Below are 109,624 nucleotides of genomic sequence, written 5' to 3' on the forward strand. Positions count from 1 at the left end.
GTACATAGATGGGCAAGCCAGACAGTAATCACATGGCACAGACTGAGGCAAGAGATAAGGTAAAAACTCCAGAACCAGATTTCCAGGGGTCAAAGCCCGGCCATGATTTTTTTTTTTTTTTTAATGGTATAGTTGATTTACTGTGTTGTGTTAGTTTCTGGTGTACAGCAAAGTGATTCAGTTTTACATATATATGTAACAGTTTGCATTTGTTAATCCCAGACTCCCAATCCTTCCCTCCTCTCCCCCTTGGCAACCACAAGTTTGTTCTTTATACCTGAGTCTGTTTCTATTTTGTAGATAGGTTTATTGTGTCATATTTTATATTCTATATATAAGTGATATCATATGGTGTTTCTGACTGACTTAGTGTGATAATCCCTAGACCCATCCATGTTGCTGCAAATGGCATTTCATTCTTTTTTAAGGGCTTAGTAGTAGTCCATTGTGTGTGTGTGTATATGCCACATCTTTTTGATCCATTCATCTGTCATTGAACATTTAGGTTGTTTCCAAGTCTTTGCTGTTGTAAATAGTGCTGCCAGGAACATAGGGGTGCATCCATCTTTTCAAATTATAGTTTTATCTAGGTATATGCCCAGAAGTGAGATTGCTGGCTCATATGGCAATTCTATTTTTAGGTTTTTGAGAAATCTCCATACTGTTTTCCATAGTGGCTGCATCAATTTACATTCTCACCAACAGTGTAGGAGGGTTCCCTTTTCTCCACAGCCTCTTCAGCATTTGTTTGTAGACTTTTTTTTTTTTCCTGTCTTTTTCCCATTTCTTGGGCCTCTCCCTCGGCATATGGAGGTTCCCAGGCTAGGGGTCTAATCGGACCTGTAGCCGCCAGCCTACGCCACAGCCACAGCAACGTGGGATCCAAGCCTCTTCTGCGACCTACACCACAGCTCACGGCAACGCCAGATCCTTAACCCACTGAGCAAGGGCAGGGATCAAACCTGCAACCTCATGGTTCCTAGTCGGGTTTGTTAACCACTGAGCCACGATGGGAACTCCTGTAGACTTTTTAATGATGGCCATTCTGACCTCTGTGAGGTGGTGCTTCATCATAGTACTTTGCACCGTAGTTTTTATTTGCATTCCTCTAATTAGTGATGTTGCATCTTTTCATGCACCTGTTGCTGGCTATGATTCTTACTTGCTGCGCAGTCTCGAGTTTCTTTACCTCTCTGTACTTCAGCTCTCTCAGCTATAAAACGGGCTTAACTGTGAGACTTAAGTGAGTTCATACATGTCAAGTGCCCAGCAGATGGGAAGTGCTCACTGTGTTAGCTGCTTTCTTTTCTTTTCTTTTCTTTTCTTTTTTTTTTTTTTTTTTTTTTTTTTTTGCTTTTTAGGGCTGAACCTGTGGCGTGTGGAAGTCCCCAGGCCAGGAGCTACAGCTGCCGGCCTACGCCACAGTAACACCAGATCCAAGCCAAATCCGAAACCTACACCACAGCTCATGCAAATGCCGGATCCTTAACCCACTGAGCAAGGCCCGTGGTGGAACCGGCATCCTCATGGATGCTAGTTGGGTTGGTTTCCACTGAGCCACTGTGGGAACTCCCTTAGCTGCTATTAAATACTGTCACTGTCAGTGAAAAGCAGACATTTCCTCATCTATAAACAACAGGCAACCAAATCAGGCGTCTTGAAGGCCTTGTCAGTTTAAGGGTATCTCCCAGTGTAAAGAGGCTATAATATGAAATGCTGGACCAGGCACTGGAAGACTTCCAGAGAGGGCTTTGCAGGCTGAATTGACTGGGGCAGGTTTCCTGGACAAGGTGGGACAAGGGTTGAGGGTGAAGGCTGGTAAGAATTTGGGAAGGTGGAGGGGACGTGAGCACAGGGCAGAGGATGTTTCAGGGGTTGGGCAAGTCCCAGGACTCCCAACTCCTAGGCCTTGGAGAGAGGGGCTTACAGGGCAGCCCCCCGTGCTCTGCTTCCCAGCAGCCCCAGAACGAGCTGCTGCTGCCCCTTGAACTGTGCAGGCCAGAGGGTTATGGTGGGATCTGGGCTTGCTTGGCCAGGATCAAGTTGCGGGTCAAGGTGGAGACATCCTTTTCCGGTGGCCCTGCCTGTTGTCAAGGACCAGCTTCAGTCGTGCTGGGGGGCAACACCTCCTTTGGGGAGACGTTCCTCCCTAAGCCTTTTCCTCCTTCCCCTTCTGCCCAGCCCCTGCTCTGGGTGGGAAGGGGATTACTTAAGAAAGCATCTCCCACCCTCTGACCCCATGTGTATGTCTTCACTGCTGGGGAGGGGGACGGTCTCCAAATCCCTTCTCTCCTCACTTCCAAATAGCCAAGAGTAGTGATTCTTTTTTTTTTTTTTAAAGCAATGTTTTCAAGATTTGGAGTGTTTTTCTGATCTTCCTTGGGAGTGACTAGCACCTCCAAGCCTGCCTGTTCCCTGCAGTGGTCAGGGGTGGGGGCGCTTCTGGACACTGTCACTGCAGACCTCCCTGCCTGGGGCCCCGTCTTGGTTTTAGGGCATAGGGATGCCCTTAGCTGCTATTAAATACTGTCACTGTCAGTATTTAGGGCATAGGGAACTCCTGAGACATAGGGCATAAGATTCCCTGAGACTTTGAGCTCAGACAAAGTCCACACCTGCCACCATTCCAAGTAACCCTCCCAACCCACCCTCAAGCTCTGGCTCTACCATGGTGCCTCCAGTCGGGAGTCTCCGACTCCGGTGCATTAGGACCACTCAGCTCTTGTTCAATAGATGTAGGTGGTCAGCTCTTTGAGAGATAAAGCTTTACTTTCTTCAAAAGCTTTGTGTTGGAGTTCCCATTGAGGCTTAGTGGAAACAAATCCAACTAGTATCCATGGGGATGCAGGTTCGATCCCTGGCCTTGCTCAGTGGGTCCAGGGTCCGGTGTTGCCATGGACTGTGGTGTAGGTCGCAGTTGTGGCTTGGATCCCGTGTTGCTGTGGCTATGACATGGGCCAGCAGCTGCAGCTCTGATTTAACCCCAAGCCTGGGAACTTCCATGTGCTTTGGGTACAGCCCTAAAAAGGAAAAAAAAAAAAAAAAAAGGCTTTGTGGACATGTGAGTTAATAGACCTACAAGTACTCATGTCTTCAGGGTTTACAAAGTGCCTTCCTATCAGTGAGCTCACTAGCTTCTTGCAGTGACTCTGTGTCATTTTCTGGATATGGCTCTCCTGTGAAATTGTATGACTTGCCCATCCAAGGTCAGTGAGAGCAGAGCTAGGATCCATGCCTTCTTGCTCCATGCACACCTACAATCCGAATTGGTCCTCAGATGGGCCGGCTGGAGCCTCAGCAGAGCTCAGCAACGGGAAGGAGAATGGCCAGCCCTGCAGTGGCAACTCATGAGTACTTGGGTGGGAGAGGGGGGGGGTCCCAAATCTCCCCTGGGAGTGGCATTGGCAGGAACAGGCTCCTGATGGGTTCCCTTTGCCAAGGTAAGCAAGGCGCCTGGGTGGGACCCAGGAGTCTGGAGCTCACCAGTAACCCTTCAAGCCAGAGGAGATAAAATGGTGCCAGTCCTCACACCCCTGGCAGGATCACCCAACCTGGTTGGGCCCGTAGTTTCTGTGGGTTTTCTTCAGACTCTTCTCCCTGCAGTCTGTTAGCCAAGACAAGTCTTAGGAACTGTGGGTCCCTACAACTGGGGCCCCTCTGCCCAGGGCCTTCATGGTCATCTGGATAGGGAGGGTGGCGCTACCAAGGAGTCTGGCAAAAGGCGGGGCAGGGACTGCTCCCAGAAGCAAAGCTTGAGGCCAACAGTGCAGGCGAAGAGTGTGGGTACCAGCCCAGTGCCATCTCTAGACAACCTCAGGTAGGTCACCTCCTTTATAAGCCCCGGGTTCCTTCATCCACTAAGAGAGAGGGCCTCGCTAGACCATCTCTAAGATCTTGCCCGACACTGGCATTCACCGTGTAATTGCTGCCTCACATCCTACCACAGATTATGAGCCATTTGGCTGCTGATGGACAATTGAATTATCCCCTGTGACCTACTCCTCTAAGCCATGCTGTAGAGGAATGGTAAACATGGAGAAGTGCAAGGGCCAGTATCTGGTAGATACTGCCCGATTGCTTCCAAATGGTGCCATCCCAACTTACATTCCATCAGCAGTGCAGGAAAGGCCCTCTTTCCCCACATTCCTGCTGTATCAGCCAGGGTTCTCCAGAGGTACAGAATCTATATAAATCCAGTTGACCCTTGAACAAGGCAAGGGTTAGGGAAGCAACCCTCCAGAGTCAAAACTCTGAGTATGGGTTATGGTTGGCCGTCCATACCCACTGTTCCTCAATAGTCACGGTTCCACATTCGCGGATTCCACCAACTGTGGATCATGGGGTACTACAGTATTTACTATTGAAAAAAATCCGCAGATAAGAGAGACTGATTAAGTTTTAAGGAATTAACACATGAGATTGGGGATCTGGCCCATCAGGCTGTGGCAGCTTAGGCAAAAGTTGATGTAGCAGTCTTGCATCTGAAGTCTGCAGGGCAGATCAGCAACTGGGAACTCAGGATTTTTTCCCCTTTTTCTTTTTAGCGCTGCACCTGTGGCGTATGGAGGGTCCCAGACTAGAGGTCAAATCAGAGCTGCAGCCACCAGCCTACACCACAACCACAGCAACTCCAGATCCGAGCCGCATCTGCAACCTATGGCAACACCAGATCATCAACCCACTGAACGAGGCCAGGGATCAAGCCTGCATCTTCATGGATACTAGTTGGATTCTTAACCCAGTCTGCCACAAGGGGAACTCCATCAGACAGTATTTCTATGTTAAGTCTTGAGACAGAATTCCTTCTACAGAAAATCTCAGTTTTTGCTCTTAAGGCCTTCAACTGATTGGATGCGGCCCACCCACATTATCAAGGGTCATCTCCTTTACTTAAAATCAGCTGATCATAGACGGCAGTCATTTCTACAAAACACCTTCACAGCAACACTTGGACTAGAGCTAGACTAAACAACTAGCACTATAACCCATCAAGTGAATATAAAATTAACCATCACACCTGCCACTGCTTTATACCATCACCAAGTGTTGGCCATTTTAACCATGAGAAACGTCAAAGTCTCCTAGGGTTTTTTCTGCCATATGAACAATTGACTGAAGAGAGATAACTGGCTGTGCTGACTCCGCATTTGCCCCACGCCCACCCCGACCCCATGCCTTCTCTACCTTTCTTTGTCCTGCTCTGGGCCCCAGGATGCTAATCTCTGGATTGGCCTCACCAGGGCTCCCTCACCTCTGGCTCAGCCAAAAGAAGTACCAGAGGTCAGCAGGAAAGGTGAGAGGGACTTTGGGGTTTGGATTCCCCAGCCCCTTGCTCCTTGGCATCACTGCTCTGGCACTGGCTTCCTTCCTTCAAGGTGCCAGACCTCCTTGGGCTCCTGGACCACTCTTTTTTCTCTTGCCTCTTCAGTGCTAGCTTCTCAGTGTCCCTTAACCCTGCTTGCATCTCTATAAATAAGCAACCCTCCATGAAAGAGGCCCTCCGTGTCCAGTTGATTCCCTGCAGAGGTCCTGATGACACCAGCCACCCTGGATGAGGACACAGAAGAATGGACAGCGGATGGGCAGAGGGACAAAGTGAGGTGGACAGCACAGGCCCACGTGCAGGGACTCTCTTCCTTCTCCCTGGGAGAAAGGCCAGGCCTCAGGGATCTTCTGGTCAACCAAGGGAGAGAAGGTGGGTCACAAGCTACCTCAGGACCCAGCCTATGGAGCCTTTTGGGGGTGGCATGGCCTTCCCAGAGGTGGCTGTCTCACTGCCTGTGCCCTGGCTCCTGCTGTCTGTCTCCTGCTGGAAGAATGTCCTGACTCCTAAAGGGGAGAGGGAGGCGCAGTGCCAGCACTCACAGCCCCTCCTCTCCACACCCCTGGAAGAAGAAACCTCCTACCCCCTGTATCCACACCTGCCTTTCAGGATTCCCCCCGCATCCTGGCTCTGAATCCCACCCCCCACCTTCCTCCCTGCCCAAGTCATCCCCTCTCTTCCCCTACACCTCAGTCTTTCCTGCCTCCTGCCCATCGGCCCCGAGAGTGTTTAAATCTTTCCCATGTAAGAAATGAAGGAGTTCCCACTGTGGCTCAGCCATTAACAAAACTGACTGGTGTCCATGAGGACGCCAGTTTGATCCCTGCCTCGCTTAGTGGGTTAAGGATCCAGCGTTGCCTTGAGCTGTGAGTTTTGGTGTAGGTTGCAGACTTGGCTCAGATGAGGCTTGGATCTGACGTTGCCGTGGCTGTGGTGTAGGCCAGTGGCTACAGGTCCTAGTCGAACCCTCTCCTGGGAACGTCCTTATGCCGTGAGTGTGGCCCTAAAAAGACAAAAAAAAAAAAAAAAAAAAAAAAAAGAAAGAAAGAAAAGAAGAACAAGAGAAACGAAATGGGAGTTCCTCCTGTGGCACAACGAGATCGGTGGCGTCTTGGGAGCGCTGGAACGCAGGTTCCTCCCCTGGCCCCAGCACAGTGGGTTAAGGATCTGGCACTGCCACAGCTGTGGCTTAGGTCTCCACTGCAGCTCGGATCTGATCTCTGGCCTGAGAACTCCAAACACCTTGGGGCATCCAAAACAATAAAAAAGAACTGAAATAAAAAACACCTCAAACCCAAGTCCCGCTGTATCTCTGCTCTGCTTCTCCTGTTGCCTCACCCTCAAACTTTTTTGTCAGAATCCTCCTCCTCCCCACCCAGCAGTACCCAACCCCATGTCTGGGCACTCAGGTCTATGCTGTGTTGCAATCCATAAAAGTCACCTGCTCCTAAAACTGGTGAACTAAATGCCACCCAAGTTTAGGCCCCAGTCAAGATCCTCCCTGTGCACGTATCACCTACACTTACTTGCGGTTTTCCACCTCTTGTACCCTGTGATCTAGCCAGCCAGTACTGCGTGGGCTCCCCAAAATGGGCCACGTACCCTCCTGGCATTTGCTGTTCCCTTTGATCTCCTGCTTACGTCCCCTTCCTCCTCCTTCCTCTTTGCTGGAGATTTCTGCTTAGATGTCCCTGCCTTAGAGAAGCTTTTCCTGATGCCCACCACCTCCAGACTTAGGCAAGGTGTGCCCCATAGCAGGCCCCCAGTGTCCCCCTCTATTTCCCTGGTGGAGCGCAGGCCCCCATATGAGGGATTTACTGTTCATTGGTCTTCAAGCATCACCTGACTGTGAGTTTCCTGACGACAGGGACCATGTCCCATCTCTGTTCCATTCTCAGCCCCCAGCCCAATGCGTAGCCCCAGCAGGTACTCAACACGCCCTCCAAACGAATGAATGGACCAATGGCACTGGCCTCCTATGTGTGGGGTGTAGGATTGGCATGGAGCTCAGAAGCTCTGGAGGGCAGGGTGGGAGGTGGGACATTTTAACCAGCAGAGCTGTCCAGAAATGGGATGGACAGCCCGACAATGTTGGGGGCTACTGTCACAGAGCTGACAGGGTGACTCCAATTGAGCTTCCATGGTGAAGTCTGGCCTTTGATGGGGAGCATGGACTCCAAGACCCAACAGGACTCTGAAACTAACACTCAATATTTCCAGCTGGCCTGGAACTGGAGCCCTGGCCTGTGATTCCCCTGGCTGTGAACAGGCACTCACCGCAGGCTGGTGGTTAGACCTCTGCAGTCTTGCAAGGGAGGGTGCTCAAATCAGGATCATGCAGCCTCATCACCACAAGAGGGCGTGCTGGGCTTAGTCTTGCCTTGAGCCTGCAGTGGGACCAGGAGGCTTACCTGGTCTGAGGTAGGTGGGGCAGGCCAGGAGAGGGGTCCCTGAGGCAGGGCTCTGCTGAGGGTGCGATTAGAGTGATCAGATTCCGGTCCACCGCTGGCCCCAAAGTCAAAAGAGTTTATTGGAAGACAGATTTGTTACGCTGTTTTAAAATTACATGTATATACTAATACTTATTATAGGAAGCCTTCAAGTGTAAAACGGGCAATGAGTTTGTATGTATTCCCCCCAAAGGGGAGCGAAGGCTGGTGGGGGAGGGTAGGACATCCATGAATGGGGCTCATCATTAGGAATCTCAGGGGCAGGGAAAGCTGTGTCCTGACTTCCAAGTCCTCTCTGGTCCATTTCCCAGGAAAGTTTGCTTTATTCTGGTTCTCAGAGCACCTCTCACTCAGTCACCCTGACACTACCCTCCTCCACCCTCATCTTGCAATTCTCCTTCTGGCACTGGTGCCATCAGATTGACTCTGAGGTGTGATTTAAAAGAGGCCTGGAAGTCCTTCCTGGCCTCTACCTTTCTTCCATCTGTTCTTTTGGGAAGACTGAGCTAGGTTGGATCTGTTCCCTGTGATCACCCCAGGGCAGGGAGCTGACCCCTATACAGCACCCCCATGCTTCAGGTCCTACAGCCTATTTGGCAGACAGGAAGAGCTAGAAGGGACTTGTCACTTGGTGGCCTTCCAGGATGCCTTGCTCTCCACCCTTCTCCCAGCCCTGACAACTCAATCCAGCTGACATGACAGGATATGAGACTGCACAGAAGGGCCTGCAGCAAACAAGGCCACTTTTCTTTGCTGAGGTGGGGGACAGGGCTGTGGGCCCCCCTGCCTCCCTGGGCACATTTTCCAGGGGTTAGAGCCATTTCCAGCAATGTATCTGGAAGGGGAGCCTGGAATCCTAGAGCCTTCTGTCATAGAAGCAAAAGAAGCTGATAGCATGCTCAGGTAGAAATGGGCCTGGCGGTGGGGGGTTAGTGACTTCCTAGAGGTGCAGCCAAAGGGATCAGAAGTCACCCCAGGGGGACGAAGAGAACCCCAGGAGGGGTTCAAGTTGATCACAGTTTGGGGTCAACAGGATTGTGGAGTAAGACTTTGGCTACTCTCTGACAAAGCCCTCCAGCTGTTGCGGGGGGGGGGATCGTTTGCATGTCATTTGCATGTCATTTGCATAGTGCTCTTTTGATGTCCAAAGGCACTGAAATTTCCTGTCCTTGCTTCTTTTCCCCTTTCTTTCCTCGGTTCCTTTTTAACCTCCAGGCAACTCTCTATCTATCTCCTCTTCCCCACAACTTTTCCTCTCCCAGGCTAAACAGGGACATGGAGTATTAAGTCCCGGGGATTGGCCCTTCTCCACCACCTCCTATCTATCCAGAACTCAAAGAGCTGATTTTGTAGAGACTCTAAGTGTTCCATAGAATCCCTCATAGTCTCCATGAAGGAGGGAGGGACAAAGGGGTCTTTTGCACCCCTTTTCCACTCCTCCAGGTGACATGATCATCAAGCAAGTCAGATGGAAGGAATAAAAATTGTCCAACCCTGCCCTTTGCCCCATACACACATGCTGCAAACCCACCCAACCTTTGAAAGCCCAGGAAGAGCATAAGAAGGAGGAGCAGAGAGAGTAGAAGGGTCTCTGCTTTGACTTTGCTTGCCGTGTGACCCTGGGCTAGTCCTCAGCCCACCCCACCCCCCACGGACCTCTGGTCCCTCATGTGAATATCTAGATTCTTTCCACCTGGAGTTAGACTATCAAAGAAGAGAGAAGAGCTGGGGGATTCAGGCTCAGATGCTGGAGGGCAGGATTAAAAGCATCAGCTTTGGAATCAGGCAGACCTAGTCTAGATTACAATTCTGCCAGCCACCAGCCGATTAAGTTCCCTGAACCCCAGTTTCCTCATCTGTAAAAGGATCCTAAAAATTGTATGTTCCTTCTGAAGAATGTGTACATGTATGTGTGACTGGGTCACCATGCTGTACAGTAGAAAATTGACAGAACACTATAAACCAGCTATAATGGAAAAAAATAAAAATCATTATACAAAAAAAAAAATTTGTATGTTCCTTCTAAAGGTGTGCTGATTAAATAAGAAGGTGCATGTCCAGCATGTACCACTTTCTTGGCACATAGGAAGCGTTCAATCAATATTTACTGAATGAATCAGTATATGAATAAAGGTGAGGTCCTGTCTGCCACCTTCTCCCCCATACCTCCTACCCTCTCATCTTCCCCCCAACCCCAGATCCACCACCCCCATGAAGGTCTAGAACCCAAAGCTGTCTTTTTTTTTTTTTGTCTTTTTAGGGCCACACCTGTGACATATGGAGGTTTCCAGGCTAGGGGTCCAGCTGGAGCTGTAGCCTACCCCACATCCACAGCAACGTCAGATCCAAGCCGCATCTGTGACATACACCATAGCTCACAGCAATGCGGGATCCTTAACCCATTGAGGGAGGCCAGGGATAGAACCCGCGTCCTCATGGATACCATCAGTCAGTTTCATTAACTGCCGAGCCGTGACAGGAACTCCCCAAAGCTGTCTTTCCAACTATGAACCTGCAAGGTCCCGTATCTTCCTCGGTGGGCCCCATCCCCAAGAGCTCCACCCCTCCCCCCAACCTCAGGACTCTAGAATATAGGCTGCAGCTGGAAGACCGCTGGAAATAATTAGGTACATGCTCCTCAGGCTTCTGGAAAACTAAAGCCCAGAAAAGAAATGTAACTTTGCACAAGGAAAAGAGAAACAGGTTCCAGATAATGGTGGTCAGAGAATCAGACCCTTGATGCACAGGGCTATGCAAATACTATGCAAATAGAGACATGGAAATCACAAGCACACAGGGGTATATAAACTGTCTGCAGGCATTTTTTAGGATGATGGGAGGTGAAGTGCAGTAGTAGATAAGAAATGGCCTCAGGTTTGGGGCCAAACCTGAAGTGGAGGAGGGGAAGCAAGGAGGGGAAAGAGAAGGGAAGGAAGGGATAGACTGGTAGTGTCCCAAGCAGGGGACAGGGTGGTCTCCGGGTTCACTAAATCTCCAAAAAGCAATTACTAATTTCTTCTTCCAGCCAGAAGAAACAGCAAGTCTCCTCCCTTCTTGCCAAGAGTGGGGGCAAGGGAGGATGAGGTGATCGGGGCAGAGTGGTTTGTATGGACCCCGAGAAGAACTTATTAAATACTTCCTATTCCTCTGGGGCCATGATGGCATCCACCGGGGCCTTTCTGACACCTGTTGTGCATCCTGCCCTGTTTGGGGCTATGGGAGCAGCCAATCAGTTAACAACCAGGGGCTAGGATAAGAAAAGTCCCATAGAACCAGCCACACGGGCTATTAAAAACACAGAGGTATTATGGTAATATAATTACAGATCAGATCACTTCCAACTTCAGAAAGGAGGTGGTATTTGAATTGTGCAGGCAGAGCTTTAGAACAGGAGCCCTGATCCTTACTGGCTGTTTTACTTTGGGCAAGCTAAACTCCCTACGCCTCGTTTTCTCCATCTGTAAAATGGAAATAATAACAGTCCAATTTACAAGTTGTTATGAGGACTCAACAAGATCAGGTGCCTTTAAAGTGTTGGTTAGCACAGTGCCTGGCACACAGTGAAAGCTCAGTGACTACTGTATACATAATAGGGATAGTTGGGGCGGATGGCAGGTAAACATACCAACTAGAATGAACACTGCAAACAAGGCATAGGGGCAGAAAAGCCCAGAACCTGTCTGTGAGCAGGTTGATAAAGAGACTATACAGAAAGGAAGGTGAGGTCTGCATTCCTATCGGCATTTGGTTTTCTAGGCTTAGAGGCAGGTGGTTCCTTGGTCTTAGCAATACTTACTGGGACTTGAAGAGTGGAGGAGAAGGGTGGGGGAGCTCAGATGATGAGTCTACACTGGGTGCTGCAGAGAACCCTGGAGTGGGAGTCCACAGACCTGATCCCAGCTAGACTCCCTCCATCCCTGCGGAATTGTGTGCCTTTGGATGAGTCACTTCCAGCTCTGTAGACAAGGGAGGGGACCGTTCCTACAGCCCCGGACACCGGTAAATAATTTTCTCATCATCCTCTCCTAGAGCCTCCTAGCAACCTGGGACAGGGGAGGGCAGGCGACAGCAGTATCTTCACATGGAAAATGTGGAAAGTTTCCCCATCTAGGTCCCAGGATGTGGTGAGGATGCATGGGGACTAGGTGAGTTGGCCACCTCCTACCTTCATACAGAGAAAAGCCAGCTAAGATTAGCACCTGCCCCATTTTACGGATGAGTAAACTGAGTTCAGGGAAGTGACAGCCTTGTCTCCTGTCACACAGCTGCTGAGCAGCTGAGAGGTAGGATTCCAGCACGAGATTCTTTCTAGCACATCCTTGCTGCTTCTCCAAGCACTCCAGGCTCCTCACAGAATTTACACTTGCGGAGTGTGTTCAGGCGGAAGCTCGGGCCCCGCTGGATAATCCGCCTGGGATTCCACAAAAGGGCAAGCGAGCCGGGCTCGGTGGGGACCGGGAGCCTGGGTCGCGGCGGGCCGGGCTCGGTGGGGAGAGGCCGTCCAGCCTGGTCAGGGCAGACAGGTGTTCTGCAGGGTCAGGACCCGCCCCGGCAGCACTGCCTGCCCCCTCCCCGGGGCCTCTGGCTCCCCGAATGCAAATCACTGCTTTGCCTGGGCCCGGGGCCAGGCGCGGGGGCCCTGCCAGGGGGCGTGGCCCGCGGCCCCCGCCCCGCCGCGCCGCGTGCTCACCTGGGGAGTGTGGCAATCCCGGCCGCGCCGAGTGCTGCCCGGGCGGGAGCGGCGGAGCGCGCGACGGCGGCGGCGACGGCTCCGGCAGCGGCTCCCGCGGCGGCGGCGGCGGCCGGGGGCGGGAGGAAGGAGACCCTGGCTTCCCCGGGGGCCCGGCTGGGGCAGACGCGAGGGGCCTGGGGGGGCGCTGGCTTTGGCCCCGCCTGGGGCAGGATGGTGAATCTGGAACCCATGCACCCAGGTGAGGGGCGGAGGGCGCGAGCTCTGACAGGTGTCCCCGAGTGAGGGAAGGGGCCGCGGAGCGGGGCGCCGCTCTCGGGGGTCTTCTTCCCCAGCGGCCAGGAGAGGGCAGTGTGGATAGCGGGTCAGGCAGGGGCGGGCGCGCGCAGGGAAAGTCTTGGGGGGAACCTCGGAGAAGAATGAAGGTGGGGGGGCCACTGGGTGCGGGTGGGAGGACTTCTGAAGCCTCGCGTCTGGAGAGTCCTGGCATCTGGAGAGTCGCAGCTGTGTGGGACCTGGGCGTCCTGAGCGGCTGCAGTCTAGGCAAAGTTGTCCTGTTCACCGATTGTAGAAGGGTGGCTCACTCGCTCAGCCAGGGGCGTGGACCTGGGAGTGCAGAAGTGAGGGAATACGTGTATCCACATGCTGCGTGTTTGGCGTCCCGGGATTTATGTGAAGTGGAGGCCAAGTGGACATTTGTAAGGTCTAGGGGTGCCCAGGAGAAGTGAGTGGAGCCGGGCAATTACAGAGGCACACCTGGGACAGGTGCCCCAGCACACATGTATTGATTAGGGCCTATGGAAGTGTGTGTCCGTGTGTGTCAGTGCTGAGTCTGCCTGCACCCACGTGTGTTGGGAGAGGAGGTGGAGCAGACCCTACTTGAGGAGGTATACCTGCGCCCCTGCTCTGAGGGTCTGGGTGGTACTATAGGCTGGCGCATGGGGGGTCTGGAAGTTCGTGTGCAGGAGGACTCTGGGGGACCCCGCCGGAGCTCTGTGGGACCTGGCAGGAGGAGCAGTCGGTGACAGGCCTTCGGATCAGCGCTTCCGTCTCTGTGTCTGAGAGGAGGTGGTGAGCAATGCATCCTCTGTGTTCCCTGCCCCATGGATTCAGATACCAAGCCCTCCTCTCCTCAAGGCTGGGAACCCAGAGGATGGAAATGCTTTTCGGGGAGTCAGTTTCTCCTTGCAAATGGTCTGTGGGCATGGGGTTACCCAATTCCCCTTCACCGAGCCCTCCTTCCGCAGCCAGTCGAGGACAGGAGCTACTAATCCTGGAGGTTGGGCTCAGTGTCAGGAGGGCCTTGTGGAAGTCTGTGGGCCTGAGCAGAGACAGAATCAAGGTGGAAAAAGCTGAGCCAGATTTGGCCATTTCAGACCAGCAACTTGTCTCTCCAAGGGGGTGGCATCCAATGAATGACCTTTATTAAGGACCTCTGGGCTGTGGATGGGAATTTTGTTACCTGCTCTCCTTTCTGAAGGAAGAGGGAAGGAGGCAATTCTCGTGACCCACCTCAAGGAGCAGAGCAGGCTGGAGGCTTTGGCCCTTCCTGGAGCTGCTAATCCCAAAATCAAGCAGCAGCGGGTGCAGCGGGGGAGACCCAGGGGCCCCAGTTCCCCAGACACAGTCCCGGTGGGGCTGAGTGAAAGCGGGCTGACAGTGAGGTGTTGGCTCTGAGTGGATCCCCAGGTGCCAGGACACGCCAGGAGGGGCTCAGTGAGGCAGAAGGAACCATCCAACTGGGCATCATCCAATGTTTGGGGAAAGTCTGTTTCCAGACCCTGTGGCACCAACGTGGAGCTGGACACAGCTGCGGGCAGATCCCGGACTCTCCTTCCTTCACTTCCCACCAAGAAGGCCTAGGTGTGCGTGGGAGCAACACTCCAGAAAGGCGCCCCCCAGCGGGAAGTTCTTTAGAACCAAGATCAGAGACTTCCTGGGGGTTTCCCACCTCGTTGTCTACTGAAGGCTCCTGCTCTGGGAGAAGTGGGAGGAGGGGAAAGCGGGTATCCAGCAGGGAGGCCACCTTGGGGCTAAGAGGATCTAGCTGAGAGCAGGGGCAAGAGAGGTTGAGATTGAGGTCAGATGGCCAAGTCCCCGGTGTCTGGCCTTGGAGGAAGCTCCGGGCTGACGCTTTTCAGAAGCCCAGGCATGTCTCTCAGCCTTGTCCCCTGCCAGAGGCAAGAATGGAGAGATTGAGCTAAACCCAAGGTGCCGTGATTCCTCAGGTGGGGTCTCCATCTACCTTGGGTGGGTCACCTGAGTCATCTTTACATTCGTTGCTGCCGCTCCCCAACCCACTTCTTTAGTCTGTCTCCCCTCAGGGCTGCCCGACCTCCCTGTGAGGTTTCTTGGCCCCACCGCAGTGTCTGGTTCCCCTTCAGCGGCACCTCAAAGGGACGGTTCAGTCTGGGACTTTCTGTGGAGCTTCTGTGGCTGGGTCTCCTTTTGACGTCTCCCTTTGCTGGGTCTTCTCAATGGGCTTTTTAGTCTGGGGCCCTCTTGGTGGGGTCTTCCATTGAGGGCCCCACTGTGGGGTCTGTGAAGGAGGGTCCGTCTATGGAATGTCTCCTTGTGGGTCCCTCTCTAGAGTCTCTCAGTCCAGGATCGTCGTTGTGGAAACTTGGTCTCTTTTAAGCCCTAGTTTTCCCCTCCCGGTGAACCCGTGTCCAGCAAATTCTTTATAAATCACACTTCCCCTGTGAATTCCCAGTCCAGCGCCCTTGGGGATTCCTCCACCACTGATTCGCTGGAACAGTTTGGGGGGGTCGGAGGGCAGGAGCGCACAAAGTAGGGCGCAGGCTTGCTCCAGGTTCCCCGCTCAGGCAGCTCCGCGAGCATGGCGAGCACAGCAGCCCCTGAGTCAGCCCATCTTTTCGCTCTGATAACCTGGGTGCCAGCCGTGATTTAGGTCAGTCCGGGACCTCAGCATGTTGTATTTTGTAGAGCTCCTCTCACACGGGAGCACAAACCCCTGAGCAGGTCTGGGGTCCCCAGTCACGGGGCACTCTGGCCAGGGAGGGGCTCCTCCCTCCCAGGTCCAAAGCAGGCAGAAGGGTAGACAAGAGGCAGACAGAAAGCTCAGGAGGGAGAGAAGGGATGGAGGGAAACCAGTGGGAAGCCAGCCAAGGAGGGACCCCTGGTTAGTCCCAGGGCATCTCTTTTTCTACCATTTTCCTCACTGTCTCCCACCAGGGTTGGGATTGAAGGATGCTAGTTACAGCTCAGGAACACTGGTGGGTTGGAAGGTCTCATTGTGAGAGGAAGCACGTTTCTCTTCAAGAAGTGGCAAGAGGCACCTTCTCCCCAGGAGAGCTGGAGTCACAGCTAGCTCAGAAGTAGGACTGGCGGACCCTTGAATTCCCTCTGCTAGAAGTGCCCCCCAGCAGTGGGTGTGGAGGGAGAAATCAGGAGGGCGCTCCAGTCCCTGTCGAAGGGAAGAAGCTGGAAGTGAAAGAGAAAGCAGGGGGCCCTCGGCTTTCCCACCACAGCCTGGGCCTGGGAGGGCCAGGATGTGTGGTCACTCCGCCTGCAGCCCTGGGGGGAGTGCCGCCCCTTGGACTCTGCTCCTGCAGGCTCACACACACATCCTGGTTCACAGATGTGTAAGGAGAGGCTGCTTCTGGGTTGTGCCAAGGCACCGGGCAGGCAAGGCTGGCAGTGGCCAACATCTTGCCCCAGCTTCAGAGCCTGATGGCGCTGGTGAGGCAGATGAGGGGCTGCGTCTGGAATCCAGGTTCTTGCACAGAGCAGCAGAGCCTCCTCAGGGAAGGGAGTGATGGCAAGAAGCCTACTCAGTCGCTGGTGGAGATAAGAACAGCAGAGAAGCCTAGCCCCATCCCACACCTCTCTCACTCACCCTTGGCAAGTGCTGTCCGACGGGGCGAAGGGTTATGGTGTCTAGAGGAGTCTCGATGTTGGCCCAGTTTTAGGCCGAGACCTAAGAGCTCGTCCCACCCATGAGCCTCAGCCTCTTACCCAACAGAAACGGGTTCTCAGTATCTTAGCATCCTGTGGGACTTAAAAGAGTTTTTACAGACCATCTCAGCCTGCCCCACCATTCAGACTTCAATCCCCATCCAATTCCAAAGTGTCACAATGGTGCTCCCATAAAGGGCACATCAAATGAATACAGGGTCCTGGCAGAGGGTAGAACCTTAACTCCTTCAAAGGTTATTTTTAGACATGCTTAGGACCCCCTTTATGCTAATTTAAAGGATCAGAGAGACGGCTTTGGGGTAGATGAAAAGGTAGCATAGGAAAGGGCGTTGGAGGAGAGTTTGAGTGACAGGCATAGAATTACCGTTTAGCTAAAAAACGTCCTGACCCTTCTTAAACGTCCAAAGTTTGAAATAAGTTCATTCAGAATACCTGGTCACCCTCCGAGCCTTACTGCCTCTTAAACTCTTTCTGTCCCCATGAGCGTTTTCCCAACGAAGTCAGAATTTGGAGAAGGCAAATGGCTTCCCAGTACGATAGAGCTGAGCTGAGACAGAAACCCAAAGCTTTTTATAGAGTGGGAGGAGGGGACTAAGTATCTGTTTAGTTAATTCATTTATCACGTGCTTCCTTTGTGCCAGGAACGCTGCCAGGCAGTTTTCATTTGATCCTCATGATATCTCCAGGAAGTATCATTATTTCCATTTTTTAACTGAGAAAACGGAGGTTCACATTTCGGGCAGGGTCCTCCTGCTAATTAAGATGGCACTGGGATTAAATCCAGGTTTGTCTGCTGTCAAAACCCATGTTCTAAATTCCAGGTGCTACTGAAGCAGGTTTGAAAACCCACGGAGAGTGAGAACTCGCCACCCCCACCCCCACCCCTTCTGGGCAGTCTCTGACTTTTTCTCAGCACTGTTGAAGAATCCCTATGGGGAAGTGTGACCGAGCTGATCTGTGATCGGCAATGCCCAGCTCCAGGGTGGGACTTCATGGGTGGGGAGAAGCAAAGGCCCTTTCCCCACTGGAGCGGAAAGTGAGCAGTGACGGAAGCCCTTTACACATTTGTCCAGGTGGCCCACACCAGTTATTCTGCATATTCATGCATGACAGACTGTACAGAAAGTTTCAAACTGCAGCAGGAAGGACTTCAATTAGGCTCAAGAAATGCCTTCTTAAATGTAGTGCACTGGGAGGGGGGGTGGGTGTGGTTGCAGGGTTTCCCCTAGAGGTCTGTAACCACACCAGACAGTGTGGATGTCTGGGGAGGGTTCTACAGCCCCCCAAGTACGTACCTAGGAGTCATCACTTTGGCTGGTCTCAAAAATATTCCTCAAGCTACAGTGGCTCCCAAGGTTGCTTACTCCCTCTCCTGCTGCTGGGGTGTTCTAAGAGCCAAAGAACCTGGGGGCTCCCTGGCTCCGTCTTGCTTGGCATGGCAATTACCCCCATGCATTGCAGTCACTACACCCCCAGGAGCCACAACTTAAATCTCTGCCAGAGCCACACACATCATTGCCCACCCCAAAATAAATAAGAAATAAAAGTAGGTTTCTTCCCGCTTTTCCTGGGGCGGAGGTCCACCCTTCTCCTTCATCCTGATCATCTCCAGACCTCCGGAGTCCGGACTGCCAACTGCCTGATTACCTGATGCAAATTCAGACGGCCTGCTTACCCAGGATTGGCTGGGGAGCTGGGTATGCAAATGAGCTCACCAAGTCTTTATCTGGTTTGAAAGAGTTAAAGTGCTGCCCCAGAAAAGGGGGGAGAGTGGTAAGGGGGGGGGGTCAACACAATTTGAATAAAATATTCTTCTGTCTTTAACGGCTTCGGTATTTGGGTGGTTTAATAAGGAGAGGAGCGGAGAGAGTGAGTTAGTTCAAAGTTGCCTCTTTTCTTCTCTCTGCTGACCCTGGAGGAGACTTAGGGGCCTCTTAGGTGGTGGCAGCTGTCTGTTGTGGGTAAATGTTTAATTTATTGAAATGAAGCAGGGCAGAGAGGCCGGATCAACAGCACTTGGGGGCTGAGACAGGGGACCTTGTGTAGGTCCTCTCTTTCTGCGGGGCCCTGACCCGCCTGCCATCCCTTTCTCACTGAGAACGCTGAAGGAGTAGGAGAAAAGGTAAGGGTTCCACCAGGAGGGCAGCACAGGAGCTAGGGTTTGAACCCCAGACAGTGGGCGACCTCTGAGAGTCAGACAGAGAACAGAGGCAGGATTGGGGAAGAAAGATGAGAAGAGCAAGCCTTGGTTCAAGGGTACTCTTACCTCTCAGGGAAGAGTTATTATACGGGAAGGATGGGAGGGGGATATTTCTTATGCTACTTTAAAAAATAACGTACACACAGTCCCCAAATCCCAAAGGAACTGAGGATGGAGGATGGGAAGCTTTCTCTCCCATCCCCCACTCTCCTCTGTACCCCTCCCCTTGTTACATTTTTACCAACTGAGCCTGGTGATAGAAGGAAGTGGCAATGAATGATGCAAAGGGGAGAGACCCTGCAGTAGCACTGGAGAAAGGGGGGAGGAGGCAAGCCTGGGAGGAGGGATATGCGCCCAAGCTTATGAATATTCTAATGGTTGGATGTTCAGGAATCAGGAATTTGAAAGTCTGATGGTTGTTGTAATTACACATTCATGTTCGCTGTTTAGTTAAGGCCACATATGTCATAGCAAGAACAATTGTGACCTGTTATTAAAATCAGTTGTGTTTTCCCTGCAGATATCAAGATGAGTGGGGATGTAGCAGATTCCACAGATTCTCGAGGTGCTCTCAGCCAGGTGGAGACAGGTAAGGTTCTTCTCTGCTGGGGAATGAAACAGAAAAGCAAGGGTGGGAGAGAGTTGTTGGAATTTGTCGAGTAATGTGCTGTCTTTTCTGGTGTGGTCTTTCAGCCCATTGGACCCAAAGTCTTGGTCTTTGGAAATGAAGGAATTCCCTAGAGACAGGGATATTACCCTGGAGCCTTGAGCAGTAGATGTTGGTCTGCAGGGGAACAAAGCTTCTGGAACTAAGCCAGGAAAGGGTCAGATCCTCAGAAACAAACAAGTTAGGGAGGAGAGTCACTTCTTGATACGCCATTCCAACACCCCTAGAAGCAGCAAGCTGTGTTTCCAGCTGCTACTGACTCGTAGAAGGCAGAACTTGCCTTTTTGTTTGTTTGGTTTTTGTTTTGTTTTGTTTCTTTCTTTTTATGGCTGCAACTGCAGCATATGGAAGTTCCCAGGCCAGGGGTTGAATTGGAACTGAAGCTGCAGCCTACACCACAGCCACAGCCACACCAGATCTGAGCTGTATCTTCAACCTCTGGCACAGCTCACAGCAATGCTGGATCATTAACCCACTGCGTGAAGCCAGGGATCGAACCTGCATCCTCACAGAGACCTTAACCCACTGATCCACGACGGGAACTCCCAGAACTTGTCTTTAGTAGATGGGGACTAAGGCCTTTTAACCCCAGATTTCTCAATAGTCCTACTCAAGGAGGCCCGTGTACAACTGTTCCTCTTTCAAATTACATGCATGTGGGTGGCAAATAGACCCGGAAAAGAAGGCTTGGTGCCTGCAGATGCATTTGCTTTGTGAATAAGAGAAAGAGGACAGGGAAGAATTGAGAAGAAAGTATCATAGCTCTCTGCTTTTAACTCCGTCGTCCAAGCCTTGCTTTGAAAGATCCATATAATTAAAAAGAACTTAAAGAAAGATGAGTATAAATTGTAACACCTCCAAATAACTTTAATAGCATCCCAACAAGACCTCAATTAGTCTTTCATCTGGATCATTAGAGGCATAGAAATTAGAAGTGGAAGAGAGTTGATGTTCCCCAGAGCTAAAATCTTTTCCCAGGTCTTCAGGTGCAGTCTAGTCCCATTCTTGAAGCTAAAAGATTTGGGACTGGGGACAAGATAGCTAGGGGTCTTGTGGATGCATTTACCGTAAACTTCTCTGCCCCCCAGTTTAGTAGTGAAACAGTGTTTGCACAGGTAGAGCTTCGGGTTTGATACTTTACTCTGTGCCTGGGGACAGTTGGGCCAGGAGAGGGTGGGCCAATGGCAGCCATTTGTCAATGGATTTCTTAGCGGAGTATGTTTTACTAAAGGTCTGTGGAGTGGGGCATCTGTTCTCCCCAGTTGTAAAGAAAATTCCTTTTAATCTCTAGAACTTGAACAAGGCTTTCAAATCAGTTCCCCTGAAGAGTAATAGGCACATCTCTGCTCTGACATGCTTCCCTAAAGAAAAACTAGAGTCCAGAAGCCATGATTCAGGAGAAGTTGGGGTGCCCTTTTCAGGTAACAGGATGGCTGGACCCAACTCTGTTCACCTCGGTCTGGTCTATTGCCCCAGCCATGTGGGAACACAGCTAAGAGTGTCCATGTGGGAGGAAGACCACACTGAGAGGCCGGCTCTGATGCTCTGCTATTAGTTATGCAGTAAGGTGGGAGTGAGAAGGAACTACCTGAAACCCTGAAAAGTGAGCCAGGAGAGGGAGGGCATTCAGATCCTGGCTGGGGATTAGGAAGGTTAAGGTGTTAACAGCCAATCTCAGCAGGTTCTGGTCTCCTGTCTGGGATGGTGGGAGCCACGTAGAGACGCAGTTGAAGGGGAAAGAATCTGGACATAAACTGGGGCTTTCAGAATACGACTGTCATCCCTGTTATTGCCAATTTAACTGTGACCTTAGATCAGGCACTTGGCTTCCTTAGGAGGTAGGATAGATGACTCTCTGAAAGAGTATGGATTTAGAATCAAACAGACCTAGGATAAAAGTCACAGCTCTGCTGCTTACTGGTCATATAATCTGATGAGTTAATTTAGCCTCATCTCTTCTAAAGAGGACAATTAATATTCATCATAGAGTCACAGAGAGAGGGTTGAGAGTTCAAGCCCTTAGCACAGTGCTTGGCACATGACAGCCATGGCCATCGTTACCCCTAATGGCATCATTAAGAGTCTGTGATTCTGTCATAAACACATGAGCCTTGCTTCTATCTGTTTTGGGGCTACAGGCAGCTGAGGTGCCCTTCTCCCCTTCACTCAGGCCAAGGGGCTCAGCCATAGAGGTTGATTTTGCTCCTTCCACCATTCAGGGAAGGATTCTGGGTGGGTTCTCCTGGACTGCAAGGACATCCTTTAGTCCATGCTGTCTGGAACACCCCACCCCCAGATCCTTCCCTTCTGGGGGTTAAGCGTGGTAGCTGGTCAGATCCATATTTACGTGATCATCAATTTGCTGCATGTTTTTAAGGGCAAGGAAAAGAGGGAGCTAATTAAAGTAACCAAACTTCCTGGAAAGTCGTTCTGACTCATTTTTTACAGAGGAAAGCTTATGATGAGTCACAGTGGTTTCCAACTTGGTTTAATGGCTTCCTTTGGATTTTTAAAAGGCAGATTCCCCTTACCAGCAGTGCATGAATTAAGGGCTGGTTTGTCTCTAGGTTTTAAGGGAACTATAAACAAAGGTGACCTAGAAAGCCCCAGCTCCCTGAGAGCACCCTCTGTCTTGTGTGAAATCCCCAAGGGGCACAAGGTGGGAGCTGAGAAAGGGAAGTGAATTTTCCCATCCTCGCTGGCCAGGACTGCGAAGGAGAGCATTTTCTGGTCCAGACACAGACCAGGTTGGGAGAGACCTGGCAGGGCAGCAACTTCTCCCCTTTCCTCCTGCCTGTGAGGAAGCCGAGGCATGGAGGGACAGAGGACAGAGGGTCTTTGTGACAGCACTAGGGACCAGAAAAGGCTTCCAATCTTCTGTCCAGTGCTATTTCCACACTCCCCACCAGACTGGAGCCGAGCTGCCTCTAGATTTCTGATCTACCAGCTTTTCTAGCCTCTCCTTTATCTCACGATGTTTTTATTTTCCTTCATTCTTGAGGCTGATAACAATTTTCTTTTCTGTTCCGAATTCAGTGGTTGAGAAAAATAGAGCTTTATCCACACTTCAAAAGCCCCCAGGTCTGTAACTGACCATCCCCCAAGCACCCACACAGCTATAACCCTGTGACTTTTGACCATGCTGGTCACAGTGCAGCCTCCAACACAGAGGAGGACAAATCCAGTGGGCTTTGGAGGAGGGAGAGAAAGCCTCCTTCCCATCCCCAAGCACACGTGGCCAACTTTACACGCATCACCTTACTTCTTACCATCCCTGTTTTTATCAATGAGAAAATTGCGGCTCAGAATGAGAAGCTAACTAGCCCAGGATCACACAGCTTCGAATTAGGAATCAAACTCAGGCGGGACTCTAGGCTATCAACTCCCTGCAGGTTATTGGGCAAGTGTTTCCCACCCGGATGTTTCTTTTCCTCCCTGTTATGAAGGATTGGGGGCTGGATAATCTCTGGGGGCTAAATTTTTAAAGATGTCTACGCGATTCTGCTTTTTAAAATTCTCTCCCGTCAATCCCCACACTCTGCATTTGTGTGTAGACTGCCTCAGCATGGAGCTCTCCCTGTCCACCCCATCGCCCCTGAGGCCCCCATGCCACCTCCTTCCACTGTCCCTCTCGGAGGTGCGCACTCTCCTCTCATGCCCTCAGCTACCCTGCTGTGTTCAGGCTCCACCCTCCCCGCTGCCCTCACTCGCTCGTAGTCCTGTAACCAATGTCTGCAGAGCACGCTCGCCTCAGATCCTGGTTCAGAAAGATGAAGAAAACGTCCCTGGGTTCAAGGAGCTTTTCCTCCAGGAATTCAGCTTGGAGTAGATGACAGACCCACTTGTGTCTGGCAGAGCAGGTTCAAACATTTAATGCGTTTGACCTTTACAACAATTCTGTGAGGGTGGCTGGCACCATCCCACTTGGCAGGTGAGGACATTGAGGCTCGTTAGCTAATTTCCCCAAGATGGTGTACCGAGCGAATGACAGAATTAAACCCGGGTTTTTCCAGTAACTTTTTACCCAGGGATAGTGGTGGAAAGACTGGGGACCAGGGGCAGAGGACATGAGAGTGGTGGCATCAGGGAGCTGCCAAAATTCTGGAGGGTGGCTCCAGCCAAAGGGACTAGAGGGCAGCCACGCCCCTGCTGGGGTGTCGGTCTCATCCAAGAGGGAGAAGCCTTGTCTGGGGCCAAAACGTGCTTGTTTGGGGAAGAAGGAAAGAGCTGGCGTCCCCTCACTGTGTTCCAGTGAATTTGGAGGGTGGGGACCTGACCTCAGAGAGCACTTTCCCTGCCTCTTATTCTGAACCAGCCTCTCCAACACACCAGCCCCAGCTCCCCTCACTCTGTAGGCTCGGTTGTCATTTGGCTGAGGGGCTGGGAGCAGGGCGGGGGTGGGGGTTGCAGGCCCAGACGACAGTGCAGCAAATGCTTGGCACCTTGTCCTGCTCAGAACTCTGGGACAGGAAGACTCAGTGAGGGGAACCCAGGGGAGGAAAACGGGGGCTAGACGTGAAGGGGGCAGGACCAGACTCTGTAGGTCGTGCCTTCCTGCTGCCCCCTTCTTCTCCGCCCTCAATTCCCTGTCTGTGAGGCGAAATGGCTTACAGGGTTGCGCCCTCCAGAAGGACCATCCCCAGGAGTCAGCTGGAGGACCTACTGCAGAAAGTCTCCTTACTTAACTCTGGTACCTTTTGGCACAGTTTTCAGAAGGAATGGACATGATTATATAGGGCAGCCCAGAAAGGATAGTGATTCTCCTAGGGACCCACAGAAAGAATGAGTAGCTGACCCAAGATGAGAAACACCCCCTCTCGAAAGGTTCATTCCTGGGGCCTCACCAACTCCATCCTACCGAGTCCCCAAGAGAACAAGTTGAGGACGAAGAAACCACATCTCATTGGGACCAACAAGGTGAGATTCCAGGCAGAAACAGGTAGAAGACTCTAGAGATGTGTGTGACTTTTTTTTTTTTTTTTTTTTTTTAAACCCAAATACTCTTCTTTCAGTGACAGAGAGGGCAGAAGTCTAAGGAGTACCTGGGGTGAAGTGAGACTTGGGGAAAGGTGCAGAAGAGTCTCCTATTGACAGCTCTTTCTAAGTGAGACACGTGGGTGGGCAGGCACACACACACACACCCTTTTATGGTTAAATGACAGTGAGTGTGAAAGCACTTTGCAAAGTGTATGCCACCACACAAATACAACCCACCATTAGGTTAATAATTATCAGAAACATTCAGGAGATAAGACGGAGCTCTGTCACTGCGCAAGGCGGGACAAGTCTACTTGTGCCCTGGACTTGAGTGTCCTTGTCCTACTAAGGGGAGAAGAGGGCTGCAGGAGTGCAGTGAAGGATAAGGGCTGGTGGTCTCTAGATTCAAGCCTGGGGACTCTGGTCCTGTGCCTCAGTCTGCACATGCTCTGTCGCTTTCCTCTCTGGAGGAGAAAAAGGAAGCCACACCCCCTCCAGATTTTGGAGAGGGGGCAGATATGAGTCCCTGGGGACATAGGGATTCTGAGAGGAATCTTGCCCAGGCCTCTCTCTTCCTTTGGAGACATTTCAAAACCATCCCTGAAAAACAAGAGAATCTATTGTCCTTAGAGATATTTTCCCCTCATTTATCCTCCATCCTTAAGACGTAACCCCCACATTTCTCCTGGTCACTGCCTCAGTGCCTGGAAGTCCCTTCTTATCTCTTGCCTACAACCCTCATGCTGCAGCATCAGCCCGTTCGTTGCCTCTTGTTCAGGCCTTCTCAAATCAAGAGTGGCTTCCATCTCACCGCATTGCCAGTTTCTGTGTCAGGGAGATGAGGAGGTATTCATTCACCATTCAGGCTTCATGTTGTGACTCTGTGTGCCAGACATGTCTGGAAAGCAGCCTGTGGCATCAGGAATCACCTAGCTGCCTCTGACACTCAGAGAACCTTAGCAAATAAAACAGTTATAATAGCAGCTCACACCTGGGCCATGCCTCACAGCTCACAGACACTGTCTCATCTGTGTAGTCCCAAACTCAGCCCCACAGGACAGGCCCATGGGGTTCAGTTGATGGGTAACTGGGACAGTCGGGCCTGCCACCGGTCCCTCTTTCTTTTCGAGGTGTCTTCAGGGAAGTGCCCCCTCCCCCCATACAGCTGCCATCTCTGCAGCCCCTAGAAGAACCTGGATCTCCTTTTCTCTCCAGCCTAAGAGGGAACAAAGCAAGGGGGCCATGTGTGGGGAGCATCTGTGGCTTTCTTTTATCATCGGAGTCCCGCTTGGTTTCATCCATGGTCATTCTGAGGTCCCTGCTTCACAAACAACGTGGGCTGCAGGACCAGTCATTTTATTTTTGTTTTGCCATAGACCAGGCTGTGGTCCCACTGGTGGGTACACAGCTCATAACCCTGCCACCGCACATACACACACACATGCAATAAGGTCCAAACTCATCTACACCGTGTCCACAGGGAGCACCCACTAATCACATACTTGGGTTGCTGCGAACATTTCTAAATTCTTATTCCCTATGTTTGGACGCATCTGGTCTTAGACCTTCATGGACAGCCAGACCAGCCTGGCTGTTAGACCCCACTTGGAGGTGCCCTGCCTTAGAGGATAGGAAGGTGTACAAGAATGTCCCTCTCCTTTGGCTTCCCATGGGCAGTGGATACATCTTATGACCTTCCTAGCACCCCTCCTACTCCCACTCTGCGTGTCCTGGGGGGTGATGACGGGGAGATCCAGCAGGAAGCCCGGTCCCAAGTCATCCTGCACTGGCAGGGGTGGAATAACACCTTTCCTCCTCCCGTGTCTCCCCTCCCCCAACAGGCTGGGTGACTGGGCCCCAGCAGGGTCCAGTGACTAGGGCTACTGCAGCTTCCCGGCCTTGACCTTCACTGAGACACCCAAGTTGCAGCCCCCCTCCCTCACAAGCTGTGGGTAGATGCTTTGGTCTCTTGCGTCCACCCTCTTCCTAAGAAACAATTAGGGCAATGAACACCTGGTGCGGAAAAGTGCTGAACAAGTGGAAAAAGAATTTGAAGAGCAATGAGCAGCCTAATGAGGACGTCTTAGGGCTTGAAGAGCAGCTCAAATCCAGGCAACTGGATGCCGTTGCACGCGGTCCATCCCGTTCCCAAGCACACAGATACGCACACAACTCACACTCACACGCAGATACACACAACTCACACAATCCCCACCTCAGGGCAGGGTGGGCAAGGGGTTGGGTGGGGGCACCCACTGGCAGCCTTTCTGTCTGGTCAAGGCTCTGTGGAAGGCCAGCTGGGGTAGTAGGGGGGGCAGTGTTGTGAAGCTGCAGAGGGATGGGGGAGATGAAAGTTGGAGCCCTGGCCAGCATTTGCTAGTGGGTCCCCGGGGAAAGCGAGGGGCTCCTCTGTCCTTAGGAAGAGTTGCTGAGGGGAGAGGCAGGCCTAGCTCTGCTCGCATCCTCTCACTCCTCACCGCCCATGGCCAAGGGGAAGAGGGTCAGATGTGGTCCTTTAAAGGGAAACAGCATGAGGCCGTCCCACCTGCGGCTGCACTGGGTCCCCCTCACTGGAGCCTGAGGGTCTGGTAGGGCAGGCTGGGTAGGCTCAGAGCATGAGCAGAGCCCTCAAAGGAGGCTTGAACTTCATTTCTAGGGACTTCAGCCACTAACAGTTCAGAGTCCCTCCTGTCTCTTCCATGGGCTAGGCTCTCTGGGGGAGCTCTGGAGTAATAAGAGGGCCCTGGGAGACTCCAAGAGGGTAGGCCTTTGTGCCGAGCCGGGAGCAGGGGCACAGAGTTGCAGCCTTCTTTCAAAAAGCACCAGTGCTATTGACTCAAAAATAATAGGTGTTAATTTGCATGGCATTTTCCATATGGGTTCTATGCCCTGCTTTCCATCCCCTACCACTGGCACCGCCAAAGCCCCCTAAGTCTCTCCTCTCCTGTCACCCCCTTTAGGGGCATCCCAGTGCCCTCCAGACTCTAGAACTTCCTCACCACCATCTAGCCCATCCTTGGATTAAGCTAACCCGGGGGGGGGGGGGCAAGTGGGGGGTCGGGGGAGAAGACAGCAGATGGCCCTGCTTGGGTGTGTCTGGCCAGATTTGCAGGAGAAAAGCAGGCAGATGGCCTGGCAGGTCTGGGCCACGCTGGGCACCACACTGAGGGGTGCCCCAACTGTCTCCTGTGGCTGTAGGGAGGCCCCCAGCAGGGGGTCTTCCCACCCCACCTACTCTGCTGGGAAGAGGAACATAAAATCTAAGCCAGAGAGCCCAGGGAGGTGCCCAGAGGAAAGGAAACCCAGTGGTTGCTATGACGATGGGGTCCTGGCGCCTGATTTGCATAGGGCAATGATTTCCATACTGCTGGGTGAATTTCCATATCCCTGCCTCAAAGCCTGTTGGGGCAGGGAGGGGGAGAGGGGAGAGGTCATTTGAAATTCAAATGAGGATGATTAAGGTTTTCTTGAGGAGGAAAGCACGGGACAAAAGGGGTTAAGCTGGCTGGGAAAGGTCTGCTCTGGGCAGCAAGATAGCAAAGGGAGGGGGCGCTGAGCTGGATCACTCCCACCCTGTCTCTGTCCCCACAGGCCCCTGGAGACCTGGGCAGGGTGTTAGTAGCTTCTGCTTCCTGGGAGATCCCTCTGGGTCTCCATCCCCTCCTGGTGCCAGACTCAGTCTACCCCCAGGGTCCTGAGGATGCTTGGGTTCTTAAGGACCACTGAGGGATTCTGGCCCAGGCTCAGGCCTCCCTCCTTCTGCCGACAAGGGACCCATGTCAGTTTTTCTATTAGTGAAACTGAAGAAACAGTCTGTACCTTCTCCTTTGGCTGAGGAGGTGTGAGGAGAGATGGATTCTGGACTCATCTCTACCACCAACCTGTGCCAAGTCACTTCCCGTCTCTGGCCTGGGTTCATGCTTTGGATGGAGGGTCTGAACTTGAGAGTCTCAAAGATCACATCCAGCTCTAAGATGCTGAGATCTGTGAGCACCAGCTGTTATTTGTACGATGCGGGTTGCTGCACCCCCAGTTCCTTTCCTGTGTTAGGAAGGGCACTCCTGGCCCCAGCTTACTAAGATGCAGTCCTTAAGGGCATAGACTTTGGAGCCAGAGCCTGTGTTTGAATCCCAGCTCCTCTACTTACTAGTTATATGTCCTTAGGCTGGTGACTTAACTCTCTGCGTACTTTCCTAGACTGTAAAACGGGGTGATAATAGAGATAGGTCCCATAGGGTTGCCATGCGGATGGAACAAGTGAACATTTGCAAAGCACTAAAAACAGTGCCTGCCATAGGGTAATGTTATTTGCCAGTATTAGTATCAGAAGGACAAAATGTCCAGATGATGCGGACAGTGACCGAGGGGCCAGCCTAGAGATCTTCCAGACAGGAATATGGGCTGTCTCCTGAGTAGACCTGTGAATTCACTCACTTGTGGCCAATACAGGCATAACTACCTGAACTTGGGGGTGGGAGGCATGCTTTGGGGCCCTCAAACAAACTGACTCAAAGCAATCAAGGACCTGCAGGAAGGAGAGGAAGGAGCTGGTGGAAAGATCCCTCCTCTCAGGACCCAGTGCTTAGAGATGGGACAGATTTAAGAAGATGAGATGATATTCATATTTCTGGAAAACTCCCCCTCATGTGGCAACTCCATATGTGTTTTCATTTGGATAGTATATTGTGGTGTAGTCAGCCCTGGCTGGTGGACAGACATGGGCTTGAGTTCCTACTCAGCAATTTGCTAATCAGCAGCCTTGATTTACCTCTCAGAGCCCCCAGTTTCCTCATCTGTAAAATGGGTAGAATAAGTGCACCGACTCATAGGGTAGTTTTGAGGATTAAATGCTGTCCTGTGTATAAAATGTTTAATACAAAGCTTGGTGCGTGGTAAATGCTCAATAAATGTCAGCTATTAATTACTCCCTATTATTGAATCTGCTACCAAAAGTTTTGAAAATTCTCTGATCTAGTACCATTTCTCCTATTTTATGGGAAAAGAGACTGGAGTCAGAAAAGGGGAATGACTTTCCCAAGGCCACAGATGGGATTGAGATCCCTGTTTCTTTAAAAGCCCTCTCCGAACCCTGGGGAGCCTTCCTCTGTCCTTTGTTTTTGTTTAGTTCTTTTGTTGGACAAAGCCTCTCCTCTCCCCATCGTCCTTCCCTCAGAAGTGACCCCTCCAGCCCTAGGAACACAGGCCCCAGAAGGAGAGGAAGAGGTATTACGCAGGGTGAGGGAAAGGACCAGATGTCTGGAGGCAGAAGTGGGCTATGGCTCTGAGACATTAACAAGCCCACTATGAGCCTCAGTTTGCTCACTGGTGAAACAGAAGTTCTGGAATCCCAGCCCTGTAGACTTCACAGGCAGGTGAGGCTCAAATAAGGACTGGCTATGGAGGATCTCTGCACAGAAAGGAGCAAGCCCAGCACATGTCCCCCAAACCCATGCATGTTGGCAAGTGCCCTGGCCCTTCAGCCTGAGCCGTGAGATCCAACTTCCTTCCCCCCAGCTCGGGTGCAGGGACCTGGCCTCTGTTTTCTTATCTGTAAAACGAGTTGTGAGGCATGATTGAAATGAGAATGGTCTGCAGCAGCTCTGGGAAGTGTATGTTGTCCTACAAATGTGAGATAGCATCTCCCGGCTAAGTTTTCTTACTTTACATATGTCCCTCTGAGAAGCACAAAGGACACCTGTGTGCCCACGTGAGGAGTGAGGACCAGAGCTGACTGCCTAACCCTCTGGCAGTTCTTCCTGCTCTTCCATCCCATCCTTCTCACCCAACTTCACTCAGCCCTGGGAAGAGGGAGGGCAACAGAGTGCCTCTCTCTCTCTCTCTCCTTTTTTTTTTTTCTTTTTAGGATTGCACCTAAGGCATATGAAAGCTCCCAGGCCAGGGGTCAAGTCGGAGCTGCAGCTGCCAGCCACAGCCACAGCCACAGCCACAGCAATGCCAGATCCAAGCTGTGTCTGTGACCTACACTACAGCTCATGGCAACGCCAGATCCTTGACCCACCAAGTGGGGCCAGGAATCAAACCTGCAACCTCACCGATACCAGTTGGGTTCGTTACTGCTGAGTCACAGGGAGAACTCCTCTTTACCAACCTTAAGCCTCTCTGAACATTTCCCTCTCTCAAGGCTGGGTGAAGAGTAGAACAGAGGCTGGTCTGGAGGTGACCTTTAGGGAACCCCTGGACTGTGGTGGAGAGTCAAGTCCGGGGCTCTGAGCTCTCGGCTTTGTTCCTGCTTTGCCATGTATTTCCTGTGTGACCTTTAGCTCATCGCTTGTCCTCTCTGGGACTCAGTTTCCTGTATGTGGCAGGTGCAGCACCAGGAGGCTCTGTTGTCCCCTCCAGCATAAGAAAGTTCTGATAGAAAAATAGCAGCCTAGGTGTTTCACTGACCTGTATTTTTTAGGTGCACCAGAGCCCTGGGTTTCTTTAACACAGTTTTCCCTTTGAAGTTGGATTTTTATTGGCTTCCAGGGTCAGGGGATTATGAGTGGAGGCTTCAGTGGGGAATCTGGCCTTTTGGCTCGATTCTTTGCCTCAGGAGCCTGAGTCCCTGGCCTCTTTTCCTGAAACCTGACACATCGGCCCAGATGCTCCTTCAGCTTAGCCTCTGGCCACGCTGCTCACTTAGGACCTCAGGTGATGGCTGTGGCTTCAGTATGTGGCCAGCAGGAAGTGCAGCGGCAATGCAGGGGGGCCCAGAGAGTCACACTTACAGCTCAGACTAAGAAGAAATGGGGATCGTGTTTCCTAAAAAATTAGAAGACCTTGGTGCAGAACCATTCATTTATCAAAGAATGACATGACAAATTACAAAGAGAAGAGGGAGGACACTGGGCCTCCCTTTTAGCAAAGGTGGGCGGCACAGGACCTTCTGTCCACTGTGGCCCGGCCTCAAGCTCCTTACATTTGTGGGAACAGACTGGAGAGCAAGGCTCCGGGGTTCCGTCTCATGACGGTGCAGGGGGAGAGAGTCACTGGGACGCTCACACAGGCCACGCTGCAAGGAAGCCCTGAGGTCTGTCATGTTTACCCTGCCATTCGAGAGAGGAAGAAGCTTTAACTCATGGAAATCCCCAAATCCAAGCAGGTCAGAGGTGGAGAGACCCTGAGAGATCATCCGGCCTGGGGGTAACAAGTGAGTTTCTTCAAGCGAGCCGCTTCTGATCATCGGCAGTGGTTGCTCGGCGCTGTGTTTAGGAGAAGGAAGCCAGTGTGGCAGTCTATTAGTGATGTCTGCCCTGGGCATGACTCGCACACACGCACGTACGTACGCACGTACGTACGCACGCACACCGCGTCTTTGCATCTGCTAACCACAGCCAGAATGCTCAGCTAGTGGAGAACTGAAGTTCAGGTCCCCCAGCCCCTAGGGCTCTTCCCACCGCCTATCAAGGTCCTCCTGTGTCCTATTCTTCAGAGGGCTTCAGGGATTACCCTCAGGTTCTCCCTGGGCGTTTCTTTGCTCCTATGAAGAAGGTGGCAGGAATACAGACAGAATTTTTTGTTTTAATACGTAAGGGAAATTGAAAGCTATGGAGATTAAGCAACTTGCTCGAAGTCCAGCGTAAAACAGCCTTTAAAGTAACCTTCAAGCTCAGTTTACCGTGTGTTCTCTGTACAGAGCTCTGACCATTAGGCAGCAATGCCCAGTTCCTTGGAGGAATCTCAAGTAACAAGAAAGGTAGGCATGGTGTCTGTGGGGTCCTGGGGAAAACGGTTTTGACTGGTTTAAATGACCTTGCGGGGAAGTTTCTTGGTCGGCTCTGGTGGCTGGCTGCCCAGGAGTGCTTCCAAGGTCCTGGTCACTTTAATCGTTGCTATCCCAGGAAGTACCAGCACATTTCCAAGCAGTCATAAAGTGACAGTGGAAGTCCTACTGGGTTATCCCAGGAGCAGAGCTGGTGAGAAGAGAAGCGACCCAGAAATGGGAGAGGTGCAGCCTCATTGCAGAATGCTCTCTGAGTGTTTACCAGGCAGAAGTGAAAAATCCTGCTGGAACAGTTCTCCATTCTTGTGCTTCCACCTCCCTCACGCAGAGAATTGCTCCCCAGGCAAACTCACAGCCCAGTGCTGCCAAAGCATGCAAATCAGCAGGCCCGGAAGGCTATGGCTCAGAGGTGGGAAAGCAGAGGACTGGCGCCGGCTCCTCTGTCTACTGTCGGGCAGGGGTCCTTGCCAGGTGGCTTGGACCGCTGACCTGGTGCCCACCAGATGCCGAGGGAGGAGAGGCAGAGGTTGAAGTTACTTTTGACCCCTGGCACTTCCTGCATACTGATCCTTGGCCTTTCTTATCAGGACTCCATTGGGTATTATGGCCATCCTGGTCTGAGGAAATAATTTTTTATATTTCCATAATCCTGAGGCTCCCTGCCAATTCGAGGTGCCCTTTATCCTCTTTTGGTCACTTAATCCCATTTTTCTATAGACTGGGATGTTGTCTTCGTATATAATCCAAATCCCTCTAACTGCAGCCTCTTACTTTGCCAGGAGCTCTTTGGTATAAATGAACAGTTCCAGGTACCTTGTGGGATCAGGGAGATGCTGGAGTCAGGGGCCTCTAAGCTGGGGCTTGGATGGTGTCCTCAGACCCTGTCCAAGTTTACACAATGCTAACAGTGGAGTCATGCTAGAGTGGGAAGAACATACCACATTGGGGTTTTAGACATGAGTTTTTGTCTTCCCCTGAGCATTGTTCACAACACATGCCCATACTTTAAGAGCTCTGTCACTTTGTACATATCGCTTAACCTTGTTGAGACTCAGTTTCCTCACCTGTAAAGTGGAGTGAATAATAAGGCCTCACCTTCCCAAAGAACTTGCTCTGATGACCTCCTGAGGTCCCTCCTAGCCTGTGAGCCAAAGTCCCAAGATGTTTGCTCTCCTGCTTTTTTGCTGGAAGCTTCGTGGTCCAGAGATTCCAAGGAGGCCATGGGAACCAAAGGAGGCTTGGAGAGACCTTAGCTGGTGTCCTTTCCAGCGTGGCACAGATCTTACCTATTTTCCCCCCAAGACATTCAATTCAAGGATTCTGAAGCTTCCTTTCTGAGTCCTTTCTGCCCCATCTCTCTCCTCTGTGTTCTTATCTCTTTTTTTGTGGGCAGAACCAACAGGACAGAGGGAAATGGTAAGGAATGTTCTTTGGTCCTTCCTTGCCTCTCTCTGCGGATACTGCCGACAGTGATCAGCTTACAGGAGGAAAAAAAAAAAAAAAAGCCCTGGTACATTTCAATCAGCTACAGTGAATCCTAAGACTTTAGAGATGGAAGGAATTTTCAATCTCCTGAAATCACCTGAGGTCCTCTTCTTGATGTTATCAAATTGCTTCTCAATTCAAACACCATCTGAAATAGGCAACCTCTGCTTGATTATTCCTAGCGATGGGGAGCTCTGTTGATGTGAAATGGTAGGTTCCACTGCTAGACAATTTCACATTCTACAAAATTCTTCCTTATACTGAGACGAAGCCTGCTTCCTAGCAGCCTCCACCACTGGCCCTTGTTCAACTCTCTGGAGCTGCAGGCTTAGCCTGCTTCACATCCATGCCAGTATTTGGGGAGGAAGAAAAAGTCTGCTGATATTTACTCAAGCACTTACTATGCACCAGGAGCTATGCCAAAAACTTTCAAATGTTCCCTCATTGAATTGCTTTAAATTTTTTTATTTTTAAAAACTTCAGACATATGGAAAAGAAACAGTTTAATGAACAGCCATATAGGAGTTCCTGTCATGGCTCAGCACTTAACGAACCTGACTAGTATCCGTGAGGACGTGGGTTCCATCTGTGGCCTCGCTCAGTGGGTTAAGGATCTAGTGTTGCCGTGAGCTGTGGTGCAGTTCGCAGAAGCGCTCAGATCCTGAGTTGCTCTGGCTGTGGTGTAGGCTGGAAGCTACAGATCCAATTCAATACCTAGCCTGGGAACCTCCATATGCCGTGGATATGGCCCTAAAAATACAAAAAAAAAAAAAAAAAAAAGCTGTATACACATCACCTGGATTTAATAGTTGTTAACATCTTGCCATATTTGTTTCATCCATTTTTTTTTTCAGGAATATTTTGCTTTTTTGAAATTTCAAACACACAAAACAATGAGCCCCTATACACACACACACACACACCACACACACACACACACACACACACACTCTCATTGCCTACTCGCAACAACCATCAAATTTCTACCATTCCTGTCACTGGAATATTTCTTTGTAAATTATAGACAATATTAAATATGGCAATATGCATCTGTAAAACATAAAAGACATTTTCCTTCTTAACCACAATACTATTATCACACTTAACAAAATGAATCTCTCATTTAATTCTCGTGGCAATCCCAGGAAGAAGGTTCAATCTAAAGGCAAGTGTTCTCTAAGCTAAATGCCCTTTCCTCATTTGGTCCAGGACCCTTGCCATCTTGGTCCTCATGGTCTATAACCCAGTTCATCAGTGTCCCTTTTAAAGCATGGTGGCCTGAACCGGGCCAGATGCTCTCAGCAGAGATCTGTGATAATCTGCATGTCTGTTCACGCATAGGATGGCATTAGCTTTTTAAGCAGCCTCACCGCACATGTGCAGTACACTCAGTTCAGTAAAATTCTCCCTCTGTGTGTGTGTGTGTGTGTGTGTGTGTGTGTGTGTGTGTGTGTCTTTGTTTAGGGCCACATCCACAGGATATGGAGGTTCCCAGGCTAGGGATCGAATCAGAGCTACAGCTGCGGGCCTATGCCAGAGCCATAGCAACACAGAATCCGAGCCAAGTCTGCCACCTACATCACAATTCATAGCAACGCCAGATCCCTAACCCACTGAGTGAGGCCAGGGATCGAATCTGCAACTTCATGGTTCCTAGTTGGATTCATTTCCACTGCACCATGATGGGATCTTCCCTTTTTTGTTTTCTTTTTCACATGAAACACTCTAACACCAGTCTCCCCTCGTTTCCCCTCTCCATGAGAAACTGCTGTATGTTTATTTTCAAACAATGTCTGCCAATAAAGAGAAATGAGACTCTGTTTTTGTTTTTGTTTTGTTTTGGTTTGGTTTGAGTGTGGGCTTTTTGGGGGCCATGCTCGAGGCATGCAGAAGTTTCCAGTCCAGGGGTTGAACCCAAGCCACAGCAGTGACAGTGTCGAATCCTTAACCACTAGGCCACCAGGGAACTCCTTATTTTTCTTTTTGTTTTGGGGGCTGTGTTGTATTTCTTTAAGAGATTTAACCTCTTTGAAAATGTAAAATACAGAGTGGAGGTATTTTGATGGTCGAGTATCTTATATTACACACACTGAACTTTTCATCACCATATGTATCTGCTGTGATTTTTTTCTGTTGTTCTAGTTGGAAGTTGGTTATTGATACTGGTGAAAAAAATTATCAGGGTTCACACTGTAGCACATAGTTTTTTAAAAAGCTTTATTGAGGTGTTACTAATAAATAAAATTGTAAGATATTTACAATGTACATCACGTAATTTGATGTGTGTATACATGGTGAAAGGATTCCCACCATTGAGTTAATTAATGCATCTATCACCTCTATATTTATCTTTCAGTGTGTGGCAGGGAACATTCAAGTTTTCCTCTCATAGCAAATTTCAATTATACAATCCTATCAGCTATAGTCACCATGTTATACATTACATCCTCAGACCTGATTCTTCTAATAGCTGAACGTTTGTAAACTTGTACCAACTTCTCCCTACTTCCCCCACCCCACCAGCCTCTGGCAACCACTTTTCCACTCTGTTTCTATGAGTTTGACTTTTTATTTATTTATTTTTTTAAGACTCCACATATAAATGATTCCTTGCAGTATTTGTCTTTGTCTGGCTTATTTCACTTAGCATAATGCCCTCAAGGTCAATCCATGTTGTCCCAAATGGCAGGATTTCCTTCTTTCTCATGGATGAATATGATTCTACTGTATTTATATATCTGTAAATAGATTATCTATCCTATTTTCTTCTTTTTGTGCCCTTTTTTTGGCCATTCCTGCAGGATGCAGAAGTTCCCAGGCCAGGACTGAACCTACACTATAGCAATGTCAGCCACGGCCGTGACAAAGCTGAATCCTTAACTCACGCTGAGCCACTAGGGAACTCCTATCGTATTTTCTTTATCCACTCATCTGTCGATGCACTCTTAGGTTGTTTCTTTATCTTGGCTGCAGTGAATAATGCTGCAGTGAACAGGGGAGTGAAGCTATTTCTTTGATATCCTGTTTTCATTTCCTTTGGACATATACCTCCTGTAGGATTACCAGATCACACGTAGCAGATAGTCTTAAAGGCAGGGAATGCTTTTGTGCAATTTGACTACTTTAGTTGTCTACCCAGTCTGAAGTAGAAAGGGAGCTTTCTGGGTTAGAGTATTTGTCAAACAGAATTCTCTAATTTAAAAAAAAATTTTTTTACTTTTTTTTTGTGTGTAGTAAAAAAGCATGTAACATTTAAATATAAAATTTACCACCTTAAATCATTTCTAAGTTCATTCTCCTCTATCTTTTATGTGTACAGTTGACTTTTGTTTTTTAAATTAGAGAATTCTGTTTGACAAATACAGGACTTACGTTATTAATTTCTGTTACATTTTATCTTGTTGGCTTTAGCCTCCTATGAGAATCAAAACATTTTCTAATCTTGATTTCATCATCCAGTTGTCTGAATGATCTCGATGTCTGCTTTAAATCACTTCCAAATTTGATTGGTATCTATCCTGTTTGTTTGCTTAAACTGGTTGATTATAGTCTAATAATTGATCCTCTCTGTGTTGGAGTCTGGATGCAGTGGGTTTATTTGGAAAATTATATGGGTATACAAGTTGAGATATCCATGCTTCAGTCTGAATTCAGGGTCTCTGAGACTGTGTGACCACTGCAGGGTGCTTCCCTCTGAGGTTGAACTTCAGTGTCCTTTGAACTCTAAAAATAATGCTCCTGAGCCTCTGTGTGTCTGCCCTGTTTTGTTTTTTCGGCAAGTGGCCTTCATCTTCCAAAGAGGGAGCCAGAGCTTGGATAATAGAATGTGTTCAGGTTTCTGCAGGTGGTGGTGCCTGTGATTTCTTAGATCTGAAAAGGAGATTTATTTTTGTAGCAGTGTCTTAGTCATTTTGATCTGTTAAACACACAGTGATTCAGCTCCTACTATGCATTAAACACTGTTAGGCTCTCGTGGACAAAAATGAATAAGATGTAATTACCCTGGCCTCTAGGACCTCACACTTTCATGAAGGAAACAGACACAACACTGACTCTAAAAAAAATGTGGTATGTGTTGGAAAATATATAAATAAGAGATGTGGAAACACAGAGGGGGAAATCCCTCATTTTGTTTTGGAGAAGCTTCATGGAGGATGGACATTTGAGGTGGGTCTTGGAGGCTGAGTGTGTGTTTTCTTTTTTTTTTTTTTTTTTTGTCTTTTTTCTTTTTTGTTGTTGTTGTTGCTATTTCTTGGGCCGCTCCCACGGCATATGGAGGTTCCCAGGCTAGGGGTTGAATCAGAGCTGTAGCCACCGGCCTACGCCAGAGCCACAGCAACGCGGGATCCGAGCCGCGTCTGCAACCTACACCACAGCTCACGGCAACGCCGGATCGTTAACCCACTGAGCAAGGGCAGGGACCGAACCCGCAACCTCATGGTTCCTAGTCAGATTCGTTAACCACTGCGCCACGACGGGAACTCCTGAGTGTGTGTTTTCTAGGGAGAGCAGGGCTTTCTCATCAGAGGGAACAGCATGCGCAAAATCCCTGACAAAGGATCAGGCTCGGCCTGAGGGAGGAATAGTCTAGGATGTCTGGAGCCCAGTCCACTACTGGATTGTGTTTCCCAGTTTACAACTGAACTTTACCATATTCCTAGGAAATGGGTAGAATTGGAACCGTAACCTTATTTTGCCATTGAGACACCTGAGGCTCTGGAGCTTCCTGCCTTCACCAGGGCTACACAGCTTGGGAGTGATGGAGCCAGGGCGCGAAACCTAATCCTTTGACTTGCGTTCTGGACTGTTTCAAGTATGCCCTGCTGCTCCTGCACACCACATCTTAAAGGGGAAGAAAAGAAGTTTCTGGTGATTATTGACCCATATTTCCCACAATATGGTGATTGCATCCTTTCCTTTCTCTATCAAAGAAGGGTGCCTCCCCCAGTGTTTTGAAAATGAATATTGAATCCTGGGAATGGCTTGCCAGTCCCTTCTCAACCTAGAGCATCAGAGTAGCGGCAGAACCCCAGTGAGCTTGATCTTGGCCCAGAGTTCCCAGGGACCACCTCCCAGGTCTTTCCTGTAGGCTGGGTGGGGAGAGGTGCCAGGTGGAACTAGTCCTATGGACTGTGGGAGAGAAACATGAAGAAGCACAGCAGTAAAATGAGGGCCAAGGCGGTTCCCCCTCAGCCAGATCTGGAGAGAGGATCAACCGTGTCATTAGAAATGAGCTAATGCCTCTATTAGACTGTCACGGTCCCTCCACCCAGACCCCCAGATGCCCCGAGCTCCTTCTCACTGCTAGGGGAAGCCATGTCTCCTGAGAACACACTGACTTGCTTAGTGGAGGAATCAGAATCAGAACCGAGGTCACTTTGAGGGACTGAACCTTTACTAAGCATCTAATGCTGAGCTAGGGCCACTCTGCTCTCCCTTGGTGTCTTGGGGCCCATCTCCTGGGAGGCCTGGCTGGCCTGGGCACCTCCAGTGCAGCCATTCCATCAGCCTGGGACTCAAGGTTAGACAGTGATAATGGTGCAGGTCAGAGTGAGTTGGATGAGACGGGGAAACTCCAAGCATAGCAGGTGCATCCTCATGGGGAGAGGCCTCTGGAGAAACGCCATGGAAAGACTCCTGGGCAAGAGAAATGGTTCATTTTCTCGGCTGGTGAGTTTTTTAAGGTTTTAAAATTTAAATGTAAAATTAATTTAAATTTTTAAAAGTTTTAAAATTAGTCTCTGAATGCTGCTTTCTCATCTTTTGCATTTTGTGGATCTGGCAAACAGCATTCTTATGACATCCACAGAAATCAAAAGCAAAGACCTCCTTAAATTGTTCCCAAACCTCAATGACGTCTCCAAGTCAGAGTATTCTGGCCTCCAGGGTTTCTCTCCCTTTCTAAGTCTCATTCATGTGTATGTTATTATCTCCTTCTGGAAACACCTTCTCTGGCTTTCCAGACACCACACCTGTCTGGTCTTCCTCCTACTTGTGTGCCCACCCTTTCTCGGTCTCCTTTGCTGACTCCTCATCATTTCCAACCTTTCCTTCTCTTCACCAGTTCCTTTGTAACCTCACTGAGTCCCATGGCTTTAAATGCCACCTATAAGCTGATAACAACCCGTCCTATACTTCTGATCTGCCACCTCTCCTGAATCCAAACACATTTCTCTGCCTCTCCTGGGGTATTTAATTGGCATCTCAAACTTAACACATCCCAAAACATCGCCTTTGATTTTACACTACCGGCCGGCTTCTCCCTGAGTCACCTTCATCTTGAGGGATGGTGTCACCACTCCCTCCATGGAGAAAGCCCAGCCCTGGGAATCATCTTTGATTCCTCTCCTTCCCTTGCCCCCCTCCTCCCACCTATCAGCTGGTCCAGGCAGCTGTCAATTCCAAGGATATCTAAGTTCAGGTCCTTCTGCTGCCCTCTGTCCTGTGCACTGACCTCTCTTGCCTGACCCATTGCCAGAGCCTTCTGGTGGTTCTCCCTTCCTCCTTGCTCACACCTACAGTAGGTTTAATCACTTAAGTCGGCTCATGTCACTCCTCTGCTCAAAACCCTCTGATCACCTCCCAGCTTCCTTGGCATGAATGCTGCAAGTCTTCAGCATGACCTGCCTGCCAGATCCACGTCATCTTGTCCATGGTTACCCATCCACTCCTCTGCAGCCATACTGGCCATGTCACTGTTCCTTAGCAGGCAAGCCTGCGCTGGCCCTATTCAGGCCCCGAATCTTCTTTCTGGAATGACCTTCCCCAACCACCCTGCTTATGAACAGCCTCTGACCACACTTCCCCTGACCATGTATGACTGCTCTCCACAGTAATTCTCTCTAAATGAAATTGTATACTTTTTTCTTATTCCTTTTATGTCTACTCAGCTAGAAAAGAAGCTCCATGTGGTCAGGGACTTCTATCTGCCCTTTTAATATTCTATTTCCAGTGCCTAGAACAGGGCCTGTATATAGAATGTATTTAGCAAATACTTATGGAATGAATGAATTTTCTCTTTGGTCAATTTTTTTTTTTTTTTTTTTTTTTTTGCTTCTTCAGGCCACACTTGTGGCATATGGAGGTTCCAGGCCAGGGGTCGAATCCGAGCTATAGCTGCCAGCTTACGCCACAACCACAGCAATGCAGGATCCGAGCCTTGTCTGCAACCTACACCATAGCTCACAGCAACACCGGATCCTTAACCCACTGAACAAGGCCAGGGATTGAACCTGCAGCCTCATGGATCCTACTTGGATTTGTTTCCACTGCGCCACAACGAGAACTCCTCTTTGGTCAAATTTTAAAATTATTCCTTACTGGGCCACCTTTATAATGTCATGAAAGAAAGGATCGTTTGTTTTTTTTTTAATATAAAAGCAATTTTTATTATTTTTTATTTTATTTTGTTTTATTTTATTTGGTCTTTTTGTCTTTTAGGGCGGCACCCATGGCATATGGAGGTTCCCAGGCTAGGGGTCCATTCGGAACTATAGCCGCCGGCCTACACCACAGCCACAGCAATGGTTTATCCAAGCTATATCTGCGACCTACACCACAGCTCATAGCAACGCTGGATCCTTAACCCACTGATCAAGGCCGGGGATTGAACTCGAATCCTCATGGACCTAGTCAGGTTCACTAACTGCTGAGCCACGACGGGAACGCCCATAAAAGCAATTTTTAGATCTACCCTCTACACACACACAGTGTTTTCAGTCTGTGGGCCGTTTCCATTTTACCTCCCGTCATAGATAATTGATTCAGTCTTGGTTAATCTCCAAATCAGGCTGCTATTCAGAGATGCTGTCCTGTCTCACCAATTTCCTCTTCCTTAGGATCCCATAACCCCTCGGCCTCTGCTGTCATCTTGCTGGCCCCGTTGGTCTTGGAGACATCTCACAACCAATCATACAGGCAAGGGCCATGCTTAGCATCGTCGTTTATAACCAAGTAGAGGAAAAGGGCTTAAGTTGAAACTCCAGAGGATTCTCTTGGATCCCATTCATTCATCTATCAGATGTTTCTCGAGCCTCTGACCTGTGTTAGGAACTGCGATGGCTATTGAGGACACAAAAGTGGATGTCATCATCCTGGTTTTCAAGGAAATCATAGACTAGAAGGAGAGTGAGAAATGCAGACAAATAAGGAGTTACATGACATGTGCCACGTGGCTGGTAGAGAGGGCGGCAGGACCAGCAGGGAGGGGGACCAATTTTGTGAAAGGAAACAGTGCACGGAGGTATGGAAACACAAGAGGTGTGGCGTGTTTGGACATGAGTGAACATTCCAGCAGGCAGAGCACAGGGTACCTGGGAAGGAGTGAGGTGAGATCATGAAAGGCAGAAGACAAAGCAGGGAAGGGAGGCAGAAACTAGGTCATATGGGGAACTGTATGTTGTGCCGAGAAATTTGGATTTCATTCCAAAGCTACTGAAGAACCAATGAAAACAGAATTTTGATTGGAAGTTTTGAATTCATTCACGTGTTTGCTTAATCATTCATTCAACCACTATTATTTGAACTCCTATTATATATTAAGCCCAGTCCTAAACTCTAGGGGTATGGGACTTAATACCATTTTCTTGCCCTCATAAAGTCTATAATCCTTGGAACACAAAGGAAGGTTGTTTGGCAACTCCTGCCCAGAAGAGCTCTATGAATAGGGAACTTAATTATAGCAAAGAATGGAAGCAATTTCCCTAATACTAGGTATGTGTTTAAGCAAATTATGGTACATCCATAAGTGGAATATTATTTAGCTATTAGAAATGACCTCTGCAAATATAGGAGAAAGATTTGTGATGTTCCTTAATTGTGTAGGAGAAAGATTTATGATGTTCCCTGATAAAAGCACGGTAATACAGACTGATACAGAGTGGTAGATATCAATGGGGAAAAATAAGCATAAAAAAGACCATGAAATATATGCAAAAATATGAATTGCAGTTGCCTCTTTGCCAGTTAATTTTTCTGCTACTTTTATACTTTCTCTGTCCTGAAAAATTTTCTCCATTAAGCACACAGTTACTTTTTCAACCCAATGTTTATTATAAAAGGAAAAAGATGAACAAAACAAAGACTGAAAGTGGGGGGGGGAGTGGAAATAAGGGTGACACTCATCTACCTGGCATGATTTCACTGTCATCACCCCTGGAGGGCTGGGGTGGTGGGGGACTTCTTGCCTTCGGGTAACTCCTTTAGGACTCAAGGCTGGTGATTCCTGGCTTTTCCATGAAAGCCTGTGTCACAGCTTCAGTCTGAGGGCATTTGGCAGAAGCAGTCTGGTGTGCCAGGTGCTAATCCCAGGAGACTCTCTGTGACCTTGGACAAGTCAGTCTTCCCTTTCCCTGGTTACCTGCCTCCCTGAAGGGAATTTTCCAAAGACTTTTCCAGGAAGCAGGTTAAGCAGGAAGATTCTGACCACAGGGAAGGCAAGTGTTCTTTTTCAAAATAAAGACAAGCACCTCCCAACATCCTCTTTTCTTCTAACTTTCCGTCTCTTCCAATCCTGCTGGCTACTAATATTTTCTTTCTTTCTTTTTTTTATTATCTCTTCCAGGAAATGATCGAAACGGCTTAGATTTCAACAGGCAGGTAAGGACATTCAGAAGAAAACCTTTATTCTGTAGAGTTTGGGGGTCTCTTTGACTATGTCAAGTGTAGGGGGAACACAGAAGACTAAGGGAATTTCGAGGGTGTGTCTTCATAGACTCATAACTTTCAGGATTGGAAGGAGCCTTTCAAGGGCTTTTGCATCCAACCCCTTCCCCAGCCGCAAGCCAACATGGGGGTCACCTCTTCACTATGCCCTCAAGAGAGTACTGACAAATGCAGGCCAGATGTGGTCCGGAATCTAAGACAACAGCTTTTTTTTTCCATCAAAGCTCTGTCTCAGTTGCCTCTTGGGCCAGTGTTTGCATGGACTGACTGTGAGTAGAGGAATTTCCAGAGGTGCAAAGGATGGAGAGTTGAGTCCCTCAAGGAACTCCTGATCTGAAAGAGGACTGAGGACGCAACTGGGGAAACAGAAGAGAAAGAACTCAGGAAGGAGGGCATAACCCAGCCGAATGGGACAATGCAGATAAGAGCTTGGTGCCTTTAAAGGGTGGGGTTGAGTGAGTTGGGGAGCGTTTCAGGCAGAGGAAGGTGGTGTTGGATGGTGTGCAGGTTGGATAGATGTGGATATGTAGACAGAAGGGTGAAGAGAAGGGAGAGGACCTTCCCCTTGAAGTTGGAGACTGATGGGACGGCTGGGGGGGTGAGGGCTAGGACGAGTGTGTGATGTCAGAGGCAGGCTGTGGGTGGGTTAACTGAGAGGACAAAGTCTAAATGGGAGACAAGCAGGAAGCAACAGTAGGCCCTAGAGGGAGGCAGAGAGGTGAGAACCGGAAACAAAGTCAGAAAGCCTGGATTTGGGTCCTGTTTTTCAAACTAACTCGCTGAATTAGGTTTGGTCGAGTCACTTCATATTTTTGGTATGAGTTTTCTCTGCAGAAAAGGTAGTTTGTTCCCTAAATTTGGGGTAGGGGAAAGAATACATACTATGGCAGGTGTGAGGACACAAAGAAAATTAAGACCTGGTCTCTGCCCTGGAGAAGCTCACAGACTAGTTATAAGGAGTGGGGGAGAAGGAGAGGGAGAGAGAGAGACTCTTGGGCAAATGTAATACAATTTCACTCATGCTTTTGTAGAAGTGTGTGAAAACATGGTGTCAAACCGAAATGAGGAGAGTTCATTCTTCCTGGTAGCTCGGGGCAGACTTCACAGAGGAGGTGATATTTGAGTCTAGATCTGAAGGGTGAGTAGGAGTTTGTCAGGAGTTTGTCAGAGAAGGGGACAGCCAGGGAGGTGGGAAGACACCCCCAATTTGGGGTGCATTGGATACTCACCAGGGGTCCTTCCCTCTCCAGTATTCTGAGACCAGGTTTGGAAGGAAGTCTGGGGTGGAGCTGGAGGTTAAACTCAGACATGTGTTCTTCTCTTCCTTTATCTGTAGAGAGATTTGAGGTCACCACTGACATTCCCCAAACAGTTTTTAACTCTGGGTACATCCTTTACAGTCAGAGAGGAACAATCTTGAGTCCTAACTCTAAACCTCTTAGGCCGGCTACTTCTGCAATTATGTTCGTTGGGGAAGTTTGCTAACATGGAGAGGCCAACGACTCTCCCTCTGCCTTCGAGACCGAAGACGGAGGTAGGCTTCAGTTAAAGAGACATCTAGGTGAGCTACAAGGAAGGCCTTGCAGCCAGCATGGCCGATGAAACACTGGAAGAGATACAAAGGAGGGAGCCTGAAGAATCAGCTTCTCACTCAAGGTCTTTAAAGATAAGTCAGATTCTTTCTTATCTAAGGGATAGGTGGACCAGGGCAGGAGGATGGAGGAACTTTCTGAGGATTCTGTGATCCTAAAGGAGCTTTTGGCAGGTTGGGAGGTGGCCTGTTGCCTGTGCTTTCTGGGGATCCCAGCCCAGGGTCCATATCTCATGGGCCCAGCCCATGGTCCATCGCTCACGGGCCCAGGCCTTTGGACAAGATGCACAGGAAGGAACCCATCCCACATCAAGACATGGCAGCACCAGCCCAGCCCGGAGGTGGCCTGCTCCACAGGCCCAGTGGGTTTGGCTGCCCATGTGATCTTTCTGAAGCTTGAGAAACCCTCATGCTTAGGGAAAGACTGTAGGCAGCCCCTCTGGCCCCAGGCAGCCTGCAGAGCAGCCCCTGACCCTTGAATATCTTTTGGGATATAATTTCCCCATTAATTGGGAGAAAGTCTCCTGGCTTCTGCTAGGAATGGGCCTCACTTGAGTTTGCTTTCCTTGGATGAGCTTCATGGGTGGGGATGGGGGTTGCTAATCCCACCATCCCCTGGGGAGGGTTTCTGGATTTCTCCTTGCTGACAAGAACAGACATGACAGATCTTTCTTTTAAAGAGGGAGGCATTTTGGAGGGAGAGCAACTCTGGTCACACTTATTTATACACTTAGACTAGAAGTCTTTCTGCACACAAGCACGCACATCCATGCCTTCCTCTTGCTCTCTCTGTCTCGCAGATGCCCTCAGACAACAACACCCACACCCTCACATCACACCAGCTCACCTGTGCGTCCACAGGTGGGCACCCAGCATTTCTCAGCCCCCTGCACTGACAGTGTTACCCTTGTTCTTCATGACAATGGAGATAAACATCATTTGCAGACCCCCAGGCTCTGGGCAAGGGGTTCCTGTCTCTATCTCATTTAATTCTCACAATGTACCAGGTATTACTGTCCCCCTTATACAGGTAAGGAAGGTGCCTCCCAGGCAGCCTCACCTTATTTGGCAAAGGATTTAGAGATTAAATGATTTGCTGAAGATCATCCGATTGGTCGACTGGCAGAGCCAGGACTTGAACCCACAACTCTGACTCCAGAGCTCAATTTTCCCATGATGCCTTGCTGTATCCTCCTCTGTGGTCTTTCACCTCCCCTCCACTGAACACACTACACGCCATCCTTAGGGAGAGGCCTGGGAGCCAGAGGCTATGTGTGACTTCACCATGACTAACTGGGAGGAAATGGGAAGTGGAGGGAGTGGGGAGGGGAAGAAGGAGTTTTGTGTAGGAGCAGCCTCTGTGTCTGATACAGAGACAGGGGTGGCAGACACTGGAGAGCCAAGAATGACCATGGGGAAGCATGGTTGGAAGGCCCCAAGCCAATTGGCACAGTTGGGAATTAGAGCTAGGCTCTGGGTGCACAGCCATTGCATGAACAGGGTTCGCTGGCTCATCAGGAAGTTCTGCGTGGAGCCTGTTAACTTCCTGGTCCCAGGAAAGCAGTCTGAGCCTGTTGGGGAGATCACTGTGAGCCCAGCCAGGGACCCAGAAGCAGGGCCACCTCTCAGTCCCCAGGAAAGACAAGACGCCGTTGAGAGGCAAGAGGCGAAGGCCGGGTCCCTGGACAGGGAGTCAGAGGTCCCGGGTGGCAGTGTTCTTTCAACCCTCCACAACTCTCTTCTCCTCTCTGGGCCTCAGTTTCCTCATGAGTAAAATGAAGACATTGTCACAAGGTCCATGCAGTCCATATGTTGCGGTCCCAACTGTTTTCTCATGCCGTCTTCTGTTTGGTCTCGCTTCCACTTTCCCTTCATGTTCTTCTTTGAAGAGAAATGGGGAAGAGAGTGTCTGTTTCTTCACCCTGAGCTGTAGAGAGTGAAGAGAAGAGTGTCACATGGAATCTTTTCAGCTTTTGTGATCTTGTGTGATCCAGCAGAAAGAGTCTTTTGAACTGTAAGGGGCAGAGACAGAAGGACTCAGTAGGTTGGATCTGGGGCCAGCCATTCATTCTTTGAACATTTAGTCATTCCTAAGAGCTAAACAGAGGGTGTCATTTGTAAGATAAATTACAATGAATTCTGCAGTGCTTTCTGTAAGAGATATGCCTGCTGAGCTCTGAGATCTTGCCAGAGGATGTCACCAGAGAGGACAAGGGAAGAGTAGGGGATGTGCCAGGCAGAGAGTGGCAGCAAGAAGACTCCAGGCATAGGAGCCAGTCAGAGCGAAGGCTCACTGTAGTAAAGGGACCTGTGAGACGATCAGCATGGGATGCGATGGTGGAAGGTGAGGCTGGGCCAGATCATGTAGGACTTTGAATGTCCAGCAAAGAAGTTTGAATTTTATCCTGTGGTCCGTAGGGAGCCACTAGGTGTTTTCCAGCATAACTCATTTCATTTAATGGAAGAGCATTAGGAGTTTCCATGTGGCTCAGAGGTAACGAACCTGATGAGTATCTGTGAGGACTCAGGTTTGATCCCTGGCCTTGCTCAGGGGGTGAAGGATCCAGCATTATTCTGAACTGTGGCATAGGTCACCGATGCAGCTTGGATCTGGCGTTGCTGTGGCTTTGGTGTAGGCTGGCTGCAGCTCTGATTCAACCCCTCGCCTGGGAACATCCACATGCCAAGGGAGCAGCCCTAAAAAGGAAAAAAAAAAAAAAAAAAAAAGACAGGAGTTCCCATTGTGGCACAGTGGTTAACGAATCTGACTAGGAACCATGAAGTCGCGGGTTTGATCCCTGGCCTTGCTCAGTGGGTTAAGGATCCGGCATTGCCGTGAGCTGTGGTGTAGGTTGCAGACTCGACTTGGATCCCGAGTTGCTGTGGCTGTGGCATAGGCCGGTGGCTACGGTTCCGATTCGACCCCTAGCCTGGGAATCTCCATATGCCACGGAAGCGGCCCTAGGAAAGGCAAAAAAAAAAAAAAAAAAAAAAAAAAAGCAGCTAATGGGAGAGCATTAGAAAGGGACTTGGGTGAGGATGGTAGGAAGAATGAACGAAAATGAAGGACTGAAGCAAGAGAGGCTGATGGAATGCCACTGAGGTAGGAGGAAGTGGGCAATGCCAAGAAGAGGGATTCAGCACACAGACGTAGAGCCAGACAGTGTGGGTTTGAATGCTGGGCTTGGCACTACCTGGCGGTGTGACCTTCTTCAACTTCTAAGTTCCTCAGTCTCCCCATCTTAGGGCTCTTGTGCGTTTGCATGTGTGCATGTACCTCTCCAACAATGCCTAGAAGGTACGTACTGTATAGGTATTTGCTATTATTATTCATGTGTCAGTAAGCATGGAGAGACTCAGATTTGAGAGATAGTTCTGGTATAAGATCAGGAGGATTTTGGCCACAGGTGGGATGTTGGCAGCGAAGGAAGGGAAAGGTCCAACATGATTTTTAGGTTTCTAGCTTGGATGCTCAGCATTAGTGGGGCTGCAACCAGAGGTCAAGAGAACAGGAGGTGGAGCCAGTTTGTCCAGATGATGGAAGGAGAAGAAGGGCAGATAATGAGCTATAGATACTTAATATATGATGAGGAATTTGGATCTAGAGCCCAGCAGACAGGTCAGGAGGCATACTAAGGAGTCACCACTGACTCATGTTAACCAAAGTGGTGATGGGAGGGAGTGAGGTCACCTAGGAAGGGTGTGGGGAAGACCTGGAGAGAAGGAACATACAAGGGATGGGCTGAGGAATGGGTACCCATAGATGAGACTAAGAAGGAGGAGTTAAAGGGACAGGAGGAGAACCACACCCACAAAGGAGAGAGTTTCGTGAAAGTGGGGCTAACAGTGTCAGAGCACACAGAAATATTGTGGAGCCCCAGTTTGGCAGTGAGGTGAACAATGATGGCCTCATCAGAGCGTCTCTGGTGTCTGTGGATGCCAGATTCCTGCAAGTGAAGGGTAAGGAGTGATGGAGACAAGGACTTTAAAATTCCCTTTCAAAGGGTGGGAAGATAAAGGGATGGAGATATTGGCCTAAAATAGAGACAGTGTGAGAAGGCTGTGGGGGCTGAGAGCCTGGGGAGGGATTGGAGATGAGAGAATGGGGTGGAGCATTTAGCTTAGGTGAGGAGAAGGGCTCTTCTGGGAGGGAGGAGGGAGGGCTGAGTGCCCTGTCGGTGAGTTCAGGAGCCCAAGGGACAGCCTCCTGGTCAGTGCCCATGAAGTTTCTCCACTTCCACATTCTGCTCTTTGGATCAACAGCTAACTTCAGAAGAATGTTTCAAAGTAGCATTGGCTTAAAGGGGCTTGGGGAGTCCACGAAGACAGATGCATATCTAGGGAGCCTCGCACTGCTCTGTCCTGGTGACTTCTGGGCCCCTCATCATCCAGAGCCAAGGGTGTCCACCAGATAGATCAGAGCAATGTCTCCATTTATGCTGAACACCATCCTGCTAGAAGACTCCATAGAAGTTCTCTGAGGCCAGAAGAGAGTCTGAAGTAGGTTGGCAGGTGTCTTTGTCTCTGAGCTTCCTGTCCTGAAAGCTGAGAACCAGTGGTCTGGGATTCTGTCTTAACCCCAGGCCTGGCAGCATTCTCAGCTCACCCACACCAGCAACTTTCAGCTCTCTTGTGCCTCTCTTGGGGCCTTCGGGCCAGCCAGTCCAGATCAGGGGCCCCAGTGTGCCCCTATGCAGCATTTGGGTTTGGATCAAATAGGGCTTTCATTCATCATTTTCTGGCTATGGACTCTGGCTGCCCCCTGCATGCATCAACTGTAGTGTTTCATTGGCTCCACACAGCATTAACTCTAAAATCAACAAAATTCAGCCTAAGGAAAGGTCTCTAAGGATTCAAAGTGATGGAGAGGCTTCTCAAGTGAGGCCCACGCTGGAGACACAGGGGAGGCAGGACCAGACTGTCAAGCTGGCAAGAGAGGTCTGCAGTGACCGCATGATGAACCCCTCCCCCAGGCACCCGGAGATTAACCCAGGAGAGCATTGCCGCACCAGCTGGCCACCAGAGGGCAAGGGAGGAATTAATTGACCACAGTTGACCATTTAGTTCCACAAACCCTTGCTTAGCTGGGTAGGGAGGAGTCAGAAGGGAGCAGAATGTGGGAAGGCACTCCCAGCTGGCGGGAAGAAAATGCAGCAGAGGCTGGGGAGGCAAGGGAGAGTCTATGCACTGTAATAATGTCGATGGGGCTTGTTGGGTGAGTCTGAGAAAGCCGGGCAGCTGTGTAGAGCCACGGGGAGTGGGCCTAGTAAGCTGGAGGAGACTCTGAGACCTCCCAGTGAAAGATCTTGCGATGAGAATTAAGGTTGGTAAAACTCACCCTATCTGAAGCTGGTTTCCCTCTGCTGCAGGATCCGGCTTCCGGTCCTGTACTTCCTGGTGGAAGCAGGATTACTGAGGGGGGCTGGGCAGACTAGGAGAAGAGGATGAGGAGCTAGCAAACCACATTTTAAGCAGTAGGGTTGGGTTTTAGAGTATTGATACATAATATCCCTCTTTTGTTTTTCTTTTTTCTTTTTTCTCCCTCTGCCAAGATATCAAAGCAATTGAAACAATAGATATAGGAGCCTGACAGAGAGAGCTGCAGGGAGAACATGGTTTTAATGTGTAGCCAGGATGGACTTTCAAAGACCTTGCCCCAGAATTAAACACATCCACCCAGCACTGATACAGCTAGTGGAGAACAGACCTTAAAGTGTCCTCCTAGCCAACAGGCAGGATCCAGAAGGGGCCAAGTCACACACTCCCACTCCCTTCCAAATCTGAGGTTCTCAGCCTTATCAAACCTAATGTCCCTTGTTGTTGTTGTTTTTTAAATGTCTTAACCTATACTTGATTTACAACGTTCTATCAATTTCTACTCTACAGCAAAGTGACATGTATATATCCATTCTTTTTCTCATATTATCTTCCATCATGTTCTATCACAGGTGATTAGATATTGTTCCCTGTGCTGTCCATCAGGACTTAATGTCCCTTGTAACAAAGCTTCTGTAAAGTCCTTTTAATATCCTCAAATGAAATTCATAGAAAATGTATGTAAAAATTGAAAGATATTCTAATTTGAATAAGGATTTGAAGGAGAATGACTGATAATTTAAAATACTATAATATGTATTTCAGCAACTAAATCCTTGAGGATACTCCCCTGGAAGGTTTAGTGAGATAGTAGGATGCTTGGGCCTATGTGGATGTGACAGACACAAGTACAGACAGATATTGGTATGCTATACTGGCAGCTCAAAAGCCCCATTTTCCAAACTGTTAAACAACTCTTGGTAAGCTTCCAAACAAAATAAAATGCAGTCTTTCCTCAATTTACACCAAAAATAGCATCCCAGGAAAAGCCAGTACATATTAGACATGTGCAAAAGCTCCTTTGTGCCTGCATGAAAACCGAAATTGGGTTCTAGCTTATGTGATTATAGGCGGGCTATTCACATGTCTGGTGGGGCATTTGAAAGTCATATGCAGCTTGTACAGGGACACGAACAAGTGTTTCTTGTCTGGTACTGGCTTCTGCATTGCAAGATGTCTAGAATGCCTGCCCTCTGCCCAGCAAGTGCAAATAGAGCTTCCTAATTATTAGGACAGAAAAAACACCGCACAGATTTCAGAGAACAACTTTCAGGTTTGCTGTCACCCCCAGGGAGGATAGCTGACCTGGACCCACCAGGGACATAGGTCACTTCTACCAGGAGGTGGAGGGCAAGGTATCCTCTACTGTGATCCTTCCACAGCTGGACAGAAAGACAAGGCAGTGAAAAATGGAGGCTCCTGGCACTGGGAAGAGACACCCCAAATACACATTCAGACCTGCACTCAGAGAACTTAACTTGCTATGCGATAAGGGAGACAGGTCTGAAAAGCTCCTAAAAAGGTCAGAACAAGAGATGTATAAATCATTGTGGTCTCAACAGCGCCTAGGATGGGCTTATGGAGTGACTAGGTAGAGGTAGAGCAGAATTCTCAGGCAGGAGATAGTTGGCGAGCTCATGTTACAGCCATAGTGATATTTACTGGGTCCTGCTTATGTGCAGGTACTGAGTGCAAAATGCTTCCTACTTCCTGCTCTGTTTAATCCTTAGAGAAACCCCGTGAGGTAGCAGAAATCATTCCGGTTCTGTAGATGAGAACGCTGAGATGTTAAGGAGTTTTCCCACACTCACTCCCTCCAGAAACGAATCTAAAGCCAGGCCTGCCAGACTCCAGACTCCTCGGCTCTCCCACTCCACGGCCCTGCCCATCCTGGTGGAGGTGGTCCCATGTAGTCAGTGAGCCAAACGCCTGTATTGGTCAACCTCTCCATGCCTCACAGCCCTCATCTGAAGACAAGAATAGTAACAGTGCCTCCTTTCCAGGCATGTTGTAAGGATTAATTATAGTTAAGATAAATAACTTTGAATAGGCTCTGACCTACAGCAATCGACCAATAAACATTAGCTCCTATTATTTTCTGATGAATGAGAACCCATAATTTTCTCTTCATCTCCTCTCCCCGGGTGGCAGCTGTGCTGGGCTTGCACCACTGTAGATGAGCCGTGGTTGCTACTAGGAAAGAAATTTCTTTCTGGGGTCCATGATCTCTCAGCCTAAGCTTCCCCCACCCACCCTAAGCTCCCATAGGAAGCAGCTGGAGAGATGAGACTTTGTCCTCCTTTGCCAGCCATGCTCTGCTCTTTAGCCTGCGGCTCAGATGTCACTGTCTCCTGCTTGTGGCCTGGGCAGCAGCCTCAGTATTAGATGGACCGAGAGCCTTGTTGAGACCAGGACAGTGAGGAGCAGGTAGGAATGGGAGCAGCTGCCTCTCTCAGGAGGCCAGTCCCTAGAACACCAGGTTGCCTCCACTGTCCCTGACACCATCACACAGCCCTCTGGGATGGGGCCCAGCTCATCCAGGCTCCAGCAGTGGCACAAGCCCTCAGGCGCATCCAGATGGGCAGTGGAGACCAAATGTTCCTTTTCGCTCAGGTGCCAGGTGGAGAGCGTGAGATGCAAGAGGAAGAGGAGAGCATCAGAACCCTGGTTTTACAGGGATCCAAAAGGGGCTTTTCTTGGGGATTTCTGTGAGTTGCCTTTGGTGGCTGCAGACTCTGGTGAGACTAAAAGCAGGGCCAGCTCTTCCCCTTCTCATGCAGGCATCTTCTAGGAGCAGGTTCTTAAAAAGAAAGCTGGATTTGGCCCCAGGGATAAGAAGGTAATACCATTTATTCAGCCCTCAGTTTAAAGGCACTGGGCCGGACCCTTCCCAACTCATGAAGCCTTACAGCCATCCTGAGCAGTAGCTTGTAGAACCCCCGTTTTACAGACGAGAAACTGAGTCTCAGAAAAGTCCAGGGACTTGCTTGGAACCAGGATTCAAACCGAGGATGATGGGATGTGCCAGGCACTTTACATAAAGTTATGTCTTATTTAATACTACTTAATCCTTACCACATCCCGGTGAGGTAAGCATGATGATTCCCATTATATGGCTGGGGAGACTCTAACTCAGAGAGGTTAAGTAATTTACTCCAAGCGGAGCTCAGACATGCAACTGGCTTGTCTGACTTTACACTGTGCAGGCTGCTTTTGAGACACACACAGAGAGAGAGAGAGAGAGAGAGAGAGAAAGAGAGAAAGAGAGACCCTGCAAATCAGCAGGACCTGATGTTGCCCAGAGGCCCTCCTGGGTCATCTGCATAGTACTTTTCCACAGGTCCCAAAGCCCTCTGGCTTACACCGCCTCTCCAGGACCTCTCACGGCTGGGCCGGGGCTTGCCAGCTCGCATGGCAGAGATGCTATCTGTGGGCCCAGGGAAGGCTGCCAGGGAGAGGGTGGGGTGAAGAAGGGTTCCCACTCAGAGGGTTCCCCTGCCCCAGAGGAGGAGCGCCTCCCCCGGCCTGGCCTGTGCGTGAGAAGGGTGCAGAGAGGAGAGGCGTGTTTGCTTGTGTGTGTGCCCGCAGGGCAGGGGGTGCAGCCTGGCGTTCTCTTTGCCCCCAGTCAGAGGGCTCTCAGGGCAGCTCTAGTAACCAGGGAATTCTCCTTCTCCCAGAGTCACAGCTGCAGCAGAAAATCAACTTTTCTACCCTCAACTTCCCTCCGCTAGTCCAGCCTGAGCGTGGCTTTCGAGGCTGCTCTCAGCCTTGGGAGCTGTTTCCCTGGACCCATCCTGTTTCCTATCAGGCCACGTCCCATCCCACATCTCTCTCTGCAAGACAGCTTACAGTGGAGCCCATTAAGCCAATGGGTTTTAACTCTCACAACAACTATGTAAAGCGAGTGTTGTTATTATCACTTGACAAGGGAACCGAGGCTCAAAAAGCTGAAGTGGCTTTGGCTTCAATTAAGTGCCAGAGCTGGGACTTGTTCAGTGTACCTTTTTGCAGTGTCTACTTGGTAACAGGTGCTCTGTCTAGTGGTGGTCTGCTCTCTCCCAATCCAGCTTATCCTACTAATCGGCTGCCCCCTCGCCCCCATCACCTCCATCACCCCCTGAGCCTCTGCCATTGGTGTGCAGATCTGGTGTCGAGGTTCCCTTCCCTCTCCCCTGTGAGGCCACTAAAATCCCCTTGACTCCCAGCCTCCCAGGATCCCTGTTGTGTTTTTCTGTCTTGGCAGCCTCTCCCTTGCACTGGCATCTCCTCACTTTTTCTCTGCAGACTTCGCTGGCGTAGACTGCTGCAGGGTGTCTGGGTTTAGGCTTGCTGATGACAGTGTAGTGGTCAGAGGTCCAGCTCCAGCGTCACACAGACCTGGGTTTGAATCTTGGCTCTAGCATCAGGAGCCGTGGAACCTGGTCACTCACCCTCCCCCAGCCTCAGTTTCTGCGTCTGTACAATGGGGAGGAAACAATAGCATCACCTGACAGTATTATTGCGAGGAGCTTTAAATGGGATCTGGCGTGTAAACTGTCTGGGATATAGTAAGTGCTCAGTAAGTGCTCGGGGCTATTGCTGCTATTGCAACAGTATGGGTTCTAGCCACCCCGCCTCACATCATCCTGGCTCCAGCTTGCCCGTACTCTTAGCTCTGCCCTTGGGAGCTCTGAAGACCCAAAGTTCACCATTTTTCACATGCAGGTCTGCTCAGATTCCCCCCAGATGCTGTTTTTCCTCTGAGTGCTCTTCCCCCTACCCTTGGACCTGACTTAGCCCATTACTAGAATAATAAGAAGAATATGCCAGACTCAGCTGGTGCCAGGTAAATACAAGCATGCCTCACCATACCTAGAAGGGTGGTTCCCGAAATGTTGTTGACATAAGTCAAAGTTTTAGAAACTAAACCTTATTTTTCTTCACCAAGAGCCTGCTATTAAGAGGAATATTAGGAGTCCCCATTGAGGCTCAGCAGTTAACAAACCGGACTAGTATGCATGAGGTTGTGGGTTTGATCCCTGGCCTTGCTCAGTGGGTTTAGGATCCGGCGTTGCGTGAGCTGTGTTGTAGGTCGCAGACTCGACTTGGATCCTGTGTTGCTGTGGCGTAGGTGTAGGCGGCTACAGTGCTGATTGGACCCCTAGCCTGGGAACCTCCATATGCTGCTAGTGCAGCGCTAAAAAGACAAAAAAAAAAAAATAGGAATATTAGACTGAATCTTTTCAGAGAACAAAGAGCCCCTTTATGGCCAGTTGAAGCCAAATATCATTGATCAGGTTTGCTTCAAGTGCCTTATATGTTAATTTGACTTCCTTCCTGCCCCCATGACATCTTCTCAAAGAAAGTATGTGATTCTAACAAGGAAATTTATAAACTCACTCCATCACTACAGATGGGCTCATCTGAGGCTTTGGAAATGGGTTTTGCAGCCCACTCGGGGATCTGGTAAACTGAGGTCCAGAAAGATTTGGACACCTAGTCCCTGGGGGTAAATGTCAATTCCTTAAGGGCCAGTGGTAGCGTGGGTGCTTCTGAGCCCCCAGCCCAGGGCTGGGACCCTTGGAGAAGTGGCTGCTAGTAAGAGCCCCCAGGCCAGGAAGGGTTAACATGTCTCTGGCAGGGGAAGCAGTGCAGCTGCCCAAAGGCAAGGAAGTCCCTTCCTCTCTGAAGTAAGCTGGAACCAACTTCCCTTCTGAGGACTGGGTGCTTCCCCTTAAGGCAGCATGGAGGACAGCTTCCTGGCTAATGGGGTGCTCCCTGGGGCCTGGCCTTCCCTGAGGCCTGTGAGGTTCAGACACTTTTCTGGCATAAAGCAGGGTAGGGAGTGGCAGGACCTGGAGTATGGGGCTTTGCCCAGGATCTGACCATTCAGCAGGGGGCCAGCATTCTTAGGGTGGCCTGCCCCATCGTGCCTGGGAACAGGATGTGGGGGCAGTCCAGCTTCACAGGAGACCTCCAGGCCTCCTCCTTCCCAGATCCTAAGGACACCTAAGTACCACCTGAGTGATCGTAAGAAGCAATGGGAATCCTCCTTGAAATGATGGAAGTGTCCTGAAGGTGGGGAGGAACAGAGGAGGAGGCAGCGGCTCTGTTTTGAATGAGCGACTCTGTTTTGAATGAGCCCTGGCACTAGCCCCACCCCCACCCTCCACATCCTCACTCCCCATTGTCCTGCCAGGCTCTCATTCATTGTACCAAACTCAGCTCAAATGTCCTATTCTCCAGGTAGCCCTCCAGGACCATTTCCTCCACCACCTGTACCTGGAGAGGCTTCTGCTGTGTCTGCCTCCCTCACCAGACTGGGGAATATTTAAGGAAAGGGCCTATATTGTATTGATTATAGTAGAGCAGTGCCTGGCACAGAGCAGACATTCAACACGCATTTCATAAATAAATGGATTGGTGGGTAGCTGGAATGAACCATCCCTCCATGCTGGGTGCCAGGAACTCCTATCTCTGCTTTGCAGGGCCTTCCATTCCTCACGCTGCTCTGCTCCATGTCATCTTTTTCTCAGCCAATGATCCACAAAAACTCACCCCTTTTTTCAGGGAGGCGAGCTTGTTGGGTGTCTGCAAATAGTGCATGCAGTGTGATCCATCCCATCAGCTCTGGTAAATATTTCCCAACTCCGCCACTTGCTGGCTGGGCCCCGAAGCTGTTGACTGAGGCATCTCAGACGTTTGCTCAGTGGGTGCTGGGTGCCAGGACCTACCCTCAAGGGATCCAGGGTCTGCGTATAGGACTCTGGCCAACCTAGTTTTCTAAACTCTTTGAGGCTGAGAGTTCAGTACGAAGCCAGAAGAGGCCCCTTACAAATGCCCCTTAGGGAAGACGAGGTTCTCCCAGGACTGCCCTCTTCTGGCCATTTCAATGGTAAGTGTGATTGGGGTAAAGTGACACCCCTGACTTTTCTTTTTTTTTTCTTTTTGCTTTTTAGGGTCACACCTGCAGCATATGGAGGTTCCCAGGCTAGGGGTCAAATCAGAGCTACAGCTGCCAGCTTACTCCACAGCCACGGCAACGCTGGATCTTTAACCAGCTGAGCAAGGCCAGGAATCGAACCTGCAACCTCATGGTTCTTAGTTGGATTTGTTTCTGCTGCGCCATGATGGGAACATGTAGACCTTTATTTTAGAAATTGTTGTAATGAACTTAAGTATCTGGTTTTTCTAGCCCTTAGCAAATAAAAGTGGGGAAGTTGAGCTAGAAGAGGGGGCTTCTAGAAGCAAGGATACCAACAGTAGCAGATAAAAACCCAGTTGTGAGAACAGAAGCAAAAAACCTGGAAAAGCAAAGCTGAGGGGAAAAAAAGCAATTTGGGGCCATTTAGTGCTACTGCCAACTGAGACCAAACACTTCACCGTCCCCGAGGGCATGATGGCTTTTAAAAAGAGTTCACAATTACAACTGAGTCATTAACTAAATTATCTTTCAGGTACTCTTTAAGGGAAAGAAGAAATGTATATAGTACTTTTTAGCAAGATTTCTATTCAAAAAGGAAACCAATAAATATCTATCCAAAACTGATAATAAAGGCTTTGGAATTTCAAGGGATAGATTTCAATGACTGAAAATCCATGTATCTGGGGAGGCTTCCTCAAGAAATCCTAGAAATATGAATGATGTGTTGAATTTTTTTATTAAGGGATAGTTAATTTATAATATTATATTAGTTTCAAACATACAGCACAGTGATTCAAATTTTTTATAGATTATACTTCATTTAAAGTTACTATAAAATATTGGCTGTATTTCCTGTGCTCTACAATATATTCTTTTTTTATATACAATATATTCTTGTAGCTTGTTTATTTTATGCATAGTTGTTTGTACCTCTTAATCCCCTACCCCTTTTCTTGCCCCTCCCCCCTTCCGTGTCCCCACTGGTAACCTCTAGATTGTTCTCTATATCTGTGAGTCTGTTTCTGTTTTGTTACATCCATTCATTTGCTTTATTTTTTTAATTCTACGTATAAGTGATAACACACAGTATTTGTCTTTCTCTGTCTGACTTACTTCACTAAACATAATACCCATGCATGTTGCAAATGGCAAATTTTCATTCTATTTTATGGCTGATATTCAACTGTGGTGTGTATGTGTGTATGGTATATATAGTGTATATATACACTATATATATAGTATATAGTACACACACACACACATAATATGTATGTATAGTATATATATACACATATATACACATACACACAATATATGTGTATATATACACATACACATAATATATGTATATATATGCACATACACACACACAACCCATTCTTTATCCATTCATCTGTTGATGGACACTTAGTTTTCCTCCAAATCTTGGAAATTGTAAATAACACTGCTGTGAACATTGGGATGTATGTACCTTTTCAAATTAGTGTATTCATTTTCTTTGGATATATATCTGGGGTGAAATTACTGGGTCATATGGTAGTTCTACTTTTTAGGGGTTTTTTTGTTTTTCGTTTTTGTCTTTTTATCTATTTAGGGCCACACCCTCGGCATGTGGAGGTTCCCAGGCTAGGGGTCTAATCGGAACTGTTACTGCCGGCCTACGCCAGAGCCATAGCAGTGCCAGATCCATGCCGTGTCTGTGACCTATACTGTAGCGCACGGCAATGCCGGATCCTTAACCCACTGAGCAAGGCCAGGGATCGAACCTGAAACTTCATGGTTCCTAGTCAGATTTCATTTCTGCTGCACCACGGCAGGAACTCTTACTTTTTAGTTTTTTGAGGACCCTCCGTACCGTTTTCCACAGTGGCCGCACCAAATTACATTCCTACCAACAGTGTACAGGCGTTCTTTCTCTGCATCCTCACCAACATTTATTAGTTATGGTGTTTTAAAGATTTTAATTAATTAGTTTATTTATTTATTTATTTATTTATTTATTTATTTATTTATTTATTGTCTTTTTAGGGTTGCATCCATGGCATATGGAAATTCCCAGGCTAGGGGTCAAATCAGAGCTTTAGCTGCTGGCCTGCACCACAGCCACAGCAATGCGGGATCTGAGCCCATCTGTTACCTACAACACAGCTCACCACAATGCCAGGTTCATAACCCACTGAGTGAGGCCAGGGATTGAACCTGCATCCTCGTGGATTCTAGTCAGATTCATTTCCACTGAGCCATGACAGTAACTCTGTTGTTTATAGTCTTTTTGATGATAGACACTCCGACAGGTGTGAGGCGATATCTCATTGTGGTTTTGATTTGCATTTCCCTGATGATTAGCAATGTTGAGCATCTTTTCATGCGTCTGTTGGCTATCTATATGTCTTCTTTGGAGAAATGTTTATTCAGGTCTTCTTCTCAGGTTTTAATTGAGTTGTTTGCTTTTTAAAAAATATTGAGTTATATAGAGTTGTTTATGTATTTTGGATATTGACCTCTTATCGGTCATACCATTTGCAAATAGTTTCTTCCATTCATAGGTTGCCTTTTTGTTTTGCTGCTGGTTTCCTTTGCTGTTCAAAAGCTTTTAAGTTGGAGTTCACGTCGTGGTGCAGCGGAAATGAATCCGACTAGGACACATGAGGTTGTGGGTTTGATGTCTGTCCTCACTCGGTGGGTTAAAGATCTGGCGTTGCTGTGAGCTGTGGTGTAGGTCGCAGACATGGCTCAGATCCTGCATTGCTGTGGCTGTGGTGTAGGCCAGCAGCTGTAGCTCCAATTAGACCCCTAGCCTGGGAACCTCCATATGCCTTGGGTGCAGCCCCAAAAAGCAAAATAAATAAATAAGTACATACATTAAAAAAAAAAGCTTTAAAGTTTAATTAGGGTCTATTTTACTTTATTTTCCCTTAGGAAACAGATCCAAAAAATACTGCTCCAATTTATGTTAAAGAATATTTTTACTATGTATTCTTGTAGGAGTTTTATGGTTTCTCATCTTACACTTAGGTCTTTAATTCATTTTGAGTTTATTTTTACACATGGTTTTAGAGAATATTCTAATTTCATTGTTTTACATGTAGCTTTCCAGTTTTCCCAGCACCACTGTTGAAGAGACTACCTCTTCCCCATTGTATATTCTTTCCTCCTTTGTCATAGATTGATTGACTCTAAGTGTGGGTGTTTATTTTGGGGGTCTCTATTCTGTTGCATTGATCTATGGGTCTGTTTTTATGCTGCTACCGCACTGTTTTGATGACTGTAGCTCTGTGGTATAGTTTGAAGTCAGGGAGCATGATACATGCAGCTCTGCTCCATTTCAAGATTGTTTTGGCTAGTCAGGGTCCTTTGTGTTTCCATACAAATTTTAAAATTATTTCTTCCAGTTCTGTGAAAATATGACATTACTATTTTAATAGATATTGCATTGAATTTATAGATCGCCTTGATCATTTCAACAGTATTAGTTCTTCTAATCCATGAACATGATATATCTTTCCATCTGTTTGTGTCATCTTCAATTTCTTTCATCAGTGTCTTATAATTTTCTAACTACATGCCTTTTACCTCCTTAGATTATTCCTAGGCATTTGATTCTTTGTGGTGCAGTTTTAAATAGGATGATTTTCATTTCTCTTTCTGATATGTTGTTTTTAGTGTATAGAAATGCAGCAGATTTCTGTATATTAATTTTGTATCCTGCCACTTTACCATTAATGACTTTACCAAAGTCATTAATGAGCTTTAGTAGTTTTGGTGGTGTGTTTAGGATTTTCAATGTATAGTATCATGTCATCTGCAAATGGTATTGATTTTCCTTCTTCCTTTCCAATTTGGATATCTCATTTTTTTCTTGTATGGTTGCTGTGGCTAGGACTTCCAATACTATGTCAAATAAAAGTGGTAAGAATGGCACCCTTCCCTTGTTTTGTTCCTAATCTTAGAGGAAATGCTTTCAGCTTTTTACCATTGAGTGTAATGTTATCTGTGGACTTGTTAAATATGGGCCTTTATTATGTTATGTTCCCTCTATACCCACTTTGTGGAGAGTTTATCATGAATTGATATTGACTTTTGCCAAAAGCTTTTTCTGTGTCTATTAGGATGATTATATTTTTTTATTCTTTAGTTTGTTAATGTGATGTATCACACTGATTTGTGCAATATTGAACCATCCTTGCATCCCTGGGATTAATCCCCCTTGATCATGGTGTATGATCCTTTTAATGTATTGTTGGACTTGTTTTGCTAATGTCTTGTTGAGGATATTTTCATCTAGGTTCATCATAATACTGGCCTGTGATTTTCTTTATTGCAATATCTTTGTCAGGTACTCTTTAAGGGAAAGTAGAGATATATATAATACACAATACCTTCAAAAATGAAACCAATAAATATCTATCCAAAGCTGATATAAAGGCTTTGGAGCTGCAAGAGATAGGTTTCGGTGACTGAAAACCCACTTATTTGGGAAGACTTCCTCAGAAAAGCTTAGGAATTTGAAAGACATGTTGAATTTTCAATCAGATAACTTGAGTTCAAATCAGAGTTCTTCTGCCAGCCAGCCATGTATCTTGGATAAATCACTTGCTGTTCATGAACCTTGTTTTCCTCAACAGTAAGACAGGAATAGCATCACCTGCCTTTTCAGTCTCATGGGAATATTCTGAAAATCAACCACAATGATATGTTTGAAAGTGCTTTGTAAACTGTAGAACATCATGGAAAGGTACAAGTGAGTGTCTCCCTGCTGGGAGACAATGACTCAAGATATGGTGGGCAGAGTTCCCGTCGTGGCACAGTGGAAATGAATCCGACTAGGAACCATGAGGTTGCAGGTTCAATCCCTGGCCTCGCTCGGTGGGTTAAGGATCTGGTGTTGCCGTGAGCTGTGATGTAGGTCGCAGATGCGGCTCGGATCTGGCATTGCTGTGGCTGTAGCATAGGCTGGTGGCTATAGCTCCAATTATACCCCTAGCCTGGGAACCTCTATATGCCACAGGTGTGGCCCTAAAAAGATTAAAAAAAAATGTGGTGGGAGAAGGAGATGGATGTCTCATCACTGCTTTAAAAAATACAGACATAACACACACATCTGCATATATGTGTTATTTAGATAGTGCGCTCCTACACCTCTCAAGACTCTCTTTTACCAGGTGAAAGTAGGAAACTATAAGTAACTTCAATACCTCATACACTAAAAACTTCTACACGGATTTATGAAAGTTTGAGTGTTTAATGTTCTTAATCTTATTTTTTAATTTATAATTAATAATTGCCTTCAAAGAGTTGAACAGAAATTGCAGAAATATTTGACTTAGAAAGTGCATACCTTCTAGAATCCCAAATACCTTCCACTCCATCTGTTATTAGCAATGGGATTCGTTATGGTCTTTCAGAAATTGTTCTGTGTTAGTTCTTTGAGTCCTGCAGGCATTCACAGAGAATTCCTGAAATAGTCTTTTGTTATAAAGTATAAACCTTTAGGGGTGGAAATACACTTTTTTGTCCCCAGAACTTGTCATTCTGTCTCCTCCTCTCCGTTCTTGCTGTTTTGGCCTTGGGCATGTCCCCATCAGATCTTTCCTAGACGATTGCAATAAACAGCGTTTTAACTACTTGCCCTGTGTTCGGTTGTCCTCTCTTCAAATCCATATCCCTCACAACAGTTAGCATCGTCTAACTAAATGCAAATCTCACCCTGTCACTGCCCTTTACTCCAGTTATACTTTGCCCCTGAGTCCAGCCTCAGCTCCTTTGCGTGACCCACAGGGCCTCTGCCATCAGACCTGGCTGCTTGCCCAGGCCTCTCGCGCCCCACACTGCTGCAGCACTCTGCACTGAATTGCTTTTTTCCCTGAACGTGAAGCCCCGTTTCGCCGTCTGTGGATAAGCTGCTTTCTCTTCCTGGCATGCCCTTCCTTACCTTTTCCCAGTGAACCCCGCTTCATTCTTCAGAGCTCATCAGAGGGACTTCTCTTCTGTGGAGCCTTCCTACCCCGTTCCCCTTTCTCTAGCTCTCCTCTGCCCTAAAAAAGCAAATTACGACCCTTCCATGAGACCACTGCACTGCCTTCTTGGTGCTATAAATTCTGCCCTGTACTTACTTGCCGTCTCCCAGTTAATCTGGGAGGTCCCTGTTCATCTCTGTGTCCTAGTTCCTCTTAGTATACAATAGGGGTACACTAAATGCTTATTGCACTAAACTGGGGAGAGGGCCTTTATGGGGCAGGAAAACCTCCGTTTAAGGCCTGCCACATGGAAGACTGTACTCCACCACTACTGGAGTAGACTTAGTGTGCCTCATTTAATTTGGGGTGCCCCAAGAATATAGGAGACAAGGACCTCAACCTTACTTAGAAGACTGTTCTCAAAGATGAAAGTTACCAGGGAAAGCCATTTACTTGCATGTATAGCCAAAGCCCAGGCTTTCAGAGACAGGCCTCAGGGTCATAGGCAGTTACCAAATGCCAATGAGAATCCCATTCAGACGTATTGCAAGTTTACTTTTAGTAACTCCATTGGCCCCACATACATGTAAAAGTCCCAGGTACACTTGTGGGAATGTTTTTACCAAGTGTGCAGCCCACGTGAAAACCACAGAGGCGCAGAGGCAGAGGTCAACATGCTCCTTTTTGGGTGGGAAATTCTGGGTGGGAACAAATGGGGCTGCCTTACAGACTGGTATAGGCAAAAGATGGAGAACCTGGAGGCCACAGACCCAAAGAGAAAGTCAGGCTCTGCCCTTCCTGACTCAGTGAATCCTCTGAGTCTTGGTTCCTACTCTGTAAAAATGGTTGGATAATATTATTTACCTCACTGAATTATCATGAAGAGTAAATGACAATATGTTTGACGGTTGTAATCTCTACCATGCTTTGAAAACATTGCTTTTTCTCGGAGTTTCCTGGTGGCCTAGCAGTTAAGGATTTAGCATTGGCACTGCTGTGGCACAGGTTCGATCCCTGGCCTGGGAACTTCTGCATGCCACAGGCATGGCAAAAAAAAAAAAAAAAAATTACTTTTTCTCTTTCTTGGGCTGATCCCCTTGGCACTAATCTCTGTAGTGCTTCACAACCACAAGTTGACTCTGTGTGTGTGTGTGTCCCCAGGACGAGCAGGGCACACCTGTCCTTCCTCTCATTAGTCTCCCTTGGACCCCAAAGTAAAATGTTCACTGGCGTGGGGATTTCCAGGCAGGGCTGAGGCTTCCCTTTCCCCTCTCTGCCTCTCATGATGAGGGAGAGAAAGAGCAAATGTTAAGCCCCTGGAGTTAATTATATGTGTGAGAGTCAAGGGAATAAAGAATGCTGGTTCCCAGACCAAGTGTATTAGGTCACATATCAAGAAGGTGTGTGCTTGGAGTTCCCGTCGTGGCGCAGTGGTTAACGAATCCGACTAGGAACCATGAGGTTGCGGGTTCGATCCCTGCCCTTGCTCAGTGGGTTAACGATCCGGCGTTGCCGTGAGCTGTGGTGTAGGTTGCAGACGCGGCTCGGATCCCGCGTTGCTGTGGCTCTGGCATAGGCCGGTGGCTACAGCTCTGACTCAACCCCTAGCCTGGGAACCTCCATATGCCGTGGGAGCGGCCCAAGAAATAGCAACAATAACAACAACAACAACAACAAAAAAGACAAAAGACAAAAAAAAAAAAAAAAAAAGAAGGTGTGTGCTTTATCTGTATCTAAACTTTACCCTGTGCACTGACGGAGCACTCTGAATCAGGACTGAGATTAAATCTTCCTAGAGCAGTGGATTAGGTTTACTACAGGAGCCTGAAGAGGCAACAACATCAGAGTGATAGAAACAGAAGATAGAGCCGTGCCGCAGTACAGTGGAGTAGGCCAAATACGGGGGGAGGAGAGGAGAGGAGGTTAGGAGACCTGTCCTTGAGAGCCCTGGCTTGGCCTCCAGGCCCAGCTTGGGTACAACTCTAGCTCTGTTGCCTCGAGCAGGTGATTTCTCCTCTCTGGACTTCAGGAATCATAACTGTAAAATGAGCCACTTGAACCAGGTGGTATCTACAGTTCCTTCCAGTTCTGATGGAGAAAGAAGGGCATCAGCGTGTGTTGAATGCCTGCCATGTACCTGGCACGATCTGCACTAAAGCTACCTTGAAAGTCTATGAGTCTGTGACTTGATCACACACAGTAGTCTGGTTTATGTAGAAGACCTGTGGAATCAGATAGACTCATACTGAAATCTCAGATCTATTATTTACTAGTCATGTAACTTTTAACTTTTCCAGGGCTCAATCTTTTCATGTGCAAAATGGGCCTAGTAATACTTAAATGCGTACAAGTCAATGCCCACTCTCTCTTTTATTCATTATAAATTTCTTAAGAAGATTCCTTCTAGTCTATTTTCCTCCTTTTGTGGAGGCATAATCTAAGCCTAGAGAGATGGGTGAAGTAACTAAACATTAGGTCATGCAGGTCTTTAGAGGCGAGGACGGAGCCCCAAGTCAGGCCTCCTGATTGATTCTGAGTCTCATGCTTGTTTCCTGGATCTCTTTCTCCCCTCCCCCCCACCCAATGTGTCTTTGCTCGGAAAAGGATAGCAAAGTCCATCTGGGAGTTCCCATCGTGGCGCAGTGGTTAACGAATCTGACTAGGAACCATGAGGTTGCGGGTTCAGTCCCTGCCCTTGCTCAGTGGGTCAAAGTTCCGGTGTTGCCGTGAGCTGTGGTGTAGGTTGCAGACATGGCTCGGATCCTGCATTGCTGTGGCTCTGGCGCAGGCCGGCAGCTACAGCTCCGATTCGACCCCTAGCCTGGGAACCTCCATATGCCGCAGGAGCGGCCCAAGAAATGGCAAAAAGACAAAAAAAAAAAAAAAAAAAAAAAAAAAAAGTCCATCTGTAGTAGGCAGCCCTGGTGTGTGCAGAAGAACCCAGTGTGACAACAGCCAGCATTCACACAACAGACAATTCCCAGGAGTAGCCACTGGCAAACAGTTTTCAGAGTGTGACTCAGAGACCGTGCCCAGCAGTTCTTCCCCTGCCTCACCCCATCTCTACCTCCTGCCATTCCACTTTTGGGGGACAGAACAACCATCTATGTGGGCGATTCAGTTGTTCTCTGTGGTTCTCCTGCCCAGCCAAAGAACTAGAGTGGCTGGCTCTGTGCTCTTGTCCATCAAGTAGGCAACCAGAGAACCAGAAGACTGATTCAAAAGAGATCAGGGTCAAAAGAGAGCACTCTTATCAATCCAGCGCCTCACTGGAAGCGGACACTGCTAGTGTCTCAGGAGGGCTATGGGGTAATACAGTGGTTAAAGCTGTTCAAGTCCTGGGCACCAAAAATATCCCTGAGGATGTGCCTGCAAAGAAAGCACAGCCCCTTCCCAGAGTTTTTAAACTTGAAGGCCTGGATCTATCTGCAGAGGGAGAAGAAAACTTTTATGGACTTAAAATGATGGGGTTTTTCAGACATACGTCAGCACCAGCAGTGCTGTGTCCCAAGAACTGATGCCAAAATACTAAATAACATTACCGATAAGCTTGTTACATTTACAGAGTAGGTACAAGCAAGAAAAACAAAGATGATTCTTTGGGAAGCTTTAAGAAGAAGCAACTCCAAGTGGCCCCAGCCCCCTGAGGAACCGTATGTTTCTTAAAGGGCCCCATGTCTCCTCCCTTCCATCACTCCTTTGTCTAGAAGTTGGATGCTGTCAGGAAGAAGATCCCAGCATGCGTGGGCAAAGGTGTGGCTAGGCTGGTTTGTCCTCAGTCTGACTAGAGACTGGGGAATGGACGGAGGCACTTCCCAGAGGCACCCAAAGAGGCAGAGCCTTGGACTCATGGGGAGCAGACAAGAGCCTTGGAGAAAGGAGTGTCCCCCAAAGTGAAAATACAGCCAGCATCTCTTAGGAGACTCTCTGGCTTGTTCACCTGAAATGAGTTACCTGCCAGCCCCATTCCTCCTCTTGGAATATGTTTTTAGGATCTTTTCATGAGCAACACATTTGCCAACCCTTTATAGATCAGTTACAAAACAAAAACTCTTCCTCACTGCTGGGGAGAAGTATAGAAGGGGGAGAGAAAGAAAAAAAAAATCTTGCCTGTAACTGAAGGCAGGTTGGGAGATGTTCACGCTTTGAAATTCTCCTTCTTGTGAAATGTTTATGAAACACTTTCCACAAACGAGTTATGCAACTGGAACTACAGCTTTGATCATTTTCATCGCCAGTGATATATTCATTAGTGTTGGTCTCATTCCCCCCACCCCGAGAGAGGGCCGTGTGAAATGTCATGGGGAGGGGGCTGGGGCCGAGTCCCCTAGCCCCCCCCATGCCCCACCGCATGACCTCAAACAGATGGTTAATAAGGAGGTCCAAGTGTGTGGGGGGCCCAGAACATCGCTTTCCCCATCACGTGTCGTCTGTTCTTGCTTCCATCCCTGGGATGTTTGTAGTATTGTTTTGTAGAAAGAGCGCCAGGGGAGGGTCAGAGCACCATCCCCTTATCTGGGATTTGCCAACATCTTGTTATGTAACTTTACACTCATCTCTGAAGCACTCCTGGTCTCTATGAGATGGGAAGATGAACACTTGTCCCCAGCCTCCTGGCTAGGAGATGAAGCCACGTAAGGAATGTATGAAGGGTTTCCAGTATCTCAGAGGGGGCTCTCTCTTTTCAGAATGAGGCTATTGCTTTTTAAAGTAGGCGATGTCAGGGAGTTCGCTGGGATTGAAAAGATAACCACCCTTGATACCTTTTTACCTCCTTGGTCAGTACCCAAGACTCAGTGTAGTACTTTTGCACAGCACAGTGGGTGGAGAAGATCCCAAACTAACAAACCGGGTCTAGTAGATGGACAGGATACCCGATGGCTATGACCCGGCAGAGCCCTCTCTGGTGGCCCAGGTCCTGGGGATTAGTCCATCTCAAACAGGGCCTTGAGAAGTAGTCCTCTTGCATGAGAAGTGCCAAAGGGACCCTGGAGACGAGCTTCACCATTCCAGGCAGGCTGTGGGTTTCGTTGGGTTTTCACAAGTATGGAGGAAATGGGTTTTCATCCAATTTGCCTCCGGTCCTCACATTAGAAGTCAGTGGGATCCAACAGAAGCCTCTCTATCTCATCTTCTCCATCCACAGCCAACACCCAGTTGCCTGGAAAGGCTCCAGTCTTTTCCATTTGACAGCCATGAAAGGGATTTTTGGATTTGGAAGGGACTTTCTTCATTTCTTAGTTTCTTAGACCCTGCACTCTCAGAGCATTGTCCAAGTGTGGCAGAGGCAGTGTGGCTTCCAAGTCCAGCTCTGCTCTTTCCGAGACCCAGTGACCAAAGCAGAGACATCAGATCTTGTCATGGAAAAAGTCTCCTGCTGTATTGTCTTTCAGAGTGGTCTGTTCAGGACGGTCTTCTTTGGCAACGGCTCACACCCAAGGGGCAATGAATTATGAAAAAAGAAAGAGTAAGAGGTTGAGAAAGCAAAAAAAATTAAGTAAAAAAATTAAAAAGCTCAGAAGAGTAACCCGCAGAACTGTCAGAACACCTTGGACTAACACTCAGAGCAATTCTTTGCCATCAGGCACCTCATTTTCAGAACCCAGAGGTCGGCAGGGCTGCTGAAAGGGCTTGGGGGGCAATTGATCCAGGAAGCAGATGAAAGGGTGAGCTTTCTTTTATGATGGTGCTGGTTTCTGAAATTAAGTGTTGCAGGAAGACCTGGCACTGATTCTAACAGATAGCACCCAGGTTGGAGGCAAAGCACATGTTTTCAAGCTCTGTCATAGCTGTGCTCCTTATCTCTCCATTGCGCATAATGAGTCTACAAAGGAGCCTTGCCACTTGCCTCTGAGCTGGAGCCAGGCCAAGCTGCCTGCGGAGGTTCCACCAGCGCGCTTCGCTTCGAGTTCCAATTTTCCATGTTCTCCCTCTGTCCCCCTTCCTCCATCCTGCCTCACCTATCCCCACTGGGGGACAAAGGACGCGGGGAGCCGGAAGGGGCTCCCGAAGGGAGATGTGGGGAAGGGAGGCTGGCCAGAAAGGCTCTGCTTAGGTGAAATCTCCTCTCGGAGCAAACCTTAAGATTGGTGGTGCAATTGGTGGTACTATTTGAAATAAGTATCATCTATTTCGAGCTTTTTAAAACCTGCTAACAAATGTTTCCCCGGAATCTAGGATGTGAAAACTAATTTCTGGGAGAAGAACTAGGACACCAGAGCTTCTTAGATGGAGCTGCCAAGCGTGGGTGTGGAGAGCTGAAGGGCACTGGGGGTGGGGAAGAGGGCTATGCTGGAGACCACTCGCTGGGGGTCAATGCCTTCGGAGTTCTCAAGACATCTAACTCTCTGTCCCTCACCACACTACTTCTGGTCACTGTCCCTTCCTCCTCTTTGCTTCCAAGTTTCCAGAATAATCTCCGTAGGTAAGAGAGGAATGATTTGTAAAGACTGTCCCTAAATGTAGTATCCTCTTACTAATTCTCGTGCAACCAGAACTTCCTGGTGCTGTTTAGATCTGCTTCATCTAAGAACACCAGATTAGCCAAGTCTGCCAGTGTACCATGGAATTGGAATCAATAATTCCATTTCTCTCTGAAAGAGAGGAAAATCAGTAGAAGCATGTAACAGATGGGGAAACCAAGTCTCATAGAGATGAAATGATCGCTCAAGGTTATATATTAAGTTAGAGTCAGAGTTAGGACTAGAAACAAGTTCAAGCTCCCAGGTTAATATTTTCCTTGCTGTTTTCCACTGGGAGATGGAGAGAGGGAGTCTGTTTCTCTTTTATCCAGTTAACGTGCATTGGGTTCCCACTTGGTACAGGTACCATATTAGGATATGAGTTCCCTCCCTAATGTCACTCAACAAGACCTTCCTAACTCCGACCAAAGGGAACTCTTCCTTCAGTGATCCAAAGCACCATTTTCCCACAGCAGTTAAGCACAAGTGGCACTGTGCTCAGTCTGAATGTTTAACTGGGGTTAAACTAATGCAGAGAAGAAAGAGTCCAGATGTCCGTGACATTCCCAGTATAGACCAAGAAAGTGGTTTAAACCAGGGTCCCTGTGGCCAAACGTTTCCAACAGAGGGCCCCCCAATGTCTTTTATAAGGTGTGGTCCAGATCCCATGCTCCCTGCCATATCATATGAATTCAAAGTCACTTGCATACACTGCACCCCCCCCCCAGTGGACTTCCTGAAAAGCTGCAAGAGGGTAGTTGTTCTCCAGATGGGTGGAGGGCTGGGCACAAGTCGTTCTTCCTGCCCTGCCCTTGGACACCTGGCAAACCCACAGGTGGGTGGTTGGTGTTGTCACTGAAGGGTGGTAAAGGCTGGAGAGAGTTTGGAAACCACCATAGGCCCCTCAGGCTGCAACTACAGCAGTGACTGTGAGGGAGACATGTCCCTGCCTGTAGGCAGACAGGCTAGGACCGTCACCCACGTCACATGGGCAAAGAGGCCAGCTGCAAAGGCAGCTCAGCAGGCAGAGGACAGAGGAGTGTGGAAAACAAGGGGGCATGGCGGGGAAGCTGGTTCCTAGACCTTGAGATTATGTGGACCGAGGGGGGGGGGAAGAATGTAAGGGATATTGGTAAAGGCGTGTGTGTGTGTGTGTGTGTGTGTGAAGTAGGGAGTTTAAGAAATACCATTTAGGGTCACCATCATTTCCTAAAAGAAATTCTTTTTTTGTTGCTATTTCTTGGGCCGCTCCCACGGCACATGGAGGTTCCCAGGCTAGGAGTCAAATCGGAGCTGTAGCCTCCGGCCTATGCCAGAGCCACAGCAACGTGGGATCCGAGCCACGTCTGCAACCTACACCACAGCTCACGGCAACGCCGGATCCTTAACCCACTGAGCAAGGGCAGGGACCGAACTTGCAACCTCATGGTTCCTAGTCTGATTCATTAACCACTGCGCCACGACGGGAACTCCTCCTAAAAGAAATTCTAACATACTGCCCACCCAAGAAAACTTTCAAATAAATGTTTTTTTTTGTTGTTGTTGTTGTTGTTGTCTTGTCTTTTTGTCTTTTAGGGCCACACCAGTGGCATATGGAGGTTCCCAAGCTAGGAGTCGAACTGGAGCTGTAGTTCGACTACACCACAGCTACAGCAATGCAGGATGTGAGCCGTGTCTATGACCTATACCATAGCTCATGGAAATGCCAGATCCCTAACCCACTGAGCGAGGCCAGGGATTGAACCCATGTCCTCATGGATGCTGTTAAGTCGAATTCGTTAACCACTGAGCCACGACTGGAACTTTAAATGTTTAAAGTCACTACAGAAATTCCCTCTTTTGTGGAATTTCGATGAGGAAGAGCATATCTTGCACTAGGTACCAGCCCAGGCCCCAGAATGATATTCAGGAATGATCAATCCAGGTAGATTTCCCATCTGGAGGGTGGTTCCTCCAGAGTGCCTCTCACCTCTATTCCCTACCAGCTGCCTTGGCCTGAAGGGCACATGCAGGCAGGAGAATCAAGCTGCAGCGCAGGAGGCACCCAGCACTCATTCTTTTACTCTGCAGGCTTGTCACTCATCTTCTGCCCTGATCTTCTCTGAGTTTCCACTTCTGTCAGCCTGGGGAGGCCCAGAACTTATGCTCTCTCTCCCCCCCGCCTCCACGTCCAGATAAAAACCGAGGAACTCAGTGATTCCCTGCAGCAGACCCTCTCGCATCGGCCATGCCACCTGAGTCAAGGACCTGCCATGATGCCTGGAAACCAGATGTCTGGGGTAAATGCCAGCCCATGTCGGGATGTTCTCAGTGGGACCGTGAGTTTCAGTCAAGCCTCCTGCAAGAGGCTTGACCCCTCGACCTGTGCTCAGCAGGTCTACACTGGGCTAAAGAACCTCCCATGGGGAATGGAGGCCTGTAGTGGTGGGCGGGGGGGGGTGGTACAGAACAATCCTCTTCAAGACGAAGCCTGGCTAGTGACGTGAAGAGGCAGGGCTCTGCCTCCCTGGGAGAAAAAGGAGCCAAACTTACCGGAACAGTGGAGCTAGCAGCTGTGGGGCTGGGGTTTGCCAGGCACGTTCAGGAGAGCCCTGTGATGATGACAGTGGCTGCTACAGTCACAGAGCATGTCTGTTGCCAGTGGCCCCAAGGTTTTGCCAGCCTAGAACAGAGTGCTGGTGGGGGAATAAAAAGGCACCTATGAAACTATGATGACAGGTGTCTGAGAGGGCGGGTGTACACAAGGCGACCCCCTTTCTTGGTCTGGATTATCCTGGGAAGAAAGAGCCTCCCCTCCCCAGAAATCTTGAAGACTAGAATGTGCAGTCATTTCTTCACCTCTTTATTCAGCAAGGGTTTACCACGTCTTTTCTTCATGCACAGACCTAAACTCAGTCCTCAGGCGGGGGGGTGGGGGGTGGTCACAGAACCCTGGGGGTTTGGAGCACAGAGGCCTCACAGATCCCCCAAGTACTGGGAATGGTATTTCCCTTTGGGGGGATTGTGGGAGGGGGCCCAGGGGAAATGGATTTTCTTTTTAATCGTATTGGTTTTATTAAGAACGAATCATGTGTGCCTTCCTCCAGGATAATTCAGGCCCAGGAAATGGCCAAGACATAGCTTGTAGCATAATCGAGTGGCATGAGTTTTTTTTTTTTTGTTTTTTTTTAACTGGGAAATTGGGATTGCATGTCATTTCTAGGATAAACTCCTCAGAGATGGCTCATACCCACAGCCTGTACTCTCAGGGCATTCCCAGTATAGCTGGCGACAGGACTGACACAGAGAAAAGTTAAATAACAAGGCAGGTGTTAAGTAACAACAGGTTGCAAGGCACAGACTGGCTGAGTGCAAGAGCTGTAACAACACCAGCATCCATGGGGCAGCCACTATGTACCAGACACAGGGACACTCAGAGGCATAGGGCAAGGTCCCCACGGGACAGATGGGCAGCAGGCAGATGGAGCCCACACTCCCAGCTCATAAATTCTGTGATTCATGTGTCTCCCCACATAGGACATGGCTTCACTCCATCCGCTCCAGCAGCTCGTGCTGGTTCCCGGACACCTCCAGTCTGTCTCCCAGTTCCTGCTATCTCAGACCCAGCCTGGGCAGCAAGGTGAGAACCCTGGGGGGTTTCTGCACAGACTGGGTGCGGTAAAGGGCTGCTTCTGCTGGGACCCCCGAGTGGAGTGTGGGCCAGGGGCTTGCCTCTGGCGTTAAGAGAGGCTTATCCACCTCAGGCCTCGAGAAAGGGACCTGAGTCTCCCTCTCTGCGTCCCTCTCCCATCCTCCTCAATTTCATGGCAGTTAAGGTGCAAGCGTGGTAGGAGCTGGGGCAGAACAAGGAAGGAGGGGATCCTTGGGAAATGCAGTCCAGACAAGTCCCACTTCCTTGGAAATCTCCCCAGGACAGGCATGGGGATTTAGACTTAACCCCCCCAGCCCCGCCCGAAGCAGAGCAGCAGTGCCATTTGGGTAGAGCAGCAGTGCCACCCACAGGCCACAGAGAGCATTTCCAGGTTTTCTTTGGCAGGGAAGTCACTTGGAGAGAACTTCTCTTTGGCCAAGGGCAAACAGATTAGAATATTCACAAAAGCAGCCAACATTTTTGAGTCTGATATGCCAGGAGCTCTGTGGAGTGATTTTCCTGACATCTTTCAAAATAATCTTATGTGGTAGGTCATCACATTATTTCTGGCAAAAGCTCCACAACAGTCTGTCGGAAATCCATGTGCTCGGCGTTGCACTATGCTGCTTCTCCCCTTCCCATTTCCACCAACTAGGGCTGGAAGTGATGGAGGAAGCGTAAGCTCCTTCCACTGTACAAATCCCAAGGAGAAGCTTTGGAAATCCAGAATCCAAACAAAATTCGGCTCTCCCTTCTGTCCTTAGCACCTGCCCAGATTATAGCTCTTCTTAGTTGCCAAGTCATCTCAGAGTGTTATGATGATGAATGAGAATACATCAGCCTATAAAAATTTGTTAGCTAAACAATGTATATCATACTCCTGGAATAGGAAAGGGGAGATAACAGTTAATTCTATCTTTTTTTTTTTTTTTTTTTTTTTTTTTGTATTTTCTAGGGCTGCACCCACAGCATATGGAGGTTCCCAGACTAGGGGTCTATTCAGAGCTATAGCCACCAGTCTTCTCCAGAGCCGATCTGAGCTGCGTCTGCAACCTACACCACAGCTCACGGCAATGCCGGATCCTTAACCCACTGAGTGAGGCCAGGGATTCGAACCCGCAACCTCATGGTTCCTAGTCGGATTCGTTAACCACTGCAACACGACAGGAACTCCATAAATCTATCTTTTTGGAAGGTGGTATTGTGAAACTGGCTCAGGCGTATAACCAGTAAGGTCAGTATATGACGTGGGAGGAGGAAATAGTTTAGTATTTGGAGTTAGAAAAACTCATTAGTAGAGTTCCTGCTGTGGCACAGTGGATTAAGAATCCGACCCTGGAGCTCAGGTAGCTGCGGAGGCATGAGTTCTATCCCTGGCCCAGCGCAGTGAGTTAAAGGACCTGGCGTTGCTGCAGCCACCACATTAAGTTGCAGCTGCGGCTCAGATTCAGCCCCTGGCTGGGGAACTCCTACAGACCAGAGGTATGGCCATTTTTTAAAAACAGAAAAATGAAAAACTCATCAGTTAAAAAATTCACTTACTAGCTGTGTGTCTTCGAGAAACTTACCCAATTTTTCTGAATTTCAGTTTTCTCCTCCCTAAAAATGGAATCAGAGTAAAAAGCTACCTCACAAGATTATCGATAATTAGTGGAAATAATGCGTGTGAAAAGGCTTTGTCCATTTTAAAATATAATGTGAATTTAGGTTACTATTAGTACTCAAGCCTCTGACTTCCAATACAGGGCTCCTTATAAGAATTTCCTTGCCCATGTATTTTAATAATAAGGGAAAATTAAGCCCTGGCTGTTTTAAACTGAGGAGCATAACAGTTAGCATCAGTGGATGCTGCATATCAATGACCCTGAACAGCTTAGAGACAGCAGGGACACCAGAGTTCTGCTCTGTGCCCAGGGATTGGGGGTGACCCGTCCATTAGGTGCTTTGCTAGTTGAATGGCCTCATTCCCACAATGAGAGTGATAGTTCCTGGCTATGGCTCTTTCTAGACAGGGGCCATTGTCATGACCACCAACCAGGCAGAGCCCTTCCTGGACGATTTTCCTGGAGAGGGAAGGAGAAAGCAGTCCTCAGGCAGAGCAATGAGCAGGTGTAGTCCAGATCATTTCCAGAGTCTTGGCCCCTTTCTTCCCTCCCAGCCCTCCCTCCTAAGGATAAACGTCCAGGTCCTGCCAAGAGCCCCTGGCAATTGTCTGCTGCCCTCTGGACTGTGTGGCACCATTCCCTCGCCCTGACACCTTTGCAGGTTTGGTGCAGCCTGTATAGCCATGCTGCTACTTCTGTGGGCAAAACGGAAACCCTCCGCTCCAGCTGGAAATCTTAGTAGTCACTGCACATCTCCTCTTGGATTGCTTCAGCCCTGGTTATCAGTTCCCACGGCAGGTTGCCTTTGCACCACTGCAGGCGGGCAGGCAAGCAGGACTGGTTTGGGGACTGCTGTTTACATCTGCTTCTCCCTGTGTCTGATTCGCCTCCACCTGCGTGTGGCAATCCTGACAGCGCCTGTGGGAGCCTCTCCACAGGGCTGGAGGTGGGTCGGAGGGACCTGGTTAGGTAGCAGGGGGTGGAGACAGTTATCCTGGTTCCAAAGCCGTAGAGCATGTCTTTCAGCTGGCCTGGATTTTATTTGTTGTTTCTTTGTTCCTCCCCTTTCACCCAGGTCTGCAGCCAAATCTTCTCCCCTTTCCACAGCAACAAAGCTCCCTCCTTCTCCCGCAGACGGGGCCTGGCCTGGCATCCCAGGTAAACACCCCAGTCTTCTCTTCTCCTCTAGGAACATCTCAGCTCCCGGCAGGATTAAGCTCCGTGGTTTTTCCCACCCCCTTGATGGTGCACTTAGCCCTCTGGGAAGACGGGAGAGCAGGGGGATTATCCCTTTTGGCACTTGGGGAACTTCAAGCCATAGCCAGGGAAACGATGGACTCAGTATCACTGGAGCCAGAATTAGAACCCAGAGATTCCGGCTCCCGGGCTAGGCTGCTCTGTAACGCAGGTACTCCAGCCCCATTAGGCCCTAGCATCACTCTTAGAGCCAGGGGTCAGCTAACTTTCCAGGGATGCCAAGGTGACCACCCCAAGGGGCAGACCAGAGTCCCACAGGCCTGATGTCCTGAGAACACACAGCCAGTATTTCTCACCTCTGGGCCTCTCTCTTTCTTTTTCTTTCTTTCTTTCTTTTTTCTCTTTTTCTTTTTTCTTCTTTTTGGCCACTCTTGCAGCATGTGGAAGTTCCTGGGCCAGGAGTGGAACCCTCACCACATCAGCAACCCAAGCTGCTACAGTGACAATACTGGGTCCTTAATTCCCTGAGCCACAGAGGAACTCCTGTTTTTCTTTCTTTCTTTATTCCTTTTTCTTCCCTTTTGTTGGGGTGGAGGGAGCCTCTCTTAAGAAGCAGGCTTTGAGACTGCCTCCCCACACCGCACCCCTCCTCCCGTACACCCAACCCCCCTCCCCACCTGCAGTGGACACATGTGCAGGTCAGGAGGATGGAGGTCTGCGAGAGGGCTCTTTGCAGAGCTGCTGTGGTGCCACACAGCACCTGTTTGCCCATTAGAAAAAAGGCACCTCTTCTCTGGCCAGATGCAGCCTTGTCCAGGGACTTGGCTTGGGGAGAGCAGCAGAAGCTGTATCGTAGCTGCCACGCCTTCCCGCATCTGTGTGCCCCCATGCAGTTAATAACCTGCAGCAGCGTGACATGGCTCTGCAGAGATGGATGTGTGCAAAAGTTGGGAGTGACTGCAGAGATTTTCTTTTTTTTATGATTTTTATTTTTTCCACTATAGCTGGTTGACAGTGTTTTGTCAATGTTCTACAGCACCGCAAAGACACCCAGTCACACATGCATCCTTTTTCTCACATTGTCTTCTGTCACTGACTGCAGAGATCTTAATGTCCCTTCTCTGCGCTAAGAGCTCCCCATGGATCATGAAGGGCCCTGGCTTTAGAGGGCTAGAGTGGCCACTGAAGGCCTCTGGAAGGGGGAGGCTGCCACCTAGTGGCTCATAGGAATGGGGACACCCGAGTCCTGAGCTTTTGGACTTCTGCCTGACTGCTCTCAGACTCATCATCACAGACCTAGACTTGGAAAAGATCTTAGAGCTCAAGATCAACGCTCGTGTCATAACATGAGAGCCGGGTGAGACTGAAACGGAGAGCCTGTAGAAGGCTGTTAAGATCACCTGGGGCAGGGGCAAAGGGTAGGGTCGCGTCAGTAAGGGTAGAGAGGAGAAGCGGATGGAGGGGCAGCTGGGGGAGTAGAATCAATGCAGTCTGGCACCTGGTTAGAAGCGAAGCGGGGAGGGAAACAGTCTAGCAAAGAACTCAATAGGTGTTTGTCACATGAAAGGACAGACGAATTCATGAAAAGGAAGACGCGGAGAAGACAGAGCCTGTGTCCTGAGGGTCGGCTCTGTACCACTCCTTCCATGCCGAACAGGATCAAATTCTAATGGTTTCAAAGCATCCTGCTCTTAAAAGACCTTCCCGCGGGAAAAAGACTTCCTGACTTCTCTCTGGTCATCGCAAGGCTGCTGCCTGAATGGGAAGCCTGATTATCTTGCAAGAGAAGAGTACAGTTACCCCCGGTCTAGGCCAAGAGTAAACTGGGAGGAGAAGGAAGATGTGGACTCAGGCCACATCATCCACGCGGGGAGCACTGGACCCAGTGCCCGTTAGGCCATCAGCCCTGAGTTCCGCCCCTTCTTTGTACACGAGTTGGATTTACTCCTGACCCCAAATGGGCACAACAAGGACCCCAGGTATCAGGGTCTGTTTTCCTATGACAATAAACTAAAGAAAGAAGGTCTCCTGACAACCACAAATGAGATCAGGGTGCATTTAGATAGCACTGGAATACCTCTGTTTTTTTTTTTTTTTTTTTTTTTTTTTTTTTTTTTTTTTTTTAAAGCAAAAACCAAAATCCTCTCATCAAAGAAAATGATGGTTTAGAAAGTAAAATAGCCGTCACAAGAGTTTGGAATTTTATGACAATTTTATTAATGTAATGAGTCTCAGATGGTCTCTGTTATCTTCAATTAATGCCTGTGGAACACCTCAGTGACTTGGTTTTGTGGAAAAGAACAGGCGAAACAACCTTTTTCTTGTCTCATTCTGAGATTTGTTTAGGGGAGCTTTGCAAACAAGCCTTCCAGCTCCCTTTTTGGTGGAAAACCAAAAGGAGGAAGTTACCTGCTCAGAGTCAAACACTGAGTCATAGATGAAAACCCAGAAAGGCCACCTCCCTAGCCTGCACTCCTGTTGTTTCTGCCTCAGCAGTTCTAGCTATTTGCCAGTCCCTTCATAGAAACTCTACTTTCCACTTCCACACCATTGAAATAATAGCAATCCAACATATCTAATCCTCTGAGTGAGCCTATTGGTTACAAAATATCAGAAAATGTCATTTGATCTGTGGCCTGCTTGTGGAGCTGTTTGGTGTGTGTCCCCTCCTAGGCAGTTGGGCGTCCAGGGCTGCCAGGATCCTCTTTAGAACCTCATCTGGAAGAGTCTCAGCATCTCCCAGTGTCCAAGCATCTTCCCAGCTCTGGAGGGGCTGACGAGCCCAGTGACCTGGAGGAGCTGGAGAAGTTTGCCAAGACCTTCAAGCAGAGGCGCATTAAGCTGGGCTTCACACAGGTTTGGTTTGGGGCAAGGAGATGGAAGAAATCGGGTTGAGTGAGTAGAGACTGGGCTTCCAGAGTGGCAGTTTCAAGAGTGATCTAAGGCTCACTGTGTTTGGGGCAAACCCATCGTGTGCCTGTGTTGCCCGAGCATAGGACCCAGTTGCCATCGGTAGGGAAACCGGGGATAGCTGGTGGAGAGGAGAGGAAGGAGAGCCAGCCAAGGAGCAAGCCCATAGGCACAGCCTGCTCAGTCTATGGAGAGAACGAAACCAATTCTCCATCTTTGAGGGAAAAAAATCTTGAAGGGAGCCAAGGTGGTGGGCGGGTGCTGGAAGGTTCAGTGGGTGTGTGATAGGTGCTAGAACAGTGGGGGATGTGGACGAAGGAGAGAAGGAGCCTGCCTCTCAAGCTCCTCCCTCTCCACCCCCACGCGCAGGGAGACGTGGGGCTGGCGATGGGAAAGCTGTATGGCAATGACTTCAGCCAGACTACCATCTCGAGATTTGAGGCCCTCAATCTGAGCTTCAAGAACATGTGCAAGCTCAAACCACTGCTGGAGAAGTGGCTGAACGATGCAGGTAGGCCTTGGGAACACAAGAATGGATGCTGCTCTAGAGCATCTGCAGGGAGGGGGCTGGCAACTGGTCTGGGCTGGGGCTTCAGGCAGTTGATACGCAACACCCTTTCCTCTCCTCCTGAGTGTGGAGCCAAAGGAGAGATAAGACACAGGAGACGGGCAAGTAGAGATGAAAACATTAGCTTCATTACCAGCAAGCCATGAAGGACTTGACTTCAGGTCTGTGACCACGAAGACTTGCCCCATTCCATTCCCTACCCCAGAGCCACCTGCCTCGCCCACAGCACAGCTCACCAGAGACAAAGATTGGGTCTGCAGGGCAGACGCACTTACCCAGATTGCTGCCTGGACTAAGTCTAGGTCAGGGGGATTGGGAGGTGGGTTTTCTAGTGTCTCAGGGCTGGGAGGAGGAGGAAATAAGCACAACATGAGATCCTTATCTGGCTAATTCTTGAGTAAGTTTTCAGAGGGCAGGGAATTATTGCCAGCGAGACAGGTTGGGAAAGCCTTACAGTAGGAGTCGGGTTTGCAAGAGGATTTAGTCAGGAGGACACAGGGAGACTGACTTTCCAGGAGGTCTAGGGTATAAGTCAAGGGCAGAATGTTTGGAATAATTAGTGAAAGAGTGTGGGAAAAAAAAAAAAAAGGGAGTGTGGTGTCATAGAGTAGCATGGGACAGGACTTCTCAACCATGCCGCTATCAGCATCCTGGGCAAGACAATACTCTGTTGCAGGCAGATGTGCTGTGAATTAATTGGAGCATATTTATCAGCATCCTTGGTCTCTACCCATGAGAGGCCAGTAGCACCCGCCCCCTACTGAGACATGCAAAAATGTCTCCAGATACTGCCAACCATCCCTGGGGGGAGTGGTGGTGATACAGCATCACCCCAGGTTAAGAACCACTGGCCTGGGTGGAGAGGGGAGCAGAGCCAGGGCTGGGCTCTAGTCCATAGACAGGCACGTGTTTGCAGTTACCGAGGAGAGGGAGGAAAGGGCTGATGGGCAGCCAAGGGTGTGACTTTCTCAGAAATCCCTCCCCATAGAAACATGGGAGGGGCGAGGAAGCTCCTCCCAACAGCCTGTCCCTTAGGCACCTTTGGACTGAGGTGGTCAGAGGGTCTTAGGATCTTCGGGCAGGACCTTGCAGATCACTTCTAGTGTGATGCCCCCTCCTAAGGGACAGCCCTGCCTGCGGAGCGTACAGCCTTAGTTCCCACACTCACACTGACAGGAAGTGGCTTCAACACCCACATTCCGCCACCAAGCGTCATCGTTTTTAGCTCCGTTTTACTCGGGATTTCCATCCAGGCCTCCTTGTAAAAGACAGACTCCTGAGTGTCACTTGCAGGAGCTCTGCCTGCACCCACTCACACCCACACATGCCGCTGATGTCTGGGTGGCCCTGAACCATGACCGCAAACACTGGAGGCCCTGCCGTGGGAGGCATGGAGGACCTTTGCCCAGAACAACGAGGAGGAGCAGGATTCTTGGTCTGTTCTGGTTCCCCTGCGGGGGGGTGGCGGGGGCTGGTCCCAACAGCACCACGGCAGAACCCACCCGGAGGGGTCCTTGGACCTCAAGTCCATTGTGACAGAGCCGGAACTGGCTGCCTTCTCTGAGTCTTCTCTGCTCTTTCACCCACCCCCCACCAGAGTCCTCGCCATCAGACCCCTCAGTGAGCACCCCCAGCTCTTACCCCACCCTCAGTGAGGTGTTCGGGAGGAAGAGGAAGAAGCGGACCAGCATTGAGACCAACATCCGCCTGACTCTGGAGAAGAGATTTCAAGATGTGAGCGGATCCTTGGGTGGGAGCGGGTGGGCCGACTTGCACAGGTGGGTGAGCAGACACACACAGGCCCCTTGGCACCACCCCCTTGCCCCCATGCACCTGCCCTGGGAAAGGGTCTGAAAGCAGAGACACGCCCCCACTCCAGGCCCCCAGGTGTCTGAGTGACAGGCTGGGTTCCAGGAACTTTCTGCCACCCTGACCCTCCTTGTCCTGACCTCTATTTGAGGCCCATTGTCCCTCTCACTGGGAGATTTACAGACTGGGATAGGGCCCCAGAAGAGAGTGCACCTCTGTACCCAGTTTAGTTAAGGGAGCAGGGGCATGGCATTGTGTATAAATCCTTTATTTTCATTGCATTGTTTGGTATTTTTCAAATTACAAATAGAATAAATGCCCACTGTAAACAATTTGGAAAATGAAGAGAAGTAGGAAAAAGATCCACCATCAAATGCCATCCAAATGTATGTCCTTCTATTTCTTTCTTCTCTGCACACTTAAATACTTGTGATAATATTACATACTCACATTTTTAAGAACTTGCAGCACAAGCATATTCTTGAGCCAATATGTGGAAGCTAATAATACAGCTATGTGCCCTGTGGGAGCTGGGGGAGGAGAGAAGAGGGATAAACAGGTGTGGTCTAAACAGCTTCTAATTAGGATCCCTTAGGTACCAGCCTCTGGAGCTTCCATCCGCACCACACAGGTCCCTAAAGGCCTCGCCCATGGCCTAGTTCCACCTTGCAGGCCCCAGGCTCCAGGATTGCTGCCTCTCCAGCAGATTCTCCAGCACATATGACTCAGGGTTTGATGGCTGCTTCCTGCTGGCAGGATGACAAGAGCTGGCATTTCCTTCTGATTAAGTTGTTCAGAGCAGCTGGAGTAAAGGAGGGTGTAGAATGGAGATAAAGGGGCTAAGATCAAAGACTGGGTTGGGGGAGTGAAGGGACAGAGCGAGAGCCGAGGCAGAACAAGGTGCATACATATATCTACACGTCTCCTCCATAGGCTTGACGGGTCTACATGTTTTAACGTTATCACTTCCTATTTTGAGATAGATGGGAAGGACATGAGAGAAGAGTTGTCAGGTCGCAAGGAAAGAAGAGAGTGGAGCGTGGAGTCTGGGGATTCTGCCTGCCCCGCCCAACTCACCAATGGGCTCCTCTTTTCAGAACTTCCCCAGCAGGAGGGAGAGAAGAGCCTGTACCTGCCTTTGCCCCTGTGCTGGGCAGTTTACACACATTTTCTCATTTTATCTTCACAATCATCCTGTAGGGTAGGCATTATTACGCCTATTTCATAGATGATAAGACTGAGGCTCAGAGAGGTTCAGTAAGTTTCCTAAGGCTACAGAGTATGCGCGAAAGCCATTGTCACCTTCTAGATCTGATTGTAAAGCTTTTGCTCCATCGATTGTTCTGTCCTGCATCTTTGCAACATCTGTCTCCAACCCTGCGATTCTCTTCTCCTCCTGACCACTCCATCCCTTCGATTTCTGTAGAACCCCAAGCCCAGCTCAGAGGAGATCTCCATGATTGCAGAGCAGCTGTCCATGGAGAAGGAGGTGGTGAGGGTCTGGTTCTGCAACCGACGCCAAAAGGAAAAGCGAATCAACTGCCCTGTGGCCACACCCATCAAATCACCTATGTACAGTTCCCGGCTGGTGAGTGGCCAGGAGCCAAGCTGCCTGCCAGGCACTGGGGGAGATGAAGCCTGGAGGGCAAAGAGGCCTCCCCATCCTAGGGAAGATGGGGTTTGGGGGCCACGGAATAGCTAAATAACAAGGAGATGCTGTAGATAAAAATATATATATACATAATATATGGCAGAGTAAAGAAGGTGAAGGGGATAGAAAGTGATCATGGGTAAGATGCTTTTTTTAAAGAAAGAGCTGAGAGAAGACCTCTCAGATAAGGTGATATTTGTGCAAAGATCTAAGTGTTGAAAGGGAATGAAATAGCTGGGGGAAAGAATGTTCCAGGTGGAGGGACCAGATAATGTGAAGACTTGGCATGTTTGAGGAACATCAAGGAAGATAGGGTAGCCAGAGTGGGCAAGGAGGTGAGGAGTGGGGAGACGAAGTCAGAGAAGTAACAGGGATCAGTTCACCAAGGTCTCAGAAGCCATCCGAAGGACCCGGGATGAAGCCACTGGAGAACTCTGGGTGAAGCCTGAGCTGGCTGACCTGGCTGCTCTGTGGGGCATTACCTGAGTGGAAGCAGGACACCAGCCAGGAGAATCACAACAATCAGGCTGAGAGTGGCGGAGGCGTGGGCTAGAATGGTAGTCATGGTGGGAAGGAGGCATAGCTGGATCCTGAATGCGTTTCAACCATGAAGCCAACAAGATGTGCTGTGCGCTCAGACACGGAGAATGAGAAATGAGGCCAAGAGGACTTCAAGGGTTCTGACCTGGCGGCTGGCTGGAAGGTGCTTCCATCTTTTGAGATGATGCAGACTACAAGAGAAACAGGTTTGAGAGGGAAAAAAAAAAACCCAAGAATTTGGAGCTGGTCATTATTAAATTGGACTTATCTCCCAGGAGTCCAAGAGGAAAGTGTCACATAGGAAAGTGTCACATAGACAGTTATAGCTATGGTTCTGGCGTTCGGGGGAGAAGTCAGGGTGGGGATAATTTGAAGTTCAGGCAGACTGGAAGTTTGGAACTATCTTCTCCATCCAAGAGAGAGATGGTACCTGGAGGGTGGGCTGGGAAGGCTCTTCTCCATCCCTGGGGATGGTAACAGTTGAAGGTTAAGGGAGTTGGGGAAAATGGTGTTGGCCTCGTGTCTTTCATCCCTCAAGGATGGGTGGAAACTCAGCCTCACCCTGGGTAGGACATAGCTCTTTCTCAAAGCTACACTGTTGTTTTCCCACCAATCGTGTCAAGCATCTACTATGTATTGGTCTTTGTGCCAAGTGCAAGGGATGCACAGAGAAGTAAAGTTCGTCCCCTGTCCCAGAGGACCTCACTGCCTAGCAGAGGAGGCAGACAAATAAACAAATGATAAAGGACATGGTGATTTCTCTTGGAGAACTTAGGAATAGCAGCCACCAAAGCCTTGGGAGGTGGTGGTTAGGGAGGCTTCCCCAAGGAGATCATTAATACCTGAGCTGAGTCTTAAAAGGCAAGAAGGAGTGAAGAGGCAAGTAAGGGGAGGGGTGGGGATCCCACAAGGGGAAGGTACGAGAACAGTAGCCTGGAGCAGGGAGAGCAGGGAGCATTCATGGAACCACAGGTGGTTCCACGCCGAGGAATGCTGAAAGATGAGGCTGGAGAGATGAGCCAGGGCCAGCCTGAAGGAGCTTGAAGGCTTGGGATGCTGCTAAAGGCTTCGAGGCCAAGCACTGGCATGATCAGATTGGCTTTTTAGAACCACCATTCTGACGGCAGTTATAAAGGATGGTTTGATCAGAAAGCAAGGAGTGATGTAAACGAAGCATTGAAGGCAGTCTCAGAGGTCTGTGAGCTTTATTAATAATTTCAGACTTCTGTGTTTTAATTTTAATGGTAATAAAAAATAAAATTATCTGAAATTAAGACATTAAAAAGGAGTTCCCGTGGTGGCGCAGTGGTTAACGAATCCGACTAGGAACCATGAGGTTGCGGGTTCGGTCCCTGCCCTTGCTCAGTGGGTTAACGATCCGGCGTTGCCGTGAGCTGTGGTGTAGGTTGCAGACGCGGCTCGGATCCCGAGTTACTGTTGGTCTGGTGTAGGCTGGTGGCTACAGCTCCGATTTGACCCCTAGCCTGGGAACCTCCATATGCTGCAGGAGCGGCCCAAAGAAATAGCGAAAAAAAAAAAAAAAAAAAAAAAAGACATTAAAAAAAAAAGGTCCTTGAGCAGCACAAGATTTGGTTTCAGGGAACCCAGTTGGATGTGACTGCAGTTTTCTGGTAGAGCTATCGTGAGGGTTCAAGCAAACCCATCTGGTAAGGATGAGGGGGTGGGAGAGAGTCAGGAGATAATTAGAAGGTAGAATTATGAGGTCCTTGTTAATAAACCTTATGGCTCAGTGGGTTAAAGATCCAGCATTGTCACTGCAGAGGCTAGGGTTGCTGCTGTGGCACAGATTCCAACCCTGGCCCGGAAAGTTCAACATGCTGAAGTCATGGCCAAACAAACCAATAAAACCAACAAAAAAGAAAACCCCAGCAATAACAAAAGAAAACTGAGCAAGGGCAGAGAGAGCGATTAAGGAATGGGAATACTCTGGGATGACTCTACATTCAGGCTGGGCCGACTGGGTAGTTGCTGGTGCCATTGATGGGACAGTCACATACAGGAGGAGGAGCTGGCTGAGGGGTAGAAAAAAGTAATGACTTCCGTTCTTTACATCAGTATGATACGATACCCAGTGAGGCCCAGGTGGGCATGTTCCTGGGCGCTTGGCATAATGGGTCTGGAGGTCAGGAGGGAAGGCCAGGAGAAGAGTCGCAGGCATGCAGAGGACAGTCGAAATCCTGGGTAAGAGGAGTTCACATATGAGAATGTACAGAGGAAGCAAAGAGGAGAGTCTAGGCCCCAGCCCTGGGGAACACCAGCGTTTGAGGGATGAGCAAAGGAAGAGCCAAAGGAAGAAACACAAAGAGGAAGCAGAAAAGGCAGGAAATTACAATGAAGGCGATGTGAGGGGTGAAGCCCTGCAGGGGTGCTACGGGAACACAGATAAAAGACGCCCAAATCAGAATGGGGTGTGGGAGGGCCACCCCCTAATTTGTTTGTTCTCCAAACAAATTAGGGGCTAGCAAAAAGAGTGGCACAGGGAGTTCCCATCCTGGCTCAGGGGTTAAGGAATCTGACTAGCATCCATGAGGACGCAAGTTCGATCCTTGGCCTCACTCAGTGGGTTAGGGATCCAGTGTTGCTGAACTGTGGTGTAGGTGGCAGATGCAGCTTGGATCCTGTGTGCTCTGGCTGTGGCCGGCAGCTATAGCTCCAATTGAACCCCTAACCTGGGAACCTCCATGTGCCGCTAGTTTGGCCCTAAAAAGCTAAAAAAAAAAAAAAAAGAGCAGCACAGCAGGCAAAAGGAACAGTCTGTGAGAGGCATGGCATTATAAAACAACATGAGGCATTTGGGGAACCGCAACCACAAGCATTTTTTTCCTGCTGGAGCTAAGGGTTTAGGACCAAGACAGAGAGGTAGGAGGAGAGCTAGATCATGGTGGGCTGTGGATGCTAAATAACCCTAAAAGCTATGAGGAACCACTGAAAATTTTAAGTCAGAAACAATGTGATGTGCATTCATCATTCCATTCTTAAATATGTACTGAGCGCCCACCATCTGTTTGGCACTGGGATAAGGCAGTACACCGGATGTTTGTGACCCCTGCTTACAGCCTAGCAAGGAAAATAGACATTAACTGAATTCACTTTGTGATGAAGCCTCCAAAGAAGATTTTTTTTTTTGAAGCCTTTATTCATTCAGAATGCAATTCTGGGACAATCTACAGCCAAGAGAAACCCTACACTTTGAAGTAATGTTAAGAGACTGAATAATATAACAGCCTTGCCTATATGTACAAGCAAGAAGTCAATTTCCATTCCTTTCATAAAAGCTCTTGCTAAATATTTACATTTTCTTCCCATCAAGAATGCATTATTAAGGGAGTTCCCACTGTGGCCCAGTGGATTAAGAGCTTGACTGCTAGGGAGGTAGTGGGAGGGACTGGGAGTTTGGGATTAGTATATGCAAACTATTATATTTAGAATGGATAAGCAGGAGTTCCCATCGTGGCTCAGCGGCTAATTAACCCAACTATCATCCATGAGGATGTGGGTTCAATCCCTGGCCTCGATCAGTGGGTTAAGGATCCGGCATTGCCGTGAACTGTGGTGTAGGTCACAGACGAGGCTTGGATCCCACGTTGCTATGGCTCTGGTGTAGGCCAGTGGCTACAGCTCTGATTGGACCCCTAGCCTGGGAACCTCCAAATGCCAGGGGTGCAGCCCTAAAAGACAAAAGAAAAAAAAAGAATGGATAAGCAGTGAGGTCCTACTGTATAGAACAAGGAACTATAATCCTGTCCCTTGGGATAGACCACAATGGAAGATAATATAAGAAAGGGAATGTAACATATGAATCACTGGGTCACTTTGCTGTACAACAGAAATTGGCACAACATTGTAAATCTGACTATACTTTAATTTTAAAATATGTAAAAAGAGAAAAAGTAATTTGACTGCAACAGTTTGGGTAGCTATGGAGGTGCAGGTATGATCCCTGGCCTGATGCAGAGGATTGAAGGACCCACCGTTGCTGTAGCTGTGGTGTAGCGTTGGTCACAGCTATGGCTCAGAACCACTCCCTGGCCCAGGAACTTCCATATGCCATGGGTGTGGCCATTCAAAAAAAGAAAATGCATTCACAAGATCATGCTTATACAGCTAGTCAGCACACGTATTTGAGGGAGCTAACCTAGTCCAGGGTGTCAGGGGCTTCTCCGAGGAACGATAGCAGAACTGACAGCAGAAGAAAGAGCAGACATGAATGGGGGAAAGGTCTACACTGCGGGGGGGGGGGGGGTACCAGGTGGGAGGAGAGCGTGTCAGAAGAACATTCTATGCAGAGGAAACAAAGCATACGAAGGCCCTGAGGCTGGGTGGGGTGGGGAGAAGAAGCACAGAAGGCTGGACTGGAACCCAGGGAGTGAGAGCGTGTGTGAATGGGGAGGCTGGAAAGGTAGGCGGGGGCGTAGGGCGTTGTAGGCCATGTGAAGGAAACTGTACCATGTCATAAGAGAGTTGGGATCTTTAAAGTTGGGGCTTTGTTTAGACTAGATGGGAGGTAGTTATCATTCCGGCCCAGTCCCCACCCAGGACATTAACGTGATGAAAGTGGTGGGAGGCATGAAGGAGCCATGAGGCGTTCTCGTCATGCATTCACCACACATTTACTGAGCACCTGCAGGGTTCCAGGTTCCAGGCACTGCAGTAGACACTGAGGACACAGCAGAAGACCATGCAAGCATCAACCTGCCCTCCGGAAGTCTCCGGCCTCGTGGGGGAGAAAGATGTTAAAAAAACAATCACATTCAGATTTGTGGTGTCCTGTAGGAAGAGGCTCAAGAGAATGTTCTGATCCTATTTTCTCCCGAGGTCTCACTGGGACAGCCTCCTTGGGACCAGGACATAAGTTCCTCTGCTTCTGATGTGAAATGATCTCCAAGATACGCAGTTAAGAAAAAAAAAAAAAAAAAAAGCAAAATTATTCAGACCAAGGTGGGCAGAATGCCAGCACTTATAGAAAAAATTTAACAGGAGGAACCGTATTTATGTCTGTTGGGGTCTGTACAGCCTGTCTCCAGAAGGAAGCTGAAGCTGGTCACAGTGACTAAAGACATTATTTATTTAAAAACAACAACGTATTTCTTGGGGTGTGGCCCCAGGGAGGGGCGAAGGAGACGAGGGAGGGAGATGATTGATAACATCTCTTACCACGCTGCTCCACACCTGTCTCCACCCTTCGTGGGCCCCCAGCCTACTGAGGAGGCTCCTGGTAAGAGGGCAGGTACATGAAAGCAGCAGAACCATTGCTGATTAATTAGGAAATGGGTGCATGCTGCATCGTGTCGTCTGGGATGGGAGGTTCCAAACTAGGGAGGGGAGGAGTAGCCAATCACAGTTCCCCGGCAGAACTTCCTTCCTTGCAGGGTCCTTTGTAAAGGTTGATCTGAGCGTCCCAGGTCAGCAGGAGAATAAGGGGAATATGCAGAGCTCAGCTCAAATGAAGAAGTAAACAGCATCTAGAGACACCCAGCAGTTAACACCTTCCTGCAGGAAGGAAGGGAACTAACATTTAACCAGCCTGGAGCCCTTTGCCAGGCATTAGCTTGGAGCTTTATGGACATTATCTCATTAATTCTTAATTAAAAGAAAATATGAGGGAGGTGTTACTGCTATTTTACGGATGAGAAAACCCAATCTCAGTGGGGTTGAGTAACTTGCCCAAGTCACACAGAGGGTGGTGGAGCCAGCCCCCAACCCCCACATGTGTTGGGCCCCAGTGTCCATTCTTTTTATTACACCTTGTTCCAGTTTGTGCTGGGATCGTAATCCTGAAGGGGGGATGCCTGAGCTGCATGGGAGGTTAAACTAAATTATCCTAGGTCCCTCCCAAACCCAGAATTGATGGTGCTCTGATGTCTCCAGGGCAAGATGAAAACCTTCAGAGACCAAAGTTCACCTCCTCCAGTTACCTCCAGAGAGTGGACAGTTGACTCAGGCATCAAGATGGGAAGCCTGAAACAGTGTAGTTAGGGCTGGGCTCTCTGCTGCCCTGAGCAAGCACAGGAATCTTTTAAGAAGGAAGAAAGGACTGGAAAATGGGCAGCCAACCAGCAGTGTCAGCCACAGCAGGGCCCAGGAGGCGTGCTCTTCTCATTGCCGGAGCATTCGAGCAAGGCAGCTTCGGACTGGCGGAGCCAGGCAGCTTCAGACTGGCAGTGCCGAAGAAAGTTTGTCAGGGAACACACAGCAGGGAGGGCAGGGCCTTGTGTCAGCAGCAGGGAGCTGCCAGAACAGGGCAGAGCCGGAGCTGGATGCTGTACATGGTCCAGAGACCTTCCTGTGAAACAGGGCACTAAGGGTAGGTTTGGGATGAGGACATCATCCAGGAAGCTGAGCCCTGGGTTCTGCAGAGTCTGGGGCCCAGCAGCCTGGGAGCAGTGCCAGAGGTTGGAAAAGGAAGCAGAAGTGGACATTTACAAGCTTCTGTTGCCTTTCAGGTGTCTCCCTCTGGGTCTCTGGGCCCCCTCTCTGTTCCTCCTGTCCACAGCACCATGCCTGGAACAGGTGAGCTCTAAACATGAGGTTTCTGAATAATACCAGAATTCTTTTAAATAATGGGATATTAGAATGAAAGGTACCGGGAGTTCCCTGGTGGCTCAGCAGGTTAAGGATCTGGCATTGCCATTGCTGTGGTGCGGGTTCAGTCTCTGGTCTGGGAACTTCTACATGCCGTGGACACTGCCAACACCCCCCCCCCCAAAAAAAAACCTGAAAGGTACCTATCTAAGTCAGCATTCCCGAAATGTTATTTCAAAGGATGTTAAAATCTGTGATAGGAGGAAAAGGCTTCCATGATCAAATAAATTTGGGAAATGCAGAGGAGGCAAAGTTTGGACCAGTGTTTGTTTTAATTGCTGCACTTCTCAGCCCTCAAGTGTGTTGTATGTGATTGAGCTGTACAGAAGGCAAGTTTTTCAAACTAATTTTCTACAAAACTCTATTTTTTCAAAAAGTATCTATAGCATTTCAAAGAACTAGGTAAGAGTGACTGTATATCTGGATTTGCCCAGCACAGATCCCATGTCTGCTCCTTGTCCTGACATGATCATCGAAACCACTGCCATCCACCCTTCAAAGCAGCTCAGCTCGGGAGTTCCTGTCGTGGTTCAGTGGTTAATGAATCCAACTAGGAACCATGAGGTTGCAGGTTTGATCCCTGGCCTCGCTCAGTGGGTTAAGGATCCGGCGTTGCCATGAGCTGTGGTGTAGGTTGCAGACGTGGCTCAGATCCCGCATTGTTGTGGCTCTGGTGTAGACCAGTGGCCACAGCTCCAATTTGACCCCTAGCCTGGGAACCTCCATATGCCGCAGGAGTGGCCCAAGAAATGGCAAAAAAAAAAAAAAAAGCAGCTCAGCTCAGAGGAGGAAATATATGTCCTTTTAGCCACAGAACGTGGTTTGGGAAACCCAAATATAAGAGCTCAGTTTAATCCAAATCTCCGTATTACAGCAGTCAAAAAGGAGTTCAGGGAAGTGAAGCAAGTTGCCACAGGCCACAGGGCTGCTTAGTGAATGGCCGGGGACTTCTCACTCCCGGTGGTGCTCTTTCTGGAAAACCATGCACCATCTGGAGATGGAAGAGCCGGAGAGGCTGACCTGTGCTCTCAGCTTCTCTCTTCCTCCCCAAGTCCTTTTCTCTCTTTCCTCCTCTCTTCCTTTCTGAGGCTTCGGTTCTTTTTCTCATCCTGCCCCTTGGTCTGGGACTGCATATGCCCAGCCCAGGGTGTGTCCTGGAGTAGGATGATTTTGGCATCTGTCCTTCCTGTATGTGGCAAGTCCTGGACTTGTAGAACCAGCCACGCCACTCTCCAGGGCCTGGGCAGAGGAGAGCGTTTATGATGAGGGCCCCTCTGGGGCCGGCTATGGATGCTCAGATGGTAGGAGGTGGACAGAGGGGTGGGGGAATAGGGAGCAGGGAGAACCCTTGGGGAATAGATGTCTGAATGTCACGAGGTCCCCGGACCCAGCCTCATTATTTTCCCCTTGTTTTTGCCTCTCTTCGTTCTCAGTAACGTCATCCTGTTCCCCTGGGAACAACAGCAGGCCTTCGTCTCCTGGCTCAGGACTCCACGCCAGCAGCCCGAGTGCATCTCAAAATAACTCCAAAGCAGCCGTGAACTCCTCCTCCAGTTTTAACTCTTCAGGGTGAGGTGGAGGGGAGAGCACGGTGACACCCCAGCTGGACTGGGGAGCGGGGTCACGTGAGAAGCTGGGAGCAGCTGGGTCTGGATCAACACCTTGGGAAAGAAAGCTTGTCACGGGTTGGGAAAGGGGATTGAGGTGGCAGGGAGGGGGCGGGGTGGAGGGCCAGACTGGACTCTCTCCCTAGGGAGCGGGATTTAAAAGAGATGCTTCAGCCAGTGAGCAGTCCTGGCAAGGAGCTGATGTCAACAAAGCCAAAATTTCCATCCTCCCTGGGAGGGTGGAAATTTCCAAACGCTCCTGTCAGAAAGGGCCAGGTCCTTCACTGGGCTTCAGACAGCTCCCCTTCATGCCACTTCCCCTGTCCTCTGGGTGTTCTGCCTGGAGCCTGAGCTTCCAGCGTGGCCGCCGTGAGAGAGGGGAGGGGTGCTGCCCCGTTAACCGCGTGCTCCCACCTGGGGCGCAATGGGAAAAGCAGCCTCTGAGCCTTGATTCGGGAACCAAAAAACTCTATTCTGACAAATGTTCTCCCAGCTGATGCCATGAGAGAGAGATTCTTCCCCAATTCAGACCAAAACAGATTTGCAAGTTAGGCGATTGGTTAGACCTGAGCTTGGGAGAGGACATGAATCCACTGTCACACAGCCCAGAAGGTTGGCGCTCCTCAACCACCCCCACCGAAGAAGAGGGAAAACCATATAATGAACACTTTCAAAATTATTTTGAGATATAATTCACATTCCATAAAATTTACCACTTTAAAGTGTACAAGTCAGGAGTTCCTGTCATGGCTCAGTGGTTGACGAATCCGACTAGGAACCATGAGGTTGTGGGTTCAATCCCTGGCCTTGCTCAGTGGGTTAAGGATCTGGCATTGCCATGAGCTGTGGTGTAGGTTGCAGACGTGGCTCGGATCCCGCGTTGCTGTGGCTGTGGCGTAGGCCAGCAGCTGCAGCTCCGATTCAGCCCCCAGCCTGGGAACCTCCATATGCTGTGGGAGTGGCCCTAGAAAAGGCAAAAAGACAAAAATAAAAATAAAAAATGAAAAAAATGAAGTGTATAAGTCAGGGCTTCTTCAGTGTATCCACAAGGTTGTGCAACTGTCACCGTTATCTAACTCCAGAGCATTTTCATCACCCCAGAAAGAAACCCTACCCATCCGTGCCCACACTCACCACTCATTCCCATCTTCTCTCATCATCAGAAGCTGACCGACTGACTTGTTTCCTTCTTCCTTCTAGATCTTGGTACCGATGGAATCATCCCACCTACCTCCACTGAGACCAAAAAGTTTCTCCTGTGCCACTGGCCCTGTTATTCCCCACTGGAGGAAGGCAGTCACGCCTTCTCTGTATGGACTGATTACTTTCAGGAGAGTGGAAAAGAATCCCCACTGTCAATGAACCCCAACGCTTGCCTTCTTCAGGAACAAGGGCCTCTGGAGATCCAAACTGTGATTGAACCGTGTGCTAACTCCTAGTGCTCTTGAAATGAACACCCCTCCTAGGAGTTTACCATTTTCACGTTCCTTGCCTGTGCCCTCACCCTCTAGTTCTGAATACTGCAGCCGGCATCCCTGCGGCCGTGGTCTTTTTAGGAAGGACCTCTTGCCATTGTGCTCCAGCCCATCTCCAGCGCCTTCTGGGCACAGCCATTTGCCTGGTGCCAGATGTCCAGAGGGGAGATAGTGCTTTTCAACTTAGCCACAATCTCCAAACAGATTCTAGACTCTGGAAAGATTTGCATCTGATGTCTCCACCAAAGTTTTGATGTTTTCTCTGTTCGGCCAAGTTTTTCTGATGGAATCTTCATTTCATCCCATTTTCTCTTTAGCCCCGCCCCCTTTTTGAGAACCAGATCCATTCCGGATTCTCCAAGTTCCCTCCTCTTTTCAGAAGGCTGAGCTGCCCTCGGTCCCCTGGGCACATGTCTCAGCCCACAGGTGCTCTTCTGTCTGCTCCGTCTGCCCCAGAGTCCAGGAGCACTTGTTCCTTCTCTCCTTCCCTGTGTTTCTTCTTAGCTCATCCTCTCTTCCTTCTCTTGATGCAGAAGGAAGACCACAAACACACAACAATTATGCTGGCAAAATACTTGTATATAGCTCTTTCCTGTTTTTGGATCATGTTCTTAATGTGGAATTTTCCAGCCAAATGTCTAACTCAGGTGTGAATTTTGAAGACGTCTCTGTAATATTTTATCTTCTTTAACAAAAAAAGAAAGAAACAGAAAGGAAAAAAATACCAAAGTGTGAAATACTACGCTAGCTTCCACAGGAGTTCCCACATGGGCTGGGAATCCTTGCTGATTTCTACGGGAACATTCTCTCTCGAGCCTCCTTCTTTGTGGGCCAGTGTGTAGACATGCAACATGAAGCCATTCCAGAAATGGTAACCTTTTTTTTTTTTTTTTTAAAGACTGCATATCAAAGAAAATGTTGATATTCAGAGGAATCTCTCTGTTCCTAAATAAATTTGTATAGTGATGATATAAACTATTCCGCTATGGATAAGAAGAGGTTTAGATTATTCTGTGTCTTTTATTGGGGGGAGATATGAGTACATATAATGAAATGGGCTGGGGAAATGTTTCAAATTGGTAGATTAAGTCTCTTACTCCCCAAACCGATGCTGAGATGACATCAATACAGGGCTCTGAAGAGTTCAGAGTTGCTGCTCTGACCGAACAACCCTGAGGACAGAATAGTCAGGAGATTGGTTTCCTCCTTCTGTAAGAGAGAATGGTGAATGTTTGAGGTCAGGTCATTCAGATACTTAAAATGTGGAAGCTGAGGCTAACAGCTCATATTCTCAAATATACTGAAGGACCGTTATTCGTCATTCACAGTGGAAGCGATGGATGTTTAAGAAGGAGTGATTTTAAAAATCAAATATGTTTGGCTTTGGAGTGGACTGTGACTTTTTTTGCATATGGAGGTTCCCAGGCTAGGGGTTGAATCAGAGCTGTAGCTGCCAGCCTACAGCATAGCCACAGCTACTCGGGATCCGAGCCGCATCTGCAACCTACACCACAGCTCAAGGCAACTCCCGATCCTTAACCCTGACTTCCTGAGCAAGGCCAGGAATCGAACCCGAATCCTCATGGATACTGGTCGGATTTGTTTCCGATGTGCCACAACAGGAACTTCCTGGATGGTGACTTTTGATGGGGGGGTTGAGGGGTAAGGAAGCTACCCTTGTGGTTTCTCTTGAGTTAATAAAAATTTAAAGTTACCATTTTTGAGGCAAACGTGGATCTGTGGGGAAGGGAAGCCTTTCGAAAATGTAATGACTGAAGGGGAAAAAAAACTAAAATTGGGATTAAACATTTGTTGCAAATAATAATATCCAAGGTGGGAGTCTGTATCTAAGTAATGAAAGGTTAACTCTTTTTTAAATTATTATTATTATTTTTAATTTAATTTTTTTATTACTCCAATGAATTTATCACATCTGTAGTTGTATAATGATCATAACAATTTGATTTCACAGGATTTCCATCCCACAGCCCAAGCACATCCCCCACTCCCCAAACTGTCTCCTCTGGAGACCATAAGTTTTTCAGTGTCTGTGAGTCAGCATCTGTTCTGCAAAGAAGTTTGGTCTGTCCTTTTTTTTCAGATCCCACATGTCAGTGAAAGCATTGAATGTTGGTGTCTCATTGTATGGCTGACTTCACTTAGCATGATAATTTCTAGGTCCATCCATGTTGCTAAAAATGCTGGTATTTTGTTCTTTTTAATGGCTGAGTAATATTTCATTGTGTATATATACCACATCTTCTGGATCCACTTCTCCATCAATGGACATTTAGGTTGTTTGCAACAAAATTAAGCGAAAGCTACGGAGATTTCCTGTATGGCTCCTGCCCCCACACGTTCATAGCCTTCCCCATTATCAATACCACTGACGAGAAAGTAAATTTTCTTACCAAGAATGAATCTATATTGATACATCACAATTATCCCAAGTCCACACTTCACCTTAGAGGTCACTCTTGGTGTGGCAAAGACTGCAGGTTTGGACAAAAGCATGAGGATGTATGTCCATCATTATAATAGCCTACAGAGTATTTTCACCACCCTAATAATCCTGTGTGTTCTACCTGTTGATCTCTCTCCCCCGCTATACCTTACAACCAATGATCCTTTTGCTGTCTCCATAGTTTTTCCTTTTCCAGAATGTCACATGGTTGGAATCATATATAGCCTTTCCAGAGTGGCTTATTTCACTTAATAATATGCATTTAAGTTTCTTTCATGACTTTTCATGGCTTGATAGCTGATTTCTTTTTAATGCTGAATAATATTCTATTGTCTGGATGTACCACAGTTTATTTATTCATTCACCTACTGAAGGACATCTTGGTTGCTTCCAAATTTTGGCAATTGTGAATAAAGCTGCTCTAAACATCTGCATGCATGCTAGTTTTTGTGTGGACATAAGTTTTCTTGGATAAGTAACAAGGAGTGTGACTGCTGGATCGTGTGGTAAACTCATTCTCTTAGTTTTGTAAGGAACCACCAAACTGTCTTCCAACGTGGCTTCCTGCCCCCACATGTTCATAGCCTTCCCCATTATCAGTACCACTGATGAGAAAGTAAATTTTCTCTTTGCATTCCCACCAACAGTGCTATGAGAGTTCCTGTTGCTCCACATCCTCCCAGGCTTTGCTGTCAGCGTTCAAGATTTTGGCCATTCTAGTAGGTGTATAGTGGTTTCTCATTGTTTGTTTGTTTGTTTTACTCAATGAATTTTATTACATTTATAGTTGTACAATGATCATCACAACCCAATTTTATTAATTTTCATTTCCCTGTTGACATGATGTGGAACCACTTTTCACACAAATTTTTGCCATCTGTGTATCTTTGGTGAGGTGTCTATTAAGGCCTTCTGTCCATTTTTTAATTGAGTTGTTTCTTTATTTGCTGTTGAGTTTTAACAATTCTTTATATATTTTGGATAATGGTCCTTTATCAGATGTGTCTTTTCCAAATATTTACTTCCAGTCTGTGACTTCTCTTCTCATCCTCTTGATACTGTCTTTCGCAGAACAGGAGATTTTTAATTTTAGTGAGGTCAGGCTTATTCTTTATTTCATGGGGGTTATCTTTGGTATTGTATCTAAAAACACATCACCCTACCCAGAGTCATCTAGGTTTTCTCCTGTGCTTTCTTCTAGGAGTTTATAGTTTTACATTTAGGTCTGTGATCCATGTTCACTTAATTTAGTGTCCGTGTCTAGGGTCATTGTTTCACTTGAGTATGCCCAGTTGTTCCAGCTTCATTTGTTAAAGACACTATCTTTGTCTTCTTGTATTACCTTTGCTCTTTTGTCAAAAAATCAGTTGCCTATATCTTGGGGGGGGGGGTCTATTTACCATGTTTTTTTTTTTTCTTTTTTAGGGCTGCTCCTGCAGCATGTGGAAGTTCCCAAGCTAGGGGTCAAATCGGAGCTGTAACTGACAGCCTACACTACAGCCATGGCAATGCAGAATCCGAGCTGTGTGTGAAACCTACACCACAGCTCATGGCAAGCAGGATCCTTAACCTACTGAGCAAGGCGAAGGATCAAACCTGCATCCTCATGGATACTAGTGGTGTTCATAACCTGCTAAGCCACAGCGAGAACTCCAACCATGGTTTTTAATGAAACAAATAAACAGAATTATAGTCTACTGCTCAACCTCTAGTCTATTGCCTTGGACAGTTGCGGAACAGAACCAAACCTAAAAGTGAGTACCAAATCACTTCTCATGTCCACAAGATTCTGTAAAGCTCCTTATGCCAGTCAAGTTTCATGGAAGCCTGGTTGGCTTCTTCAGGATCTAACCTAAGAATTAGGCAAAAGAGAATCAAAGAGCAACAGCCAGTCCTTTTCTAGAGGGAAAGAAAGGGAAAAAGAATTAGTGCTACTGTTCTTTTGAACTTTCAAACTTCCATCTTAAAGTTGACTCAAGAATGGTGGGCCAGCTGTGGGCTCTTAATACTAAAGCCTCTTGGTCCAACTCAGAGGATGAGTTTAGACTCAAGTTAGGACTCCTGTCCTGAGCCCCAAGGTTGTCAGCTCAGCGCCTCTCCTCCCTGGGTACTCTGCATCCCTCTGCTATATACATTGCTGCCTCTGATGACTCTTCTGCTTCTCCCACTAGACTGTGGGGAGCTCCTTGTAGCTGAATCTGACGTTTTCTCTATATCGCCATGACTAGCATTGTGACTAGTACATGACAGCAATTCAGATTTTTAAAAGTTGAATTCTTTCTTTCAACCTCTAAACAACTTCTAATGTCCTTCACTGAGGTTAGGACTGTGAATATAGAAAAATCTAGGACCATGTGTAAGAGATTCTAGGTGAATGGAGGGAGCCTATCTTGCTGGTTAAGAGCATGACCTCCATATTGCTGAATTCATAGCCCAAATCTGCCTCCTACTAATCATGTCACCTTGGGCAAGTTCCTTGATTGCTCTGTGCCTCAGTTTCCTCCTGTAAAATGGGCATAACAACTGTACTGTCTTGTGGAGTTGTAAATTAAATGAGTTAATCCATATAAAGTACTTGGAACAATGCCTGATACATTATTATTGTTTTTCAAATAAATTGGTGGAGAGCCTCCTGTCCCCTACTCTCCCTAACAGCCCTGGGGGACGCAGCTGTTGAAAAGCATATCATTTGGTGGAACAAGGGTTGTGGCCAAAGGTGTGAAAATTAATAAAATTTAATGCAAGGTAATGGAGCTTGAACTTGGAATCCCAGTCACCAAGGACAAAGGTCTAATAAAGGCTTCACTGGAAGAACTAGCACCTTCCCTTATCCCTTCAGCCTTTAGACTCCTAAAGCCTTTGGTGGTGGGGGGCATGCAAAAGTTCCCAGGATCGAACCCATGCCATAGCAGTGACAATGCCAGATCCTTAACTTCTAGGCCACCAGGGAACTCCCCCTGAAGCCTTTAATATATACCCTGTTCTTTCCTAGGAAACGTTGGCAGCAAGAAGATAATTCCAGCTTCAGATACTAGAAGGAAAAAAATATATAGCAACAAAAACAAATGGGGAAAAGGTTGAACTATGCATACTATTAATTTAGTGAAATGGATTTTTCTTGTTTTCTTCCTTCCAGAAAGAAGGATGTGACTTCCTTCCATTACCTCCTATCTGGTCTATTCCAACCCATTTGTGACAGGCGGTCTTCTCCAATTCACCTTATACTGATTTCATTGTGTATCTATATAGCAGTGATTCTCACATTGGAATTACCTGGAAAACAAACAAATAAATATTGACACTTGCACAGATTCTGATTTACTTTGTCTGGAATTGAGATTTTTCAAAAACCTCCTCAAGTGATTTTATTGCACTGTCAAGGCTCAGGACCTCTGCCCCAATGTGCATACAAATCACAGGGGACTTTGTTAAAATGCAGATTGTGATTCAGTAGATCTGGGGGTAGGGTCTGAGATTTTGTGTTTCTAACAAACTCTGAGGTGATGCAGATTTTGCTCGTCCTTGGGCCGGACTTCCTTAGAAAAAGGACTTGGAGAACATGATAAAAGTATTCCTTTGCCCAATATCATCATAGTTTTCCTGTTATCCACACAATAAAATACCTCAGCCTGGTTTGTTAGGCTGGCATCAATTATTTAAGGTCCTCTAACATCAGTGCTTCCCAAATGTGACTAATCATCTGAAAGATCTATGGGCAGGTTTTAAAAGATGCAGATTCCTGGGCCTGACATTAAACCTACTAAAGCACAACCTTCAGGGTGCAGTCTGGACAAAGGGTATTTTGAAAACACTTCCCAAGTAGTCTAGAAGATAATTAAGGTTTAGGAGCCCCAATATGTTTCTAGTGTACATTTCCAGGCTCATTTTTCATTCATTCAATCAGCAAACATTTATTGTACCTGCCTCTGTACCAAGTACTAGGGAACCGAAGGTGAAAACAGTGTGATCCTTACTCTTAGGGGCCTGGCAGGACAAATGGCCCTAACTAGACTATTTACTATTCCCCAGAGTAGTAACCGCTCACACCTCTGCTCAAGGTCTTCTCTTTTTAAGAATGTCTGGGCCCCTCAGTTGCCCATCATTGCTTGTCCCGGTCAAGCAAGCCCTCTTCAGCCCATTTGTCCCTCCACACTTAACTTTGATCGTATCTTTTAATTTACTTTTCTTTGTATCAAAACAGATCCAGAAAGAGAAAGGATTTACTCAAATGATGTAACAGCAGCAACAATTAATTTAATTGTTAAATTAAATTTGTAGAATGACTTCCATGTGCCAGCTATTGTTGTAACCACTTTACACAAGTAAAATGTATAAAATTTTCTTGCAATAACTTTCTGAGACAGCTACTACTACTATCCCCATTCTATGGATGATAAAATGGAGGCACGGAAAAGTTAAGTAACTTGCCCAAAAATATTTGGTCAGTAACCAAGCCTGGTTTACTCTTTTTTTTTTTTTTTTTTTTTTTTGGTCTTTCTGCTATTTCTTTGGGCGCTGCCACAGCATACAGAGGTTCCCAGGCTAGGGGTTGAATCAGAGCTGTAGCCCCCAGCCTACTTCAGAGCCACAGCAACACGGGATCCAAGCTGCGTCTGCAACCTACACCATAGCTCATGGCAACGCCAGATCATCAACCCACTGAGCAAGGGCAGGGACCGAACCCACAACCTCATGGTTCCTAGTCGGATTCGTTAACCACTGCGCCACGACGGGAACTTCAATCCTGGTTTAGTTTTAAGCCTTACACTCTACTGCTAAGGACTGACATGAGAAGGAATATATAACTTCTAATTTTCAGGCCTGGGCACTTTCCTGGAAATTAGTTATTTGTGTGCTAGTTTCACAACTTAGACTCAAGCATGAGGGCAGGGACAATGCCTTACATTTCTCAGAGTGCCTAGTAGAGGTGAAAGCACTTAGTAGGTGCTCTACAACTGGTTTTTGGATGGGCTGTCCCACTGTGGGGATTAGATGGGGCAGAGGGATGGGTAATTATTCAAACAGACGGACAGCAAGCAAACAAGTAAGCAAGGGCAACAGCCCACAGGTCTCACGTCACCACTAGGTCATCACCATACTCTCCCGCCCCCGCCCCTCCCAGGCCTGTGCGAGGAAGGAGGACCCTCCCACCAGCTTTCTGAACACCCACGGTCCAGCTCTGGCTCTGCGTTCCGTCCTCCCAGCCAGCAGGTGCCCCTAGACCCCCGACTCCTCCTCTGCAGCCGTCAGAGCCTCATCCTCTCTCCTTCTTTCCGCTGCTTCCTGCTCCTGAGATCCGGGCCCTGAGCGCTGGGACCGAGGCGCCCAAGGCTATCCGGGGCGCTTGGCCAGGTAATTGCGCTGCGCGAACCTCTCGCAGCCGGGCTGGGTTCCGGAGCTGGGCTCCCCGGCCCGCCCGGCCCCGCTGCGGGGAAAGGAGAGGGCAGATGGCCTGGGCTGGTCTCTGAGGGGAGGAGGGCTCCTCTGGTCTTTGGGCACCAGGCGGGTTGCTGGCATAACGGTCCGGGTCCAGGTGCGCCCGAGCCGGGCGTGGCCGCAGTGGGTAGGCACTTCCCGGGGAGATGCGCTCGCGGTGCCGGTCAGATGTCAGGGTGCTGCTAGCTCCAGCCACGCCTGCTCCGGGGCGCAGAGCCAGGTGGGCCCGCCCAGCGCTCCTCCTCCCGTATGTGGCCCTGGACCGGAGGAGCGAGGACAGGAGCCTGGGAATTTTGAGTTGGAATGGCCGTCGGCCATCTGAATACCTTGCTTTCTTTCACCCAATAGTAAAAAGCTGAAATGCAGAGATGGAGTGACTTTCCCAAGGTCACAGAGTTGTATGTGCCATTTACAAATGTCTGTTCTTTTATTTAAGTATTTTTTTTGTAAATGGGCTACTGTTTCTTCTGTTCTGCCAGGGAATTAGGATTCAGGGAAGAAGGCTCTAAAAATACTAATCGGCATATCCAAATGAGCTGATCCGCATTACTGGCCGGTGACCCTGGCCTTTAGAAGGAAGTGAGAGAGGACAGTTCTTTTCACTCTGGGTACTTTGTACTTCTGGCCCTTGCTCTGAAAATTGGGCCTGGATGTTTTACAGAATTATCTCAGAACTCCTTGTCAGAACTGGGCCGGGTTATAGAGTTTTTTCAATCCTTTTTTTCTTTTCTAATCGCCCCCCCCCCCTTTTTAAACAGGCTCAAGATATGAAAGTCATTTGTCCACACTCTTATGGCTACTTAGGGTCAGAGACAGAATTGGAACTCTGGTCAGAGATCAGCACCTACTGTTTTCATGAATAGAAATCTGATTTCACATGAAAGCTGAACAGCACTTGACCTTCATAAAGCCCTCTCTGGATAGCATTCTTGGGAGTGGCTTGTGTATTGAAGTGTGTTGGTCTGCAGATACTATTTCACTTGTCAGAATAGAGTTAAGCAAAAGTGTAGCCATGCAGAAAATTTCTGCTGCGATGAGACATATCTGAAATGTTTTTTTACATTTTTTGTTGTACTTTCAATAGAGGAGCTAATAAATATTAATAAGGACATCTTGGTTATTTTCAGATTTTATCCTGTCTATCGACTCCATTACGCTCATTCTTGTCCTCATACATTTATCACCAGTGAAAATTTCAAAGTGTAGCTTTCTGACTTTGTTTCACTTTTAATTAAATAATTACCTTAAAGATATTTTTTTATCTCAGTGAAAACCCCCCACTTTTACCTCAAAATTCTGCTTCTCTCTTGTCAATTCTTGAGTGGACTTTCAGAACTGAATAAGAACTAGGAGGGTTTTTTGTTTTGTTTTGTTTCTTCCCACTTACAAAATATCTGGGGCTTTGTTTAGTTTTATCTTTAAGTTTATATCTAGTTTCGATTTTGACTAATAAACCTGTGATCCAAACCCAAACTTCAGTTGAGTTTAATATCAGCTTAAAACCACATCAGACTTCCATGTGTCATATGACTTCTAGCAGAGCTCACAAGTGGTGGAGGGTTATTTTTTCCTGAGAGCTTCTTATTGAGATTTTTGAAATACAAACACCTTATCTAATACACATATTATATTACTTGTGTATTGTAGCCCAAGGTCAGTCATCACAGGGGTTATTACTGAAATTTACTCATCAAAACATGTTATATCAGACCATCTACTAACTCAGAATGGAGTTCCTGCTTTTCAGTTTACAGTTTGACCAGCTATCTCTAAGGAAGGCAGAATCAGAAATACAGTCACACTTTAGTCAAAGGCTCTTGGCTGTGTAGATAAGGAAGAAGTGCTTCTGTGAAGGCAGTGTTTTTGTGCTATAAATTCCGATGTTATAGTAGAAATGAAGACCCAATGACCCAATGCTGTTTTCTTAGGGTGCATCCTTTGTCTTTCTGGTTTTGGTCTTTTCACCGTAGGATGGCCTTAGCTCTGTGTCTGCAGGTGCTGTGCAGCCTGGGGGGCTGGCTCTCCCTCTACATTTCTTTCTGTCGCCTGAATAAGCACCGAAGCTATGAGTGGAGCTGCCGGCTGGTTACATTCACCCACGGAGTCCTCTCAATAGGTCTCTCAGCTTACATTGGCTTCATTGATGGCCCTTGGCCTTTTACCCACCCAGGTAGGTGGGAGACATCAGAGAATTTTCCCTTAGGAATTTATGTTTTGGGGGTAGTCTTAGAAGGATGGGACTTTTACAGAATTTGTATAATACTGAAGAACATGGAAGAATAATTACAATTATAATGTATATAGGGAGTCTGCATCTGTCTGGATTGTTAACTCTGATATTGTGTCACCTCTTGCTTCTGCTTTTCATGACTGTTTTTAAAACATTTTAATTGCTCGTTACAATTTAATCACTTGAAATGTGTTTAAAAAGCCAATATTGGAGTTCCCGTTGTGGCACAGCAGAAACTAATCCGACTGGTAACCATGAGGTGGCAGGTTCAATCCCTGACCTTGCTCAGTGGGTTAAGGATCTGGCATTACCATGCACTGTGGTGTAGGTCACAGATTTGGCTCGGATCCTGATTGCTGTGGCTGTGGTGTAGGCCAGCAGCTATAGATTCGACTTGACCCCTAGCCTGGGAACCACCATATGCTGCAGGTGTGGCCCTAAAGAGCAAAAAAAAAAAAAAAGCCAATATCAACATCTTCCACCACCCCCAGAAAGTGATGACTGTATTATACATACTTTTTGGTAACCTGCAGTTTTTACTTGATTTTATATTCAAGGGACATCATCTTTCCACGTCTGTGTATATATATATATCTTCTGTATCCTTTTCAGTTGTTACATATTATGCTGTGTGCATTTACCATCCTTTATTTAACCTATGCCTTATTATTTGGGGCATCTGTATTAATTTTTAATTAAAAATGTACTAAGATGTACAAGTGGTACTTCTTAGAATATAGGAACTGTATCCCCTTGAATTCATTTGCTGGAGCTGTTTTAACAAAATACTATAGATTGGGTAACTCAAACAAGAGAGACTGATTTTCTCACAATTCCAGAGGCTAGAAGTCCAAGATCAAGGTGTTGGCGGGTTTGATTTCTTCCGAGGCTTCATTCCTTTGCTTGCAAATAGCTGCCTTCTTGCTGTGTCTTCTGTGGTCTTCTTTGGTGCCTAAGTCCTAATGTCCTTGCTGTATAAGGGTAACACCCAAACGACCCTATTTTAATTTAACTACCCATTTAAAGGCTCTATTTTAAAACACAGTCACATTTTGAGGTACCGGAGTTTAGGAATTCAACATATGACTTTTGGGGGGACGTAATTCAGTCCATGAGTCTCTTCAACTATGATTTTTTTTTTAATTCCTGAGATTCTTTTTTTTTTTTTTCTAATTTCCTTAGATTCCCATACTGAGCTTCTGAATTTTCCCCCGAACTGTCCAACTGATAGGAAGCAACTCTTAAGCTTTATGAAGAGTCTTTTTTTTTGGGCATTTTTTTTTTTTTTTTTTTTTTTAGGGCGCAGCATATGGAAATTCCCAGGCTAGGGGTTGAATCGGAGCTACAGCTGCCGCCTACACCACAGCCACAGCAACGCAGGATCCCAAGCCGCATCTGCGACCTACAGTGCAGCTCATGGCAACACCAGATCCTTAACCCACTGAACAAGACCAGAGATCAAACCTGCGTCCTCATGGATACTAGTCAGATTCGTTACTGCTGAGCCACAACAGAAACTCCTATATGAAGATTCTCACTGAACTCAAACATGTTAGGTCTTTGCATCCTATGTTCTTGAATGTCGGAACATACTAACTTCTGGGGTTCTCTGCAGAGTCCACTTTCAAGACAGGTTAGGGCTGCCAGTGTCCAATAACCTAACCTATTAGGCTAAGAAATTAAGCTGACATTTGGGAAAGAATAACTAAAAGAGTCTGGGAGTTCCCACTGTGGCTCAGTGGTATTGAACCTGCCTAGTGTCCATGAGGATGCGGGTTTGATCCCTGGCTTCTATCAGTGGGTTAAGGATCCAGCTTTGTCGTGAGCTGTGGTGTAGGTTGCACATGTGGCTTGGATCTGGCGTTGCTGTGGAAGCAGTGTAGGTTGGCAGCTGCAGTTCCCCTAGCCTGAGAACTTCCCTGTGCTGCGGATGCAGCCCTGGGGAAAAAAAGAGTCTGGAAACCGACATTTAGCTGGTTAAAAAAAAGAAAGAAAGAAAAGAAAAAGACTGTGTAGGATTTTAATCAAAAGAACAAAATAACTTGCTACACAGAGAGGATGCTGAAATAATTGTTGGTACTCACATCACTCATTGAGATCTGATTTATCAGAACAACATTTTTTGGGGTCTGTAACATTGTTTGGTTTGATAAAGACCACAGTGGTAGATTTTAGTCTTTTTTTGATTGTCCTTACAAAGCATGGGCCTGCCATTGTTTTTGTACTCAGCGAGTGAAAAGGCTGGAGAAAGAGCAGCATAAGATCCCTGGGTAGGAGTTCTAGTTATGGCTCAGCAGAAGCAAATCTGACTGGTATCCATGAGGATGCAGGTTGGATCCCTGGCCTCACTCAGTGGGTTAAGGATCCGGTGTTGCTTTGAGCTGTGCTGCAGGTTGCAGATGCGGCTTGGATCTGGCTTTGCTGTGGCTGTGGTGTAGGTCCGTACCTACAACTCTGATTTGACCCCTAGCCTGGGAACTTCCATATGGTGCGGGTGCGGCCCTAAAAAAAAAAAAAAATGATCCTTGGGTAAGACAGCACAATTCCTAGCCACTCAATTTATTTCTGTCCTGGTTTATTTCAGGCTCTCCCAATACACCTCTTCAAGTGCACGTTCTCTGTCTCACCTTGGGCTACTTCATCTTCGACTTGGGCTGGTGCATCTACTTCCAGTCTGAGGGTGCCCTGATGCTGGCTCACCACACACTGAGTATCTTGGGCATCATCATGGCCCTGGTGCTTGGAGAGTCAGGCACAGAGGTCAATGCAGTCCTCTTTGGAAGCGAGATTACCAATCCCTTGCTACAGATGCGCTGGTTTCTTCGTGAAACGGGCCATTACCATAGTTTCACTGGAGATGTGGTGGATTTCCTCTTTGTGGCTCTGTTCACTGGCGTGAGGATTGGCGTAGGATCTCGCCTCCTCTTCTGTGAAATGGTCTCATCCAAGCCCAGGTGGTTTGTGAAGGTTGGGGGAGTAGCGATGTACGTTGTCTCTTGGTGTTTCATGTTTAGCATCTGGCGCTTTGCATGGAGGAAAAGCATCAAGAAGTACCATGCCTGGAGAAGCCGGCGGAGTGAGGAACGGCAGCTGAGACATAACGGACACCTCAAGATGCACTAGCCAAGACTGGCTCCAGACACTGGAATGGGTTAAGTCAGCCATGGGAACCAGGTTGGAGATATGGCTATTATGGAATCATGCTTATAACAAACTTAGGTTTCAAAAAAGGGCTCAATGTTTTGATCATTTTGGTTGGTCTTCAAGCTGAACACATCCCAGTATTAAAACTCTGACTTCTACAGCAGTGCAGCTATAGAAAGTGAGACTACCCAGCAGCGGGTGTAAGTCAGTCAGATCTGCTTCCTTTTAGTTTGTGGTGACCCCAGCTCCTCTGTCCCCGGGAGGCTTGCTGATTAGACAGCTTAGAAAGGAACTCAAAAAAGATTAGTGCTATTTCTTCTTTATTCCTTTGAGCAGTGACTCCTTCAACAATTGCTTTTTCCTGCATTCCACATAGCGACTGAAAGAAATGCTCCCCATTTATTATAACGCAAGGGACTTTCAGGAAGATGCATGCCTTTGGCATTCCGAGCATTAGATCAGGGATTTGAAATTGGGGGTGGGGTAAAAGGATGAGAGAAGGATGGGAGTGAAACTATGGCAGTGGTAGGGGGCTACTTCCTGAGCCTCCCTATACCATCTACTTGGTATATACCATAGAGGACTTCCTATACTTGAGGTCCCCAAGATCACCCTCGGGCTTGGGGCTTCACCAGGAATACTCATAGGACTCAGCCCTTATTTGTACTCATAACTTTGATTTATCAGAGCCAAAGGATACAAGGAGAGATCAGCAAAGGGAACTGGAGCAGAGTACAAGGGAAACCAGGCCCAAGCTTCCCGAGCCCTTTCCCAGGGGGATCACACAGGATGTGCTTAATTCCTCTAGCAATGCTTCATTCACAATATGTGTGAAATGTCTATCAAGGAAGCTTGCTAGAGACTTGGTACCCAAGGTTTTAACTGGGGGTTGATCATGTAGGTAGCCTTGGCCCGGCGTGCAGAGGTCAGCCTTTTCTTGACTCCCAGAAGCAAAGGAGGTATTCACTGTGAACTGTTTCGTTTGCACAAACAGTTTTAGGCCCAGTGAGCCATTCTTAGCATTAATGTGGGAGCTCTCTCGACAAAGTCCCCAGATGCCAGCCACGGGCTGACCTTGCAAACAGTCCTTTCCACGGACAGCAGTTCAGGCCTGCTTTCTTTACTTATTGCTGCACAGAAACCATAGAGCTAGAGCTTTGGATGAGAGATGAATGAGGTGCAGGCAGATTTACCGAGTCCTGTTGTACGGGTTCTGCCCTACCAGGAAAACTATGCCAGTTCTCAGGGCTTTTGTGCATTAATCTCCTAGGCATGAGAGGCTGTGACTGAATTCCATTGGGATTTACCATGTGGATTCCACCGGGCTCGAGATGCCAGTTCAGGTTTCAGCTCTGCTATACATACTGCAAACTAGAACCAAAGACCAAATGTCCTGGCCTCAGGGTGATGAGGCTATTTTTTTTTTTTTTTTTTTTTTTCCATTTCAGATACATCCCGTGTTTGTCCTGTTACTACTTTTTCTCTGGAAAAGGTGCCATGTTCTCTGGACAGTATATTATGACAAGGCCTGTTTGGGGAGGAAACAATATTTCTTAGTGCAACAGTCTCTCATCTTACCTAGGAAAAGCAAGAATCTGCACCTGCCAGATCATTTGGGCAGATGACTTGTTTGCTCTTTAAACCCTGTTGTCAATAAAGGAAATACCCTGTTGTGTATCATATAGAGACAGAGGTGGTGTTTTATTAATTCAGGTCTTTAATCTAGGGCTTTTATGAAAAAAAAAGTGTTATTTGTTTGTTTGTGGTTTATTTATTCATTCAATTGTGTTACTGAGGCCAGTGGTGACCAAGTAGCTCAGTTGATGAGCAGAGGTATGGGGCTGCTGAGGTCCAGACTGGAGGTCAGTAGGAAGTGTCAGCCCATTCGATGGTCACTTGTAATCCTAGCCTAATGAGTGGTTTTGAAAGTGGATGTCATTGTCCAGGCACGACTGAGTGGTTGGAACCACATGAGGTCATCATTGCCCTGGGAAAAGCAGCTTTAAAGACATGCTAACTATAGGTCTTTTAAAATGACTGTCATTTGGTTAAGGAGATTTGCTGGACATGAGCATAATCTGGCAATAACATCTCCATCTCTTTTTTCTTTTTTTTTTTTTCCCCTATGATCAGTATCCCTGAAATACTGGTTAGCTTCTTTCCAACAAAACTGTGGTCAAAGGAGAATGCTGGGCAATGCTGATTTTAGCAAAAGCTTAGTTTAAAAAAAGAAAAAAAAAAAAGTGGCTTGGTGCAAAAAAAAGAAAAAGAAAAAGCTAGCTCTTGAGTTTTGGAACAGTGCAAAATCTGTCCCATACCACGCAAATGAATAGACTTAATCTGGTACCAGCTCTTTTCTCCTTATGCCTCAGAAGTGAAGGGATTGCAGATCTTGCTCTTTTGGGGAGAAGGAGCACCCCTTATTCCAGCTTGTCCTGATCCTGTAGCTGATAACTCTGAAGGAGCCTCGCTGAGAGAAAAATGTGACATGAAGGTGACTTGGCAGTTAAAATGCAGCATTTTTACATGGCAGGTAAATGAAGAGTTAATCAACATGTGGTATGGTCGCACAAATGAAGGACTTATTTGCATTTAGATTACTATGTAATAATAATACTGCTCAAAAAGAATTTATATTTCAATAAGATTTGTACTAAATTTTATAAAAATAAACAACTTTTTATCAACCCGGAGTCTGGCTTTATATCGTTGTGGTTGTATTTCTGCCAGGGAGTTAAAAAAGAAAAAAAAAAAGGTGTTTGGCCTACAGAAATGTTGACCCATATTTATACTTATCGGTGAAATACCTTTTTGCTGCTCTTATCATCCACCATTCCTAACACTGTTCACTTTTTGAGGCAACCATCCACATTCAGAAAATACTTTGCCAAAGAATGGTGGGGGTGGGGACTTAATTTCTTTTTTATTTTGCCCACCTGTTTGAGCAGCTGCCTTGAACATGATGATGTCCAGTTGGGTTCATGAAGACAGGGTATTTGGCCTTCTTCAGACTGTGCTCCCATACCTGAAATGGTGTTAGACATGTAGTAGGAATTGAGCAGGCAGGTTGAAAGCATGGATGAGGATATGAGGATTTGGTTTGGAATGAACCCCTTTGGAAAACCTCCTCAAAGAGCATGCGCAGGAGATAGTGTCACCAGTCATTTTTCTAGGTAAAGGACTAATGTTCCTTTGGAGTGCATTCTGCCTAAATTGTCATGACTCTTCTGAAGGTATTCTGATGCAGGGACTTCAGAACAGTCCAGAGCTACCAACAGCTGTAAAGAAGCGTTTGGACATATTTTTACTCTTAGAGCTTTGTCCGAGAATATAGATTTTCATCACT

At 48.2% G+C, this 109,624-nt stretch overlaps 2 protein-coding genes across 7 annotated transcripts; both read left to right on the top strand.

Annotated features, from left to right (window-relative positions):
- Positions 12,587–94,000, top strand: POU2F3 (POU class 2 homeobox 3). Of its 3 annotated transcripts, none has more exons than XM_021062978.1 (13): positions 12,587–12,704; positions 19,123–19,191; positions 43,020–43,054; positions 71,584–71,688; positions 72,926–73,028; positions 75,720–75,802; positions 78,515–78,697; positions 79,121–79,262; positions 80,917–81,053; positions 82,555–82,716; positions 89,784–89,850; positions 91,356–91,491; positions 92,730–94,000. In XM_021062978.1, the coding sequence occupies exons 1-13, from the start codon at positions 12,677–12,679 to the stop codon at positions 92,767–92,769; spliced, it is 1,290 nt and encodes a 429-aa protein (XP_020918637.1). In that variant the 5' UTR covers positions 12,587–12,676; the 3' UTR covers positions 92,770–94,000. The 3 variants fall into 3 exon arrangements, with proteins under 3 accessions (XP_020918637.1, XP_020918638.1, XP_020918639.1); XM_021062979.1 differs by lacking the exon at positions 12,587–12,704 and adding an exon at positions 18,224–18,524; XM_021062980.1 differs by lacking the exon at positions 12,587–12,704 and adding an exon at positions 31,886–31,945 and having other exon boundaries at positions 19,153–19,191.
- Positions 100,575–108,554, top strand: TMEM136 (transmembrane protein 136). Of its 4 annotated transcripts, none has more exons than XM_021062988.1 (3): positions 100,575–100,820; positions 102,875–103,074; positions 105,719–108,554. In XM_021062988.1, exons 2-3 carry the CDS (start codon positions 102,876–102,878, stop codon positions 106,255–106,257), a joined length of 738 nt encoding a protein of 245 aa, XP_020918647.1. In that variant the 5' UTR covers positions 100,575–100,820; position 102,875; the 3' UTR covers positions 106,258–108,554. The 4 variants fall into 4 exon arrangements, with proteins under 4 accessions (XP_020918647.1, XP_020918648.1, XP_020918649.1 ...); XM_021062990.1 differs by having other exon boundaries at positions 100,631–100,820; positions 102,886–103,074; XM_021062989.1 differs by lacking the exon at positions 102,875–103,074 and having other exon boundaries at positions 100,579–100,820.

The sequence above is a fragment of the Sus scrofa genome, chromosome 9, assembly GCF_000003025.6.
Source record: "Sus scrofa isolate TJ Tabasco breed Duroc chromosome 9, Sscrofa11.1, whole genome shotgun sequence".
Classification (NCBI taxonomy): Eukaryota; Metazoa; Chordata; class Mammalia; order Artiodactyla; family Suidae; genus Sus; species Sus scrofa.

What these genes read in the sequence shown, in the direction of transcription:
- TMEM136 (XM_021062987.1), top strand. Translation starts at nt 102,810, where the DNA reads ATGACCCAATGCTGTTTTCTTAGGGTGCATCCTTTGTCTTTCTGGTTT. An exon ending in TTGGCCTTTTACCCACCCAG is followed by an intron (nt 103,075 to 105,718) that starts GTAGGTGGGAGA and finishes GGTTTATTTCAG; the next exon opens with GCTCTCCCAATACACCTCTT.
- POU2F3 (XM_021062978.1), top strand. Translation starts at nt 12,677, where the DNA reads ATGGTGAATCTGGAACCCATGCACCCAG. An exon ending in GACCCAGCCTGGGCAGCAAG is followed by an intron (nt 73,029 to 75,719) that starts GTGAGAACCCTG and finishes CCTTTCACCCAG; the next exon opens with GTCTGCAGCCAAATCTTCTC. An exon ending in CTATGTACAGTTCCCGGCTG is followed by an intron (nt 82,717 to 89,783) that starts GTGAGTGGCCAG and finishes GTTGCCTTTCAG; the next exon opens with GTGTCTCCCTCTGGGTCTCT.